General features: G+C 48.0%; 4 protein-coding genes across 6 annotated transcripts; 1 reads left to right on the top strand and 3 right to left on the bottom strand.

The window, feature by feature from the left end:
- Nucleotides 1-1,547: 1,547 nt before the first annotated feature.
- Nucleotides 1,548-15,785, bottom strand: ALG1 (ALG1 chitobiosyldiphosphodolichol beta-mannosyltransferase). Its single transcript, XM_057408044.1, has 13 exons — nucleotides 15,632-15,785; nucleotides 15,443-15,520; nucleotides 15,089-15,192; nucleotides 14,459-14,607; nucleotides 13,626-13,715; nucleotides 9,330-9,440; nucleotides 8,279-8,400; nucleotides 7,179-7,217; nucleotides 6,548-6,607; nucleotides 4,360-4,470; nucleotides 3,305-3,419; nucleotides 1,993-2,068; nucleotides 1,548-1,673 (listed from the first exon to the last, which is right to left on the bottom strand). The coding sequence occupies exons 1-13, from the start codon at nucleotides 15,693-15,695 to the stop codon at nucleotides 1,548-1,550; spliced, it is 1,245 nt and encodes a 414-aa protein (XP_057264027.1). The 5' UTR covers nucleotides 15,696-15,785.
- An 838-nt stretch (nucleotides 15,786-16,623) lies between these two features.
- Nucleotides 16,624-26,398, top strand: NAGPA (N-acetylglucosamine-1-phosphodiester alpha-N-acetylglucosaminidase). Of its 2 annotated transcripts, XM_057407994.1 has the most exons (11): nucleotides 16,624-16,763; nucleotides 17,062-17,547; nucleotides 19,091-19,230; nucleotides 19,430-19,538; nucleotides 19,855-19,983; nucleotides 20,974-21,182; nucleotides 22,268-22,315; nucleotides 22,668-22,796; nucleotides 23,853-23,969; nucleotides 24,147-24,207; nucleotides 25,036-26,398. In XM_057407994.1, exons 1-11 carry the CDS (start codon nucleotides 16,624-16,626, stop codon nucleotides 25,256-25,258), a joined length of 1,791 nt encoding a protein of 596 aa, XP_057263977.1. In that variant the 3' UTR covers nucleotides 25,259-26,398. The 2 variants fall into 2 exon arrangements, with proteins under 2 accessions (XP_057263977.1, XP_057263978.1); XM_057407995.1 differs by lacking the exon at nucleotides 24,147-24,207 and having other exon boundaries at nucleotides 16,681-16,763; nucleotides 25,036-25,223.
- A 3,924-nt stretch (nucleotides 26,399-30,322) lies between these two features.
- On the bottom strand, nucleotides 30,323-70,184 carry SEC14L5 (SEC14 like lipid binding 5). Of its 2 annotated transcripts, XM_057407992.1 has the most exons (17): nucleotides 70,144-70,184; nucleotides 66,627-66,730; nucleotides 64,689-64,764; nucleotides 50,223-50,372; nucleotides 49,988-50,119; nucleotides 45,175-45,303; nucleotides 44,314-44,536; nucleotides 42,231-42,343; nucleotides 37,712-37,901; nucleotides 36,749-36,837; nucleotides 36,160-36,230; nucleotides 35,354-35,525; nucleotides 34,565-34,699; nucleotides 34,036-34,173; nucleotides 33,024-33,269; nucleotides 32,495-32,673; nucleotides 30,323-31,403 (listed from the first exon to the last, which is right to left on the bottom strand). In XM_057407992.1, exons 3-17 carry the CDS (start codon nucleotides 64,749-64,751, stop codon nucleotides 31,298-31,300), a joined length of 2,136 nt encoding a protein of 711 aa, XP_057263975.1. In that variant the 5' UTR covers nucleotides 64,752-64,764; nucleotides 66,627-66,730; nucleotides 70,144-70,184; the 3' UTR covers nucleotides 30,323-31,297. The 2 variants fall into 2 exon arrangements, with proteins under 2 accessions (XP_057263975.1, XP_057263976.1); XM_057407993.1 differs by lacking the exons at nucleotides 49,988-50,119; nucleotides 50,223-50,372.
- LOC130598529 (syntaxin-binding protein 4-like) lies at nucleotides 69,001-120,823 on the bottom strand. Its single transcript, XM_057408042.1, has 25 exons — nucleotides 120,756-120,823; nucleotides 120,337-120,463; nucleotides 111,846-111,945; nucleotides 106,244-106,339; nucleotides 105,362-105,431; nucleotides 104,360-104,434; nucleotides 97,506-97,591; nucleotides 96,752-96,872; nucleotides 93,685-93,826; nucleotides 93,386-93,492; nucleotides 92,526-92,679; nucleotides 90,915-90,987; nucleotides 88,390-88,487; nucleotides 86,154-86,250; nucleotides 84,942-85,069; nucleotides 84,295-84,387; nucleotides 83,669-83,734; nucleotides 83,392-83,580; nucleotides 82,983-83,099; nucleotides 81,747-81,796; nucleotides 80,754-80,884; nucleotides 79,357-79,414; nucleotides 78,434-78,590; nucleotides 70,144-70,521; nucleotides 69,001-69,030 (listed from the first exon to the last, which is right to left on the bottom strand). Exons 1-25 carry the CDS (start codon nucleotides 120,821-120,823, stop codon nucleotides 69,001-69,003), a joined length of 2,811 nt encoding a protein of 936 aa, XP_057264025.1.
- Between the last annotated feature and the right edge of the window lie 1,946 nt (nucleotides 120,824-122,769).

Here is a 122,769-nt window from a genome sequence, read left to right as displayed (position 1 = left end):
CAGGTTTTAGCTAAGTCTTCCCAAGAAGGAAGAACTCACAGGTGCTATTTATGGAGTAAATGTGTATTAGCAGCCCCCACAGGAGCTCCTTTATCTCCCTAACACCAAATTCTTCAAGTTGCTCAATGTTCTGTACAGATTGCTTGCTTGGATTTAAAAAAATGCACTATAGAAAGGTGAAACCTCTCTGAAGCTTTTGACATTACTGTTTAATTAGGGATGTGCTTAATTTATCTCCATGTGCACATTGATGGCTACAGAGGAATGGCCAAACTACTGTAGAGGATTTTGCTTGAAAACCAATAGCTAAAGGCACTACAAGAAACTTTGAGAGGGGCTTTGGACAAGGGCCTGTAGAGACAGGCTAAGGGGGAATGGCTTTAACCTGACAGAGGGGAGATTGAGACAAAATACTGGGAAGAAGCTCTTCCCTGTGAGGGTGCTGAGGCGCTGGCACAGGGTGCCCAGAGAAGCTGTGGCTGCCCCATCCCTCGCAGTGTTCAAGGCCAGGTTGGACAGGGCTTGGAGCAACCTGGTCTAGTGGAAGGTGTCTGTCCTGGGTTCAGCTGTAGCAGTTATTTTTCTCCTTAGTAGCACTCATGAAGCAAAGTACCCTTTTATGTAGTTATATGGACTTTAATAAAATATTTTGGGTTTATTTTGTCCTTTTCTAGTCACCTGTTCAAAAAGGGAAGCTTTTGATTTTCTTTCTCACAGTAAAAGGGCACATTTGCTTCAGTGTACAAGGACAACATTCACTGAAAGGTCTCTTTTCCTCTAAGTGCTCCATAAAGCTGCCACATACCAGTGGCTGTGCTTTCACCTTCTTGTACACACTGTAAAAAAGAAAGCTTTAAAACAAAATGGTTCTGTCTCAATAAATCATACAAGAGAATAGCCAGAGCTTGTCTAGGCAAGATGAGGCAAGACGAGGCAAGAATCCTTAATCATTTTTAGGGTCCCTTCCAACCCAAATGTTCTATGGTTCTGTGACCTTAACTGGCTGGAAAATTTAAATCCCCACTGTAGCCTCAGCCTGAGTAATTCTAATAAAGGGCACTTCCCACCTGGAAGAAAATGTACCCATATCACCTCCTAGAGTGCTTACTGTACAAATGGGTCTATCTGGTAATAGTTCTTTAAGTATCTTCACCAAGTTACCTTTAAGCAGCACAGGTAACAGATTTTGCACACGAGTTCCTAGAGCAACTAAACCTCCTTCCCACTTTCTAAAGATTCATCCCAAGTGATAAGGAAGGGCAGAGCCTTGCAGATGGCAAGGCTCAAGTTCTTCAGCATGGGACTCACGTCTTCCCTCAAGACTTAATGCTGTCAGCACACAGCAAACAACCTCAGCTGCACTGTCAGCATGAGTACTCACACAAGAAGCTCAAATGGTAAAGAGGTGCACGCAAACACTGGTTCCAAGATGAAGCACTTAAAAACTGCAACCACAGCCAATACAAAGTGTTTATTCACTGTTGAGCAAATCCAGGCAGCTGCAGTAGGGTATCAGCTTTTTTGACACCCTCCTCCCCACGCAAAAGTCACCCAAGCAAAGGCAGAACAGTCTGGTCCCAGCTCTCATCCCAGCGTAATTGCCTGCACGCACGGAGGTTTTTCCTGAAGCTGTGGAGTTTGCCTTCCAGGGCAGGGAATTCTAAGAAAAGCATCTGTAAGTTAAATGGAAAACCACATTAAAATACCATCATACCACGTTTTAGGCTCATTCTAGCCTCCCCAACACGAACGCTGAACTACAATGCTGCAGGAAGAAAGCACTCTAATGTCTGGTCCTATAACAGTGACAACATTTAAACCAGCTTCAGATTCATATTTGAATAGAAGTGAAGCCAGTAAGATTCCCCAGGCAAAGCCATATCTTCAGAGAGTGCAAAACACAGAGATAACAACACATACGGACAGGCAGCTCCCATGGTGATGCCTCTGCACTTACAGCTAGTGGGAAAGAAAAACCAGTCTCGCCTTTACCTTTAGTTGTGCTGCAAGTTCATCCGAGTCTCTGAATATCAGACCATTTTCATTGTGTTTCACAAGTTCATGTAAACTGTGTACACAAGCCACAGAAGAAAACGTGAGAAAAAAAGCAGGGAGTGGGACAAACACAACTAAAAGTTGCCCATTGCCACCCAAAACTTCCATCATGCGGGAAGTCTTGATATGAGCTTCACACCTGACCCCATGTGCTGGTCTGCAGCCCCAGAGCGATGTGGAGCTGCTGGAGCGAGTCCAGAGGAGGCCACAGAGATGCTGTGAGGGCTGGAGCAGCTCTGCTCTGGAGCCAGAGGCTGAGAGAGCTGGGCTGGTTCAGCCTGGAGAAGAGAAGTCTCCTTAAGGGGAGACCTTAGAGCAGCTCCAGTGCCTAAAGGGGCTACAAGAAACCTGGAGAGGGGCTTTGGACAAGGGCCTGTAGGGACAGGCCAAGGGGGAATGGCTTTAACCTGACAGAGGGGAGACTGAGATGAGCTCTTAGGCAGAAGTTCTTCCCTGTGAAGGTGCTGAGGCTCTGGCACAGGGTGCCCAGAGAAGCTGTGGCTGCCCCATCCCTGGCAGTGTTCAAGGCCAGGTTGGACAGGGCTTGGAGCAGCCTGGTCTAGTGGAAGGTGTCCCTGCCTGTGGCAGGGGGCTGGAACTGGATGAGCTTTAAGGTCCCTTCCAGCCCAAACCTGTCTATAATTCCTTGAACATGGCATGAAGAAGGCATTTAAATTTAAAGAGTGTTTCTCTCTTCTGTGTCAGGATATTTAAATCTACCATTACAGTACGGAAGTCCTCTCACTCTGTCTTTGGGCCACTTATCTGGACAAACTTTAAAAATTAGGGCAATTATTTACTTTAAGATTAACCCAGCAGGAAAAATCTGTCCACAAGCCAGTTCATGAAATCCTCACAGAGAATTTGTCTTCCTTTATTAAACCTCCTGCTTCCCCAAAGGCCATAAACTGTAAGAGTGACTAGACACACACTCCTTCCTGCACAGAACACAGACATCTGTGCAGAAGGAAGCTTCTTTTTAAAGGAGCTAATGGAAGCAAAGGATTACAGAGTAGCTATTTATTTAAGGCAAATGGTTGCTTTAAATGCTCCCAACTCTGTAGAAACTTGAGTTAATTTTTAAATTTAAAATAAAACAACCTTTACTTGCAATTTATGGACTAAAACATGATTATGGTGTGATACTGTCATGGCATCTGATACATGCAGCAGCTACTGAACTCTTGCTTCATATAAATGCTGCTTTGCATCATCCACTCACAGTGTAGCATCATAAACAAACTCTTACCATTCAAAATGTATTGCACACACAGGTAAACAACAGCCAAACATATCTACCACCTTCATGGGTAAATCCAAACCACTGGATGATTTATGGAGACACACACCCAGGTCTGCTGAGCCTGCAAAGCAAAGAGAAGAGAGGAGAGGCTGAACAGCAACTCTGCCAGTTTACTGCAAACCTTCCTGTTTCTGTGGGTGACGGGAGCTGGACATGAGCTACCTTCAGCACCAGACAGACCGACACCATTTCAAGCATTTGGGAAGGAAAAAAAAGCACAGTGTATTTTGTGACTAACATCAGTCAGGATTTAGAAACACAAGTGCATGTTAGATTTCAGGGAATTTTAACATTTCAGGTATCTTAAATCAGCCTTTCTGCCTCTTTACCTGCCTAGAACCGATACTGTCCCGGAAAACACCACAATCCAGAAGGGATCACTGCATAGCTCGCTAGCGACCTCTTTCAGCTCAAGTGGTTCCAGAAGAGAGGCATTACAGTGTGATTTTATAGACGTTAGTTAAAAAGTACCAAGTAACAGTGTTTTACAGGCACAGAAATTGGCAGGCTCTAACCCTGCAGAATGCAGATCAAGTTGAATATGTATTTTACTACTTTATTAAGCTTACTCACACTTTATGCTAATACAATGAACATGCTGAGCGAATACTATTCCAAACATACGTCAGAATTTTAACTACTTTTGGTTGCCCAGCCAAGTACTTTATGATTTCATGTACTGAAGTGACCCTGAAAGTCAACTGGAACATCCACATCCATGGGCACACTGTATTCCAGCTCAGTTAAAAGAAAGAGTACAAAAAACAGGCTAAAAGAGCAACTTGGGTACTACACCTACGTCTTGGGATAACAGTGAAGAACTCTAGTTAGAGAAATTTAGCTGGCACAAGTCAAACCCACAAATACCCTATCACTAAGCAGCAATTTCATTCACTTACTATATTCTACCAGCTCCTGTGCAAAGTCTCTGACAGCTCTCTGCAAACGTGCTGAGTAGTTTCTCACACATTCTCAAGCCTATTTCATAATCCACTATTTACCAAGCAGAAGAGGGTAATCCTCAGCTTCAAGCCATGGTGTACAGATTTGGATATGTTTGAAGTGCAGCTTGTTTATCAGCCCATTGTAGTAGTCCTTTAACGGTCCTTTACCTGTTTAAAAACAGGAAAAAATATGTCTAATATTTAATAAGATGACTGAAAACACTGTGGAATGTGCATGTGCCTATACAGCTACAAACTCCTGTTATATCAGGTACCCAAAAGGATACTACACACAATCTTCAGAAAGACACATAAAAAACATGTCCCCTTTAAAGCCATATGAACACGGACTTCTCTCTTACTCAGTATTTAGAAGAATCTGCATCAATACAGAATCATCTAGGCTGGAAAACACCTTTAAGATCATGAAGCTCCATTGCTATCCCAGCATTGTCCAGTCCATTAAATGATGGTCCCAAGTGCCACATCCACACATCTTTCAATATCTCCAGGAACAGTGACTCCACCACTGCCCTGGGCAGCCTATTTCAATGCTGGACCACTATTTTAAGGAAGAAATTTTCTCAAATATCCCATCTAAACCTCTCCTGGTGCAGCTCAAGGCTGTTTCCTCTTGTCCCATCACTTGTTACTCGGGAGAAGAGACCGGCCACCTCCTGGCTCCATCCTCCTTTCAGGTAGCTGTAGGGTGTGATAACATCCCGCTGAACCTTCTCTTCTCCAGACTAAACCCCCCCAGTTCCCTCAGCAGTTCCTCATCACACTTGTGCTCCAGACCCTTCACCAGCTCCATTGCCTTTCTCTGGACCCACTCCAGCACCTCGATGTCTCTCTTGTTGCGAGGGGCCCAGAACCAAACACAGGATTTGAGGTGCAGCCTCACCAGTGCTCAGTACAGGGGATTGATCACTGCCCTAGCCCTGCTGCCAGACTGGTGCTGATCCAGGCCAGGATGCTGTTGGCTTTCTCGACTGCCTGGGCACAAGCTGGGTTGTTTTCAGCTGCTGCTGACCAGCATCCCCAAGTCATTTTCTGTGAGCAGCTTTCCAGCCATTCTTCCCCAAGCCTGGAGCATTGCATGGGGTTGTTGTGACCTAAGTGCAGGACCCACACTTGGGCTTGCTGAAGCTCATACAACTGGCCTTATCAGCCCATCAATTTCCTCAGTCTTAACCTGCATTCTGCCTACAGCCATGTGATAACCAAATAACTAATGACAAATCTGATCTGTACAATTGGCCCTTCAAAATCACACTAAGTTTTAGTTTGATCTTAACGAGAAAGTTAATCAAGGAATATTCACTCTGTCTACATAATTCTTTGGCAAAACTTCATTTGATGCTCCTCTTTTCCAGCACTAAATAACTGTTCTGCTTAGCACTCTGTCGTGGTTTAAACCTAGTCAGGCAACTCGTTCACTCACTCCCCCCCTTCTTTTCCTCCCCCTGCTCCCGGAAGGACAGAGAATAGAAAAGAATGCAACTCCAACTCCCATAGGTAGAGATAAGAACAGTTTAGTAAATAAGGTATAACATAAATCACTGCTGCTACCACCAATAATAATAATGATAAAGGAAATAGCAAGGGAAGAGAATACAACACCTCACCACCAGCCGACCGATAACTTGCCCCACCCCACCAGACCAAGCACCAACCAATACCTTCTCCAACCCCGCAGTCCCCCAGCCCTTCCGGGTAACTCCCAGTTACATCCTGGGCATGACGTGCTGTGGTATGGAATACCTCTTTGGTCAGTTTGGGTCAGGTGTCCTGTCTCTGCTTCCTCCCAGCTTCCCCTCCTCCCTGGCAGAGCATGAGGCTCACAAAGTCCTTGGCCAAACCAAAACTTCATTGTTATCAGCTCTGTTCCCAGGCCAAAAGTCAAAACACAGCACTGCACCAGCTACCAAGGAGAAAAATGACTGCTACTCCTGAACCCAGGACACACTCCAAACATCACATCTTATGTTTCTCTTGCAGTAGCATCTCAATGCTGAGTATAAATTTTTTTGAGCGTGGAGTAATGCATAGCTGTACTACAGAGTGAGGCTGAAAGCTTCTCCTCTTTAAAGGTGTGCCATGACTGCATGGCTGTAACAGCCCAACTGTAAATCACTACTCCCTTGTGTCTTCACCATCAACACAAGAGTCAGCACAAAGCAGAAGTGGCAGTGAAGTCTTCTGCATTAGCACTGAAACAACTGTAATGCAAATAAACTATTACCTGTTATCACGCATATTAAAGGTGGAAGCTTGACTCCTTCATTGATGTACTGCTCATAACCTGGAGAAGATAAATAAAAACTGTTTAGAGCTGACAAATATACAGTGGTTTAAAAATGATCACAGGGTATTAACTGTTTAGTTTCCTACTTCAAGTAATTTCTTAATAGCATACACCTAGTAAAACAGGGGCAAACTCAGAAATCTTAAAACATGTTAAATGTTGGTGTTAAAGCTGAAATAAATAATGGTCCATTTCACACGCACTATTCATGAAGCATTTGTTTGACTACACACCACATCAGCTGCTTCAATATATCAAGTTCAAAAGCGCAGCTGCAAAGTCTATGAAGTAAGACAAGGTGCTTTCCTATGAGCAGATGCCTATGGATAGTGTATGTAATAGCTTAGAAAACTGCAGTCCACAAGCCAGCTAGAAATACAATTCTCTGTGACAACTACTCTAACTGAATCCAGACCTTGCACTTCTCTAGTTCAGCTAGAGCTCTTAAACCACCTCTAATTAATCCAACACACCTTTGGATGTACTGTTCTTTAGCAAACCCCTTCCTAACTGTCCAGAGTACAACCATTCCCCTTGGAATAGGCAAGATTAAATCCTTCACACCTACCTTCTAAAGCTTTTAAAAGGACTGAAAAGTCTTCATCCTCTGAAAGAGAAGGCTTTATTAGTGACATTCATATTTCAATCATTTATAATGAATTACTGTCATTAAATAACCACAACTAAAACTTTCCTCACCTTCCCCTACGTGACTGAAGTATGGACTATGCTTCTGTTTAAAATCTGCTGTAACCATTCTCATAAATCTATAACCATATCATGTGCTTATTTGCTCACCTTACTGGCCACACCGCAGACAACTGAGCCCAAATACTATACACCCTCAAAGCTATCAAGTTAAGACTTTCTAGATTCTAAAGGTAGATAACTCATGGTAGAAACTGCCCTGTTAACTCAGATGTACAGACAACCCTGCCCATGGTTACTAGCGATGGATTTGTTTACACACATTATCAGAAATAAAGGATCAAATGTTTTATTTTTTTAATCTAATTTACACCATCATGCAAGAAAATTGAAGTTAAAAGTAGGAAATTTCTTCTAATCATTCCTGAAGCTCAGCCTCTACAATTACAAAACAGCTCTACAAATAATTCATTTTTAGTCACCAAGATAGATAATTTACAACTTGTCTTCAAATTCTTACAGCCAAGAGATGGCTCAGGGCAGACCTCGCAACAATCTTCTAGTACCCAAAAGGGCCAACAAGAAACCTGGAGAGGGACTTTGGACAAGGGCCTGTAGGGACAGGACAAGGGGGAATGGCTTTAACCTGACAGAGGGGAGTCTGAGATGAGCTCTTAGGCAGAAGTTCTTCCCTGTGAGGGTGCTGAGGTGCTGGCACAGGGTGCCCAGAGAAGCTGTGGCTGCCCCATCCCTGGCAGTGTTCAAGGCCAGGCTGGACAAGGCTTGGAGCAACCTGGTCTTGTGGAAGGTGTCCCTGCCCATGGCAGGGGGTTGGAACTGGATGAGCTTTAAGGTCCTTTCCAACCCAAAACATTCTAGGACTCGATGAAAAACACAATTTTGGCACTGGTGACATGTGCCTCTGCAGTGTGTCAAGCGTGAGGAAGTACAAAGAGCCCTTCTTTTCTCTTTTGTTAAATAGTGGCTAAACATTAGAAATAACCCTCTCTGTCTCCACACCTGTCCAACTTGTGCTGCTGATGAGAAGTGCTGGCCGTGTTCTGCTCTTCTTCACGTGTCCACTGCTTCCATCCACTTCTGTAAAGGCTGATTTCTCACCACTCCAACTGACAGACTCTGTACTAAGGAAACAGAATTTTCTGAGGATGGGCTACACAAACAGCCAGCACACACAGAGGCAACACTACCCTGAACTGACCTGCATTTCAAAACACTTTGTCAGATTTGCTGCTCAACTTCGCTAGAAACACAGTCATTACAATACTGAGCTGCAGAGAGAAAGAGACCTGATCATAAGAGAGATCATTTTACTCTTTCCTGTTGCTACCAAGAGCCTCCTGACACTAATGCTATGGGCACAACTCCACCTTCTGACAGTGTTTTCCTCAACAAGTTGAGAAAACAGCCAGCCTCTTTCCAGCTCTGCCTCAAACACAGAGTACAGCATGGAGCCCAAGAGTGCATTTTATTCGATCAAACTCAGAACTCATTTTGTGGCAGTCATTTCCAAAAAGAAACTGCTACATACTAAAGCTTTCACATCTTTTTCAAGCACTAGTTTGGTAAAGTGACTCCCCTTATAAATCTGTTATAGGAGACATTCTACACAGAACCAGAGGAGAATGTTTAATGCTTAGACCAAGATCCTGAACATTCTCTGTGGTCAGTGAAAAGAAGGGATACTACAAATGAAGCCAGCCACTGTCCCCCAGCAAAATGGGAACTAGACAACTGCTAAGTCCACCCTAGAGAGATCCTACTACAGATTGCCTCAGTGCTTCTGCCAACTGCTTCGAAAATCAAACACTTCTGTTATTTCACACGCCAAGCACTGTGTTACCACAGTTCAAGGATTTCACTTACTCTGGCCTTTCCTAAGGACAATGAAGGTAACTTGCACAGAAGCAGCTGTTGGCTAAGGGCACAGAGTCCACTCTGCCTACTGGTGCTCAGTGACTCCTGACCCCATGCAACAGTGTTTCTGGTAACTCAGTGCAATGACTCTGTTATCCCTTTAAGGACTGCAACTGCACACTTGACTTACACATACCGTGGTTTAAAAGGCTCATAGTCTTCAGCTAGTTTCATGTACAAACGATGTTGAAGTTCTAATGGTGTTTCCTTAAAATAAGCAGCTGGCTTGTCATAGAGCGTTACTGCCCTGAGATGGAATAAATTCACAAGTTCAGTAAAGAACACATGTAACAACATATATATGGTGCAGTGACAGCCTACAACAGGGTAACGCAGAAGGTAATTAAGTAAATCAACCAGCAAAATCATTGATTTTTGAGTCTGACAATTTTCTGTATTCCTGAAGTTTGCTGGGATATACCCAGGGGGACATACAATTGTACAAAGGCCCCCTTCTCCTGTGCACATCCAAGGGGTGTAATGCAACTGTAAGAACTGCAGGCATCACAGTCCTGACTTTTCAACTTACTTGGTAACTGATCCTGAGCAACTTGGATCTTAAAGCCTTCTGACTGCAAAACAAAAACTTGTAGGGCAGACTAAGTGTTAAGAAATGCAGTGATGTCTGCTTCATTCCGATTCTAAGGAGCTTGGGAGCAAACATCCACAACCCCCAGCCTGCCACCTTCTCATCAATGCAGTGTTAATTATCATAGAACAGTTAGGGTTGGAAAGGACCTTAAGATCATCAAGTTCCAGCCCCCCTGCCAGGGGCAGGGACACCTTATGCTGAATCATATCACCCAAGGCCTCGTCCAACCTGGTCTTGAACACTGCCAGGGATGGCGCATTCACAACCTCCCTGGGCAACCTATTCCAGTGCCTCACCACAGTAACAGGAAAGAATCTCCTCCTTATATCCAATCTAAACTTCCCCTGTTTAAGTTTTAACCCGTTACCCCTTGTCCTATCATTACAGTCCCTAATGAAGAGTCCCTCCCCAGCATCCCTATAGGCCCCCTTCAGATACTGGAAGGCTGCTATGAGGTCTCCACGCAGCCTTCTCTTCTCCAGGCTGAACAGCCCCAGCTTTCTCAGCCTGTCTTCATACGGGAGGTGCTCCAGTCCCCTGATCACCCTCGTGGCCCTCCTCTGGACTTGTTCCAACAGTTCCATGTCCTTTTTATGTTGAGGATACCAGAACCACACACAATACTTCAGGTGAGGTCTCACGAGAGCAGAGTAGAGGGGCAGGATCACCTCCTTCGACCTGCTGGTCACGCTCCTTTTGATGCAGCCCAGGATACGGTTGGCTTTCTGGGCTGCAAGCGCACACTGAAGCCGGCTCATGTTCATTTTCTCATCAACCAACACCCCCAAGTCCTTCTCCACAGGGCTGCTCTGAATCTCTTCTCTGCCCAACCTGTAGCTGTGCCTGGGATTGCTCCGACCCAGGTGTAGGACCTTGCACTTGGCATGGTTAAACTTCATCAGCCCACCTTGCAAGTGTGTCAAGGTCCCTCTGGATGGCATTCCTTCCCTCCAGCGTATCGAGTGAACCTGTCCTGGGTTCAGCAGTAGCAGTCATGTTTTTCCTTTGTGTTAACTGGTGCAGTGCTGTGTTTTGACTTCTAGTTTGAGAACAGTGTTGGTGAAGCCGATGTTTTCGGTTGTTGCTAAGTGATGTTTACCCTGACCAAGGACTCTGTGAGGCTCATGCTCTGCCAGGGAGGAGGGGAAGCTGTGAGGAAGCAGAGACGGGGCGCCTGACCCGGGCTAGCCGGGGAGGTATTCCATACCACAGCACGTCATGCCCGGGGTGGGGGGTAACTGGGAGTTACCCGGAAGGACAGGGGCTTCCGGGTGGAACTCTCTTTCTTGGCCGGTGGTATCGTATTCTCTTCCCTTGTTATTTTCCCTTATCATTGTTTTAGCTGATAGTAGCGGTGGTGATTTGTTGCTGGACTGTTCTTGTCTCAACCCGTAGGAGTTGCACTCTCTCGATCCTCCTCCCCGTTCCTCTGGGAGTGGGGAAAGGGAGAGCCCCGGTGCAGGGGGGGGGGGGAGACGGACACAGACCTCGATTGTTGTCAGCTCGGCACCACTCACTGGGAGTGAGTGAACAAGTTACCTGACTGGGTTTAAACCACGACAGAACCGCACAGCTTGGAGTCATCGGCAAACTTGTTGAGGGCGCACTCAATCCCACTGTCCATGTCAGCGACAAAGATGTTGAACAAGACCGGTCCCAACACCGATCCCTGAGGGACACCACTCGTTACTGGTCTCCAGCCATTGACCACAACTCTTTGTGTGCAGCCATCCAGCCAGTTCTTTATCCACCGAGTGGTCCACCCATCAAATTGATGTCTCTCCAATTTAGAGACAAGGATGTCGTGTGGGACAGTGTCGAACGCTTTACACAAGTCCAGGGAGATGACATCAACTGCTCTACCCCTGTCCATCAGTTCCGTAGCCCCATCATAGAAGGCCACCAAGTTGGTCAGGCAGGATTTCCCTTCAGTGAAGCCATGCTGGCTGTCACCAAGCACCTTGTTGTTTTTCATGTGCCTAAACATGCCTTCCAGGAGAATCTGCTTGAAGATTTTGCCAGGCACAGAGGTGAGACTGACTGGTCTGTAATTCCCCGGGTCATTCATTTTTCCCTTCTTGAAAATGGGGGTTGTATTTCCCTTTTTCCAGTCATCGGGAACTTCACCTGACTGCCATGATTTCTCAAATATGATGGCCAGCGGCTTCGTAACTTCATTCGCCAGCTCCTTCAGGACCCACGGATGGATCTCATCAGGACCCACGGACTCATACACATTCAGATTTTTAAGATGGTCTCGAACCAGTTCCTCTCCTACAGTGGGCCCAAGGTCTTCATTCTCACAGTCCCTGCATCTGCCTTTCAAGACTTGGGTGGTTTGGTCAGAGCCTTTGCCAGTGAAGACCGAGGCAAAGAAGTCATTCAGAACCTCAGCCTTCTCCAAATCCTGTGTAGCCAGTTCTCCTGAGAGCTTCCTGAGGGGGCCTACATTCTCCCTAGTCTGTTTTTTATTTGCTATGTACCTGTAGAATCCTTTCCTGTTATCCTTAATACCTCTAGCTAAGTTTAATTCTAACTGGGCCTTAGCTTTCCTAACCTGGTCCCTAGCTTCCCGGACAACATCCCTGTACTCTTCCCATGCCACCTGTCCTTGCTTCCACTTATTATAAGCCTCTTTTTTCATTTGAATTTTCCTCAGGAGCTCCTTATCCATCCAAGGAGGTCTCCTGGCCCTCCTGCTGCACTTCCTTCTGGTTGGGATGCAACACTCCTGAGCTTGTAGCAGGTGATCCTTGAATATCAACCAAGAGTCTTGGGCCCCTCTGCCCTCTAGGGCTGTATCCCATGGAACCTTCCAAAGCAGGTTCCTGAAGAGGCCAAAGTCTGCTCTTTTGAAGTCCAGGGCAGTGAGCTTGCTGCACGCTCTTCTCACTGTCCTGAGGATCTCAAATTCAAGCATCTCATGATCGCTGTATCCAAGGCTGCCCTGGAGAGTCACATTTCCAACGAGCCCTTCCCTGTTGGTGAGCATGAGGTCAAGCATGGCACCTCTCCTTGTTGGCTTCTCTATTACTTGCAGAAGAAAGTTGTCTTCTACACAATCGAGGAACCTCCTGGATTGCTTGTGCCGGGCCGTACCATCCTTCCAACAGATGTCAGGCTGGTTGAAGTCACCCATGAGAACAAGGGCCTGCGAGCGTGAGGCTTTTCCTATCTGTCTATGGAGTGCTTCATCCACAGGTTCTCCTTGATCAGGAGGTCTGTAACAGATCCCCACCGTAATGTCTCCCATAGCTATATTCCCTTTAACCCTGACCCACAAACTCTGTTGACTGCTCACCTGTCCCCAGACAGAGTTCCATACTCTCCAGCCTATCCCTAACATAAAGGGCAACTCCCCCTCCCCACCTGCCAGGCCTGTCTTTCCTAAAGAACCTGTAACCTTCCATTCCAACACTCCAGTCATAGGAGCCATCCCACCATGTTTCTGTGATGCCTATTATATCATACCCCCATAGACGTGCACACATCTCTAATTCCTCTTGTTTGTTCCCCATGCTACGGGCATTTGTATAGAGGCATCTGAGCCGAGCTCCAACTGAAGCCGGCTCATTGGCTGGAGCAGCTGGGATAACTCTACAGTGCTCCAAGCATTTATTATAGGTTCAGGCAACTGACTGGGTGGAATTATGAAGAGTAATGAAGATTCTTGAATGCCCCCACTCCACAACCCCATACAAAACTGAGGTGATGTGTTTCAGTGCTGATGCATGAGCTTAGGAAAGTTGCTTTTGTATGATTCCTCTGGATCCAGAATTGTCAGGAATATGTTCTTTCATTTTACTTTGCATACTCATTCGTTAGAGGTGTGTGACTTACTTTATGTTGCAATTCACCCAGAGATCTTCTTTCATTGCATTAGTGACACACAAGTTATAGTCAGACAAACGTCCAAAAAGCTTTTCATACCTGACAGACATGAAATCATAGTTAGAAATATCACAGGCAGGCAACTGTATCAGCCTAACAACTGCCCACCATGGCACATGCTGATGCAAAGCCGAACAGAACCAAAAGAAACCCAACTGCCTCCAGTAACTGCAATTTAATAACCAATTATTGACTGACTCCTTGTACTGAGGCAGGATCAGTTTATGATAAGGGATGCAGCATCATTTTCTTACCCTTTTAAGGCCTAAGAACACCACACTCAAAAGCCTTTAAAGCCTTTACATAAAATCAACTAGATTCAGCAAGAAACAGACATTTAAAGATGAGCTGGACTGTAAAGCAGCATTAGAGAGTAAATAAAAAAAAAAACACAGTACATATAAATAAATTATAATAACAAGATCAAAGTTTGCACATGCACATAAAAGCAACTGCCTACTTCATCAGATCACCTTACTACATGCTTGACAAACGCATTCCATGGAACCTGCTTTCTGAAACAGAGTAGTTTAACACAGCACAATCCAGAAATCCTTCACAAAACCAGGCCTCTGCTAATACATTCACAGACTCGTTTGGACTGAAGGTACCCTAAAACTCATAGGGTGAGGCTTAGGCTTCTGCCTAAAATCTCATCTCAATCTCCCCTCTTGCAGATTAAAGCCATTAGAATATCAACATATTCTCCCAGCTGTTTTTCATCCTTATGAATTCAGCAAGGTATGTAACTTACAAAGACAAGAAGAAATAACTGTACAAACCATTTTGCAATTTGTACCAGCGGGTGATTTCTTCCATGGCTCAGACTCATTACAGTGTATCCATAGTTGTGCCAATCAATGATCAGCTTGCTTCTCCAGAAGAGACATGCTAGCCAGGTCACAGCTATGGCAGGTAAGCCTGGAGGGTTCTGTTTAAGGAATAAATCAAGTCAAAATAGCATAAAAGTGAGGTTCAGTGACAACCACTAAGCAGTTACCTGGAAAATAAAAATGACTGAGGTTACATTGCTTTAAATGATCTTAATGAAAGATTCTGTATTCACCAACTACAGAACTGCCAGTTTCTCCTATATGGACTGGTGGGTACTTTGAATTTTACTGCTGGATCAGGATCAACATTCCCCTCTAATAATTACATATGTATTGCTATTAAGATTTATTCTTTACTACTATCCATGCTAAGGAAGTTTGAAAGATCAACAGCTAACCAAAGAACAAACATGAGATGTTAACAAGAAAATCCACGTTTAGAGCAAAAAATATCACCTGATATAGATTTACACCATTCCTTAGGCCAGCTGTAGCTCTCAAATAAATAGAATGTGTCTGAGACTGCTACAAATACCCTGTAATGTGGCAGTATTTATCAAAATTAGCCCCAAAACATACCTGGAGAAGAATATAGGATGGCTGATCTATCTTCAGCATCGCGTATAGTAACTGCACTGCTTGCACAACGACTTTTACAACATACTGGAAAAGCTTTGGACCAACTGGGAAAGGACAAAAAACCCTGTAAGAATATTAACAGCTCTCCGGGCACGTTGTAACAGAACCAGAAAGGTTTAAATTAACCGTGCTCTATAAAAAAACGCACCAAGAACGTGCAGACCCACACAGGCCGCCGGCAACGAGGCCTAACCCCCACCTTGGTTGTTGGTTTTCCCCCATTAAACCACGTTTCCCCTCCCGAACACCAGCCCCCCTCGTTCGGCCGCAGCGCCGGGGCCGCCCCGCGCTCACCTCGCAGACCGCACAGGTCCGTCACGGGCACCAGCCGTATCCTCCCGCTCCGCAACACGTCTCCGTGCGGCCTGCTCTCTGCCAGATGGGAGAGACCCGTCAGAGGAGTGACCCCCGCTACCGAACTGCCCGTGCCCGGCCGCCGCGGCAGGGTCCCCTCAGGCTCCCTCCCCCGCTCCCCTCACTCACGGAGGTAGCCCAACAGCGCGACGTCACGTCCGTGCCGGGCCAGCGACAACGCGTGGTACTGCATCCGCGGGCTGCGGCCCAGGTCGCCCAGCACCGCCACGCACACCCGCCCCGCGCCGCCCGCCGCTACCTGCCGCCGCCGCCACAGCCAGGCCATCAGTGCCGTCAGTACCGCCGCCACCGCCGCCAGCAACAGCAGCAACATCCCACCACCCGCCGCCATTTTGCTGCGCCAGAGGCAGGAAAGAGGTGGCGGGACGCCCCCTTGCGGCTGTGCGGTATAAGAAGGTGGGGTCAGACTCGTGAGAGAGCAGAGGTAGGAGCCGGGTGATAGAGAATCGTATGGGCTGGTTTGGGGTGGAGCGAACCTTAAAGCCCATCCAGTTCCAAACCCCTGCCACGGGCAGGGACACCTTCCGCCAGACCAGGTTGCTCCAAGCCCCATCCAACCTGGCCTTGAACACTGCCAGGGATGGGGCAGCCACAGCTTCTCTGGGCACCCTGTGCCAGCGCCTCAGCACCCTCACAGGGAAGAACTTCTCACCTCAGTCTCCCCTCTGTCAGGTTAAAGCCATTCCCCCTTGTCCTGTCCCTACAGGCCCTTGTCCAAAGCCCCTCTCCAGGTTTCTTGTAGCCCCTTTAGGCACTGGATCTGCTCTAAGGTCTCCCCTTAAGGAGCCTTCTCTTCTCCAGGCTGAACCAGCCCAGCTCTCTCAGCCTGGCTCCAGAGCAGAGCTGCTCCAGCCCTCACAGCATCTCCATGGCCTCCTCTGGACTCTCTCCAACAGTTCCACGTCCCTCTTGTGCTGTTGCCCCCGAGCTGGATCAGGACTGTAGGGGGGTTCCCACCACAGCGGAGCCCAGGGGCAGGATCCCCCCCCTCCCTCCGTCCTGCGCTCCCCGTGCCGAGCTGCGGCCGCGGCGCTAAGCGGCCCCCGCTAGGGTTGCACCGCCGCCGGCCGGCAGGGGGCGCGCTGCCTGCGCCCTCCAAGATGGCGGCCTCCAGTGCGGTTGGGGACCGCGGATGGCCGCGAAGGCTAGTCTCGGTCTCGGTCTCGGTCTCGATGGGGCGGGCAGTGGCGGCCGCGGCGCTGGCGCTGCTAGGCTGGCTGCAGGCGGTGCGCGGCGCCGGGTGAGTGTCCGCGCGGGTGCCCGGGGCGGTGCCAGCTTTGCAGTCCCGGTGTGAAGGGTCCCTTCCCGCTCTGCTGCTCCTGTCCTGGGGCTCTGGCCCGGCATCGCCGAGCCAGTGCCCTGACGTGGGCTTGGCTGGGGGGTGAGAAGCGGGGCAGGACCCCTTACGCTGGGGTGAATGACAGAGATACCGGCATATCCTGGGGACAAGGGATGGCGGCGAGGCCTTCCCCACCATGCAGGGTCGCGGACACGCTTGGCCGGGGCAGCCTTGGGACAACTAGATCTTCTCCTTGCAGAATTTCCCCGGTGGACCCTGTGCTGCAGCCCTACTTTCCTGCCTCGCACGGCCCCCAGCACAGCCACAGGCACGTCAGAGACTGTCAGCCCCTCAAGTACGGCAACGTAACACACGAAGCTTGGCCCAGCGACAACAGCACGCGTGGCCCGGTGGCCACCACCAGAACGTTTGTGTCTTACATCCCCCCGGAGGGTGAGGACCGTAGGGCGGTCTATGGCCACTTCACTTTTGTGAGGAACCCCCTGAGGACCTTCTCTGTGTTGGAGCCGGGTGGCACAGGCGGCTGCCAGGTGCACCGCAGGGCAACTGTGGAAGAGACCGCAAGGCTTGGGAGGTGTCTGGTGGCCCAGAATGGCGGGTACTTTGACATGGGAACTGGAGAGTGCTTTGGGAACGTTGTGAGTGATGGGAAGCTGGTGAGGAACTCAGGAGGTCTGCAGAACGCCCAGTTTGGTATCCGGAAGGACGGCACCATGGTGTTCGGGTAAGAACCTGAGGTTGTCTATAGAGTGCTGTGTTCTCCCTAAGGACTGGTAGGCATCACTGAGGCAGGCAGCCCTGGCACTGCCCCTTTGGCCTCTCCCAGTTAGAGGAGAAGAATGCTTTCAGTGCTGAAATGAGGGCTGTCCTACCTGTGCCCCATGGAGCTCTCTCTGGCCATTGGCCTTTTTTCCCAGGATGAAGAGAAGCTGGGTCAGGTACTTGGATGATCTCTGTCTGTTTAGGTTCCTGTGTCTCCCCTCCCAACACGCAGCAGAGATCATGGTAAAAGGGGGAGAGGTCTCTCTCCTCCCCACAGAGGAGAGGCAGAATGCAGTACAGAAACCTTGGGATTGTTAGGGACTATGGAGATGTCTCATCCAACACCCTGCTCAGCACAGGCTTAGCTGGAACGGGTTGCTCAGGGTCATGTCCCATCATGTTTTGAACATTTCCAAGGTCAGAGACTCCATAACCTGGCTGGGCAGATGTGTTCCTGTGATTGAGCAACCTTGACAGTAAAAAACTGTCTCACATTAAGCTGGTCACTGTTAAGCAGAAATCCAGACATCTCCTGGATTGCCTGTGCTCTGCTGCGTTGCCCTTTCAGCAGGTGACAGGATGGTTAAAGTCCCCCAGAAGTTCCAGGCCCATGAACATGAGGCTCTTTCCAGTGTTCTGAACAAGGTCTCACCCTCTGTTTCCTGAGCAGGCAGCCTGTGGCAGGCACCCACCGTGCTAGCACCCACACGGCTCTGTCAGAGCTCTGATCTTCACCCACAGCCCTCAGCTCCTGCGTGAGCTTGACAAGCCTTTTGGCAAAGAAATTTTCCCAAATACCAGTTTAAACCTCTCCTGGCACAACTTGAGGCTGTTTCCTCTCATCCTATCACTTGTTACTCAGGAGAAGAGCCCGACCCCCGCACACCTCACTACAACCTCGTTTCAGGTGGTTGTAGAAAGCAAGAAGGTCCCCCCTGAGCCTTCTCTTCTCCAGACTAAACCCCTCAGGTCCCTCAGCTGTTCCTCATCACACTTGTGCTCCAGACCCTTTACCAGCTCTGTTGCCCTTCTCTGGACTCACTCCAGCACCTCAATGTCTCTCTTGCAGTGGGGGGCTCAGAACTGAACACAGGATTTGAGGTGCAGCCTCACCAGTGCCCAGTACAGGGGGATGATCACTGCCCTGGCCCTGCTGCCAGACTGGTGCTGATCCAGGCCTTCTCGACTGCCTGGGCACAAGCTGGGTTGTTTTCAGCTGCTGCTGACCAGCATCCCCAGGTTATTTTCTGTCAAGCGGCTTTCCAGCCACTGTTCCCCAGGCCTAGAACTTTGCATGGGGTTGTTGTGACCTAAGTGCAGGACCTGGAACTGAGCCTTGTTGAGCCTCATACGGTTGGCCTCAGCCTATGGACCCAGCCTGGGCAGATCCCTCTGTAGAGCTTCCTACACTCAAGCAGACCAGCACTTCTATCCAGCTGGGTGCTGTCTGCACACTCACTGAGAGTGCACTCGATCCGTTCCTCATCCTGCTCTCTCTTTCCTAGTTACCTGTCTGAGGAAGATGTCTTGGATCAAGCAAACCCTTTCGTGCAGCTCGTGAGCGGGGTAGTTTGGCTCCTGAGAGGTGGAGAAGTGTACATCAGTCAGAGCCAACTGGCTGAGTGCAGTGACACTCAAACCACAGGTAAATCCTGCAGTGCCTGGCTTCAGCCTGGGCATGGGTTGTGCTTCTCATGAGCTTGGATGATCAAGAGGAACCTCAGCTCTGTTCTCATGTTTCAGTTCAGACAAGCTCCTTGCTGAGAGCTGTTTCACAGCCAAATCTGGCTCAACAGCCAGTTCTGTCACCCAGGTGGTGTGTGAATTACTCCCTCTCCTCACAGGAACCTTTGACAAGTTCATCAATGTGATATCAGCCAGGACTGCAGTTGGACACGACAGTCAGGGGCAGCTGGTTTTGGTTCATGTGGATGGACAGACAGAATCCAGAGGGTAAGGCCAGGGCTGGGGAAGGGTCTTGGGGCAGGTGCAAGATGGGTCTTTATATCCCGTCAGTGGAACATGAGGGATGCTGCAGCTGCCAATGATGTGTTTTAAGGTGGTGACTTGCAGAGCTGAAGTTGAAGGCGCTGCTGTTTGGTGTCTTTCGGGCAGAGACAGAAGAGGCCAGTGCAGCCTCCAGGCAGCAAGTCATCTTAAGTGGGATGAGAGGGAGCTTCCCCCTTCCACTGAGGAGAAGGACCAAGCTCCTTGTAGAGCAGTTTCATTGCAGTCAAACTGAGCAATGAACAAGTGTTTGCTTTTGCAGGGTCAACCTCTGGGAAATGGCTGAATTTCTGAAGCAGCAGGGACTCATCAATGCTATCAACCTGGACGGGGGAGGCTCTGCCACTCTGGTCTTGAACGGGACCCTGGCAAGCTACCCCTCTGAGCACTGGTAGGTGCTTGTGACACAGGAACCCCACAGCTCCTGTCAGGGTGCAGAGCTCGGCCCTTGCCCCTGCTTTGCAGCATTGCACAAGGGACAGGGTTTGAGGGACAGAGACTGTAAAGTCATTTAGTGATCTTTTTTCCACTTAGTCACACAGGATTACAGTTTAGCTGTTTTCAGACATACAGCAAAGCTGCTGCCATGACTGAGTGGTCCAATGTGGGAATCACATAAGGAACAGCTTAGACTGGGAGACTCAGAGCTGCATGTGCAGATCTGTCAATAGCTTATTATTGTGGAAGAGAAACACTGACTTGGAGACCCTGCCCTGCCCCATGTGAGGGAACCTAAAGAATATTTTACTTTTGATTTAGCTTTTTAGTAATTTCTGACTGTAAACACAAAGGAATTTAAAATTTAGTTTGCAGTCTGACAGTTCATAGAATGGAATCATACAGTCCCAGACTGGTTTGAGTTGGAAAGGACCTTAAAGCTCATCCAGTTCCAACCCCCTGCCATGGCAGGGACACCTTCCACTAGACCAGGTTGCTCCAAGCCCCATCCAACCTGGCCTTGAACACTGCCAGGGATGAGGCAGCCACAGCTTCTCTGGGCAACCTGGGCCAGAGCCTCAGCACCCTCACAGGGAAGAGCTTCCTTACACAAGAAAGCCAAAGTGTCATTATAACTGCAATGATATCACCTATAGCAAAGCAGAAAATATTCAAGGAAAGGCCAAAGTTGGGGAAGTTGTGGCTGCTTAAGAGGAGACTTTGCATGTTGCTGTCTGTAATGCTGTATTTGACATGACTTCTATCCCATAGGAGTCAACACTTAGTTAAGACATTGACTCAATCCGTTTTACATTTGTATTTTCCCATTATCAGTGTTTGTCAGCGTGAATTGGGATGAAAATGTGGATTAGATCAGCTGGTTTTGTGCAGGGCTGGGAGCAACACAATGCCTGCATGCCTCAGGGGATTCATCTCTCCCCAGCTCCTTTGACAGCATGTGGCGCTGCCCCCGGAACATCTCGACCATTGTGTGCATCCACGAGCCCAGCTGTGAGCCCACAGACTGCAGTGGCCACGGGACCTGTGTGCAGGGGCAGTGCCGCTGCACTGGGGCCTTCTGGAGAGGTCCAGCCTGTGACATCTTGGACTGTGGTCCTTCCAACTGCAGCCTGCATGGCGTCTGCACCGACTGTGAGTCCCTGTGGTGCTTCTGACACTGAGATAGATGCCAGTGGGTGCCTGTGGGTAGCTCCAGGGGAAGCACAGCCCTGAGGGATATCGCTCAGCTGCCTGTGTGGCACCATAGGCAGCCTCAGCACATCACCATGCACAGCCCTGGCTGCTTCCCACAGCCCTTTCCTGCTCTGATGTGCGGAAATGTTGCTCAAAAGTTCACACACTGTTGTGTGGAAGTGTTGGCAGTGTGGAACTGGCATCAGCCACAGCCATTTCCTTTGCCTCTTTGGAGAGGTGGGGCTGTCGGGCGTAGCCTTTTGGGGGCTGGAGGTGCAGATGTGTGGCCAGCCCATGCGCTGGAAACCAGCTAGTGCTGGGTGCCTTAGCCCTTGTCTGACCTGCTGTGTTTTGAGCTGCTCTGCCATTCCCCGCTAGCATCCCAAGCAGCAGTACAGCCAGTTGGAACATCCTGCCTTTGGAGGCTGTAGGAGGGCTGGGACTCAGCTCTGAAAGCTGGACCTGTAATAGGGTTGAGCTTCAAACTCACTGTCTCTGTTCCCCTTTCTGCCCCCTGGGTTTTGCTCCTGGTTTGTTTGTAAACCTGCTGATGTGGAGGGCAGTGTATTAACACTGAGCTCTGCCCCCTTCTCTCCTTGTTCCTTCTTTAATTGACTCTCCTGCTTCATGATTTTTACAAGTGTGCAGTTGCTACTTTGTCATGAACTTGCTTTGACTCTAGGGACTGCTGTGATGTTCACCCCCAGCTCCTGCTCTTTGTGGCTGTTCAGTCTTGTTCTCCCATTTCTGTGCTGCCTCCCTAGTTCCACACTCAGTGCAGTACTGGGAAGTGACTGAGCAGAGCTCAGTGTTGCTGACCCTAAGTTAGTATCTCAGACCCAAGAGTGGGAGGTTCTGCTGCATTTGGCATCTGCAGTGGGTGCATATTTGAGCTTAATCTGTGAGTTGAGGATTCCTCTTCCCTGGGTTCCCTGGCAGGGAGAGTTAAGAGGGAACCCCAGAAGCAGAGGCTTCTAATTTTGATTTCTTGCTATTTCCAAGCCTTTCTCTGTTATTGCTAATGCCTGTTTGTATTTGCACAGCTGGATGCCTGTGTGATGCTGGCTGGATGGGAAGCAACTGCAGCGAAGGTAACACTGACTTCTACTCCACTGCTTCCTTGGCAGCACGTGTGCACTACTTCCCAAGAGCTGGCTACCTGCAGTGGCAGGCTGGGGGTTCCCCAAGAGGGAGCAGGAAGGGAAAGGCTACGCAGTGTGCTGCTCTTTTTTGGCAGCATGATTTTAACTACAGTCTGAGCATCTGAAAGGTGGCTTGGGGCAAAGCTTTTGGAGCCCTCCTCCTTGTTCAAGGCAGCACAGACTCGGCTTCTGCTCTCTGAGCAGCCGTCAGCTGTGTGTGACTGGTGGTGGGTGTAAGCATGGCTGGGCTTGCTTGGCTTTAAGTGAGGGCCCTGATGACCCCTCTGCTTGTCTCCTGCAGCCTGCGCTCCCGGACTCTATGGGGCTGCTTGTGGCTGGGTATGCCTATGCCAGAACGGTGGCTCATGCAATCCTGTGCATGGAGCCTGTTCCTGCCCAGCTGGCTACCACGGCACCAGCTGCGAGCAAGGTGAGGGCTGGGAGAGGGGTTTGTGTTGCCTTTCAGCCACCTCGTGTAGGCAAAGCAAAGGTGAGCTCTGCCAGGCAGGCTGAGGGCTTCACAGCTGGAGCGTGAGCTGCCAGCTCCCAGGTCTTAGGGGCTTCCCTGTGCTACCCAGGCTGGCTAGAAGGGAAAGGAGGGAGCAGAGAGGGAGGAATTTTCTTCATTGTTAGAGAAGTGTGGATTCCTTCCTCTCTGCCCCAGAGAATAGCACTGTTTCCCCAAAGTTCATGAGGGTAGAACATGGATACTTGGCATCCTTCCCTTGAGGGTGTTGCACTGCTCCCTGCCTGTAGCTGGGCTTCAAGTGACCCCAGTCCATGACTGTGAAATGCTCCAAAGAGCTGTTCTGGCTTATAACCTTCCACCTCCAGCTTTACACCTGTTAGTGCTACCAGAGCTGGTGATGTTCTCCATGGTGTAACCACTCCAGCTTTGCTGCAGTACTCGAGCCCACCATGTATCTGACTGAGCAGCCGGCTCTGGTGACAGCACCACTTCATTACAGTGTGGGTGTAAAGTTCTTGTGTGTGCAGTACTTTTAGTGACACTTTGTTCCCAGCCTCTGAACACTCAGCCAGCCCCATCCCTTTTACCTAAACTCCTCCTGGACACAAACTGCAGCGGCAGTGAACTCAGGGGCTGGCGCAGGTGGAACAGCCATGGCAGCCTGCAGGAAACCTGAGACTCAGCCACAGAGGCCTCCACTTGCTAGTGCACAGGCACAAGCCCTTGATTCCCTGTAGGAACCAGCCACTGATGCCCCTGCTGCGCCTTTTGAGCCATGCAGCAGGGCTGGAGGGCAGATATGGAAAAGGGAAAACCACCTTGTTGTGCTTCTACAAGCCCAGAGGCTGCTGCAGAGGCAGAAGCAACACAAACACCTTGGTGAGATGTGGCCTGAAGCTGAGCAGCGAGCTCGGGGAGGCAGTCGGGGCTATGCTGGGGCAGCTGCAGTGACAGATGGGGGATTGGAGGCAGGTGAAGGTTTGACAATGACCAGCTTCTTTGTACTCAACTCCCCAGAGTGTCCAGTGGGCTGGTATGGGCCAAACTGCCAGGAACGATGTCCCTGTGAGCACTTATGTCCCTGTGACCCGGAGACGGGCAGCTGCAACATCACCTCCAGCGAGTTAAACAAAGGTACATCTGGTCAGGGCTTGTGGCTTTAAAATCAGAAGAGCAGTTAGGTGTCCAGCATTGTGTTTGCCCAGTTATCAGCTCTGTGTAGCTGTCCCCTGACTTAAGCTTGCCTGTTCTTGGCAGAGTTTTACAGCCTCCTCCAACACTGCCTTTCTTCCCTCTGTTCTTTGTTTACAGCTGAACAGTGTTTGGCTTCCCAGAGTAAAGGAAGGAGCAAAGAAAAATTCTCTCTGTCAGAGTAAGTCTGTAATACTCATAGCATACATGTATATGTACACACAGTCCATGCCAGCAGCTGCTCACTGTGAGGTAGAGGTGTCCACACCACCTCCTGGGTGCCAGGGCAGCTCCAAGACCTGCCCCTTCACAGCCCAAACCACCTGTGGTCAGGTTCCACTAGAACTGGGATTCTGTGGTACCCACAGCTCTCCTGATGGGAAAGGGAAGGTGCTAAAGTCTTCATTATCAGCCAGGTGCTGAGCTGAGGCCCCCATCAGTGAGAACTTGTGCCTCCAGTCAGGCAGGAGCTCCCTTTCCCACCACCGCACTGCAACAGAGTCAAGAGCAGGTCCCACACCAGCACGCAGCTCCTGGCGTGAGGCAGCTGTGGCTCTGTAGGCAGAGCTGGGCACTTGCTGACTGAGGGAAAGGTAAACCCAGCCGTGGGGGGAATGGCTTTAACCTGCCAGAGTGGAGACTGAGATGAGCTCTTAGGCAGAAGCTCTTCCCTGTGAGGGTGCTGAGGCGCTGGCACAGGGTGCCCAGAGAAGCTGTGGCTGCCCCATCCCTGGCAGTGTTCAAGGCCAGGTTGGATGGGGCTTGGAGCAACCTGGTCTAGTGGAAGGTGTCCCTGCCCATGGCAGGGGGTTGGGACTGGGTGAGCTTTAAGGTCCCTTCAACCCAAACCAGTCTGGGATTCTACAATTTGCCTGTTAGAGGCCTTCACAGATCATGGTCTCACCTGCCCAAGAGCAGAACCAGAAGCTTGTGTGGAACCATTTGCACACTGGGCTGTGTGAAGGTAGGCCAAGGGGTGTTGCTCACCTGCATTTTTCTTGTCTCACAGGAAAACCTGGATCACCACGACCTCTGTCTTGGCTCTGCTGCTCATGATCAGTGCCATGGGCAATGTTGGCCTTTTCCTCAAGGCCAGGTCAGAGAGGCACCATGAGGGTGGTGACTACCTCTATCAGCCACTGAGGAAGATTAATGGGGAAGCCAGTCCTACCTCCTCCTTGGCTGCCTGGGAGACAGAAGATGCTCAGGACCAGAATCAAGCCCTTCTCTAGAGTCCTGGCCAAGAAGAGGCAAGGGATCTTACCTGCACCTTGTACTGACTCTCAGAGGCTGTTCTGACCTCACGTCTAAAACTCCTGACTAATGCCAGAGCAGCAGCAGATCCCTCAGTCCAAGAAACTCCCTTTGCTGCTGGCCCAGCCCTGTGGAGAACATGGCCAGATTATCAGCCATCCCCTCCTGCTTCAGCCAGGGCCAGCTGGAGTGGTTAGTTGCCATGAGAGGACACAGGGCATGAGCCCTGGGGCCAGTGCCCACACACAGAGGTGGGTAAGGGAACTCCACAGCTACAGAAGGAAAGGGGCTGGTTCCCCTCCCTTCTTGAGGTAAACAGGTGAGGAATGTGAGCCATGGGCACCTCAGATAGGTCCCTTTCCACTAGAGCAGCAGGAAGTGCTTTTAGGGTGCAAGATAAATTGCCTTTTGTATAAAGCTAGGCTTAAGGAAGCTGGCCTAAGGATGGTGCAGTCTGTAGATGTCTGCTCTTCCCTGCTAAGCTCTGACTTTATCAGAACACTGATGCATCTGATGGAGGCTGTTAGAGCAGCTCATGATAAACCAGCATTCTCCAGTCTCCTCCTGGCTCCATGGGAGCCTCTGAGGCCAGCACAGCATGGTGGCTGCTGGCAGCATGTTCTTAACCTGGCCTGGGCTGACCACAGGGCTGGGATGTTGTTTTACCTAATCCTTCCTCCTAGGAGTAGTACAGGAGGTATGTGATGAGCAGCAGCCTGGCACAGGCAATGGCCCTTGCTCACTGCTGCTGGAACTGCCTTTCCCTCAGCAGAAGGACAAGCCCACGGCCAACAAGTGCTTCAGGCCCCCAGAGCCTGAGCAGCTCGGCTGGAATCAGGTATTTTACTGGAATACATCCTTGCACAACCCATTTAGGCTTTGAATTTGCTTCCATGTGAATGACAACCAGCCCAGATGTGCACCTCTGGTGCTGCAAGGGGGTTAGAGCCCATCTGAGCCTGATACTAACATTTTTATGCAGCTTTTCATCTCTTCAGAAAAAGGCTATGTAATTCTTCTGCCACTGTTGGCATCAAATCAACCTGTAAATGGAAGATTCTATTTTTCTATTACTTACAGAGGCAATTTGAACCCTGAATAAAGTCTATTAACAGTAACTGCCTGGAGCTCAGGTTCTTACTATTCAGCTGCAGGAGGACACAATCTTTCCAAGGTCATTGGGGTTGGCCACTCAAACGCCCTGGGGCCTTTTTTACTTTAACTGACAGCTACAGTGCAGGATGAGGGCTTGGATCGCGCTGTGATGTGGAAAACAGACAAAAAAATGCTACTTGTACAGGAATAAATTCAAGCACAGTTGAGTTAAAAAGCAGAAATGGCTGAACCCAGCCTTACCCCAGGGCTGGAGGGAAGGAGCAGCACTCAGAGTTTCCCACAGCTTGAACAGTTGCATCAAACACTTCACCATGTGCTTTAGAGAGGTTTTTTATTTCCAACATACAGGAATGCTCAGATCCTCCCCAAGCCTCCAGACACTGTAACCACGTTCATGTGCTGGCCAGGATCACAGTACAAAGCTTCCTGCGTGGTGCTGGTGGGCTCTTAAAAAGCACTTGGAGGGTTTTAGCTGAGAAAAATCAGGATTGCAATAGATAAGACAGCTGCAAGGAGAGAAAGTGATGCTAAAATAATTAATACCCAGCTTCTAAGTGTAATTTATAGCTTGGAGTGGATGTTGATGTCAGTAAAAGCCAGTGCACATGATTCCAGTTTCCCCTTCCAAGAGGGAAATAATTAGGTATAAGAATCATCACAAACAGGTTGCAAGTAATCATCAGTTTTAGTTCTTGAGACCAAACTCCTTGAGTTGAGCAGGCTTACCCACCTGGGCTCACCACTTCCCACCAGGAAGCCCAAGCTGCAGTTAAGTGTTACAGATTTAAGATGACACGATGATGGCCTTTTCAAAATCTTTTAATTAAATTAGGATCATAAATTCTTAGTACAAGTTGCTTTCCTCTTACTGAAAGGGAAGCGATACACCTAAATCCACCCAGCCCTCAAGAGTGATGGGAACAAGGTTGTGCCTGTGTCTGCAGCTGATGCCTCTGCAGATCTGCAGCAGCCACAGTCACACAGGCTTTCCTCCCCTTGGGACAGGCAGGATCACTCTTGCCCCACCCAGCAAGTGCAACAGACCCCGAAACCGACTGGAGGTGCCCTCAGTGCCTGTCACTTCTGTCTACAGCAGTTTGAAAAGCCCTTTTCAAACATAAAAGGAAGGAAATGTTCAGCCACAAGGATTCACCAGGTGGCCACAGAGATGCTGCGAGGGCTGGAGCAGCTTTGGAGTCAGGCTGAGAGAGCTGGGCTTATTCAGCCTGGAGAAGAGAAGGCTCCTTAAGGGGAGACCTTAGAGCAGCTCCAGTGCCTAAAGGGGCTCCAAGAAACCTGGAGAGGGGCTTTGGACAAGGGGGAATGGCTTTAACCTGACAGAGGGGAGACTGAGATGAGCTCTTAGGCAGAAGTTCTTCCCTGTGAGGGTGCTGAGGAGCTGGCACAGGGTGCCCAGAGAAGCTGTGGCTGCCCCATCCCTGGCAGTGTTCAAGGCCAGGTTGGATGGGGCTTGGAGCAACCTGGTCTAGTGAAAGGTGTCCCTGTCCGTGGCAGGGGCTTGGAATTGGATGAGCTTTAAGGTCCCTTCAACCCAAACCAGTATGGGATTCTATAAGAAGCCAGTACTGCAGTCCAGCCTCATGGCCCTCTCCAGTACCTGCCCTCTGGTGCCACACTCTGTGTCTGCCTTTCCTTGTTCTGTTGGAACGGAATCCAGCAAATGCCAGGATGTGGAAAAGCTGTAGGAATTGCCAATAATAAAGGTTTCACCCATGGCCCTACTTAACCTTAACTGATGCACAACACTGTGCCTACAGCCCCACATCATTGCATATGAACCATGGCAACAGCTCTTCGAGGTAGATGTTGTGTTTTGCATATGGAATACTGGAAAGAGGGGAAAGCTCCTCAGTAAGCTGGAGCTCCATTTCGTTACCTGAACACAGCCTGAGCTCACTGACCTCACCAAGGAGCTGCTGCTGGGACACTGAACTTGTCCCCATCTCAACTAACAAAAGATTGCTGTGAAGGAAAGAGCCTGGTTTATTTTCTGATGTCATTTTTTTGGCAGGGTTGGGAGGGAATGTGATATGAAAGAATTTTGCTTCTCTTGTATGTGCCGATGGGCAAAGTCACATTTAAAAAGCAGAGCACTGCCACAACATCCAGGCTGGTGCCAGCCTTCTCCTGTTACCATTCAGGAAGAAAGCAATCTCTACTGGATTACTGAAAGTGGTAGCCAAGTACACTGGTAGCCAGTTTTGCTTAAAATTGACAAAGAAGCCACCACAAGCTGCCTCCTAAACAGACATGAGCTGGAATCTCTTGGACTGAAGGGTGATACTGCTGAGGAACAGGGACAAAAAGGAGGCTGTGATTTCTCTGGAGGCAGGAGGAGGGAGTACTCCCTGCAACCAACTGGCTCTTCTGGCTCCTTCAGAGCCCTGGCCTCACTCCAGGTGCCCCACTGACAGGAGTTAAATACCTAACCCAGCTACTGGTGGGAGAACAGCACAGGCCATGTTTGAGAGTAGAATAATAATCCAGTGCAATGGAAAAGATTCTTAACCAGAGCAAGCCAAGGGAAACTGGAATGTCACCATCATGGGACATGACACAAGAAGCTGAAATCCTCCATCAGCATAGGGAGGGCGAGGCTGGGTTTGCTCCTGGTGCTTTGGGAGTCCATTTGAAACTTTCTAGCATCAGAATTAGTTACAGGTAAAGGATCTGACATGAGGGATACATAGATGCGCTTTTAGTTCCAGTACTCGATTTTCCAGAGCAAATGTAGTGCTCTTGCCCCTGTCAGACTCCAATGATGCTGTAATGCCAGAGCTAGAAGTTTCATTCACCTGGGAGAAACAATGAAGTCCATGGGAATACCTGGAGAACTCTGAAAGCAGAATTTCCCCATGGCCTGCATTAGTTACCTGTTCCACTCTTACAGTGTGAGATGCAAGGTGGGAGAGCAATTGCCTTGCCTCCAACCCTGAAAACACCCAAACAGCTCATATGAACACAGTGAGTTGTCTCCCATTGTTTCAGATATTTGGGTTCCTTTCTTCTCCTGCAACGCCTGGTACTTCCAAAGCAGTCATTAAAAAAGGATTAGCAGGAATGTGTCTGTTGTTCTTGGCCACACAGATTCCACCAGCCTTAAAAGCTTGGTGAGAGGGAAAGCAGCACCAAGTCTTTGCTGAGGAAGATGCCATGGGTGATGCATGGACAGCTGTGCCCGAGAAGGAATTGCACTTCAACCACCAGCCGTGCTCCCAGTTTGTGCTGCTCCCCAGCTGGGGACTGGAAGCTTCTTCAGGTTAGGCCACATGTGACACGAGCTGCTTGGTTGGGGTAGCTCCAGCCCCTGCAGGATCCAACAGTTCCTGATCCTTCTGCAGGCAGTGGATCTGTCAGAGGTAACCTCCATGGCGGGGATGAGGTCTTCACACAGCACAGCTGGATTCAAAAGCAAACATCTGTCCACATCACAAGTTCTGCCAGCTGCAGACACTGCCCAAGGGCAATGGAGCATGTGACACCTATTCCCATTTTGATGACACCTAGACAAGAACACAACTTCCCTACCCAACCTGATAACTGGATTACTGGTGCCTTTGTTGCACATCTGTTCTCTGGAATAATCAGTGGAGATAAGGGACAAAGGTGGTATTTTTGGTGTGTCAAAAATGCACAATCTTCTTCCAGCTCCTAAGTCCATCCTCACTTCTCAATACTAAGAAACATCCCTCCAGAGTCCCCAGGCCTTGGTGTGTAACCCCCCCCCCCCCCCCCCCCCCCTTGCAGAAGACAGCAACACACAGCCCTTACCCAAGTGCTGGGTATGATACAGCCCTTAACAGAGAGCATCCAGCGATCCCAAAGAGTAGAATCTCAGTAGAAAGACTTCTTGGGATTGAAGACAATCAGTTATGCCTTTCTACAACAAAGTTCTTCCCATTAAAAAAGGTGACTGGATTTAATAAATAGTCATTTCTGAAGTTACAAATAAGTTAAAAATTAACTTAGATAAGCTATTATTTGAATAAATACCTTTCAGTAAGAGCTTAAATACATACATGCCTTTTCTTAAAGTTTTCTCTTCAAGTTAACTTGTGTTTTAATAAAGCAAGGTCTATAATACTGCCATAAAATTCTGTGCCTTCAGGAAATAAAATATTGCTTTTCTTAGCCCTTGATAATGATTCACCTCCCATCCACTTTGATGAGATAGGTTGGATCTACTCATTATTGCTTATAAACCTGAGGAAAGAGGAACAGTAGTCCTTCAGAAAGATGCTGCTTGCTGGAGTCAGATTGCCTTCTCAAAACCCATTATGACTTGTGTCTCAGTGGGTTAAAAAAAATCCAGCCTATTTCCTAGTAGCATCCTGTCAAATCAGAAGAGGTTTTAGGTTTGACCCTGGAACTGATTTTTGAAGAATCCTCTCTGTATAAAGGAATTTCCAGTTTAAGTCCTTGCACTTGAAGTGCCCATTTCACACTCTGATGTGTAACTGCCACCCTGGGCACCCAGGAAACTAGATTTGTTTTGCTACATGAATAGTCCTACAGAGCAAACAGATAAGGCAACATCAGTCTCCTCTACATAGGAAAAGGACTGACTGGAAAGAGCCCTTTCAAAGTGGAATAACACAGATTCATGCAAACTGACATTCATCCAAAACCCATTTGTGAAAAAGACTACTGAGAAGTAGACATCTGATATAAAGATTTCTAAGTCTGCCATATGAATAATGTTCGATGCTCACAGCAGCTCCCAGAAGCCTCTCTGTGTCCAAATGGCTGCTCCCTGTGGTCAGGCAAACAACTGCCTCCATGCTCAGCCGCTGGAGGCTCTTTGGTTTGGTGCACAGAGCAGCTCTAGGGGGCCAGGAGGCCCTGGGTGACTCTTCCTTACTGCTGCAGCCTCAGCCCTGCTATCTAGAAAGATGGGAGCTGCTCTGGGACTGGCTGGACAACGTGGTGGCTCCACTCAGCTGGGAAAAACCACTGTTACAAGATTCCAGACTCGACATGGATCCCCTGGGATGGAACAATACAGATTTGTTAGTAAGGCAGCTATTAATGAAGAACTCTACACATCTGACAGATCAACTTGCACTCTGTAACACGCAAAAGTATTTTACATTTTGTCCCATTGTTTTCAACTAAGAATCTCCATGTCATAACGACAAATTAATTTGCCAGAGACATCCATTTTCCATGTTACACATACTACACCTCATCTCTGGCAATTATTCTGGGAGCAGGATGCAGCTGGAGCTGCTGTGGAGCTGCATTCACTGCCCCTGCACAGAAAGGAATGCTCAGGAGCACTCCAAATGCTCAGTGATGCAGCTGTCACTGCTAACCAAGGAACTCCAGCCTGCTAAACATGACTCAACTTCAGCATGTCCAGCCATGGGCTTCAGCTCTTTCTGGCCAAGCAGACAGGGCTCACTGTAGCTGTGACTGCCTACTCTTCCCATCATACTTTATGCAGGTCAAGTGACAAGTAACAGGTTTGAATGACTGGAGTAAGGAGTTTGCTGCTGCTGCTCCAACTACACAGGATCTAGCCAGGTCACATTCTCAAGACCACCACCTGCAAATCTGTTCTACTTCCTCCATCTCCTAGCAAAAGGCCAAGTACTTAACAAAGAATTTAAGTTACTGGGTGACTGGAGAAGTACTTTTAGCATTAGAAGAAGCCAGGCAAATCCTGCCTGTGTTGTTGCATTCACCTATTCACCACTGAGCTTTCTCAAGTGCCAAATGAACTATGTGTGAAATAATCCAGCTGGTATTTGATAAGTTACCCCAAAAGTAACTCTTCATAATTGTCCTAAGATAAAGACTCCTCAGTCTAAACTCTCCCCCCTTCTTCAGGTAGCTGTCAGCAAGAACTGAAGCACAGATTCTACTGCAAACATACAGCCAAGAGGTCTCTTATTACCTACAGCACTAAAGGAGATTCTTTGTGCAAAATGCCATTAAGTTTGTTCCCATCTAACTTATCATCAGTGAAACCTATGATCTCCACAGGGCGTGTATATCAATGTTTAACTCACACTCAGTTCTCTGGCTTCTCTATTGCACGTCACACAGTAGGACCCCCCGAGTACATCTCCTACCTGAAGTCCTTGGATGCAAGCACCTCGTAGTAGTATATAAGCTTGCACTTGTGACTGGAAACTTGCAGAGAGGCAAGAACATCATCCACCCGAGGGAGGGTGGTGGCAGCACAGGGGGGAGGGCCATGCATCTTCCACTGGAGAATATAAAAGCCAGGCCAGCGAGTGACATGAGATCCCTGGGAGAGAAAAAGTGCCATCAAGTGACTATCATGTGCCTTAAGAAATGGCTGAATTTAGCAAAATCAAAAGCAACTAGTGGAGCTGCCTACTTTGGGGAGCACACATCATGGCACACCTCTAAGGCTAGTGACAAAAGGTTATTTTCAATTAGTTTATCCAGGATTATGGAGTCTCTTTTCAATTGCTCACTCTAAATTAGAACTGCAATAGCAGCCACTTTCACAGGGAATACAGGGAACAATGACCACAACTGTTTCTAAGCACGACATGATTTGCCTTGCCATCAATTCCTTCCCCTTGCCACCATGGCACCTTAGATCCATGCCAGGACACAAAGACATCTGACCTGGATGCTTTCTCCTTCCCGGCAAACCAGTGGAGATTCCATATGGCTGTAATCCACCCCAAGGACCCACGTCTTGTCAATCAGCTGCATATTGTCCCCAGCAGCAGAGGTACTTGGTAACGTGGCTTCTTTGTGACTTGTTTCAGGAGCTCGTTTGGAGTGGAAGAGGCTGAACACCACATCTCCCTTCAGGATGTCAAAATCCCATGTGATGACAGATTCCCCTTCCAGAATCTCCACAACTATCTAAGAAGGGAACAAAACAAGCCCATTGTAGAAAGTCAGATTCTAAGGGGACAGCCACTCTGCAAAGATGTTTTTCTCCACCATCCTTCAGTTATGCCATTGGTCTGGATTCCTAAGGAGGATACAAACCCATTCCCATCACCAGACTTCTGCCACAGTACATCTACTCAGGTGTTTTCACCCCATCCCTCCTCTGTATCAAAGTTTCTTGTAAATAATTTACTAGCTCTGGAAAACCTCAGCAGAACTGCAGCAAAGCATTCCAGATAGCAAAGAGCACTCCAAAAGGCACTGCTGCTTTTTAAGGAATCAAGCAGGCCAAGTCAGTTACTCACTATCAGTGAAGCTGGTGGACTGCTTTGACACTCAAGTGCTGCTCTTTCGGACATTGTTTTCTCATGATGCCCATCAGGACATTCCCAGTACTTACCTTCTTAAATCACCACTACTGCTGTCCCAGCTACACCACTGGGAATAGAAGCTGTACTATCAAGAAGGCAAACTGAGTGAGCTTTATTTCCCCAGAGGAGGAGGAGGAGACTGTATCCTACAGAAGATGAAGCCACAGTAGAAGTAAAAGACACTGTTCCTCAAATTGCTGTTCTTCACTTCCACACTCCTGGCTGTTAGCTGGCATTAGCCTTTCCAGGAAAGGCATACTGCTGAACCATCTTTGGGAGCACTTAATTGCTCTAGTCGGCCTTTAACAGAAGCAGCAAGCCTGCAACATATTCCCCCCGCAGCCTTGTGAAGTTCTGGTTTGTACCTCATGTGGAGCTCCTTTGAGGACGCTTGCAGAGTGATAGATAGTTTCTGTCCATAACCGGATGTGATCCGAGTTCTCTGACTCATCTTCTGTTTGATAAAGTGACTTGGGAACAAGGCCACCTTCTGGGACAGTACACTGGAAAAGTCAGACAAATATGAGGGTTTAAACTAATCTAATGGCAAAGTATCAAGTCATCTGTACCACAAACCCTCACTGCCTGTCAGACAGAGGCTGACACCATCAACTGGTATAAGATTCCACAGTGAAACTAATTACATGAACTGTAATAGTTTATCTAAGCTCCATGTAGACCTAACCTCAAATCCCCTTTCTCCAAGGCAACATCACCACTTCAGGGTGAAGTCTGTGCACAAGTTAACTTCACTGTGCTCAGAGCAGAAGTACCCCCACCACAACAGAGGTTTAGCTGTCTTTCAGAAAGAAGTGGAAGAAGGCCAGGGCATTAAGGAGGAGGGAATGGAGGATGCTTGCAGGTTCCACCTGCACAATAGGAAGGAAAACTCACCATACAGTCTCCTCCCAGGAAGTCTGGGATCACATCTTTGTCCACATAATCGACCAGCCCTCCTGGACCCTGATAGTTATTCCCACTATAAATGAGGAACTTCTGTCTTGTGTTCTCATTGATAAAGGGACTAACCTGAAATAGAAAGTGGATAGAAGACATGTCACTGAGTGAAGTTAGAGACAATGTTTATACCATCTTACATGGATGCTTCAGGCTCTAGACTGGAAGGCCTCTGCAGCAGGAATACAGACCAGCAGACCAATTGCCCAGAGAAAGGGTAACAAATGGCAAGGGTACAGTATCATCTCACAACGGGTTTTACCTCACATAAAATAAGCTTGCAGTCACCACATCACATCTAAACCTCACAAGAAATTTAACCACCATGTTTTCACATTGCCAGAACAGCCATCAGGCACCAGGCAGAACCACATTTTTTCTTACTCTTCAATGTCCTCCAGCATGAGATTAAAAACAAACCCCATTTGTCTTCTCCCATCAGTATAAAACCTCACCAACTTTGGGTTACCGTGGGCATGCATGAAGAGTTGAAGTTTATCTCTGACATCCTGTCCTGCCCTGGTGGACAACAGCCACTGCAACCAAATGAGCTACAGGCATGTTATGGCTTGCTCTGTAGTGATGCTGTGGCCTCTTCAGGAGTTAAGCCACAAGTTCCTTGGAAGCTTTTCCTTCCCTAACCTTTCAAACAAGCAGAACTCACACTGACTGGATGATTTAGCTATTTGTACATGCACAAGATTCTGCAGTCCAGATTTCACCCACCAAAGTCCAGAGCACAGGAAAAACCCTGGGTGCTCGCACTATCAACAGTCTCCCCAGAGTCTCAGGGTAGTTGTCCTCCACAACCTCAATTATCCGAAGCAGGGCCTTAACTCCAGGCCGCCAGAGATGCCGCATATTCAATCCTTCCAAGTCCACCAGACATGTCCAGGATCTAAAAGAACACATGGAAAGAGACCTGTCAGAACTTCACTGCACAGTGGCTACTCAGCTGATGAGCCACAGACTATTTCAGGAACACTGCAGCCTGTACAGGATCTAGCGAATCCACCAAGGGAGAGCAGCATTGCAATGAAAAGCAGATCTCCACTCACAGGCAGAGACAGCCTGAATCTGGCTGAGCTTTCAGGTAAAACAGACACCCAAGCCCAAAGGCAAGAACATATGGTGTCAGTGTGGAAGAGGATGAAGGCATCCAGGCCTATTCCTAAAAATAATTCAAAAAGTATATTTTAAATGAAGCTGGAAACTGGCAGTTTCCTGTATAAAAAAGAATTTGAAGGGTCTGGACTAAAATCACCAATATTAGATTAAATTAATCTGAAATGGGACATAAAAAGACATAAGGAAGGATCCATACTTACTTTCATATGAAGATGTAGAATTTATCAGCATTTAAGTCCACTATATACAGCACCCAAAGCCCAGGAACAGCCCAGAACATGGACCCACTGCCATCTATCTGCAGCTTAATCCTAGGACATCATCTAAAACCTTCACACAGAAAGGTTTTTCTCAACATGTCAGTTCAAACTCTGTAAGGATACAAGAAAATTAACTGTACTAACGTGATGGGGCGGCCAAAGATGTTGGTGTTTTCCTCACACCTCTTTTGTCCTTCCTCATTAATTGACAGAACCTGAAATGAAAGCCAGTACAGAGTGGGGTTAGCCTCAGTATGAGAAACCAGGACAGGCAGCAGATCTTATTTCAAAAACCAGAACCTAGAAGCACACCACCTTGAGAACTTGCAGTGTACAAAACAGAATGAAAGTTTACATTAAAAAAGGCTTCTGTACTGAAAAGTTGAGCTGATCATACAAGGTACAGATACTGAAAATCTAAGATGAAGTAGAACAATCTCAAGTTCAAATGTTACAGCTGAGCTACATGAGAGGGCCATGGAAAGCTTACGGTGAACTGCAGGTTATTGGAAAGCCTCTTTCTGGCCAATCTGTACCATTACAAAAGCTTCACTTCTGTCTCTGCAGGAAAACGGAGCAGCTGTGCCATGTCACGTCACTAAGCCAACCTTGAGTTGCCAGCCACACAACACAGGAACAGTGTCAGGCAGGTAGATTGCTGCCGCTCCATAACATTCTAAACACCCCAAGGGAGATGGGAGTACTTTGGGTGAGAAAGGAAAATACAACTCACATGTCGCAACAATGATTCCTCTCCCAAAGCTTTCACCAAACCTTTTGTGTCCATCTGGCCAAGACGAAGGATGTAGAGTGGTCGTCCATCTTAACAAAACAAAAAAAAACAAAAAAACCCCCAACAAAATAACCAAAGAAGAGGATTAGAGAGGGCCACATGAAATCATGGAATGGTTTGCGCTGGAAGGGACCTTAAAGCTCACCCAGTTCCACCCCCCTGCTGTGGGAAGGGACACCTTCCACTAGAGCAGGCTGCTCCAAGCCCCATCCAACCTGGCCTTGAACACTGCCAGGGATGGGGCAGCCACAGCTTCTCTGGGCACCCTGTGCCAGTGCCTCAGCACCCTCGCAGGGAAGAACTTCCTCCTTATACCTAACCTGAACATCCCTGTTTCAGTTTAAACCCCTTGTCCTATTGCTACAATCCCCGATTAAGAGTCCCTCTCCAGCATTCCTATAGGCCCCCTTCAGATACTGGAAGGCTGCTTTGAGGTCTCCACGCAGCCTTCTCTTCTCCAGGCTGAACAGCCCCAACTTTCTCAGGCTATCTTCATACGGGAGGTGCTCCAGTCCCCTGATCATCCTTGTGACCTCCTCTGGACTTGGTTCAACAGCTCCGTGCCCTTCTTATGTTGAAGACACAAGAACTGCACACAGTGCTGCAAGTAGGGCCTCACAAGAGCAGAGTAGAGGGGCAAGATAACCTCCATTGACCTGCTGGTCACACTCTTTCTGATATATGAAATATTTTAAAAGGATAAAAATCACATCCAAAGGCAGCCTTATCAAATTGATGCTGCTTTGGACTCACTCTAGTCTGCCTCATCTGTGTAGAGAAAATAAAGTTACATCAAAACAAAGTGGCTATTTACATGTGAGTGGCTTTGTTAGTGTTTAAATTGCCGATACTCACAAGGTCCTATAATCAACCCATGCTCTAACACAAGGGGCAGCTTCTCACCTTTGTCTTGGTAATGCCACCCTCCAGTGTAGTATTCATCTAGGAGGGCTGGAGGCCTCCAGGACTGGAGGATGTAATCCACCTGGTACTGCTTGCGCCAAGACAGCGACTGGCAGAGCATTTCTCGAGCCTTGTCGATGTTGAAGTCCCGTGCCCGCAGGAACCGAAGGATATGTTCATCTTTAGGGATCTGAGAGAAGAGAAAGTCTAAGATCAAGACTGCTACATTACCTGTACCACTATTCCGTAAAGCCCACAGAGAAGCATGTACCATTTTTTAGCCTCTTAAAATGAAGATAAATAAACTTACATGCCTTCTGCCTCCCTCCTCACCTAATCCAGCTGAATGCAGCAGATGGTGCTAGGAGCACAAAGAAGGGACTGATTCACAGCCTGTGAGAGAAGCCTTTCACTGGTCCCAAAGCCCCAGCAAACTGAGCTTGCTGAAGTTTCCCTCAGGTAGCTATCCCAAAAGGACAAACAAAATACTGTATGAAAGCAAGAGCTGCAAGCTGACTGCCCATAGGGGAAAATCAAAGGATGGAAAGCATCCATAGGTAACTTGTTACCTGAGCTTAAGCACTGTTTGGAGGGAGATCATGACACCATAGTCTTTGAGTGATTACCCCCTACACCAATTCCAGCTCTCATGCAGATCTCCCTTCTGCTTTGCTGCTGACAATCCCTCCTTGGTGTTGTCTCAACAGGAAAGCATTAGAGTTCTTCCACAAGCTTCCCTGCCCCATCACATCATGCTAACTCCTGCCAAAACATACATATTGACCAGAACTACAAGAAGTAGTTATTGTAGTCTGGTCAAATCTCTATCACTCATCCCAACACCTTCTATCAGTAATCCTAGCAGCACAAAAGCTTTCCCAAATCAGGTCTGTAGAATGGTTTATTCCAACCTTCTTCTCAATCTCACATGTTCCCTCTTAGCTGAAAATAAAAATCAAAGATTTGCATACTAAGCATCAGGAGCTAACCATATACCTGACAGATTCCACAGCAGGGCCGAATTTGTCTAAAAGCCTGTCAAGCTGCAAACCCAGATGGATTCTAGCTGCATATACTGCTCTGCTTTTTTCTCCTCACCCCAACTCCCTCAGAAGTGTTTGGCCTCATCTGCTACATCAAGCTTCCATTAAAAATTCAAGTTCTGGCAAGCAGGGATAGCCTCCTCTGGAGTGTCTGCACTGACTGAGCATGACCTAAGCAATCTGAGCCCTGCTGTAGGACAAATAAAAGCTCATGTTTGGGAGTCAAAGCTCTTTTGTTTGTTCATTGACATGCTCACAACTATAGAAAGCAGGGGAGAAAGCAGAGCCATCACCTGTGTCAGGCTGGGAGCAACCCCAGTATCACCACCTGGTATGAAACTGCAAGAGATATTAGGAATTGATTCCACCTAAAGAAAGGGGTAGGGTTCAGGCAGCCTAAAGCAAAGCCTAGAAGCACGTGAAGAGATAGGACATTAACAATGCTCAGCATACTCTAATGCTGCAAACACTGCATTTATCTCTCATGGAAAGAAGAGGGCAGCCATCCCAAATAAGATCCCTAAGGTATTTGTAAGAACACCACCAAACTTTTCTGCAGCAGAGCAAGGGTAAAAGCAGCAGAACTCTCATCAGCTGATTTATGTTTCTGCTGCTCAGAGGAAGCTGTTACTCCCCAGACAACAGACAAACCCCACAAACATCTACAACAGACCCTAGATCTCCTGTAAGGCCCAGGAGATGGAATGGCTCTTAGGTTTTTGTATGTTTCAAGCCTATATAGCCCATAGCCTCAGATAAGAGGCAAATTTAACACTTTTGTTTAGACCAAAGGCAGGGACCTCCTGGGACTTACTCCATAGTGTAGTCTCTTATCTTTATTCAAACAAAGCAGTAACTCCCATATGAGGTTTTAATCTCAGCCTCCTTTTCTCTTTACCAGTGAAACTACATGTACTCCTTTGCATAGTGCAAAGACGTTGATTAATAGCTGTAAGTATCTGCAATTTTAACACCATTCGATGATTGTTTCTTCAGCTACTCAGATTTTTAAAGCAATGATAAATCTGGTCCTAAAGGATATCTTCTTTGGAGGGAACAGGGACTGGATACTGAAATAGGATAAAGAGAAAAAAAAAAAAAGAATAAAAAGGAACATCGCCACCTTCTCTATGAGGGTGCTGAGGCACTGGCACAGGGTGCCCAGAGAAGCTGTGTGTGCCCCATCCCTGGCAGTGTTCAAGGCCAGGTTGGATGACGCTTGGAGCAACCTGGTCTAGTGGAAGGTCTCCCTGCCCATGGGAGGGGGTTGGAACTGGATGAGCTTTAAGGTCCCTTCCAACCCAAACCAGTCTGGGATTCTATGATTTTCCAAGAAACAGAAGATCTACAAATATTTTTTGATAGAGGAATAAGGACAGCGTTGCTTCAAATTAAGAGAGCAGATTCTCACAGCAAGGTAACAGCCTCTCCAGAGAAAACTCAGCTCATGTAGGGCAAGTTCCCAATTCTCTATTACACTGACAAGCAATCAAAATCTAACTCCTTACCCCTACATGCAAAAACACACCCAACCATTTAAATTGTGTTTCTTCCACCTGAAAGCAGGATCCTTGGAGATCCCATACATGGATAAAGTCTCACTGTCTTACTCTCATCTAGGGCTCATTTTTAGCTGGTTAGCCAATAGTTGAGACATCTCCTACCACATAGAAATCCACTGGACAGGTTACTATCAACTTGAAAAGCCTTGTACCCCGTATTTCATAACATAATAATGCCTGGGCATTTATCCTTACCCTTTGCTTTATGTCTGCTTGTTGTCAAACCCCTTTTATTTGACAGGAGGTTGATCATGGGAGACAGATCACAACCAATACTTAGTAGAGCTCATTTCGTCAGTGAAGCTGTTATTAGCAGTGCACACACAGTTACCTGGTTAGTTGGGAGGCCAGCCCTAGATGTTTACTCAGAGGCAGAGAATCATATTGACATGATAGGAGCTTGCAGGTAGACGTTCAGACAGCCCTTCAGTCCTTTTTTCTGTTGAGGGTGTATATATTCCTGTAGGCTCTACCTGCATCTAGCAGCCAGCATAATTTTGGACACGGTCTCAGTTATATAACCTGTTGTTGATGCTACTCTAGACCAGTGGCCTTGGACAGATTTGGCAGATGCTTGGTGTTCTCAATTTATCAGCTCACAGATTCAACAGTGTTGGTATTCTCTGGAGCCTGTCAGCTGCTGGGAGACTTTCACACATTACCTCAACCTCTGCTGTTACCGTTACCTCCGCTGTTCTCTTCAGCCTGTGGTTTTCTGGTAACTGTTTCTCCATCCACATTCACAGGTACCAACACCCCCCCCCCCCCCACAGAAGGGGACTTCAAGTTCAGTAACAAAACTATAGCACTAAATCTGTTACACTTTATTTCTACATAGACAATTAGTTTTCCCAAGAAGAAACAAGGGGTTTAGAAATCATGTTTAAGCTCTTACACCTCCCCTTATACTCAGATGAGACATGCCCTCTTCTCAGCTCTCAAAGGCACAGCAAGGCACATAGAAAGCACAGTAGCCTCTTTTGAAAAGGCCAATTCAAAGAAAAAGACAAATCCAAAGCCTGTGACTGCAGAATACTTCCTAACTCATTCTGTATGGCTGACAGAACAGTTACCTTCTAAGGCAGGAAGCTATTACTATTGAAACCTTATCTAGCTGTACTCTGTTTTCAAGGAGAGTCACTTGCTCCAACAATATTTCTCCTGGTTTCCTCTCTTTGTAAGCAACATTCCACTATTTATCTATTCAGCTCACCCACTTACTGTCTTTTGGTATCCTTGGTCTTTCCATCCCACTCAATCTCTCTCCATTAGGAAACCTCAAGTTAGATCACCTTTGAGGCATTCAAACTGCTCTAGATTTTTTCTTTTCTCAACCACATACCAGTTACCTCTTGGTCTGATCTAGACACTCCAACCAGGAGGAGCCCAAGCAGCTGCTGAAGCAGAGCTGTATTTCAGCAGAGTAGGGATACATCTAGCGCACAGTACCTCTGCTGCTTTTTAGGGAAATGTGTTTCTACGTCTACTAGCTGGCCAACTCCAGCTGCACTTGCCCACATCTAGTGTCCTCAGCTCCTCTGTTTTAGAGGCTTTACACAACATACAAGGTGAGACCGTCTACTTCCCACACACTCAAACAGTCCTGGGCAAACAGTCTGGGCAGTCAAGCCCCAGCCAATGCCTACTCTAAACCCACAGCAAAACCTCTGGGCTTGGGGACCTTCCCACACAGAGCACTGAACCAAGAAAACACAGGTCTGATACCACCAGATCCCACCGCAAGGTCACACAGGCTTTTTGCTACTGGCCTTTCACCCAACCTTGCCAACACAGGCAAGTCTCAGCACACAAATTGTCCATGGACCTGAGTTTTATTGGAGGGTTGAAGGCACATGAGGTACAAGAACCTTGTGTTGAGGCTTGCACAGCGTGCTCCCGGCCTCATCTACCCACCTTGCCTTTGTGCGTCTCTTGCAGCCACTGGCGCAGGCGGATCAAGCAGCTCTCCTGCATTGGGGTCAGCTGGCCCAGATAGCGCTCGATGTAATCAGCATCCAGCTTGTCACCTGGAGGGAGTAAAAGAGAACAGTTCAGAGGAGACCTGGCATAGCCAGAAAGGAGATTTCTACACAGCAGGTTACTTAGGATTTACACTGGAAGAGCTCAGAAGCCCTCATTTTTGATGCCTAAGGAAGTGAGGGATATTCTCACGGCGATTAAGGCATGACAACACAGGCAACATTTAAGAATCACTCCTCCTGTCTTCTGGAATGCTAATATTTCATTCAACCCTGGAATGCTTCAGCAGGAACTTCAGAAATATGAGCTCTAGCACCCATCTCCAACACCTGGACATTTAAATCCCCCAGTTCCCTACAGATCCCATGCAAAATTCCCATGACAAGAAGCTAAAAACCAGCTGGCTGAAAATTGGCACCAGAAAGGGAGAACAACACTACCATAACAGTACCATTTCTGACAGCAAGGGAGACTTTAAGGCATGAAGAGAAGCCCTGTGCAGACCAGCAGTTCAAGTTCCCTCTAGATCAGAGACAAAGGACAAGGGGTGCGAGACTGCCAGCATTCAGAGACAGAAGTAGATGTGTCATCCGAAGCTTGGATGTGCAGATGCCAGCAAGGAGAAAGTGGTACCCAAAGGGAAGCAAAGCACAGGCCAATAGCTGTGCTGGAGGTACAAAGGCACATGAGAAGGAGGGCTGGGAGATCCACCTCTGAGCTAGCTCTTCATCAAGCACGAAATACTTTCAGCAAGTACCCTTAATGACAGAATAAGGCCTGGACACCCACAGGATGGGCTGGTACTGACTGATAATACGGAAATTATAGCATAGAAGCGCTATGCCCCCACTGAATCCACCGAGCCAGAAAACAGGACAGCAGTCCCAGGGAAGCTGATCACTTCCTAAACATGAATATAAGCAAATAAGTAAGAGCTACTCTCCTTTTCTGCTAGATGGGATCTGCCACTCTTAGTCACAGAATGGTTTGGGTTGGAAAGGACCTTAAGATCATCCAGTTCAAACCCCCTGCCATGGGAAGGGACACATCATGCCAGATCATGTCACCCGAAGGCTCTGTCCTACCTGGCCATGAACACTGACAGGGATGGAGCATTTACAACTTCTCTGGGCAGTCTGTTCCAGCACATCACCACAGGGAAGAACTCCTTCCTTGTATCTAACCTGAACTTTCCCTGTTTAAGTTTGAACCCAATATCCCTTATCGCATTGCTACAGTCCCTGATGAAGAGTCCCTCTCTCAGATTAACTTGAACCCCAAAACACATGAATATTTCGCAGTCAACTCCTTTGAGGTTTTTTTATTCTTTTTCCAGATGGATTCCAATTCTCCTACCAGAGAAGGTCTGGTGACACCAGAACCATTGACAGTTCCAAATTCCAAGCCTTTCCCCTAGTTACACTCAGCAAAACAAGTGCTGTCTTTCCTTCCGAGGAATGACAACTCCTTTATCTAATACCACAGCTCTCAATTAAAAAGTCCCTCCTATTTCTTTTTGCAGAAAAGAATTTTATTTAGTCTAGAAGATACCATCAGATTAACACACAAAGATCTAGAAAGATAAAATCCAATTCAAGCATCTTGTGTGAGTAAGGCATTAGGCAACATTGTCTTGGCCTGATAGAGGGGCAAAAACCATCCAAATAAATCCTCAAGAATATGAATTTTAAAATAGCTAAAACGTTTCATTATAATTTAGGTATAGCATACTCAAGACACCTTTAAGTTTCTCAAATTTAAGGTATAAAGTACCTTAAAGCTAGATGAAAACCAAGTTTTCTTCCTATGCTCAAACTAAACCTATTGCAGGCAGAGTTTTTCTTGGCTTTTCAGTTTTTTGGGGGGAGAAAAATTCCATTGTTTGTGTTTTTCTTGAAGAAAATAACTTTCCTTCCTCCCCACCCACAATCCAGAAGAAAATCCTTATGCCAAAAGTAGTAAACCTAAACTTATTAGTCAGTGCTGTTCAAGGCACTTAGATCTGGACATCACATACCATCAGAGCTGAGAGCCTCTGCTGGAAGGCAGGAGCTGCCAGTTTGCTCTTTGGTAGTTCCAAGAGCTCCAGAGTCAAGGGCCACAGCAGCATCAGCAGCATCTCCAGCAGCTGGGGTTTGCTCATCCTTCTGCTCACACACACAGGGAGGTGTCCAGCGGGGGATGAACGTGATCCCTTGGGAGATCAGCTCCTTCAGATAGTGTTCAATCACCTCCTTGCCCTGAAGGGGATGACTCTCATTAGGAAAAAGCCACCCCATCTCCCCAGAACCAGCAAGGTGCAGGAAAACTTTCCTCAGGACAGATGACTAATGCTGTTAAACAGAAGAAAATAGTTGTCTCTTTCCATCTGCACAGCCCTGCTGGAAAACTTTGGAAGCACCATACAAATGGTGAATTACAACACTGGCCAAGCAAATGCCAATGCCAATGCAACACTTGTATCCCCTCTCCTGCTCCCAAGCCATCAATTAGCTGCCCTGTTCCTATGCAGCCCAAGGGGAAAAAAAAAAAAAGGCCACCAAAAGGAAACCGCTCTTCCCAAGCTGAGAGACAGGGTGCTAATTTTTACCCAGAACTTTCTCTTCCTGCAGAAGAACATTGTCCTCAGTGTGCGAGAAGCCTGGCACCCACCACATCCACTGCCATCCTCCTCTGGCACAGCCTGCTCCCTCCTCTGCACAGACAAATTCCAGCAAGCACACTGTTTTTCTGCTCAGTGTACGCTGGCTTTTTCTTACTGAGAGATTTCAGAGACATGAGCAAAAGTATAAAACTAGACTGGCTCTATCTCACAGAGGCACACTGAGAGCAGGTGTTTGAGAGCGGGGTTTCTGGCACAAAGGACAGCCCATCTTACCCGCTTGATGTTTGAGGTATACTGCTTCATGGCAATCTTTTCCACTGTGCTTTCAAAACCGAAAAATGACTTGATGTCGAGAGATGCAGATTGTTCAAAGCAAGTCCACTCTTCATTCTCAGGGTGAACCTAAGCCCAAAGACAGACACAGGGTTGGATGGTAGCAGACTTCTCACAACATATCAGTGCCCTTGCCCCTGGTACAACTGGCTATTTAATCTCCAGAGCTAGAGACTGAGGGCACAGAAGAGGCTTCCTATGAGGCACCAACAGACCCATATTTAAGTCAGGTTAATTCTCCCAGAGCAATGGAATGCATCATGAACTGGACATATTAATGTTTGTGGTTGTCCTGGGTTCAGCAGTAGCAGTCATTTTTCTCCTTCTTGGTAGCTGGTGCAGTGCTGTGTTTTGACTTTCGGCCTGGGAACAGAGCTGATAACAATGGTGTTTTAGTCTGACCAAGGACTTTGTGAGCCTCATGCTCTGCCAGGGAGGAGGGGAAGCTGGGAGGAAGCAGAGACAGGACACTTGACCCAAACTGACCAAAGAGGTATTCCATACCACAGCACGTCATGCCCAGGATGTAACGGAGAGTTACCCGGAAGGGCTGGGAGTCTGCAGGGTTGGAGGAGGTATCGGTCGGTGCTTGGTCGGGCTGGGGGGGGGGGGGGGGGCAAGTTATCGGTCAGCTGGTGGTGAGGTGTTGTATTCTCTTCTCTTGTTATTACCTTTATCATTGTTATTATTGGTAGTAGCAGCAGTGATTTGTGTTCTACCTTAGTTACTAAACTGTTCTTATCTCAACCCGTGGGAGTTGCATTCTTTTCGGTTCTCTTCTCCGTCCCTTTGGGAGTAGGGGGAGGGCAAGAAGAGGGGGGGACAGTGAGTGAAGGAGCTCTGCCTGGTTTAAACCACGACAGTTCTTTTTTGGCGCCCAACGTGGGGCATGAGGGGTTGAGATAACAACAGATCTGACCGGATTAATAGTCACTCGTTGCAATGCTGATTTATTGGCTCTCAGAGTTGTTCTTGTTGATCTCACAGTTTCAGAATGTAGTACCTTACTTAGAGCCCCTATTTGCTGTGTTAGTGTTTATCAAGTGTGGGGCTTGGGCTAAGGTTCTTGTCTCACTGTGCTTTATGGCAATGACTTGTAATACGGGCGGGCTCCAGCAGGAGGGCGGGACGGACGTGGCCGTGGACTTGTACCTGGCCGTCCGGCTGCTCTTCACCGGCCTGGCCTTCGCCCTCGCCTCCGTGAGGCTGCGGGGAGCCGAGGGGGAGCGGCCTCGGGAGCCGGCGGCTGCTGAAGCGGCCCGGGAAGCAACCGGCGGCGGGAGCGGGGCCGGGAAGCCGCGAGGGGACGGCTGCCGGTGGAGGAGGTCGGGGCGGTCGAGGAGCGGAAGGAGGCGGCTGCCGAGCAAAGGGAGAAGGCGGCGGAGGAGCCGAGCCCAGCCCCGCGACGGCCGAGAGCATTCCCCGGAAGCCGCCCGCCGAGCCCCAGGAGGACGCAGGAGACCACGCAGCATTTCCCAGCAAGGCAGAGGAGGAAGAGCTGGACTCAGGAAAAGAGAAGCTGGCGGTGGGAGAGCCGGCAAGCACAGCAGCTACACCAGCCCCAGTGACGAGTACAGCAGCATCAACTGAGAGTTCTGGAGGTTTTGAATGGCCTTTGGGTACCCTTGGGACCTGCCTGCTGATTGTGATGGGGATCAGCATGTTGGCACACACACAGAGTGTGTGCAACCCACCACCATTTTGTCTGATCTCAAAAGTTAAGCAGACTCAGGTTTGGGTCTTGTCTTTGGTTAGACGAGCATATAGGAGGACCAGGAGATTTTCCCCAAGGCTGGACAGTCATGAGTGGCAGGGCATGTGGGACAGCATGGGCAAGTATCTAGTCCACTGGGCCCCTCCAGTGCTTTGGAAGCGTCGGAGATGGAAGGCAGCTGTATGGAGTCCCCAGCAACAAGCTGCAGAAACTGCTGAAGGGGACAGTGAATTATTTTAAGCCAGGTGGGCCCATGGCACTTCAGGCCATCAGAGCAGATATGCAACATAGAGATGGACTCATGGTCGAGGGGTGGATTTAGCAATGGACACTATTGCCCAGATTATTCACGAGTGTGAACACTGCACACAGTCTCTCCTGCTCTGGAAGACTGTTACAAGAGATGGAGCCTGACATCATGGACCAGATGGACTCAGCAGTGCATGGACCAGTCCCTATAAAACTAACATAAGAGTGATGGCATATTGAAAATGTGGGATCTGAGCATGACGTGAATGGTATGGAATAAGGGGTGGGTAATGTCCTGGGCTCAGGAGTAGCAGTCATTTTTCTCCTTCTTGGTAGCTGGTGCAGTGCTGTGTTTTGACTTTCAGCCTGGGAACAGAGCTGATAACAATGATGTTTTTGTTTGGCCAAGGACTTTGTGAGCCTCATGCTCTGCCAGGGAGGAGGGGAAGCTGGGAGGAAGCAGAGACAGGACACTTGACCCAAACTGACCAAAGAGGTATTCCATACCACAGCACATCATGCCCAGGATGTAACTGGGAGTTACCCGGAAGGGCTGGGGGACTGCAGGGTTGGAGGAGGTATCGGTCGGTGCTTGGTCGGGCTGGGGGGGGGGGGGGGGGCAGTTATTTGTCGGCTGGTGGTGAGGTGTTTTATTCACATCCCTTGTTATTTCCTTTATCATTGTTATTATTGGTGGTAGCAGTAGTGATTTGTGTTATACCTTAGTTACTAAACTGTTCTTATCTCAACCTGTGGGAGTTGCATTCTTTTCAATTCTCTGTCCCTTCAGGGGTAGGGGGAGGGCAAGAAGACGAGGGGGGACAGTGAGTGAAGGAGCTCTGCCTGGTTTAAACCACGACAGTGGTTAACCCCAGCATTCTTTACATGCACAAGATTAAAAACTCCCTGCTCCAGCTGACCTGAACAGTAATATTTATAGCAAAAGTTGCACTAAAATAGTGACTGCTCTCAAAGTTTCTTTACAGAAAGGCAGGGATTGCACATACAATTGAAAACCCCTACATCTGCAAGAGAAGAAACACAAAACTTTTTTTCTAGTTTTGCATAGGCAACTCAACCACTTATGTTGGTCTTCCCCTCAGAACACAAGACATGGCAGAACAGAGGGATTTCCCACTGTCAGTTCAATATAGAATCCCAGACTGGTTTGCGTTGGAAGGGACCTTGAAGCTCATCAAGTTCCAACCCCCTGCCATGGGCAGGGACACCTTCCACTAGACCAGGTTGCTCCAAGCCCCGTCCAACCTGGCCTTGAACACTGCCAGGGATGGGGCAGCCACAGTTTCTCTGGGCACCCTGTGCCAGCTCCTCAGCACCCTCACAGGGAAGAACTTCTGCCTTACGTCTAACCTGAACTTTCCCTGGTTTAGTTTGAACCCATTGCCCCTTGGCCTATCATTACAGTCCCTGATAAAGAGTCCCTCTTCAGTACCCATATACGCCTTTCCTTTCTAGCCAGTTCCTCTCAGTTACTCTACATAAAACCTATGTACTTTTTTCCTTTTTCAAATTTAACCTTTTTCTGAGAGGGCTCAGCCTCTTCTCTGTAGGTGCTGCTGTTCACAAACTGACACGACAGAAAGAAATTCCAGCCCACACACAAAGACAGGAGCTCTATAAAGGACACAAATTCCCCCAGGGGAACATATTAAGTAACTGCAAGAGCAGGATCCTATTTCTCCAAGTTGCTTCAGAGAGCACTGCAGAAAAGGAAAGATGAGAATAAACCTGTTTCCGGTGCACTCTGGCAGGGAAAAAGGAACTGGTAAAAATAGAGCCGGGAAGCGCCGTGAGGATGCAGCCCACAAGCTCCCGCCCTGGAGTGGGAAGAGTGCTTCCCTCCGAGCCCTGCTGTTGACTTTCCTTCCAAAGGATATGAGCAGGAGGCAACACAGCCGAAATCAGCAAGTGCAACAACATCTGAGCAATTCTCCAGAGCTGACCTGGGAGCTGTCAGCATCTCTCACGATGAGGGAAGCCTGACCTACTGCAGTTTTTCCGGAAGCCCTTTAGCCAGCAAGTGATCTCTGCCTCAGGAAACCCCCTCAGCATCAAATACATTAACAGCTTTTCAACCTTTGTCTTGCCTGAAACAGCAGCTACTTACAGTTTGCTTACTTCCAAGAAGCTGAGCTGTTGTCCAGTTGCCAATGAGGCAGGTAAGTAACTGGATCTAGACTTTTGTTTAGAGAACAAAGAGCAGTATCTGATTGCTTCCAGAAACAGATGAAGCTATTTAATGGTGACTGAGCCCTAACAGCATAGTTACAATGAAAAAGCATACTACTGCTGAAGATACAGCCACAAAGTGAGACACCCCAGGCCACAAACAGAGCTCTGGACCTTCCTCCAAATGTTTCAAGCGTGAAGATCATAACAAGTGCAAGTTTTACCACCTTATATGTGGGCAAAATTAATTGCCAGGGTTCTCTCTGGCCCTCATCATAATAAATATTGAGGATTTCCTTCTAAATATCTAGATCTAAATACACACTCAAGCTCCAAATGCTTCTACTAACTTGAATTTCAACCACTACTCTCACTGTAGGGCCTAGCACTCCATCAGAGAAGCACAATCAACCTAAGAAAGTTTCTCAAGGTCTACAAAAGCATTGGAAAACCCTAAGATCCAGCAGCCTTCCCAGTCCAAGAGTGTCTATCCACAGTACGCTACAGTCCAGTGCTCAAATTCAGTCAAGCAACTTTACTCTGCATACGAGTACAGGATTTTGTTTATTTGTCTGTGAAGGAAGGGTTGGAAGCACTTACTGAGTAGCTACATGTCTCAAGAACGACAACACGGTTGGCAAAAGTCTCGTTGTGGGCTTCAATGCGGAGAGTTCGCTCTTTCCAGTTGACTGTGTTTTTCTGGATGAAAAACACATATTCTACCCCTGCAATCTGAGAAGGATGAAGAACCAAGAGGAGGAGGAAAAACAGAGAGAGTAATTTTAGGAGCCTTTATCTATCTGACCCAGTCAACAAACCCCAGGGTTCCACTTGCCTTCTTCAGCAGCCTAGGAGCATCCACATTCAGTTTGCAGCTCCGTTCAATGACATGTATAGCTCCATCATCACTCCTGGATTCATGAAGGATTTCACTCCCCAGGAAGACTGGGATCTCTGGACATGTAGGAAAGCGTTTCTCATATGCCTGGGAGTGAAAACAAAGCAAGTTTCAGATTCTGGATAGATCAACTTTAACTCTTCCCAAATTAATTAATTCCCTTACAGTAAAAGCCACACAGAACAGAGGCCCTTTACCTCTGAGGAAAAGGGAACCAACACAGAGGTTGAAGTTAAAGCCAAATAGTTATGAACAGAGCCAGGATCTGCTCATTTCAGTCATCAAGCCAAGCATGTCTTAACATAACTTATCCTTCACACAAGAAATAGAAGCAAAATAACTCAAACATCAGGAACCTAATCTTTGGCTAGCAAAAGCAAGCACAGCTTTTCTGATTTCTGCTAGCTAAAGGCTCAACCCAGAGACAGTAACATTCAAGTCAGACATTGCCTGTATGAAGAAGGCTATTGAAAAATATTTAGTACTCCTGTGCCTTAAAATGTGATGTGTGAAACAGTTCCAGCTGCCCTGGACTATCAAGGGTAAGGCCTCCAATTACTGGCTACTCACTTAATCCATTTCTAAAATAATTCTGTCCTGGTTCTGAAGTCTTCCTTGTTTTAATTAACCAAACCCTCTGAAAAGCCTTTTACCCAAAGCTTCATCACCAGCTGTAGCAAAAATCCAGCTTTTCATGGCCCTTGCGTAAACGGTACCTACTGTGACTCCTCTCTAACCTCTCATTACGTTGCAGGATCTTTGCAGGATGGAATGTTTTCCTTGCATTTCTGAAAAACATCTTGCATTTTGTGATGCTGTTGTAGATATGGAATTGAAGCAACTAAAGTACAAGCAGTCCAGGGTTCAGGTACAGCAGGAGGAGAACCTGTGCTCTCTTTCCATTGCACTCTAAGAGTTACACTGGTCTGGTCGTAAGATGTTTTTGCTATCAGTCCAGAGCTGAGCCCAACCTCTACAAACAGCTGCTAGCTTCCTGTCTTCTGTAAGAGACAACTGTTTTATACAGCACATAGTGCTCTCATGAGTCTTTATATCTTTATCTACCACAAAAGAAAACATTAATGTGATAATGATAAAGACCAGCTCAATTGCCAGCACATGCACAGCGCTGTGGGCATGCTCAGGGTGGCTGCAGTCTCCATTACTACAGCAGTTTGAAGGCTAGTTGCCCCATTCCTGTACCCTGGAATAATACCTGCTCTTAAAATAGCTCAGGCTATTAAAGACACATTCCCTATCTCCTGCTACTAGACTTCTGGATGGAATAGAAGTTATTTCAGATTATCATGGTGCTCTAGTATCAGGAGGAAAGAGCAAACAGACAACCAGCATTGAGTTAGCCAGAAACAAAGTGCAGAGGTCTTGAAGTCATCCTCTCCAAGTCACTGAAGTAGTGTTCTGCTTGTTTTGCCACATTTCTTTGAGAACTTCCCCCATATCCGAGAGACCACTGCACGTGCCTTCACCCCTGGTTACAAGAACAACAAAACCTGGTTTGATAAATACAGAACTTCCCACAGCAAGTGAGTTTCCAACAGCAATCCACCTGGCTCCATGCAACCAAAAGCACACACATTTCTTTAAGCAGCTTAATTTGTTATGATGGGACATCATGGATTCCAGCTACCCACTCCTAGTTACACTGCACTTCCCTCAAGGGTCACAGAGCAGAGGGGCTGCATCCCTCACTACCTGCTCTCAGGTATCCGCAGTTGCCAGCAGATTAATCCTCTCAGGCAAAGTTAATACTCCCTACTTGTGCCTCTACCTATCCTCCCCCAATCCTCCAGACTCATACAAGCAAGAGTCTCTCCAGGCCACCATTCCTTGTTACTGGAGCCTCAGTGGACAGTGAAAGCTGTGAACACCTTTGTAGGCCACTGGAATACCAGAATATTTAGCTACTGTTTTTCAACTGTTTGTCCCATGCCACTTCTTACACATGCCCTTAACATACTTGCGACAAGTATAACTGAAATTCCTACCCTAAAAGAAAGCTGCCCCATATAACCCCATGGCTTTGGAAAACAATAGTTAGCATAGAGATTAGACACCACCTCTAGAGCCAGAAGGTCACCTTGAGAATGGTACTAGATTATCCATACTTTTGACAGCAGATCATAAATTCACCCAAATACTAATAAAATCCCACAGCTCTGTTCCTGCAAGGAGCACCAGGCCCTCCTCATCCTCAGCTCACAGCACCATGCCCCATGCTGCCTGAACACAAGCACAGTCTCCTCCACCTCAGCTCACAGTGCCAGGAAGCAGGTAACGTGGCATGTGCCAGGGCTCCACCTTCACCAAGCAGGAACAAGGCTGAGCCAACACCATCTATTTCTCTTGGATCAGGGCTGGCCAAGGATTTCTTGCCTCAAGTACTCATATTTCCCACAAATTTAAGAGTTACAAAGCAGTTGGAGCAGAAGGAACTGCCAAATAGGGTGATCTCAGCTTCTCACCCTCTGCTCTTTCAGGGGTACAGCTGTGCCAGGAACATTTGAGGGAGTCTGCAGAGAAACAAGAGCTGTTCTACTAATGATCAAAGTACAGATACCATTCCAAGGCCTCACTTCAACTGCTTCACTGGGGTACTGAGCTGCAAGAACCTCCTCACCACAGAAAGGACACATTGGCCAATCTGAAGCCACACACACCACTGAATCCAGGTATCTCTGGCTTGCACTTGAAGATAAAGCCACCGGATCTCATCACACAACTGTTTCTTTCTCCACTAAGTATGCACTTGACCTAGAGACCAGCTTCCTAATGTCCTGGTCTTGGTTTTACTGACAGTTCAACTAACAGAGTGCAGTCACTATTTCAGACACGTCTATGCACAATCCTAGTGATATAACGAAGGTCAGTCTGAACCCATCACCTAAATAGGTGGAACATTTCCATATTTGAGAAAATACCAATGTGTGAAAGGGATTCCAAGTCCTTTGCTAATCTTTGCACAACTACTCAAAAAATACAGCAGCTGAAGATGCCTGAGATCATATGAAGGACAGCTGAAGCACCACACTGCTGTCGCAGTAAAGTTGTGCTAATAACATGCCTGAGCTTCTACCCCTGAAGGGACTGACCTGTGAGAACAGCCCATCCTTTGCACCCAGCATCCTCCGCAAAAACACTAGATTTCTGTTCCAACAGAGAAATTGAAGGAAGTCATAAAGACAGATAAATGTTTCAAGGTGTTTTTTCCAAACCATTGACAGAACTAGAACTAGAGAAGGCTCTGAGGAGACCATACAGCAGCCTTCTAATGTCTAAAGGGGGCCTACAAAACATCTGGAGAGGGGCTTTGGACAAGGGCCTATAGAGACAGGCTTTAACCTGACAGAGGGGAGATTGAGATGAGCTCTTAGGCAGAAGTTCCTCCCTGTGAGGGTGCTGAGGCGCTGGCACAGGGTGCCCAGAGAAGCTGTGGCTGCCCCATCCCTGGCAGTGTTCAAGGCCAGGTTGGACGGGGCTTGGAGCAACCTGGTCTAGTGGAAGGTGTCCCTGCCTGTGGCAGGGGGTTGGAAGTGGATGAGCTTTAAGGTCCCATCTCAGCCAAAGCTGACAAACAATTAGTCACATGACAATTAGCAATGATTAATCAACAGTGATATGGCTGAAGATTAAATCAGTAAAGAGTGCTTTGACCAAGGTGTCTCTGCAATCTCCTAGGAGATGCCTCTGCATGGCTTCTCCTCTGCTGGCCAAACAGATGTATCAACACTGAAATAGAAGAAAATCAATTTGTGAGAGGAGTCTTTGAAAACAGAAGGAAGCCACACTTAAGTGTTCTTAACACTTGGCAGGGGGGGAGGTGAAATACACCATAATCAGTACAAAAAAAGTAAAAAAAAAAAAGCATCCGTGAGATTGCCCTGAAGGTCAGGCAGATGCCAAACTTTACCAACTTCTACAAGTGAACAAATCAAGTAACATTCTAAAGTCTCACAACCACAGAGAAAAGGAGAAATTACCCTCCTCTAGAATCCCCCTACTTCACCTGCCTAACTCCTCCTTCTCCAAGGCAGAGTCCTTTGCCTTAGCAGAACTGAGGTGTTACATATTGACAATGTAAGTGTTTTCCTGCTCCCCTTCCAGTTTAGTCTCCTGCAAACTGACAATAGCTGTACCCACTGCTGTTCCCTGTATAAGCCAGAGAACACAGCCAGAGGGCAGGATCTTTTCTAACAGCTACTCCTGTTTCTCCTCTGCAGGTTTCAACATCCCTTCCTAGCAAGTGACCGTGTGTAATCAACTACACAGAGGCCTCAGGAATTCAAAACAACAGGACTTCCAAGCACTGAATTACTGCATGAAACAAAACACCTCAAAACCCAAACCCTCCTGCACACCTTGAGGCTTCTGTCAGCTTCCACCAGCCCACTGTCTGCTGGGTCCTGGGGAGTTCTGATGTGCTCCAAGAGAGGCAGCTTCTGGTAGATGATCTAGTTTCATACATTAGTATACCAGAGGAAACATTATCCTCTCAGTCTTGCGGCTGCATACCAACTCCCAGAGCAGCAGATCTGGCTCTCCATGCACCAGTCACCCAAGACAAGCTTCTCACCAATACATACCAAATAGGCAAACTGGTTTGGGCTCTCCCTGTCAGTATGCAGATCCTTTAGCAAAGTAAAGCTTGTGTGCTGAATGCTGCTGTGCATGAAGTCATGCAGAAACGCATCAAGCTATTTTAGAATGGCAGTTGGCAGGAAAACATTCATGTTCTACTTGACAAGTGATGCTCTGAAGTGGCTGCATGGCCATCGTGTCCTCAGGGCTTTTTCATAGTTGAAGCGATTTCTTAGTGACAGCATCATGGAGATCTGCTATTTCAGATTCGAGTGAGAGCACAAAAAAGGGAAAAAGTATGTACTGACTCCTATATGGTGCCAAGATGAACTTAAGAAGGATTTTCCAGAGTGTAAAAGCTCAGCTATGGGGAAAAGTTACATTGAGTAGAAAACATAAAGGAACCAAACTGTTATGCACCTGATGTAAACAGAAACTATTACAGTCAATATTGTATGAATGTATTACAAGGATAAAACTTCATCCTTGTGCTAAAAGCTAAAACACTTCAAGCTCTCACCATCAAACACTGTTTTAAGCCATGTTAACAAGATTCTTCAAGGTCATGTTACAGTCACATACAGTTTGCCAGGATAAAGGAAGAAAGTATACACCTATGTTCAGATGAACAGGAAATGAGGGGGATATATAACAGGCTTTGAGCTAAAGATGTCCAGATCTCCAACCCTTTGAGAAGGGAAGATTAGAAGCAACAAAGATCCCTCATCACTTTTAAGTGGGAAACAGATGCATTTGGACTATCTTTTGAGCAGTCTGATGATACATAAATGCTCCTCTCCAGATTCAGGTGTTTTCAGATTATGACCTTCTAGGAAGGTTAGTCATCATTTCATCTTGCAGTCCCTCCTGTTAAGAACAAGACTATATGTTTTCACCATACACAGTAACCCCTTGGCTTTGTAACCACTACAACAGATGCCAGCTACTTGCTAACCACAGTAATGTAAAATAAAAAAGCACATGGAACAACAGGGAGAGGGGAGGGTCCAAATGAATAGTTGGGGTACAGAAGTGTACTGAAGTTAGGGAAAAGGGAACTTAATTTTAAGGAGGTGCAGAGCATCTGCAGAGTAGCAGAAAAAGTCTCTGGGTCCCAAGTGGAAAAAAAAAAAAACAAACAAAAACTGTCCTGGGTTCAGCAGGACACAAAGAACAAAACACAAACACAAACCACTTGCTGGAAAGAGGAAGATTTGCCAGTGAAGTCCACTGGACCACAGTACCCAGGCTACAAACATTGTCCCAGTGTTCTCTCTCCCTGGACTCCAGCCAATAATTTGCCTCATTGCTTCAGATTTTGGTGAAAGAAACAATTCAGGGAGCAGCAGCTGCCTATTACAATAGAGGCACATCTGAGTGACACAGCGAAACCAGGACATGCACTGCAGCTGCACAAAACTAGCTCAGGAAACTACTAACATGCCTGACCTCCTGCCTCGGAAGGACCAATATCCCACTGCAGCTATTCTACTATAGCATTCTCCTCTGCTTCCTAGAGAAGACACTTAGTGCTGGAGCAGGTCAAGTCAAATAGTACAACACACCAGCCTTTACAAAGAACTGCAGAAGTAATGCCTTACTCAGGAACCCAGAGAAGCTGTGGCTGCCCCATCCCTGGCAGTGTTCAAGGCCAGGTTGGACAGGGCTTGGAGCAACCTGGTCTAGTGGAAAGTGTCCCTGCCCATGGTAGGGGGTTGGAACTGGATGAACTTTGAGGTCCCTTCCAACACAAATCAATCTGGGATTCTATGACACATCTGCCATCGCCTGTGGTGGAGAGCACGAGATACACAGAAATAGAAAAGCAAGGGAGCAGACATCTCAGGTGACTAACACCTTAAAGAGCAAAACATAGCAATCAAGAGTCACATCACACACACACAGTGAGTCACCCCAAAGGCAAAAAAGCCAGCTTACGAAGTAATGCCTAGCTGGAAGGACAGTCTGTCATTGCCAGAAGCTGCTGTGAAAATGTAAGTTAGCCATAACATGGGGTCAAACCTGGACAGGTCACTGCTCAGCAGCTTAAAAATCCATGCTACATGAGATGCAGCAATTCGTGATGATTCTGGATTTTCTCACTTCTTTCAATCCCTTCTCAAGAGCTTATTATGTGTCTTCTGCACCTACACATTCAATAGAAGGGAGAAGGGTCTTTTGGTCACTACAGGAATACAAGCTAACAATGATACCTCTGGCTCTGTTGTCTCCTTGTGTTATGCATCAGTGCCATTGAACTGTAGCTTACTTTAGAGCAAATCCATTCCTGCACTAGACTGTACTGATCAGGTTAAACTTGAGGCACAGAAATAAGCCTCCACGTTACAACTGGAGAAGGCGATTAAACAGGGACTATCCTGTACAGACTCTTCTCTCCAATCCACACATGGTACCAGCACCATCAACTCCTAAACCATCCATGCCCAGCAGTCTTACCAGTGGAAATGTAAAGCTGAAGAGAGTTGGATGATCCCCACAAGACACACTAAGCAGGCCAGATGTGCAAGGTTGAAAGCAGTTCTCCAGGACTTGGAACAAATCAGCAGCTCTTCCATCCATTTCCAGCAGCTGTGGTAAACCAGCACTCAAACATTTTCCACTCATTTGAGGGGAAATGTCCTGCACCATAATCTCAAGGGAAACATCAGCTCTTTTCTCAGCCTATTACTCACTCTTAGCCTGCTTAATACCAGGAGGAGGTGGTGGCAGGGCACAGGGCCTCAACACACAAGTACAGCTGTGAAGAATCATTCCAGCTGACAGAGATCATTACTTTTAGACTTCTGTTGCCAAATGCTTCTCAGCATTAAGATGATGGGATATTTATAGTGTATCTTGACAACACAGTTTCAAACCATCAAGTCACACTGAACCATCATGTCTTGAGTCAACACTAGATCCTCTATAAGTGCATAGAATGTTAACCCAATAGCTTCTGACAATCACAACAAACTTACCTTCAAAATATGGCAAAAAGAGGCACAAGGGAAGCTGCCTTCTATGAGATACCTGGCACAAACCATGCCTGCAGACAGACCATCCACATTTGGAGATGATTTGTCTGCAGTCAAGAGGCAAGTGCTATAGACTTAACAATCCTGACAGACACAGCAGATTCTGTTTTGTAAGGGAGTATCCATTTCCTAACTACTGCTCAGATTACACATGTGATATGGATCGAACACCAAAGAACAACTATTTTAAAACATTTCCCCCCTTGCACATTCCTTCTCAATCTCCAGGGTACTGCCCACCAGAAATACTATTTCAGACAGTATCTGAAAACTGTGCATTATTATCTACATCCCAGCAGCTCCAATGGAGCTTTGGAGCTCTAGGCATACAGGCTACACACTGCAAAGCTCTACCCTGTGCTATCTGCAGCTATCCAAGGACACAGTGGGTAGCAGGCCACTTCTTTGGCACTCCTGCAAATGCTGCATTTAGAGCTCCACTCCAATTTCTTTGGCTCCTCTGCAGAGCCCTCTGATCAGCTGCACCATCACGACTGTTTCAGAGAGATTCCAGCTGCCAGAGACCACTCTGCTCTCCCTGCAGCACATGCTCCTCTGCTTTCAGTGTTCACACTTGAAAGTAGAGGCTATGAACAAACATCAAGTAGTTTAGTTAAGATTCTACTTTATTTAAAACTAGCCTGGGATGATACTAGACTAATGACAACTTGGAGTTCCAGATAGGTATATTCTATCTAATTATAATATAGAGGAATTCCCAGAACTGTATTCTGTGGTGCATCTGTGCTGTAGGCACTGTAAGATACTAGACTGTAGTTGATCTAGACAGCAAATCTGCATACCTTATGTAGCAAGACAGCAGCAGCCTGAGACCTGGATGAGTTGTGAACACACACATTGAACTTGTCACTCTAAACAAACCCACAGAACTAATGGAATCCTTGCTAGACATCAGTCTGCTTTTATGTTGCACTGCTTTCACACACCATTTTCTCTCTTATCACATACCCCTCTCCCATTTTATCTGTCACCAACTTGTACTGCAAGCTGTTTGGGCCACACTGTGGTGCTTACCCAGCAAAAGAGGGCTCAGAGGTTCTGCAGCAAGCAAAAGCATTACCACATCAGTCAGTGAAAACACTGAACCCTTTAAGACACCACAGTATTAGAGAACATGCACAATACAGCAGGATTTAAGCAGTCTATATACTCGATGTGCTAAACGCAACAGGAGGAAGTCATTAACTGAAGCTACTCAAAGATCTGACATCTTTAACACAATGCATGTGGATGTTGAAATGGCATAAATAATTTTGAAAAGATGTATGGAAAGCAATTGTAGCGGTCAGGACTTGAACTTCAGAGTTTCTTCTGCAGCTAAACCTGACAGCAAAAATAGCACAGAGCGGCTTTCAATCAGAGTGCATATACAAGCCTCCAACACTACTGGCACAAAAGAACGTTGGGATGATTGTGCAAGAAGTGATGCACTTTGATTTTAGTTGTACAGGATGTTTGATTTTGCATGTAACTGTGAGCCAGAACCTCAACTGCTGGAAAGGAGCAAAGCTTCAGTGGCTGCAAAGCAGTTTTGCCAGTGTGCAAATAGTCAGTGCAGCCGAGGCTGATCTGCTGGGGGATTATTTAGGGGCAAGAGCAAGGACCCCTGCCAAATCCAGCTACTGTCATCCAGACTGCTTCAGCGGAGTCAGGCATGAGAAAGGCATCTCTCACAGGGACCACAGATATTTGCTCTCGATGGGCTACAACCCTGTGTTACAAGATCAGAGAGCAAATACGATGGAGGAATATTTTCTGCTGCTTGCCTCCATTTCTGACTGTAAATAAACCTGCAACATTTGGAGACTGAACTAAGTTTGCCACCCAGCTTATTAGTGCCCTGTCTACTCAAACCATACTGAGAAGAAACAGATGTACACACAATGTCCTGCTTTATCTTACCTGAAAAACAGAGCACTTCATATCAACTACATGCAAAGAATTGCCACTGAAACTAGAAGAGAATCACAGAGCTGTTTGCAAGGACCTTAGATGGCCAAGCTTTCACTTGCAGACATAGGCAAGAATCACAATCTGCCACCCAACAGATCTGTTAGAGACTGAGCAGTGCTCAAGAAATGCTCATGTACCACACATTCAACCACTGAACAACCACCCCCCTTCTCAAAAGGATGTTGCACACAGTAGAAACACCCTAGACTGAAGTGTACCACTCAACTGGTGCAGTGAGAAGCACACACCACTGCTGTCCATGTGTGTGTTTTCAAGAGACAGGGCTCTGAACTGCTCATATATGTGTCAACACATGCCATGGGCAGCACCAAGAAATGAGGTCAAGCAGAAAGCAGCACTGACTTGCATTGTGCACGCGCAGGGCTCAAGAGCAGCTTGGTCTGAAGCATGGTGTACAACCGGTACATGCAGTGAGAGCTGATACTGCTGCTGCAAACTACCAGATGCCAGAGCTTTGGTCTGTCTTTTCAAAGCCATGACATATTTTTAGGTAACAGCAGTAAATCTCTCACAGGCTGCAAACATAAAGCCAATATCCTGTATGCAGTAAGCTTAAATGTCAAGTTACATATATAAATATATTCACATATACATATAGCTTTTTAGCTTTGAACTAAACCCAGCCTTTAACCTACTAGTATTGTGTTTTGCAGAGCTTTCATTTCACAGAAAATATATATCTCAGATAGTAAAGTCATAAAGGTTTGATTTGGTTCAAGGTGCAAAACCTGCAATCAGATCATTCCGCTTTTCAGGCTCTGCATCCTTTACCATTCCCTCAGCATCAGGCTGTGCAGGAAGACCCTTGGCTTGCAGTGGAAACTATCAATCACTATTAGCAGTGATAAGAGCTGAATGTGAAGCCCATTGCCAATGTGGCAAGAGGACCAAATAACTGACACAAGTGCTGTCATGAAGCTTCTCATTTACACCACAATTGCAGCAACTCAGACTATACATCAAGTATGGAAGAGTCCTTGGGGGGTGTTATTTTAGATCTGTAGCTTTAGGAACCATCCAAAGAACACTCAAAGTATGTGAAAATGGCAGGTGTCATTTGCAAGTGCAAAGGGTTGAACACACTACTAAAATTAATGGGAACAAAACTCCCTATGCTTTCAAAGCTAAAACTAATAAATTCACTAATAGACCTAGTAATTCACTGGCAAACAATGATGGTAAATACATGGTCTCAGCTTTGTTTCCTGTACAGCTATGCATTTTGGACTTGCTCGCCCAAATCAAATTCTCATCTCCACACAGAGAAGGCTCACAATAAGTTACAGAGTAAGCCACCATTCATGAGCTACTGCAGAATTACCTTCTGGATTTTTCCCTCATTATAACATTTTAGTAAAAAAACAAACAAACAAACAACCCCCTCAAAAAAAACCAAAGAAACCTAAAACAAACAAAAAAACAGCAAACAAAAACACCTTTCAGCTTTAAAAGTAAAACTATTACACAAAGAAACCAAAGAGTATGTTTATACTTAGGGATTTTCTTGTGTGTAAAATAAAATCAGGAGACATCTGCAATTTCAAACTCACTGATCTAATTGAAGACAAGATCAGGCCCAAAGAAGCATGGACAGGCCGTTTAAAAGGGCAGCCCCATTTAAAAAGAGATGCAAAATAGAAGAGATAAAATTGAAAGGAGAAACATGACGAGATAACAAAACACCAAGGTTCTTTTTAAGGGATGAAGCTGTCAGGCACTGGTTATAATTTGAAGAGCATGACATTTTTGATTCTTTAAAGTGAGTGCAGGTTAGGAACAAAGCAGGTGAATATGAGTACTGTGAATTAGAATAGGTGTGGAAAGATCATCCTTTGTTTAAGCCTTTTTAGAAGGGAGGGTTCTTCTAACAAGAAAAAATTCAGAGCTCCTGAATGACCACAAGAGGCTTGGCAAGCAGATTCCTTTTTAGTTCCTCAGATGTACAGGACTGGCAAAGAGAGCAAGAAGGGGGAACATGATCCTCCTTCCAAGGACTTGGAAGATATGTCAGACCTACTGCCTGTGAATGCCAGAACCCAAGCTGCACAAGCATTAGTTAGTGTAAACCCATAAACAATAACCCATAGATATGCAATAACAAAGGTATTAACTGTAAGAGCACCAGCTCATCTGTCAAGCACAGCCCTGTGCTGTCTAGAGGAGGAGCAGCACACACATACACCCTGTACAAGCCCAAGGAAGATAAATTGAAACTGAAGGCAAGGCTCAACAAAAGACGTGTTTTTATGTGCGTCTGAACAAGGAAGCAATGAAGCCATTGCCTCATTTGGTTATGACGACCCTATTTCTCAGGCCTCCTATCTCAACGAAGTACACACAGTTTTCTGTAGTGGGGTCCAAATATCCAAGGTTCTGGGAGAAAAAATATTTCCCCTAACAAACACCACTTCCCTCATGACAGGGCCTGAACAGATCACAGCAAGCATGACCCTTCCTGATATACAGATGATATACAAGCCCAAGTGTATCAGGCTGCAGGGTGCACAAGGACACATAAAATAAGGTGTCTTGAGTCCACCCATATGACCTCCTGCTTTCCTACCATTAACCACAGTATAAGCCCTCAGCACTCCAAAAGGTTCACACCAAGCATTTGAGGGGAAAAAGATGAAAGCAGCTGAACAGCAGATTGCCAGTGCAGAGGAAGCTGCTGTCAGATTTATGTCGAAGCAGATTAACAGCAATGCCACGTGCTGAAGAGCAAAACACCTTCACTGCACACCCACTCTCCCTGCAGAACTTCCAGCAGCTGACAGCAAGCACCTGACAGCTCTGTGATGCCTGCAATGCCTCCACAGCATGGAAGAGCCATCTGAACACAAACACAATAACAAAGCTGCATCCAACCCAGCCTGCATGCCCTGCCACTAGATTTGAAATCTACTTTGTAATGCCAGTCTTGGTAAGAAAGCAAATCCTGCTGCAAACACATGATTTCACAGGACATTAGAGTGGGACTAAAGGGGTCTATATTCAGCTCCCTACTCCACCACAGCCCTTTGGATGACCCTGGACAAGTAACTTGATCTTCATATAAAAGAGGACTAATATCTTTGCTAAGGTAATGGGAATTTGAGTTTGCTGAAGAACAAGAGGATGACATTTACAATCCTCATCCTGAAAACCCAGGGAATTTAAGTCCTGTTATGTTGAAAAACTGAAAGCAAATAAAACTAAACCACTTGAAAACAAAACCCATCAACTGCTGCCTTTAGGCTTTCTGCTAACAAGCTTACAGAAGATTTGTCTAGAGACAGCCTTCCTATATTAGCAGCCAGTCTATTGACAGGCATCTGGTGTTAGGCTTATCCTGCTAATATAGACAACAAGAATGTGGAAAGGTATGCACAGAGCAAAGACTACACCAGGGCTTGTTATGAAGACATTGCTCTAAATCTAATTCAGGATGCACTGAGAGCAGAAAGCACATGGCCAGGAAAGTTTCACTATCACAAACATCAGCCCCAGACTCGCTGGAGTGCTTTTACAGCATGTTACTGGCTCAGCTGTTAACAGACATGGCAAATCTGGGTAAGACTGGAAAAAATAAGCAGAGGGGGATTAGGGAGGGAGTCCAACTGTCAAAAAAAAAGTGTTTATTTGGATGATCAGAGAGCATCATATGAATGGCAACCACTCTGAGCTGAGGAACCTTTGGGGTCCATTAGTCACATTTAAGACCAATAGAATCTCTCCCTGAGTTTTAACTATTGAAATAGAAGGAGGCCACTTGGGATAAAACACATCTTTTGGCACTTGAATCTAGAAGAGGCAAGACTGTCAAGAGGAATGCAGTGTATTAAGTCAGGCTCTCCCTTTTATGTAAATGTCATCTACCTCAAATGGCTATAAGCTTTCCACCTTCACTCTTGATCCCTAATAAACTAAAAAAAACTGGTGTCCTTGTTCAGCAGGGTAGAAGATGGAGAAAGCAGCAAAGTGGCACATACTAAGTTTGCCTCCAGCAGACTGAAATGCCCAACAGATTACAAAACAAAGCTTTGCAAGAGTCTGCAAGCAGATAAATATTTAGATAAATTCCCAAATGCTAGTGCTGCCCTTGAAATGCAAGCAGCAAGCCCTTCAGAATGATATTTGACTCACACCTTGAGGAGCAGCAGCAAAGTCCAGAATATCAGAAATGTCTTTAAACTCTAAGGACACTGCCATGGTCACATTAGCTTTCTGCATCATCAGCAGAACTTCAAGTACAGCCTCTTGTAGGAATCACAATTTTAAGAGATCTCTCCCAACATTCCAATCACAGAGTGAACAGAAAATGATTTTTCTAAAGATTTCTAGCTTTCAGCCAGAAAGCTCAGTATGATTTAGAATCAAATTCTAGATACACACATTCTACAATATTGATTTGATCTAGAGACATTCTAAGCTGAATGGCATCTGGTGATCAGGCAAAGACTGTCTGGACACAAACTGACTCTGCCTACTTGAATGTCAATTTTTTCCTTCCTTGTGAAAGGGTAATTACAGCAGGCTTAGATTTGTTGTTTTGGGAGGGCTTCTTCCCCCCCTTCCCCTGTAATGTCTCTCTTACAGTTCTAAGATGTTGATTCTTATTTTTCATGGAAAACAGAAGAAAGGACAAAAAGATAATGAGAGCTGAATCTCTGTTCCTGCAGCGTACTCATAAGGTTGCCACAAAGACATGTTGGCCAAAGCTGCAGTCACCCCCCCCACTGGCCTGAGGTCACAGCCCTTAGCAGCTGGAGAAGTAAAAGTGCTGAGTGTTACTCACTGCCATGACGAGCTCAAAAGGATACTTGTAGACCCGAACTGGGGACTGGTATTTCTGCACCATTTTTACTACACACCTGTAATAAAAAGAAGTTGGAAAATTTCAGAACCCTTACACCAACCACTACAATACATCCCAACAATTCTCTCACAACTTGCTAGAAGCCTTAACTCTTTCTCACAGATAGAGAGGAGTAGGCATGTTAGGTACAGTATCTTGCTTAACAAGTCAGTGGCAGAGACAGAACGAAAGGTAAGTCTCTGCAGTCCCAATCCAGCATGTGGTAGCATCCTTTGCTGCTTTCCAACACTACTGCAGTAACTTCAACCTGGAGCTCCAACAAAACTCATAATAATTAAAGCACAAAACAGATGTAAAGCCAGAATCAATTGTACTCTGGAGAAGGAGCCTGTTTTAGGAGCCCTGCAAGGCTGAAATGGCAGTGCTTCTCCCTACTTCACTTTTCTGCATTAAATTCATAATCGCTATGCAAAATGCCCCTTGTTGAAAGCTTCCACAGCTTCCTATATCTTGGTGGTTTAAATGCTGTGGTGCACAAAGTAGCATTCAGTTGTTTTAACCCACTAAAAGAAAAGGAAGCAGCATGCCTAAAGAACATGCCTGATGCTAAGCTAGCAATCACATCCCACTGACTGGATGCCTACTGCTTCCAGCTGAACTGAGGCAATAACTGCATGCAATGGAAACAATTCCGTTCTCAGCATTTCATTTCTCCAAGCCTCCTCTCACTGTGCTCATCAGGATTCCTCCCTCAGACTCTCTTGCTGGAGCTTTAACCCTCAAATATGCATCAATAACCAGCATCTCAAGGAAGTACAGAGACCATTTAAAGGCAGTTATTAGGCTGCTTTCTGTGATTCCTTTAGATTCCATTATATTGTTTCTATTAATATGATCTATGAACATCAGAAACACAAAAGACTGGACAGCTTGTTTGAGACATGATGCTGATTCCACCCCACTCAAATTCTACTGCTAAGCAGATACAGCCCTTGGCAACATGACGCAGTGAACTCAACAGTCAGAGCATTAAGTCAACTTATCCCTGGTATTTTAAGCCCAAAAATGGAGGAGAAACATGAATTAAAAGGCAAACAGCAATAGACTATCCCTCAGAAAGACTGCTGCAAAATGCCATTACACAGTAAAATCTAAGCCAGGGAAAGGGGAAAGAGACTTCAAAAAGTAGGAGTACCTGTGAACAGGGAGTGTTTGCAGAAGGGACTTGCGATCAGACAGTTACTCTGCAGAGGATCACATTACCCAAGCAGCAATGTTCAGGACTTGCTGGATCTCCAGCAGTTTTACTGGTGCTAAAACCCAGTCCACACAGAAATGCATGCAGAATGCATCAGCAGAGCATCCAACTCCCACTGAAGTGAGCAGACAGGGGCGAGCAAACACCCAGGAAGCCCAGGCTGCTATCATTTATCAGATACCCAAGCCAAGAGGCACAGGGCACCTTGTAATGCAATGCTGTAATATGATGATGCAAGAACCATGCCTTGGCTGTGCAGGAACCTTCTGAGGAAGTGCAAATATAGCAAGAAAAGCCTCAAACATTTTTAGCTGTAACTTGCTCCCTGTTCTGACCTCACCTGCTAAACCAGGAACTCCTGCACCTCTGTAGGAGGAGGTCTCAGGACAGACCAGTCTAGAAATCACCTACAGCCCACAAACAAAGCCACCACCAACAGAACTGGATGGCACAAGCTATACTTCAACAGCTTTATCCATACCGCTTGAATACCTCCGTTGGTCCCCAGCAACTGCAAAACTGATTGTCACAGGTTTATTGCCCTGTACTCCTCTAGCTGAGGGAAGCTTGAGAAAAAGCATCAGTGATTATTATATCCATGGGAAGCTGTGGAAGACAGACAGCTGATAACTCACTCCTGCCCTAGAAACCTTGCATACCTTAGGCAAAGAGCAGTGACAGACTTTCTATGCCCTTTCCTCAGAACAGTGCCATGAGACAGTCATTCTGCTTCTCAAAGCAAGGGGCACTCCAGCTAGAATTCCTGGGGAAAAAAAGAAAAATTGAATCAGAAAAGCAGTGAAAGCTGTTCACAGATACAGATGGTGATTAGCATTGATAGAACCAGATGCCCCATCCCTGGCAGTGTTCAAGGCCAGGCTGGATGAGGCTTGGAGCAACCTGGTCTAGTGGAAGGTGTCCCTGCCCAGGGCAGGAGGTTGGAACTGGATGAGCTTTAAGGTCCCTTCCAACCCAAATCTGTCTGAGATTCTGTGATAATGACAAGATTTTCAGCTGTTACCACCAGGCAGCTGTGCCGTATTAGCTGAAGACACATATCCTCATAGAGCTTTAGCACCAAAAAGACAGACATGTTTTTAAAGTTCTCATGTATTCCACTCAAGTTATAAACAGATAATTTTGACCACCTTCTAAGGAAAACCAGAAAGAAACTACACAACTACAGAATAAGCCTGCTCCTATCAACACCCATCATACAACTCCAGCCTCCAGTGGCCCAGGCTACCTGCTTACTTTGCATTTGCACTGGGCTAAAAGCACATATTAAGAGCCACAGCTCTGCTGAAGAGCAGCAACTCACTAAACTACAGCCTGATCACTTGGAAACCCCAACCCACAGCCAGAGGCAGACCTGTAGCCACACACAGGGCAGCACCAGGGAAGGGCATCATTTCAGCAAGCCAAGCCCAAGTTGGCAACAATTCAGAAACTGAAGCTGCCAATACACTGAATCAAAACATCTCACAATAACTTTAACAATCCCAATTAGATATTAAGTGTCTCACCTATTGCACACCTGAACACAGAGGTGAGCAGCAGCAGCTGCCACATTGAACAAAGCATCCTATGACATGCTGACAGCAGTGCCAGCAGCACGGAGACCCAACAGGCTGCAACTCCCTGCAAAGCCTGTGTGTACCCCTCACCACATCCCATACAGTAACTCACACATGAGCTAAAGAACCAAACCCTAAAAGGCAGAGAGTCAATTATAAGCTTGAGCTACACCAGCTGGCACTGTACCAGGGGAGGAGAGCAGGGAAGGGGGCATGACATGGAAGGATAAAAAGCCCTGATGGCACAGGCATTTCTCTGCAGTAACTTGGGGAGCATTTCAGAAAAAAGACAAATTCTTAACCAGAAGCGGCAAACACACAGCACTCAAAGCTACCACTACAGATCAGCTGAGCTTGGAGACTGCACATGCTCCCAAAAGGAACACATATCACTACACACACAGCAAAGGGAAGAGGCAGGGATATCAACCGTGTTTCCATTTTACTTAGAATCATCAACTGTGTACCTAAGTGGTTTTCCATATGATTAACTTTTATTCTATTTGTAGGAGAGGTTTATTTGATGGAATATAGAACATGCAGATGGCTGGAGATCAGAAATTGAGTTTATATATCAAATATATATAAAGCCCCAAGCCTCTACTTCTCATCTGGGCTAATACAAACTCACTCAGCTCTTTCCACATTAGAGCTGCCTGTTGAAGGGTGAAACTGGGCAGCAAGTGACTTTATTAACTTCTCCCACCTGTGGTGGCTTCCTTTCAGCTGAAAGAGAACTGAGCAGTTTTCTTGAGTTGCTGTTGACAAAGAACTGCTGAAAATAGCAGAATTCCAGACTTCCTCAACTACTATTGCAGCATGTGAAAGGCAGCTGCAGCAGTCAGCTAAGTTGGTATTGCCAATTAGAAAAAGGGGGACTCTGCAGGACTTTTAGAGTAAGATGGAGAGAAAGGTGTCTAATACTTCCTCTGCCGAGATGCCTTTCACTCCATAGATGTTGACACAATAGCTGATGCTTTACACATGTAACAACAACATCTTCCCATCCCTGGCAGTGTTCAGGGCCAGGCTGGACAGGGTTTGGAGTAACCTGGTCTAGCGGAAGGTGTCGCTGTCCATGGCAAGGGGTTGGAACTGGGTGAGCTTTAAGGTCCTTTCCAACCCAAACCATGCCATGATTAGAAGGTACCAAGCTGTAGAATATTCATTAGAACTGTTTCACACAAGAACTTGAGACCAAGTCTTTCACAGCTTGACATAAGGAAGCCTCAAAACAGAATGGTGCCAGCATAAGTCTTTACTATCTTTTAGAAGCAGACATTTTTCTCAAGCAGAACTTCATCTTACCCCTGAGAAACTTCTGTGGTCCCAGGGTGAAGCAGCACAGAGCCTGGCCACCACTCTGTGCACCTTGCAGAGATACCTGGGGTTCTTCTGTAGACTATAATTCAAGGCCAAGAGCACAAACATTCAAACAACAGCATTTACACATTCTTCACAGCACCATGAGGAACATTCTCTTTGGCTGAGAGGGGAAGAAGAAAAAGGAACAGCATACAGCATTCTGCTCTCTAAGCCTTGTATATATCAAGCTAAGCTTCATGACTAATGCACCCACACCTCCATAAGTCAATTTTCTCACCAAAGAACCACCAACTGACCTATTATGCACAGCCACAAACAAAATTACTGATATTTGCCAACCTGCAGCAGTACGCAAGCATTCCTGAAGGAAAGCCCCTTGTTCTGCACCCTCTACTCCATCAGAACTCCTACTATGTATGCCACTTTGTCCATCAGTGCTATTGTCAACTGCTCAATACTCACGTTCAATTTAGGAACAGAGCCGCACTTCAGCTTAACCCGTAAACCAAGAGCAGCTCCAGTGGGCAGATCACTTAATGCAGCAAAGCCCTAGCACAAAACATCTCGGCTCCTCCTCAGTGAAGTTTCTTTACGCACATGAAACCCCTCAGCCCAGTGGTGTCACCACCACGATCCCATCCTGCCACCCGCAAGCCAAATCCACTACTTGGGAGAATTAAACCAAGTGACCCAGGTACAGCACATGGCTTAAGCCTGCCCTCCATCCCCCGGGGTTTTATAGAGTTGACCCAAATCCACCAGTACCTTTGGCAGCACTTCACCAGAGCCAGCCTTTGAGCACACAAACACCCCAGGGCCGGTTTTGGGGGGCTTTTTGGACTTGCAGGGGCACGGAGGGTGGGCTGGGGCCGGAGGCGCCGCTCCCGAGCCCGACACAGCCGAAGGGAGGGTCCCGCTCGCTGCTCCCTCCCCACGCCAACACGAACCAGCGAACTCGAAACCCGCTTCTGGTGTTCAAGCCGGAGCGAGCCTCAGTCAGCCGCGGGACGCCGCGGGGAGCGGCTCACCCGCTCCCTCCCTAATCCCCACAGCATTAGGGCTAGAATGTCCCGCTCAGCTACCCACAGCCGCACGGACACGGCTCCCGGCACCTTAACACCGGCACCGCCCCGCGTCCCCCGGCTCCGCCACACTGTGCACGCCGTGAGGTACAGCGGCCGCCCTCCCTCACAGAGCCGCCCCGAGAGACCCCCGCAGAGGAAGAGTCCCGTCCCGTCCCGTCCCGTCCCGCCGCCGCCCCCCCCCCCCTCACCGCGGGCACGACGGGACCCAACCGGGCCCATCCCGAGCGCGTAGGTCCCCGTCCCGATCGCAGTCCCCGCCCGGACAGCGCCGCTCCCGCCCGCTCCAAGCGCCGCTTCAACCGCCGCGCGAGCCAGCCCCGCCCCGCCGCCGGCCCCTCCCCGCGCGGCGCCGCAGAGCGCTGTCCATTGTGCTGCGGGCCGTGAGGGGAGAGGGGCTGGCCCGGCCCCCGCCACGTGCGCGCCCGCCGCCATGTCGCGGAGCGGGGTTCCCGCGTCTGCCGGCCTCGCCGCGTGGGGCTGGTCTGGGTCCGGGGCTGGCGGGGATTGTACCTCAGGAGCTTGCCAGCATGGCACCGGCCCTTGAGGAGCAGGAACCCACCTGCGGGCTGGGGTAGAGGGGGCAGAGCTGCAGCTCCCAAACTGGGCCCAGACCAGAGATCACAGTGGGCTCAGGACTTCATGAGCTGAGGTGTCAGCTCACCCTGTCCTTAAACAGTCGCTGCATTGCACCGAGGTTTGATTTGTTACACAGCTGCAAACTTGCACTTTCTGCTGGGCTGGTTCAGCCTGGAGAAGAGAAGGCTCCTTAAGGGGAGACCTTAGAGCAGCTCCCAGTGCCTAAAGGGGCTACAAGAAACCTGGAGAGGGGCTTTGGACAAGCGCCTGTAGGGACAGGACAAGGGGGAATGGCTTTAACCTGACAGAGGGGAGACTGAGATGAGCTCTTAGGCAGAAGCTCTTCCCTGTGAGGGTGCTGAGGCACTGGCACAGGGTGCCCAGAGAAGCTGTGGCTGCCCCATCCCTGGCAGTGTTCAAGGCCAGGTTGGACGGGGCTTGGAGAAACCTGGTCTAGTGGAAGGTGTCCCTGCCCGTGGCAGGGGGGTGGAACTGGATGAGGTTTTAACGTCCTTTCAACCCAAACCAGTCTGGGATTCTATTAAATGTTCCCATAACTGGATTCTCCTTGCAAGGTAAAAGGCAACCATCCAGCTCGGTGGCATTGAGGTGCATTCTCACCTCTCCGCCTTTTTTTCTCCTACTGTATGTTTGAAAAATCTGAATGTTGTTTCATGAATCTTGAGGGGATTGTGCTTGCCCTGTGCTTCAGAGTGCGTGCTGTGAGTGGACCCTGTTTGTCAAACCACGAGTCTGTATGATATAGTTGTCGCCATCTGGTGAGGGTCTCTGAGGACATGGCTCTGCTGGTGGTAGAGATGCTCAACCTGCGGCCCCTTTGGGGTGGAAGATACAGCTGCTGAGTAGGTGCCTAGTCCTGGAGCAAGAGGAACATGTGGCTGCAAGAAATGGTGGAGGATTTGGAAGCCCAGCCTGAGAAAGTTTTGCACCTTCAAAGCCTCCTTTCAAGATCTTCCTAGGGACCAGCTGCTGCTTTGTGTGATGTTACTGAAAAACATCACACTCCCATTCACCACAACTTTTTCTTTTCCTGCCTCCTTATCACTTCCAGCTGTAGAGCATCCCCTTATCTGGGCAGACATTTCAGGAAGGTGCGGTCCTGTTTCTGATCAGCATGTTTCCCGAAGTGTTCTGCTGTGCTCTCTCAGACCAAGGAGCCCAGCCTGACACTGCTCGGTGAACAACAGAGTTATCAAGGCCTGCAGCATCTGCGTTCTTTATAAATAAATGCTGCCTTTTCGCATTCAGAATGCAACGAGGGTTGGGATATTTTTTTTTTTCAGAGAAATGGTATTTGTCTCCTGTTCTTCCATCACTGTGAAGTTTCCTCAGAGGAAACAGAAGAAAAAAGTAAAAAGCTATTTCCATTCTCTTGCTACAAAACTTACACTAGCCCACTACTACTTTATGGCCTAATTGCAGTAGTTTTCCGTTTGTTCTAGTTGTAAAAGCTAGTTGGGTGAGTAACATCCCATCCTTTTCTCTGCTGGGCAGCCCTGACTAGAATTCACATTTTCTGCTTAGAGCAGCATTGAGTACCTAAAAGGGCTACAAGAAACCTGGAGAGGGGCTTTGGACAAGGGCCTGTAGGGACAGGACAAGGGGGAATGGCTTTAACCTGACAGAGGGGAGACTGAGATGAGCTCTTAGGCAGAAGTTCTTCCCTGTGAGGGTGCTGAGGCTCTGGCACAGGGTGCCCAGAGAAGCTGTGGCTGCCCCATCCCTGGCAGTGTTCAAGGCCAGGTTGGATGGGGCTTGGAGCAACTTGGTCTGGTGGAAGGTGTCCCTGCCTGTGGCAGGGGGTTGCGACTGGAGGAGCTTTAAGGTCCAAACTGTTCTATGATTCTATGATTCCTGCCACTAAAAGGTCACCTTGGTGTTTTCCAGTGTCTTAGGCTGCCTTTTGTCCTGACACAGAGCCAGCACTCCCTGGCATTCCCAAGGCCGTGAAGCGTCTTGCTATTCTTCCACCACCTAGGAGTGGGGCTTGCTTCAAGGGCTGGCGTTCAACCCTCAGTATTTCTCACTGGAGCTGCTCAGAAAGAAGTTCTCACCCCCTAGCAGGTCATCCCAGGAACTCCTGCCAGTCTCTGTAGTTACAGAGGAGAACATCTGCCAGAAGGACACCTGGTCTGGAGATAGATACCATTCATCCTCCACTTCTCCCATTACGAAGGGCTTTTCACTGCAGACTATCTCTTCCTCTCAACTTTTATTCCTCAACTGTGGGCATAAGTTCGAAAAACACAATAGAATTTCAAGTGAGCTGGTGCAGAAAAAAAAACTTGTTTGGATTGTTCCAGGTATTGTTATTCCTATTTACCTTACTACAAAAGCAGCTGACCTCTGAAGAAGCTGCATGGGAGGTTTGTGTCAATTGTGTAGTCAGTGAGGCCAGAAGATTCTGTGGCCTGCCTTAGAGGTGCTGGGATAGACTCATCCCCATGCAGGAAGAAGATCATGGTGCAGCAGAAACCAGCATCATGGAGCCAGCCCATCCCTTTCTGCATTGTCTCACTAAGATTCTTTCCAGCCCTCTTACACATGTGTTCAACAATCATTAGAAAACCAGCATTGTTTAAACATTAAAGAGACTCTTCTAAAAATTCATCAGCAAAGTTCACCTACTTTCTAGAGCTGTATCTAAAGCCTTGTGGAAGTGTATTTCCACTTTCTAGAACTGGGCTTCGGTCAAGCCCATGTCACTGAGTGGAGCTGAGAGAAAGAGGAGGATCTGCAGCCATCAGTGCTGGGAACAGACATGCTGATCTGCTCCAGAGCAGTGCTCAGGGCTAGCTTTCACCTCTGTCACTGCGTAGAATCATAGAATTTATAGAATCATAGGATCAGCCAGGTTGGAAAAGACCTTTAAGAACATCAAGTCCAACCATTCCCCAGCACTGCCAAGGCTGCCACTAAACCATGTCACTGAGGGCCTCATCTACATGGTTTGTGAACTCTTCCAGAGACGGTGTCTCCACCATTGTGCTGGGCAGCCTGTTCCAATGCCTGAGCACCCTCTGGGGAAGGAATTGTTCCTAATATCCAGTCTAAATCTTCCCTGGCAGCTTGAGGCCGTTACCTCTTGTTCTGTCATTTGTTATGTGGGAGAAGACAGCAACCCCACCTCACTTCATCCTCGTTTCAGGTAGCTGTAGAGAGTGATAAGGTTCCCCCTGAGCCTTCTCTTCTCCAAACTAAACCCCCCAGTTCCCTCAGCCATTCCTCATCACACTTGTGTTCCAGACCCTTCACCAGCTCCATTGCCCTTCTCTGGAGCCGCTCCAGCACCTCAATGTCTCTCTTGTAGTGAGGGCCCCAGAACTGAACACAGAAAATCCTTTTGCACTTAGCCTAGCTCTGTTTCACAAAAGCTACGCAAAAGTTGGATCTGTTGTTTCAAGAGCCAGCAGAAGTTAAAATACCAAGGCTTTCTTCACTGAACATGCAGATCAGCAGTACCTCAGACCACAGCATCTGCCAGATGCTTTTGAGCTGGAACACTGTGCTCTGTATCCCCTCGAGCTTTCCCTTCCCAGTGCCACTCAGAGAAACTGACACTCCAGTTCCATTTTTTTCTGATTCAAACGAGATGAAACATGCTGCCCAAGGTCACACAGTGAGATGGCAGAGATCACGGGTGGAGGTGAAACTGGAGAGCTAATGAGCTCTAGTCCGGCACATTTACAGCAGATTCAGTTACTTTACCCACCAGACTGCAGATAAACACTGTGCTAATGGCTCGCTGCTACATTCACCTTTTAAGATAATGCCAAGGTGGCTACCTGCCCGACTTTCCCTTCTCTGCAGCTGTTTAAGTACTTAGATTGTCCGTATCTTGGTTTGGTTTATTCTGTGAGAGAAAGAGGTCTCCCAGCTTCTGACCCACCAACTGTTAAGAACTGAAGTTCTGCTTTGAATAAGAAAAATACAAAATGAACCCATCATGTCAGTTATATTTAACCCCCAAAGCTTCTAGGTCAACACCTGACCACACTTTCAATAGATCTTTATGAGTTTATACACATGGAATGTGTTGAACATGGTCTGTTATGTCCATTTAAGGGGACTGTTTGCATATTCTCTGGTGGCTTATAAAATACTTGCAATTTTCCATTTTATTCACTCAGGAAGGTCTGATACCATGCAGGACTCATTTTTAGCAGAAATACTCCTCCTAGAATCATAGAATGGTTGGGTTGGAAGGGACATTAAATCTCATCCAATTCCACCCCCCTGCCATGGGCAGGGACACCTTCCACCAGACCAGGTTGCTCCAAGCCCCATCCAACCTGGCCTTGAACACTGCCAGGGATGGGGCAGCCACAGCTTCTCTGGGCACCCTGTGCCAGTGCCTCAGCACCCTCAACAGGGAAGAGCTTAGTATCATAGAATCATAGAATAGTTAGGGTTGGAAAGGCCCTTAAGATCATCTAGTTCCAACCCCCCTGCCAGGGGCAGGGACACCTCACACTAAACCATGTCACCCAAGGATCTGTCCAACCTGGCCTTAAACACTACCAGGGATGGAGCATTCACAACTTCCCTGGGCAACCCATTCCAGTGGCTCACCATAATTCTGCCTAAGAAGAAAACAAGCTCTAAAAGGCTGCCAGTGAAATCAAGGTCCTTGTAGCCTCTTGAGAGTATTTTTTCTATAAAGCTGCAAAACCATGAGCAAATAGCCTTATATGATAACTCGGAGGCAGACGCACAGGGGAGGTTGCTGAAAAAAGATTCTGCCTAAGAGCTCATCTCAGTCTCCCCTCTGTCAGGTTAAAGCCATTCCACCTTGTCCTGTCCCTACAGGCCCTTGTCCAAAGCCCCTCTCCAGATGTTTTGTAGGTCCCCTTTAGGCATTAGAAGGCTGCTCTAAGGTCTCATCAGAGCCTTCTCCTCATTTCTGTTCGGTCATACTGGGACCCTCTTAGATACAGCACATTGTAACAGCAGCACCTTTCCACAATCTTAGAAGCAGGCTGTCATATTGCAGATGCAGACAGAATCCAACTCTCTGCAAGAGTGCTGGGCAGACCCTGTCTACATAAAATGAATGCTGTCTGAATGACAGACTCTGACTTCTCTTTCTGTGTTGTTTGTTCCTTTATGCATTTCCCTTTTTGCCTCTCAGTAGTTCTGTGAGGAGTCATTGCTCCATGACTTGCTGAGCTCTGCCTACTTGCACTTGCCTGGGAATAAATCATGACACAGGTTTATTATTCTGGGTCACTGAAATAAACATCACCTCCAGGAGCACATCTCCTGTCATATCTTAGCTTTCAACGTTGCTCTGAATGTAGCAGTTAGTAACAATGCTATTAATAGAGAACAGAAAGTTTTCTGTGCTTCAAGCAAAGGCAAAAGGAACGTAATAAATGCAAAGAAAATAATGAAAACCAGCTAAGGAATATAACTGCTTTGAAAAGCACACAATGCTTGATCCTTACTTGATGCAAGGATCTCCAGTGGCTGACAGAAACCTGCAGATTTCTTTTCCAAAGAGGTTGGAGTAAGCTGAGAGCACAGAACTGTCTGGGTGTTTTCAAAAGTTAATGCCTTCACAGCTCTTTTACTAGCAGGCAACTCAGGATGCACAAAGTACAGCAGCCCTGCGTCAGCATCTCACTGGTTCCGTCCTCTGCCTTGCCTTAGCATCACAAAACATCACAATGTTTGAACTTTGTCAGGCTTGGCTCATGGACTCACCCACTGTGATACTTTTATACAAAATCTTCTTTCTTAGGACATTAAAATACAAATCACTTGTCTGTGGAAGCATCATCAAGCATTTTCTTCACACCATGTAACTGATCCCTGATGGGACAGGCCTGGGCTCTGCCCTTCCAGCGTGCAGGGACATGGAATTCAATACATGTGTTCTCAGAAAATTCCATGATTCTCAGAGTTGGTAGCAAAGCTCCTGTCGACATAAAGGGTGGCTAAAAAGAAGACAGACTCCCTTTTTACAAGGAGTCATGTGAAGATAAGGGGTGGTGGTCACAAGGTACTCCTGGGGAGATTCCGGTTGGACACGGGGAAAATTTTCACAGTGAGAGCAACCAGCCACTGCAATAATCTCTCCAGTGCTGGACACTGTTAAGATTGGGCTGGACAGGCTGCTGGAACATCTAGTCTATGTCATGCATTGCCTAGAAACGTTGGGCCAGATGAACCTCAAGGTGCCTTCCAGCCTGGGATTCTATGACTCTATGACTTCCACAAGGTGAAAGTTTGGCCTAAACAATTCTGTTTGTCCCTTTTCTCCTAGGTTTCTCAAGTGCCCTTGGGTATATGTAATGACACAGTGCAGGTGAAGACCTGCTGCTTCCCAATATCTTGTTTGCACAGTTCTCTGGCAAACGTGGCGAGCAGTGGCTGGAGACATCTCCCTAGGATGCAACCTCCAGCCAAATGCTTTTGAAGACACCCTGCTAGGAGCAGATTGGGATCTGCCATCTAACCCCAGGGGAACTGAAGGTATTTTTCCCGAGACAGGTAAACCAAACTGGTGAAACTGGATTTTGCTCTGTGCATCTCTTACCTGTCTTCCTGTAGCTCTGCCCTGTCTATGTAACACATGAGATGAGAGTAAAGCCATAGGGCTAAACCCAAAACTAACACCAGTATTTGCTATCATTCCATCAAAACAGAAGCACCTGGGAACAAGCTATTAGCCATAGGGTATCCCAAGATTAATATTTGTTGCAAACATCTTCCTGGGAGTATTCCTTGTGAGTGGTCAAAAAAAATATGTTTCATTTTAAAAGAAGTCCTTTCATTTATATTCTGAGGCATGCATTCAAAAAAATTCATCTACCCTGTGCTGTGAAATTGAGTTTAACCAATATTTCAGACTGGTTATTTATGTTTCTGTGAAGTTCCACCACACAGTTACGGTTTTAGCAGTGCAGTGATACCTTTGAGTACAGTAAATACTGGTGAGGGTCATGATTTTTCTCAAGCCTTTATTTTAGGCTATAAAGGATCCACATGCTTTGAACCCCTACAAAGGAGCTTTGAAGTATCGTAACAATCCTGTGTAGAACCCAGAATGCACCACATTTTCCTGCAGCTTCTCAATACATCTTGATAAGAGCTGCCAAAATAAGAGGGAGGAAAAAATGGACTTGGGCAAAGTCTTTGTTGCAGAGACACTGAACTAGCAACTGCAATCACAACCCAGAAAGCAGCTGCCTTATGGGTAGAGTTTCCATTTTATTTTCCAGAGCTTCTGTTCATCTCAGAGCTCTACCCCATTCACTGCTATCTTGCAATACAATCTTGCATCATGTTTATCTAATTTCCAAGTGACGCTGTGGGGCCTTTACTGAGCTATGTTCACTATGTGCTCTGCGTTCCGGGGAGTGCTTGGTGTTCAACAAGATGTCCTCACTGGTAGCAAACAGCTGGTTATCTCTGCACTCTTTGCCCACCAACTAGCTGAGGTGGTGCTTTGCATTTCAAGCATTGCGGCTGGGATAAGCTATACAAATAGAATAAAATGAGAAGTACCTATCCCAAGACAGCTAGGAAGCCACAGATGAAGCTGCTTTGATTACAGTTGCTAAACATGCTTTGGTTTTTCTTATGAAATACCAAAAGGTATCTGCTGGAGACCCCTGAGTCTCTTGAGTATGTTCATGCTTCTTTTACTGCCCAGAATACAAGCTCTAAAAGGCTGCCAGTGAAATTCAGGCCCTTGTAGCCTCTTGAGAGTATTTTTCCTATAAAGCTGCAAAACCATGATCAAATAGCCTTGTATGATAACTCAGAGGTAGAAGTGCAGGGGAGGTTGCTGAAAAAGGCTTGGGTAGTTAGGAAGAGTTAGTCTTGTGTTTGAAAGCTCATTTCTCAGTCTGGTTTGCCTGGAAGCTGAAGCACCTGTGATATGTCCTTCCCATCTCCCAGCACAGCAGCAGTTGTGCTATAGACAGTGGTGGGCTTCTCAGGCAGTTCGCTGATTGGACTTGGTGGCTGTGGTTGGTCACTCTTGGGCTGGCTTGCAGGAGGGGGCCACGTGGTCTTCTGATGAAGGGGGCTGTAAATGAGGAGTGAAATGTTTTACGTAGTTTGGGGAGAAGGACACAGAAGATAACATGAAGACAACACTGGTCATTTAGGAAAGAGGAGGAGTCCATGGATCTTGCATGGCTAAGTGGATTGTGCTGGACATCTCTTTGTCTGAAGATGCTTTTCATAACCATGGTTTGCAAATGTCTACCGTGTGCCTAACTAAAAGCTGTGCTGGCAGATGTTCAGGTTGAGTTAAGGTGATCAGCTAAGACAGTGGATGTAGACATTTAGGTCTCAAAATGCCTTTTCAACAGATATCTTTAGGACATGGCTTTGTTAACATAAGCCATTTAAGAGGTTTTAGGGAAATTCTTAAGACACTGAAGGTGCAAACAAAGCCATGTTGCCCTGCTCTCCTTGGCTGGGTCTTCTGTTGATACCCCAAAGATTAACACATTGAGTGATGCTTTTTCCCTTACTCAGGACACACAGTGGTCTATAAAAATGCCACCAGACAAGCCATAGACCTGTAAATTCCAGTCTGGCGTGAAGGAAAAATAACAGTTTAGAAAGCAAAAGAGATCCAGGAATTCACACTGTACTTTACTGTGGAGGGCAGGAAGTCTCTTGCTGTCTAGGAAGGGATGTATTTCTGTGACACAGCTATCTGGAGGCCTCTACCTGATTATCTGCTTAAAAGTTGTCAAGCAAAAAAGTTGATTAAAATACCCCAACCAAACAAACAGGCATTTTTAGTATGTGTATTACAGACCAGCAGTTTTGACACCTACTCCTGGTAATTTGGGATTCCTTCAGCAGGCAGGCACTGGTCCCTGTCACATGGCGAAGCTGCAGATGGAAGCACACAGCCAAGTATAAGTGTAGGGTTAGAAAACATGCCCAATTTAAGTAGGACTGCTGCATGATGATAATGCACATTTAAATGATGCAGGAACTCAGAAAATGCTGACACACTCATATATCAGAGGTGCTCCTTAAAGCCTACAATTATTTTCCTTCTGTTTGTGCTTTGAAACAAAGACAACGCTGGCCCATGGCCATGTTCAGTTGGTGAATAGCATCAAAGAGTAAAGACTGCGCACCTATTTGGGGCTGCACACTCACCTGGTCATGACATGGAGGAGAACAGAAACTCTTGTTTTGCATGGAAGGAGGCAAGTGGGGTCAAATAACTGCTGCCAATAAATTTTTATAGCTCATGGACTGAGCTCAGAGACCCAGACTGGGAAAGTTAATTCTGGCTCCCTTGGAGCTAGATGCCTTTTCTCTGATTTTTTCTCATCCACAGACATATAAAAGGAAGGGAGTCAAGGCTGACTGTACGCCAGGGAAGCAGGGAGATTACTGTTCTCATCTGCTCAGCATTGCTGTAGTCATACCTGGATGGTGTAACAAAGGTTTGGATCCCTGGTACAAAGCTCTTGAGAAACTGGACGTGGTCCAGCAAAGGGAGCCCCAGGGCTCATAACCTGAAAGGAGAGGCTGGCGGGAGCTGAGAGCTGGGCTTGTTTAGCCTGGCAGAGAGGAGGCTGAGAGATAATCTCACACCTACCCAAGGGCAGTTAGAAGGATGTTGGAGCCAAGCTCTCCTTGGCAGTGGGAGACAATATAACTGGGGAAGTGGCTACTTACTGCACCTGGGGGGTTTCAGACCAGATGCTGGGAAAATCTTCACAAGAACATAACGCAGCATGGGGAATGCATTATCCAGAAAGGCTGTGGATCTCCAGCACTAGAGCTGAAAGCACAGCTTTCACACCTGCCACAGACCTGATCTAGTGTGATGGTCCTACCTAGAGCAGAAGATTTGACTCATGATCTCCAGCAGTTCCTTTCAAACAGCGTTTCTATGGTTCGGTGAAACCATCCTCCTGCCTGTTCAGTTTTTCCCCTGGATAAATGCCTTTCCTCTGGCCCTGGGCACAGATCACACCCTTTGCCTCCTTAGGTTGCGAGTCTGCATTTGGATTCAAGGATGAGTCACATGGATACAGGGAGGGCAATTACATCTCAGTTAGGAGGAGAGCATCAGGTACATGTATAGGAGGCTTAACTGGTATGGCAAAAAAAATATGGATATAGAAAGTGGTGGAAACTGTAAATAACCCAAAGAGATATCCTGGATATTTGTTTGGATTCAGGTTTTTCCAGTTAATTCAGTGCTTACCATCCTTGCTGGAGAGGATTGGCGCTAGCAGTTCTTTAGCTTCTGATAGCAAAAGGTCAACAAGATCTGAAGATGGAAGAGATGTATCTGAAACTGCGTCTGTTTTATCCTCTTCTGTTTCACTGTTGATTCTTATAAATATGGAAAGTGCCATCAATACATCTATCATAAATTGGTCATTGAACATCCTGACCAGCCTCCCATGAAGGATATTCTATGTAAACTCTGTGTATTCAGGGGAGATGATTGCACCTCGATCACTCAATAGCACAAGAGACTCTCTTTTATACATACTTACACCTAAACATCATTGTGTTACAGCCAGGTATCAAAGTTTTTTTAGCGTGTCTCAAAACCATTTTTCCTTCACTGTATTAGAAGTAACCATCTTGGAAATGTAAAAATGGTTTCCCATCATTCTTGAAACTGACTTTTTTTTTCAAAGGCTCAGGTCATTATCAATGGGCAGTGACCTTCCAATGGTTTATCCAGATACCCACACACCCAAGAGTTGTAATACATTTTGTTCCAAGTGATAGGTTTGGGTTGTACCTATCTGAACTTCTTTCCTGCAACCATGCCTGCAGTTGAGAATCACGCTAGCCATTTGTCTACATTCTGTCAGGTACTGTAACTGTTAATAAAAATTAACATGGTCCTGAAGCCAAAACCTGGCTTATATTAGGAAAAGCAGATGGGTTAAAATTCAGCTTCTTTAAGGCAATCTGCTTAAGGCCTCTGCTAACAAGGGCAACTTAACCAGAGGAGTGTTTCATCTATTCACTTCCCAAAAATGCCTGAGCAGAGGCCAGCCCCCACCAAGTGCCAATCCAGCAGCAGCCTTCAGATCATCTTTCTGCCAGGGTTTCACTTCCAAAGTGACAGTATGTTTAGAAACTCTGGGTAGGTTACATGTGAATCACCTTCCCCTGAGAAAGGTCATAAAAGGATATTTCACATTGCTGTTCATGATTCCCAGAGGCCATCTCTTACCTTTTCTCATCTGGTAAATGACGGGCTGCGCTCAGGACCTTGTGAACGTTCTGCCATGCAACAAAAAAAAAAAAAAAAAAGAGAAAAAAAGGTTTCAAACTTGTAGGAATGAATAATTCTTGAGAACAAACCCCATGGGCTTTTCCTGGTGATCAGATTGAATATGAAAGTAATCAGCTTCTGCTTATTCATTGCCCTTGGAGCAAACACCTCAAGGCCTTTTGCAACTCAGGCAACATTCACAGCCTATGCAAATATACAGACACATCTGAATTATGTATTTTAATACCAACACTGACATATATTAAATGCAATATAGAAATACTCTTCCAAAGAACAATTTTGTGGGCTGTGTTTCAGCGAGCCTTCAGCATCATTACCAGCAATCCCTGGGTTCTGCACTGTACCTGCATGTGTGAGCTCTCATTACCATGCATAGTTGGTGAGCTTTAAAACACTGCTGAGGGATGTATAGGAAAGGAAGACATCTTGTTTCAGTGGTTGCTGCTTGACCCTGGGGCCAAGTCAAGTCCATTTCCAAAGTCAAGCCCCAAACCGCATGGGCACCAGCACATAGTGCTGCAGTCTAGAGGCATCTTAATTCTTCCTTATCTGAAGCATAGGACACAGCATCTACACTTCCTTTTGCTCCACTGTTTCCTATTGATTTCAAAAGCTCTTGGGACAGCCGACTAGTAGATGTAGCAAATATACTGAATACTAGTGCTTCCCATGCTGGCCAGCTTACTAATTTTACAAGCTTGTATTCCCAATACAGGTAGTGAAGTGGAAGAAGAGTCAATTAAAAGACTAAAGCAATTACGTGTGAGATTTTGCAGGAAATCTGGAGGGAAAAAAACACTGGAAGAACAAACCCACTTTGCAAGTTCACATTTGTTGTGTAGAGAAGCAACCATCAGTTACACAAAGGGAAGGTTAAAGGACATGATTTTGACAGCCTCAGGTGGAGCGTCGTGGTGGGATGGGGTTAGCTGGGGATAGCAGAGCCACTAGGCAAAACCTGCACCACGGCATGTACACAGATCTTGGATATATGAAGATATACGAGTTCATTTCCTAAATTCTCCTAACCAACAGACAGTGCCTTTTTAGGATGGGATAGACAAAATAAATAACTATCTCTTGCTTATGGAGCAGGAAGCTATTTGGACTTGCAAAGTCACCCCTAAGGTAAGAGGCCACAGTGATGCCACCAGCACTGGTTCAGCACTTCACCTGCACAAACAGGAGCAGTTTCCTATTGCAGATCTCCAGGCGCTTCCGTGAGACTTCTGATTTTCGTAACTGGCCGTCAGCCAGGGACAACTGTCTTTTCAGCTCCAGGATGTCCTCCTGTGACCAGGAGGGAGAAGAGAAAGGTGGTGATGACACTTCAGCCTTGGCTTTTGGAAACACCCATGTATGTCATTTGCTACAGACAAGAAAAGCGCTATTCTTTTGGAACGGACAGTGGAAATGATACAGATTGTAACACAGAGCTAGAGACCATGTTGGCCTTGTGGTCATACACAGCAAATGATGTGTGTGAAATGTTCCTTTTCTCCTTTATAAATAGGAGGAGAACGTATGCAGGAAGGATCCAGGAGGGTTGTGGGGCTTTTCCCAGGTTGAAGGGTTGCATTACCTCTATTTCAGAGATGTGTTTCGCTTTCTTCCCTGCCAACTGCATCTTCAGTTCTGCAATTTCAGCTTCCAGCAAGTGGATCACTTCCTCATAGTCCTGCTCTGCACTCTGAGCCTGTCTCTGCACGACCTCTGCCATCTGCAGCTTGCTGTGCAGCGTCCGGTTCTCAGAGAGGAACCCCAGTGCTTTCTGGAAGCAGTGAGAAGTCGTCATGAATGCACCACGTGCTGCCAACCACCAAAACCACCCTAAGGCCCCCATCAACCTCTTCACTAACCTGGTTCAGTCTCTGAAGCTCATCTTCCATCAACTTCTTGCTGTTCTCCATCTCTTTCAGGAGAGACTACAGAAAATATTTTCACTGCATTAGAAACAACAAGCAATAGGACTTTCCCAAATGATGCCCTGGCCTTGTAGCCCCTATACTAATATTGACAGCAGCAGTCATGTGCACTCTCCTCAGCACAATGCCTTATGGGCTGCGACATCCCTGCAGAGATCCACCTGGACACAGCCATGGTGCTTAACATCCATGCCAGCAACCTGCAGCTGGGTCAGGATTAGGGGATGTGCTTCTGTTATTCAAGGACTTGAGCTATTTGTGAGATGTTTGTGTAGTTTTAAACACATTTACTCAATGCTAAAAAAAGTGACAGCATACTTTCAGTGCAGATCAGTTTTGTTCCAAGTGATAGGAACAAATCAGTTTTCGTTTGAGGTTAAGAGCAAGAAAGAGGCAGTTAAGGAGAGCTGAGAGTGACTCTCCTTTGTAATGAGGAATGCACAAAATGCAACCTGGCGACTTCTTAAGAGGGTCGAGCTACACCATTACCCTCACATAAACTACAGTGAGCTACAGCAGAAGGCACCAGCCAAGAAATCTGCTCAGAGGAGAGGCTCCACCTTTAGCCTTCGGACTTCTTGCCGCAGATCCATCATTTCCAGCTGCAGCTGCTCCAGCTCCTCATTGCCATTACAGCTGAGAGAGTCAAAGGTCTACAAGGCAGAGGGACAGACATTACATGCTGCTTATGCTTTACCAAAGGCATGGGGCTTTATGGCAGGCATATTCCTTTCCTTACCCGGAATAAGGATGAATCAGAATCACTTTGAAAAGGAGTCAGCAGTTTTATGCAACAGATCAAAAGGCACATTAAAGAATTCAACTGTGTGGGATTTTTTTGCACCCCACGGGATTTCACTCTCTGATCCCTGACACAGCCAGAATAGCTGTGCTACAGTGAGCTTTTGTTTTGTGAACCAGGTGAAATTAGCTGGAATTGATTGAGTATAGCTAATTTTCCTTCTGCATCCCTGCCAGGCTGCTTCCTTCATATCATCCCATAGATACCATCATTTCCTTATAAAAATGAAAAGTTTGAGGTCTTTTATAGCATTTCTTATACTCAAAAGGATTAATGCATACTTCTGCTTTCTCTTTATAGCTCTAGAACTATGGGAAAATCGTAATTTAGCTTTTCCCATCTCAGATTTTCATGACTTTCACAGGAGAGAGTCACAGATTCAGTGTAGAAGAGTGCTGGACTGACCGGAGAGTGAAAAGCTGATGTATCCAGCAAACTGGCCACTTCGTGCTGCGTGAAGAGCATGGAGTTGGAATCCAGACCAGACACACCCAGCTCCTCCTGCATCAGATCCCTGAGTGCTTGGAGAAGATCTGTGAGAAAGAACTAGTTTTTACCAGGCTGAAAGAGAAAAGTGCTAGAAGTGTGGTAGGAGAAAATGCCACCGATTGTGGGGATATCCACTGACTGCCAAAGTCTTCTCTAACACTCGTGGGTTCTTGGCCCATCCCATCGAACTTAAGTTGTTGACGTTCTTTACCAGACTCTTGTTTCTTACCCAATTGAAAAAGACTTCATCTTTTGAAGCCCCCAAACTCCAGATATTTTCAAAGCAGAGTTTTTAGGCTGTGGCCCTCAGAGTTCTAATATTTTAAGCCAAAACCACAATTGTCTGACAGAAGGCACCCTCCTTCCTGCTGGCATTTCTCATGCTGCTTATTTAAACAACATAAAAAGCCCCATCTCAATGTCTTCAGCACTTAGAAAACGTGTCACATTGTCAAGTCTGAAAATCCAGGTTCATTTTTCTTCCTGACAGGGAGGGAACTACAGCATGAGGAGCTGCATGGTGGACTGGGTCCCAGCCCCTCCAGTCCTCACCCCTTGGACTGCACCAGGGGCTGTAGCCTTTCCACATGAGCCGCGTCTTTACTGCCAGCACATTTCCCAAACACCCCTAATTGTCCTTATTTTGATCGTCACCAACTACAGAGCCCTTAGCTCTTGAGAGAGGTGCGTGATTCCAGGTGCCGTGGCTCACTCAGCACAACAACATCCAGCCAAGATGCTCTGCCTGGTGGGGACAATGCTGATGGCTTTGAACTTCTGGGGAAAAAATTCCAGGGAGAAGACCCTGTGGGCCAGATCAGCTCCAGCAGGTCACAGAAACCAGAGCAGGCTTCTATCTTCTGCATGTCTTCTGGCCAGCTCTCACCAGGAAAGCTGGGGTTGAAGGGAAGGTGAGCTCTCACCCCAGCTTTCTTTTATTCTGATTTTACATATGCTTCTGCCAAATGCCTTCTTTTGTATTAGTGACTTTTCTTAGCTGTTTTGAGGCTACAGCAATATGTAGGCAGGGCTCTTACCTGCCACCCTTCAGCGGATACTTCTGTCCTTTCCTAGCAGCCAGAAAAGCTATGCAGAAATGAAAAGCCCATCACAGAGCTGTTTGCTCACCTCCATAGGCCACTGTCCCCTGCGAGTCTGTGGTCAAGCTTTGACGTAACTGCCTCTTCTTCTCCTCAGTTACATGCAGACCAAGGTACTGCAGAACCTTGAGCAGAAACAAGGAGCCTTTAAAAAGAAAAATATTGGAAAAGCAACTCTTTGAAGGAAGTGCTGGGAAGACACTTGGTGCTGGGTTTCTGCTGGAAGTGGCTCTCAGGCAGCATCTCCCAAAGAGCAGGCTTGGGCTAGATTTCCAGCCTCTCTCTTCCTACACGTGTACAGAAATGTCTGTTCCTGAAAGACAGGGATACATTCACATCCCTCCAAGAGCATTTTATACAGACTGTAATCAAATTTGCAGCTATAACAGACTGTCAGGAGCTTTATCAAAAGCTGGTAGAGCTGTAACAAGGCTCAGCTGCCAAGAGCTCAGCCTCTGCTCTTACTTCCCAGGAATTGTGTTTGGGACAGAGAAGATAAAAGCTATTCATGGAGTATTTCCCCTGGCAACAGGAGACATTCAAACATTTTGCTTCTCCACTGCATCCTTTGCTCTCTCATTATGCCTGATGCTCTGTCTTTTACTGATATTATCTGTTCAACCCCAGGGCACCACACAGAAGCAGATAAACCTGCGCAAACCCCACTTTGCTGGCAGCAGCAAGCAAAAGCTTTAAAAAGACAAAGTCAAGCTCAGCAGACTCTGGGAAAGAGCCAGAGTTAAACACTTGCCTGTCCCAGGCTGCACACACAGTTCCTGCACACATATGGCCTAGCACGGTCCCGTTCGGAAGGGGCTGGAGGTGAATCCTTGTGCATATTCCTATCACCAGCAAGCCCATGGGACCTGTCCCTGTTCATGGATGGCCCCCTGCCCACCACCCCTGTGCGAGGTGGTGCTGCAGGCTGGTGGGACTTGGGCTGCTGATGTTGGCACCTGGCCAACCATCTCGGGTTGTGCCGGTGCATCACTGTGCATCTCTTGACCCTGCCATCACTGCCCACTCGTAACACTGGCTTTTAAAAGGGGAAGCCGAGAGTGCCCACTCCTCCCACCAGAGAGGAGCTGCCTTTATATCCGTGACGAGCAGAGGTCGCTGCGAAAACACAGTCCTAAATCCTGCTTTGGGAGAATTATGCGGGCTTAGAAGAGAAGCTCCTGGTTGTGAGCTGCCCTCCCGAGAGCAGCGGAAGGGCGAGCGCTCCGGCTGCCGTCGGGTGGCAGCAGATGCTCGTGGCATCGGGTCCCCCTCGCAGTCCCCGGGCCCTGCACAAGGGCCCTTCAAATTCCAGCAGTGCCTGGAGGGGCAAAAATGCACCCCCAAACCAGAGCGGGCGAATGGATCCCCCCCCCAGGGACACTCTGCCCTTCACTGGGGTCTCGGTGAGCAATGGCCAGCTCCACTCCCTGCCTTCTGATGGTGCCCATGGGATGGATTTTCTATACTATGATAAAAGGAGCAGCAGCTCTGGTTGGATCCTCAGTGAGATGTTCCGTATTTCAGCCTTCCCTTGCCCACACTGGACTGCCCGAGGTCACCCCAGTAGCGACAGCAGCAAGCTTGAAGGGCAGCTGCCTACACCTACAGCCCTGAGTCAAATGCATTACGTCTAAGGGAGGTGCAACTGCCAGGAGGAGACTTCTGGAGCTCCCTGGAGCATTGGGAAATCACCAAGAGAAAACAAAGTGTGCTTAAATTCCCCTTCAGACACAGCTGGGATGCTTTTATACACCCTCTTCTCCCTTTTTACCCTCAGAGGCTGGACACTGGCTCTGCGCCCCACATTACTATTGCTGTTCCCAGCACAGCCTGGTTGGTGTCCCAGAGAGGTGAATGGGAATTAGGCTGGAGCAGGCAGTTTGGTGGAGGATGATGTGTGTGTAGGTGAGAGGACTGATCAAGTGCTATAGCTTTACTCGGTGCAAACAGATGGGCTGGAGCTCTACAACTATATCTATTCAGGTTTGCATTTTTTGGTCTCTCCAAAAAATAAGCAACATAGTGACCCCCTGGCCTGGTCGTCACATGCCTGAGTGTGACATTGGTCCAAGAATCAAAGCTGAAAGGTCTCGATCAGTTCTTTCACGCAATATCTATACAAAGAGGCCATTCACCTTCAGCTTGTTGTGTTGGCAGCTGGAAGCAAGGAGTTATCACGCCAGTGGATTATCTTCTGCATAACATACCTTGGGAGAGGGTTGAGAGGAGATCTCACTTTGGGGAGAGAGGCCCATTCCACTTACCAGCTCCAGTTTCCCATCCTTGAGACGGATATGAGGATCCAGTGCTACTTTTGGTTTGGTGGCTGAACCTGCTTTGTGATTAGATGCTGAAGCAGGTGCTGAAAAAGCAAATATAAAGTTCATGAAGGAGTGGTTGGGTAGAGGAAAGAGGTATCTGCAAAGCACAGCTGAGAACTCTTGCCGCATGAAATATAAAGTGTGTGCAGAAAGCCAAAAATCAAAGATCAGGATTTACTAAATCCAGTCCTGGAAGGCTGAGCTAGGGCACTGTTGAAAAGATTGGATACTGGGGCAAACCCTTGCTGAAACTGGGCTTCTGCGGGGTTTGAAATGGGACATTCCATCCACGGACCTAGGAGTGCAAAAATAGCACTTTGGAAATGTCCAATCACAAATTTTTGTGGAATCTGGAGTTTTAGTGATCTGTGAAAAGAAAAAAAAACAACAACCAACAACCTGCCTGGTTTTGCCTTCTTTGATTGATTAAACAGAACTGAAACGGAACATTGTATAAAATTACAGAATCATAGAACGGTTTGGGTTGGAAGGGACCTTAAAGCTCATCCAGTTCCAACCCCCTGCCACAGGCAAGGACACCTTCCACCAGCCAGGTTGCTCCAAGCCCCGTCCAACCTGGCCTTGAACACTGCCAGGGATGGGGCAGCCACAGCTTCTCTGGGCACCCTGTGCTAGCGCCGCAGCACCCTCACAGGGAAGAGCTTCTGCCTAAGAGCTCGTCTCAGTCTCCCCTCTGTCAGGTTAAAGCCATTCCCCCTCGTCCTGTCCCTACAGGCCCTTGCCCAAAGTCCCTCTCCAGGTTTCTTGTAGCCCCTTTAGGTATTGGATGATAAAAGATTGGAAAATGCAGCCTTGGCTTTCACAACATCCATGGAATAGGGAGTCAATGGATTTAAATCAAGGCAGACTTTTGCAAGGGTGCAAGACTTTTTCTTCCTCAAGACTGCAGAAAGCCTTGCACCCTCAGTTGGGCAGGAAAGTGGTTTTGGGTAGAAGGAACCACATGCTTTATGGGGCAGACACAGAGGGAGAAAGAGGCAGAAACAGCACCTGCTTTGCTGGTGAAAAGCTGCCCTGAGATCATTACCAGCACTGCCTTCACAGCTGGAATGGTCCAGAGCGCAAGCCCTGCTGCCATGGCCTGCCACTTGTGCTCCTTCCTCTCTGAAGAGAGCCCCACCTTTCCCATTATGATTAACTGTTGTCTATAAGGAACTGCGACATTCCCTGGGAAAAGGTCTGCAGAAGGCGTTACCTGCTCCAGAGCTCCCAGACTCCAGAAAGGTGCAGCCCTACTCACACCCTAGCTGTCAGCCCTGCTTGGTGACAAAATTGTTTCTCGTGCCAGTGGCACGGGATGTGCTGAGGGAGCAATTTCTTTCCCCTGCCTGGGATTTGGTTAACATCACAGGAAGCCCTGGATTGCCAATGAACACTGCTTCCCCTGAAGCCTCCTGCCCATTAGGGCAGGGACCAGGCATAAGCAGAAGGCAGCAAGAGGCAGGGGAGGTGCTGCACAAGTGTAATCCTTCTAATCCAGGTATTCATCTGCCCTGCTAACGCCAGCAGCTGGGAAGCAGCAAGAGGTAATAAATGGGCTTGCTAGAGCGGCCACCAATACTTTAGTCTCCAGGTTCAAGGGCAGAGCTGTTACCCTTCGATGCATGAGTAATCAGGATTAGCTCCACGTGGCTTTCCTGCCAGCTCTGAGTATGGAGATATCCAGGGCAGCCATCAGGCACAGAGAGAGTGGCAGTTACTGGCCCAAGCTTCAGGCCTGGCTGCTGCTCTTTCAAAGCCAGTTGTCTGGTTTCATGAATGACGACACTGACACAAAGCCTCCTCGGCATCTCACATGAAAAATCTGTGTGTAATAAAATCCCCTGGCTAAGTCAGGAAGCGATTAGGTCACTGCTATTTTCTGGATTCTCTACATGACCCAGGGTTTACTCCCCATCACTGGGACCTCTGGCTGTCAGTGGTGGCCGCCTAAGAGCCTACTTGAAATCAAGGCTGCAGGGTGCTCGGGGCAGGGAGGACAGAGCAAGGGGAGTCCCAGGGTCTTTGCAGTGAGCAGCATGGAAGCATGAAGCCTGCTGAGCTTGCCCAAGTTGAGACAGGCATCCCTGGGAGCAGAGCACTGATGTACACCCAAGCCAGCACTGTCTGCTCCCTGTCTCTCCTGCTAATCTCATGTACAGACACTACTGCAACTGAACCACAGGCTAGGAATGGGAGAAGTTGTTTCCTACGAATACCTGAGACCTCTTAGGCCTTAGTAAAGAATTTTGCTACTATGGACAAACATTAACATAATTACTACCTGTTAAGAAAGCCAAGCTGCTGTCTTTCCTCTCTCCCAGGAGGCTGAGGGTCATTATCACCCCTTTAGATTCCACTACAGCAGAATAAACACTGATCAGAGTTAATTCCATCCTCCTCAACGCTGAGGAGCCAAGGCTGTGCTTGTCACCTACACAAAGGAAGCAGTTTAGCAGGGCTCTTACCTGACACAGTAAGCTCTGGTGGGCAAATGTCCGGTGACAAAGAAGGCACAGGAAAATGATTTTCATGTCTGTTCTAGAAAAACAAGAGAAAACAGCACAAACAGTTGCTAAGCAGAATCTGCTGGGATAAATAAAAAGCAGAAGATAGACGTGTTCGAGAGAGAGTAACCCATCTGTCCTATAAAGAGCAAAGGCTGAACATATACATCTCTTGTTTAGATGGGCCAAACTGGAACTGTGACTGACAGCTGAGGGTGCATTTAACCTTGTGTAGTTTTTCCATAGAGGTTCTCCCTAAAGCTCTGCATCCAGCCTACCAGTGAGGTCCCGAGTCTGACCGCAGCCAGTTTATCATTCACCCCAAAACACAGAGTTATCACAGTGAGCATGGCAGGAAGCCAAGCCCAGTGCAGAGCCTTTCTTAAGTGCCAGGTCATGGCTGGAAAAATAGTCAGAGGGTAGGATACACTGAGCACCACTGAGACAGAGCTTCCACAGCTGGGATCTTAGATGCTGAGAGGAGCACAGGATGAGTGCTGAGGACATACAGGCAGATAGCACGGGTGCTGGAGCACACTTTCCCTAGTGTGGAAGCCCAGACCTCATTAAAAGTTCCATCTTTCAGCAGCAAAAGGAGGAGAGGAGCAATTGAATTCCAGCTGGCAGTGTAATTTCATACAGGTGCAGAACTTTACACAAGCGCAGCCTTCTGCCAGTGAAGGATCTAACTGCATCACCCAGCTACACATATGGGGGCTAAAGCTGACTTTCATGAGCATGTCTCCAGCCTGTTCCGCCCAAAGGCAGTATGTGTATGACATTCCTGCCAGTCTGTGCCTCCATGGGGTCTGGAAAGAAAGATGGTTTATGAATGATGCTTGTATAGAGGGAATACCCTGATGGCTTTTGCTAACGGAAGCTTATGTGAAAGAGGGCAGAAGAGACACCTGGAATAGCACCTGTCCAGGAGAAGGGTGACAAATGCGTAGAATCCAGCCACAGACCTGAATTATCATGAGGGTTGTGTAGTTAAACTGTCTCACCATGCACAGCTTGAGTACTTGGCTCTGCAAACACAAATACAGAGCAAGGCTTCATGGGAAGAATTAGCCTAGTTTATCATTAGACTAGTGAAGAACAGAACTGGGCTGCTTATGATGAATGCTGCGGATTCATCCTCATCAGAGGAGAATAAAGAGTGTTTCCTGCCTTTGGGTAGGAAGTTGTTCCTGCCTTTGCGTAGGAGACTAGATCAAACCGACTCTGGAGATCCCTTCCAGCTCTATGACTGGTGTTCAATGAGATGCAGGTTCCTATCCACAGAAGGGGTTTGTGTTTTTAAAACCTGAGACTTCTGAAGCAGGTCTGAATGCAGGCTCTGGAGATGAAACTCCTTTCATTACCTCACAGATGTCTCAAATCCAAGACAGAAGAAACAATATTTCAGATTTAAAATACCTGGCTGTAAACCAGGGCTACATACATCAGCATTACAGACTTCCCACCATCCAGAAGGACTGCCATGGAGTCCCTAAAGAAGAGTTTTCTGATCAAAGAAAGATCACAGACTGATGTCTGTAAGATAAGTCTTAAAGATGAACATCAACCTACCTCTGGGGACCTCACATGGACCTTCAGCCTGGAGGAACTCAGACCATTTCCCACAGCCTTTGGAGGTGGCAATGGGATGTTGTTATGAACTGACAGTCCAGGATGTAACCGTCCCCTTCCAGGAATAAAGGCCACTTCTGTGCTTCCTTCATGTCTTAAACAAACAAGTACAGAACATTTTAACAACAGGAAAATACAAAGCACAAGTCTGTAGAACTTCCATGCCTGTAGTTCTTTCTCCAAGATAATCTCATTTAAGCCTGTGTAGCCTGCACCAGTGTAGCTGGATCTTCACTCACCTTGTTGCTTATTTGAACTTCAGTTCCGTTGCAGAACTCTGCTGGGCAGTGATAGGGGATATTCATGAGGATGAGAACATTGGGAAGGTCTGGATTACACTTCAGGATGATCCATGCACTCAAGATTTCCTCATATGACCACCTATCAGGACCACGGAATCCCAGACAGGTTTGGGTTGAAGAGGACCTTAAAGCTCATCCAGTTCCAAACCCCTGCCACAGGCAGGGACACCTTCCACCAGACCAGGTTGCTCCAAGCCCCATCCAACCTGGCCTTGAGCACTGCCAGGGATGGGGCAGCCACAGCTTCTCTGGGCACCCTGTGCCAGCGCCTCAGCACCCTCACAGGGAAGAACTTCTGCCTAAGAGCTCATCTCAGTCTCCTCTCTGGCAGGTTAAAGCCATTCCCCCTTGTCCTGTTCCTACAGGCCCTTGTGAAAGGTTGAAGCATCAATTAAGGCTAACAAGCCTCATGCTTCTTAAAGCCAAACACTGGTATAAAGTGAAGAGTTTCTGCCCAAGACTCAACAGCAACATGATGATGACAGGAAATATGCTCACCTTAATTTGGCTTTTGCAATTGTTTTTCTGGCCTCTTCATATGTGCTGCCCACCAAAGAATCTTTATTGATAGCTATCAGTTGGTCACCAGGTCGGAGACGACCATCCTAAACAAAGAGAAAGTCACAGCATTGGGAAGGAATGTCTCTCTGCCCAAAGCCTTCTCCTGCAACACAAATCATCATTAGTCCATGCAACACGTTATTAGTCTATTCTTAGAAAAGCTGCTTCAGAACAGCTACAGCCTCTAGGAGAGGCCCCTGTTTGCAAAGTCACCGAGGGTCTCCACGCTGCCTTACCTTGTAACAGTCACCATCTGGCAGAAGCTCTTGAACATAAACCATGGGGCCATCAGGCCTGTTGGATCCACCACTGATTGTCAGCCCTAAGCCCGAGGAGTTTGCTATAGAAATGCTCTGGATTCCTGATTCAGTGGAGTAGCTGCAAGGGAAAGACGTTAGCAGGTGATTCCAGGTGATCTGGTTTATTTCCCCATGTCACTGAGCAAACTGCCTGCGATTCTTTCCATGCATGAGCCTTCTAACTTCTCCCAACTTTTCCTACCTCTGCATCATTTCTTCCAACCAACCATGGAAAGAGGAGGTGAGGACTCCCATTTCTCAGCAGACATTATGCATCTTTATGAAGATGACTGGTTCACATAATCCCAAATGCTGGGAAATACTTGTTTGCATTTAGCAAATAAAGAGAGAAGAAACTAAAGTTTTAACAGGAATATATTTGGCAGCCTGAGTTTATATAGGCAAAGGGACACAAAGGATAAATGTGGCTATTGTCTGAATCCAGCTAAATCACCAGATGCCGATTTGCAGATGGGCCAGCTATTAACCAGCCCTTAGCAAAGGTTAAATTGAAGCTCAGGATACAAAGCTATGGCTTACCTGAGGTTTGGACTCAAAATCTCACAAGATGCTTTAAGAAATGAGCCCTTAAGCATCTTTATAGCAAATACCCACCTCCTGTGATTGACTTTGTTGGCAGTGGTAGAGATTACTTGCCCCGTCAAAGATGTGCTGCAGATGGAGCACCAATGTTGAATCCTACCCTCCAAGAGCTGCCTGCTAGACAGGACCCAACCAGCCACCAAGAGCAGGCTACAGCAGGCAGCTCCGTGCCAGGAGGGAGGTTTAGGGATTGCAGTGAGTGTTTGTGGGAGCAGAGATTTCACAGACCAGACATGCACTGATGGACAGCATTGCAACAGAGAGGTTTTGGGGAAGGATTTGGTGGGATCAGCAAGCCTTTTCCTCCTCATGGGCTGGGGGCAGCTGGCTTTTCTCTCTCTCAGTTTATTTCCATAGCAGGCACTCACCAAACAGGCTGCAGTCTCTGCTCCTCCCTGTGTTGTCTGATAACCTGGGACACAACGATAGCTACTGATGTGCATCCCATGCCTCCCAGTGCATCACTGCCCCGTGCTCGCATCAATGCCATCCCCAGTAGTCAGACACCCTAGTGACAGAGCACCCCCAGACTGGCAGTGGGCCCCTGGCAAAGGCTTTGTTGGGGAAAGAGAATGTATTCATGCAGCATGCAGCTTAATCTGATGAAAAAACATTGCTCTAAGAAATATTTTAGGAGAACAATACCACAAATTTTAGCTGTAAACCCTTCTTTAAAATCAAAATATCAGACACTATCTTGGGCAGGACTGAATCATATCTGAGTCCCATTGCTCCATGGAGTGATGGAACTTCAGATGACACCACGATGGGAGGCCACAGACTGGGAACAACCTGTGGTGAGTAGAAGGGGTGGCAGCCACATGCATGAAAAGACCCATGGCCAAAATGACATCTCTGTGGCTGACCTTGCTCCGTGGGAATCAGTGGTCTGGGATTTCAAACAGCTCTTGCTGCTCCCCGGAGAATACCATGGGGTACTGGCAGTGCCATGGAGACAAGCAGTACAGCAGCTGAGTGAGGAGGCCACCAAACCAGGTCCCCTCCAGCCTATATCACAGCCTGGAGTGGGTTAACAGCAGAGCAAGGATGTCTCATTTGTCCAAACCAGCTGCCAAGTAGATGAGCTCGTCTCTCTTGTGTAAGGGTCTCCCACTTCACGCAAGCAGCTTAAACCTCTGGTGCCAAATACTTGTCCTCTGCAAATCCCTAATATGCTGGTATTTAGCAAGAGGGCCGATTCTCTTTACCAGTAACTTGGCTTGTTTATGCTGGCAAAAGAAGGGAAGCTGCAAATGCTGGGGACAACAGGGTCCCAATTCCACAACTGTTAACAACCTTCAAGCTGTCCCTCTTGAAGAGGGCAATCCCGAGCACCCAGAGGTGAGACTCACAGACAAACAAGCTCTGCCTGTCCCAGCCTCTGATCCTGCGAAATATGAAAGGGACAGATGACCACATGAAAACACATGCTCCAGGAGATGCTCTGCAGACAAAAGGATGCAGTGTCTGTAGGCAGCCGCTGTTGACACCAAAACAAAGGGTGTCAGAGCATTTGCATCAAGAGGGCAGTGCTTGTGCTTTTGTTGCACGAAGTCAACATGCTGGAAGCAGGGCAATAGAAAATGAGCTCCTGAAACACCTTCTAAAAGCACCACTGGCCTCACAGAAACACTCAAACACAGGAAACTGAGCTGAGAAATACTCTGCTCATGACATGGTCGATAAAGGTGCTGTGCAGGGTCTCTTCTGTGGGCTGTAAGCTACAGCTTCCCCCTGAGTGTCAGAGGAGAGGAAGGGGAGCAGTTGCATGGCTAACCATATTGCAGGCATATTGACTGCCTCAACAGGGAAGCTTTCAGCTCTTGGGCCCAGGCTTCCCAGGAGCAGTCAGGATGCCACCGCAACAAGGACTTCTAGAAGATGCTGTAGTCTCCTTGCCATCGTGGTGATATGGCCATATAGAGGGCATAAGGATGGACAAAGCAGTTCTTCAAGCACTGGAATTATTTACTGGAGCTACCTCTAAGAGGGTGTCAGCTCTGGGGAGACCTTAGAGCAGCTTCCAGTGCCTAAAGGGGCTACAGGAAACCTGGAAAGGGGCTTTGGACAAGGGCCTATAGGGACAGGACAAGGGGGAATGGCTTTAACCTGACAGAGGGGAGACTGAGATGAGCTCTTAGGCAGAAGCTCTTCCCTGTGAGGGGGCTGAGGCGCTGGCACAGGGTGCCCAGAGAAGCTGTGGCTGCCCCATCCCTGGCAGTGTTCAAGGCCAGGTTGGATGGGGCTTGGAGCAACCTGGTCTAGTGAAAGGTGTCCCTGCCCATGGCAGGGGTTGGAACTGCATGAGCTTTAAGGTCCCTTCCACTCTTATGATTCTATGATCTTCACGACTGACCAAGGGACAGGTTTGCAGGGCCGGCCCTGTGTAACCCATACATACTGTGCGTTCAGGGGATGCGCCGGATTCCCGATGAAGGGGCCATGGGAATTGGCAGGGCTCAACAGCAGCGGGCTCTGGGAGCGCGAGGAGGAGCCCGAGGATGTGCTTTCCAGGTACCGACCTGAACAGCAAAGTCAGAGTCAGTGCAGGGAACACAAATACTCCAGGATCACCCTCCTTCCATACTCTAACACTGAGAGCTAACACCATTTTCCCAGCCTTTTGGGATAAATCACATGATATTTGAAGACCTCAGTTATTGCTCATGGAGAAGAAACTTGGAGCTGCCTCAGCACAACTCCAGTTGGGGCTGTCACCCCTCTGCCAGCCCTACATACCTCTGCACAGGGGAAGGATGCTAAGCCAAAGGGATGGCTTCTTTCCCTATGCACATATGATTTGGTGCCCTGGCATCTTGCTTGGGTTGACCTCGTTTATGTCATTGAAAGTTTCCCTTTTGCAAATGAAAGCATAATAATCATTGAATGAACGATTGCTGAGATGCTTTGAAATCCATAGCAGAAAGCTGCACCTGCAGAGGCAGGGGCTGATGGGCTAACCTGCCCAGCACACCAATTAAGCAGAGTGTGGGGATGTGACAAGCAGTTGCAGGACTTCTCTTCCTCAAACCTCCAGCCAAACACCTACACAAAACCAATCACCACTCATGCAATATAACACTGGGCAAAGGAAAACTGTCTCAGCAGCAAGAGGGGCTTTTGATTTCCCCCCAAAGGCGTCCTGAGCTACTCACTGCCACCATGCAGGACCGGTGAGCTCCGTGCTGAGCCCGTGTTGCTCTGAGAGCCAAACTTCTCCAGCAGCTCAGAGAACTCTCTCCTGCAAACAAGACCAAGGCATAGTCAGTGGCTGCTCAAAACTGTTCCCCACCTGATTATATCACAACGGTGCGTCTGATGGCAGCAGCTCTTACTACCAAGTCTGTAGGTCTAGTGCCTGCCAACAGTGGGGAGCAGAGAGAGCTTCCTCATGTGTAAGGGTAACCTCCCTGGTTTCAGGAGGTTGTGCAAGGCTTGAGGCCAATAATCAATCCCATGGCAGTGCATGTTCCCATAATGGGCTGGAGCTTTGGGGTGCTCCTTCCCTGCTCTGGGAAGTGTTCAGGGCAAACTTGGGCAAGAGGAGCTGGGAAGGGACATATGGACAAGTACCGGTGCTGGGGACTGTTCTTCCTGAGGGAGTCCTGATGAACACAGGAACCCTGCCTTGCACCCCAGCCCTGCACCTCACCACATGGAGCCTCCCGGGAATCAGCTGGAATAATTTCACCCCCATGTGTGAGGCTCCAAAGTTTTGTTAACAAAGCATACAAATCACACAGACTGCCAGAAGGAGCCGTAACTATGCAAACATAAACCTAAAATGCTTGGCCTGTTGCTGACTCCTTCTAGAATAGTTAAGTGTAGATTATTCTGGTTTTAATTCTCCTTTCCTAGACAGAAATCAGATCCTTCTTAGCTCTTGCTATGGTAAAGGTGGAAGATGGCTTCTGGAACACATGCAAAAGAAGCATCCCACTACTCTGAATCCATCCATGGCGATGTCCTTCGTGAGCTTCTTAGGCTAACCTCTTGGAGTGTAATTCCTTAACAAAGACCTGCATGCATAAAGTGTGCAGTAAATGTACAGGTATCAAGATCAGAAGGGCTTGTCAGGGAATTCAAGAACAGGGAAGAATGGCAGCCTACAGTTAGCATGATCCATTTGTCTTGAGGAAAGCCACCCCTGCTTCCCAAATTAAGTCCCTGCAATGTAAGCTCATCCACACCATCCCTGGAAAGATGGCTCAGTGCCCAAGTACCTTAATTAATGCTTTGCTTCCAGGTTGAGTTTGACTACCATATAACTGCTCAAGCATGCTGAGCCCCTGATGAGCTGCAACTACCTGTGCACAACAATGAACTGCTTCTTGACCTTCCTTTTGTCAAATGTAACATGCTGAGTTTTTAAAGCCCATTAAGAACCCCCAGAACTCATGTTTACCACCTCCTGCTTCATTTCTGTAACCTGTGAGCCTCTCACATCCTTTGGGATGAGGAGGCATGGAAAGGGGGTGCCATGCTCAAGCATCAGCCTGCTGTGCCCATCTCTGCCATGGTGGCGTTTCACTGCAAGGAGCATGCTGCCCCTCTGCGACTGTGTGGTCCTCTCCCTTCATAACCCAGCACTACCTGACTGATCCAACCTTTTGGCAGAGAGAAGAGCCTCAAGGATGACTCATTTCTTACATGTGTCATTACACAAGCAGCCAAGCAATGGGGAGGGACCCTGAAAGTGCTTCTGTAGCCACATTAGATGTCCGCTTTGAAGGCATGAGGGAATCCCCATGGGAAGGTGCCTTCTTGATGCTATAAGCCACAGGAAAAACCTGGTTATGAGTGAATAGCTCTCAGACTTGACAGTCAGACAAGCTCAAGACATAAATCTGTAGTAAGCCAGCCACAGCAAAGTTTCCTCAGTGAGGAGACTGCTCTTACACACAACCAGACGTTGTGTCATCTGCGTACTTTACCGGGAGAGAAGTTATATATTATTGGCTAGATTAGAGTCAACAATATTAAATGATGAATGAATCACCAGCTCCTTAGGTTCCTACTGGAAGTGCTCTCAGTAATTTCCATCTTCCCATTAACAACCAGCTCATTAAACAAACTTCAAAGACCAGTGCCTGCCTTATCTAATATTGCCATCAAATCTATGCCTTATTTATTCCATTTAATGCTAATTTCAAATCCAAGTGTCACACAATACTTGGTGGGATGCCTTGGTGAATCCCAGTACTTTGCATTAGCACAGTTGTATTTGTCAACTAAACCCATGGACTTAAAGACAGATAACTGCATTGTTCAGAACCCCCACCTTCCACAAACCTGATTTAACAGGGAGTTTTATGGCATCAGACCCTGAAATATGTGTAAAAGCACTGAGAAAGTGGACAGGCTACTTAGATCCTATAGCAGCAGGACACTGGGTTGCTGATCTGTGATTCCCCGGATTAAGCCTTGGATAGGTCTTACCTCAGCAGAGTTTTTCCAACTTTCCAGTAAAGCCTTTGTATTCCTATGGGTAATTAACACTCCCATTTCACTGGTAACACATACAGGGATGGCCTTTTCCCTCCCTGACCTATTGCAATGGCAGGTCTAACATGCTGGAAAGTAACGTATTATTTCCAGCAGTTACCAAGCCACAAGCAGCCAGGTTTTTGTTCTGGGCTGGATGTTTCTGTGGTCATCTATTGTTACGTTTTCCTCAGATAATAATTCACCAGAGCACAGAACAGGTTATGAACTTAAAACAATGACTGAAAAACTCTTAGTCAATGTAAATGCAACTAGTCAGGCAGCTCTTTAAATCTTACTAAACAATGCAGCCCCAATCACAGATCCAGGCTGTCAACCTCTGTTATAAGCAAGGGCAGGTATGACCTGACACTCTTTGTTGTTGCTTATTTCATGTAGTTAAGTCTATCCACAAAAGACTATTTATCATTATTTGCTCAGAGCCTGAACTACTTGCTCCCAGACCAGGGTTGCTGTCAAGCCCAGGTCCAGCTCAGCCATTTGCTGTAGGGACTGAGTGACTAAATGCTGCATCATGTAGCTCTGTCCCAGCTCCTGCTTTGTTGGTCAATACTGGCAGCCCCAGTTCCAGCAAGGACATAAACACATGACTATCCTGAAGTACACGCTTCTCCCAGCAGCAAGCAGCACATTTTCTGGTGTCAATCTCCCAAGAATTAATTTTGTGCTGTATTTGAAGGAATTCGTGAGCGGGCAGATGATGCCCATATGCTGCTGCTGAATGAAGTACACTGAAGGAATGCCTTGCTTTGTATTTCTAAACACCAGAAGATGTCTTTAATATTTAAAATCTGACCTTTAATACAACATTCTAAATTGTCAGATGCCTGCAGGGCTAAAATGCCCAGCTTTATTTAAGAAAAAATCAAACCATGAGGTAGCATTAGGTGGAAAGCTCATTTTAACAATTGCTTCTCCAGCTCTTTTTCATTTGAGGTCTGGAGGATCCCTGTAACAGAGCTTGTACTCTGTGGCATGGAGTGGGATAATGGGGTTTGCCAGCAGCAACCAGCTGTAGGCCGACTTTGCTACAGATTAAGCTATGGGGGATCATTCTTCCTACAGAACATTGTTGGTTTATCTCATAATACCTTTTTGTCCTGCCCTTTTGTTCTTGGGGGAGCAAAGGGTGAATCCTGTATCAAAGGCTGTGTGAGAGCAGAGCATCTGGAAACCTCAGCTCTGCACCACAGCTGGGGGAGAAAGAGGAGACTGTGACACCAGATAAATTAATAGCTTGTCTCAAAAAAAAAACAAAGCCTGCAGGGCAGTGGGAGCCGTGAACCCGAAGCACCACAAAAGAAAGTTTTCCCGCACAGCAGCTGCAGCATTTCACTGTTGTCCAGTTGGGATGATGCTCTGGAGCAGCAGCTCTGGCACAGAGCCCAAGTCCTGGCTGCACAGAGCAGCACATCACACTGCTGCTGGGCTTTACTTTTCCATTTACGCTGTGGAAGCAGCGACACGCACCGGTGCATACCAGCTTCTGGGTAGAAAGATACATGGCTTTCCCCAAAGAGCAGCTGATGACCCTGGGACACCCCAGGCTTGCTGGAGCTGGCCCAGCTCCTATCCAGTTTAGCACCAGCTGAATAGCCCATGGGCTGAGCTGCCACTCTCACATGCAGAGCTCACAGGAAAAATGGGATAACTTGGCAATCGCACTAAGTTGGATGAGGCTTGGAGCAACCTGGTCTAGTGGAAGGTGTCCATGTCTGTGGCAGGGGGTTGAAACTGGATGAGCTTTAAGGTCCCTTCCAACCCAAACCATTCTATGATTCTATGATCCCCAGCAACAGCCTCTCTGCTGATTCCTGGATATTGGAGAAAAGCAGACTGCTTTCCTTTTCCTTCCTGCTTGTTGAGCAAGCCCTGTTAATGCAGCAACCCGTTTCCCTTGAGATGACAGTGCATGTCATGTGGAGATGCAATGTATTTAGCATTTTATCGTGCAAGTACTATGAGGTGCATTGCAAACTGGCTTTCTCACAGTGATAAACCTGAAAGACCAGGATGATATTTGTGCAATGCACTGGAACAAGGAACTATTGCAACTTTCAGCCTGAGAATGAATAAACAATAATTATATGTATGCAATAGAATTATCCTCATTAGCTAAAGATGAGCACAGACAAAAATCATATCCAGCCACTCTCCAAACGCATGTCCAGCTCGAAATCTGAATTTTCTGCTGTAAGCCCTAGCATTACGGGTGCTCTCTGCAGCACGGCTGATGCGACAGGCAGAAAACATGCATCTTATACATGCCAGGACTGAGTTCCATTAAAAGCACAGGTAATTTGGGCCTATAATTAACTCCAGGGACAAATAATAGTGTTTCTGAGTCAAATTCACCCAAGGGCAACCACAACAAAATGCTGCTCAGCTGAGTCACTAAGAAAACTGGCAGGTGGGTTGGACTGTCTTCCAAACCCAGAGCTATTGTGTTTCCTCCTCCAGCGTGTCTTGTGTGCTCAGAGTTTATGAAGACAATCTGCATGCCTGTATCTGTAGATACACTGAGTTACACTCCTCCCTGCATCTTCCTTCAGCTTTCATGCCTCATGAGCCACACTGCTGGGCAGTGGGAAGGTGCAAGGCTGCCCTCCGCTCGGGGGAGTTCATGGTGCAGCATCTCCATGGGCATCACCTCCAGAGATGACAATCCCTGGGAAGTCAGTCCCAACCCAAAGAGCTGTCTCCTCTCAAGGACAGACTTAAAAGTTAGTAGGGCATCAATAAAGACAAAACTAAGGGGGAAAGAAAGTAGAAAGCAGAAAAATCCTTTCCCCATTTCCACAGCCCTTAATCCTGGAACTATGTGTATTAAACAGTTTGCAAGATGATTACGTAAGTGAAATCTCTGCAAATCTTTAAACAAAATAAATAACTAACTAAAGTGATTATTCCCCACTCTCCCACTGGCTAACCTTTTGAAGATTTAACAGATAACCAACAGCAAATGGAGGCCAAATAAACTGTTTTGTTGCCCTTTGAGTGTCCCTCAGTGAGTTTTGGAGCTGCTTCTTTACCAGGAGAAGCAGCGAGGAGCTAGAGCTGCTGACAAAGACAAGGGCTTTAAGAAATATCTGCTGTAATTTAAGATATAGGAGGCACATTGAGATACCTGAAAGCTTGGGTGAAGACAGAAAACCTGCTCTGGGGGCTCTGGCTGAGAAATGAAGTTTCCCTAAGCAAGTCCTGCTGTTGATGAGTGCAGGGAGGTGCTCACCTGCAGCAACCCATCCCTCCTGCTGGGGACCAGCCCTGGAAACAGACATGCAGAGGTGACAGTGTGTTATGCCCACTGCTGCTTCCCCACAAAGGCAAGTGCAGGGACTGCAGGGGTGCAGCAGTGCATCCTGTGAATCCTTCCTCCAAAGAAGTCTGACTGTGTGACCTGCTCACTTCACCCAGTGCTTCCTCAACAGCTGCTGAACCACTTGCCCTTAATATAACCATCTGAGCTGCTATTTTCTCTGGAAGAGCATAGGTAATAGTGTCATTAATAGCAAATAATTCTTCCACCAGTGTATTGCTGTGTCAAAATGAGTGTCATCACTGTCATTACAGAGCTCTCACTGCCCTGCCAAGGCAGTAACGCTCCACAGCTGCTGATGGATAAGGAATGAAACTATCACCTCCGATGCTAACGGGATGTGGGAACGTTGAGCAAACTCCTCTGTAATCTCCAGCCACCCACATGCAGTGGAAAGCCTCAGTGCCACCAGCCCATGACCGCTCTGCCCAGACCCACTCTCATTTTGGTGGTTCCTGGTGCACCTCAAGTGTGCAGACATGTGCTTCTATGCAAGGGAGAGGATGCCGCAGCACATCATGCCAGATCTCCCAGGGGATGCAGGCAAAGACCCCACTAATCCCATACTTTGGTTTCCACAACCCTACCCTCTGTCATTGTTCCACACAGTTTAAATCCAGCCGAGACAAAACTGAACTATTTCCTTCCCCTTTCGAATCCTTCAAGCCTCTCTAGAGAAAGCAAGATTTTCCAGGGAGCAGCAGGGGGAGAGTTTTAAGAGAGAAACTGCTTGTCCTCCCTGAGAAGGAGGAATCCTCTGAGGAGGGAAAACCTTAACTCAATGTATCTAACTCAGACGGAAAGGGAAGATCCTGCTGCTCCTGTACATACTCATCCAAAGGTCTGTGCAGGATGTGGTAAGCCACAGGGAGCTGAAGGAGCCCATATGCCCCTTCATTCAAGGCTGGAGCTGCCCTGGTCCTCCTGCAGAAACCTGCTGGCTGCCGGGATGCCCAACAGACCTGTCACAGTCAGAGCGGGAGCCAAGTCTGCAGCTGGGAGCCACCAGCTTTGCTTCCTCCCCATTACAGCTCCAGTGCATTCCCACCGGTGTACAGTTATCAAAGACCCTTGGCCACCTCTGTCTTCACCATGGGCTGTCAGCCTGGTTAGCTCAAAGGCAGCCCAGCTCCGGTGTCCACAAGTGCCGTGATCCCCAGTCCCAGCGCAGGTAACACCTCTTACCTGGCATCGTCGTCACGGGCTATAAGAAGGCGCATGTGGCTGGTGGCTGATGCTGTCCTCAGGATGTCCACAGCCCTGCAAGACAAGGATGACCCCATGTCAGTGCCAGCTTGCAGCAGTGCTCCACCACTCACCCAGCCACCTACCAAAACTCACGACAAACTGGGCAGAGACCCGTGGCCTGGGCACCAAACCATCACCAAACAAGTGACCTTTTTTGTCTGGATGCTTGTGGAACACCCCCATTCCCTGCCCTGTACAGGGCAGCCAAGTCGCAGCCTGAGTTTTCCACTTCTGCAATAAATGAGAAGTCCCCAGTAACAAAGGAGACCCAGAAGATGCACCCAGAAGGTGGGCAAATACCTCCTAGGACGTCTCCTTCCTCAGGAAGTTTCCATGTCAGGGATGGCTGCTTTCTGGTTCAAAATACATGTGTCCCCATGGGAGTCAGGGCAGTGTGCTAGGACACACACTGCAGAGATGTCTTCAGTGACCTCCTTCACCAAACCCAGCTGCTCTGGGGGTTTGGAAGCTTCCCAAGCATCCATCAAGCAGGAATGGAAGGCAGCCAGCAGGCTAACGCCATGATTAATGAAAAGAGGTGCCCCAAAAGTGGAGTACTCCTCTGGATCAGGGAGCTGAGGGGCTGAATTGCAGCTCCGGAGGGAATCCCTGCACAAAGCAGTGCTCTTGCTTAGGCACTGGCTAATCTCCTGTGCTGGGAGCTGTGGGACTTGCTGGGAAGCTGCAGCAGATGGAGTGGGGGTGCCAGAAGCTGTATTTTGGGGAATGCCAGAATATCTCACAAGCACAGTTTGAGTTCATTCATCTCTTTTTATAGATGTGTGTCTGATAATTCCCAAGTTGACCCTTAGGAACAGCGCAGGCTGCGTCGGAGTGCAGACAAAACAATCTCCTTGTGTCCTCAACCTGCAGACTGAGCCGCTTCCCAGAATTACACAAAAGCAACAGGAATGCAGAATTTCCATCCAGATATGGTACCTCTCACTTGTAACCCCAATTAGGGACTCTCCATTGACCTCCAGGATCTGGTCTCCTGGCTGCAGGCGCCCTAGAAAAGAAAACTAATGGGTAGAAACTGCAGAAAATACAGCTTGAAGGGACTGGGAGAGGCTGGGCAGTTCCTCCCTTTGCCCAGAGACAGGATGAAATATGCATAGGTTGTGCCTGAGATGCTCATCCAACCTGTTTTTCAAGATGTCCAGAGATGAGGTTTCTGCAGCCTCCCTGACCAGCTCATGCCAGTGCTGCAGCACTTCCTCAACTGGGGGAAGTTACGAAAGTCAGTGCCCAAAAAAACGCAATAAAGCTTTTACTTTGTGCAGCTTGAGGTCAGGTAGAAAACCACGAGTGGCTTTTCCACCTGTTCTCCATTTAATTTTCTTTATTAGGTGGAAAAATGATGTTGTAACATTTGGGGGAAAAAAAAAAACAAACCAAAGCATCTTTTTGGCTTAAGTTACAAAAGGTGAACTCTGCAGAGCCCTGCCTAATACCTGCTCATCTGAAGCTACTCAGAATGGAATCAGCACCCCAGAGCAGAGCTGAATTTGCAGAAGGATCTCGGGTCATTTTGGAGCTACAAGCAGTGATTGTCATGTGGGAAGGGACAGGCAGAAAAGCGAAGTTCTGTATGTAGCAGAGGTGGATCTTAATTTAAAGACATGAAGCAATCATGCATATGCTGAGAAGCCAACAAGGCTGCTGGTGGATGTTACAGACTGCCACACTAAACAAATGCCTCCACTGCTAGAAAATCTGGAGGAAGCACCTGAGATGTTTAATAAGACAATGTATAAAATAAATACACTGAAGTTGGGCTTTTCTCAGACTTTGCAGGACTCAGCACCAGATTTAACTCACCGTCCGCATAAGCAACACCCCCTGGAAGGATCCTCTTGACATAAACTCCATATTCGTCTCCAGTGAGTTCCTTGATGCCACCAATCACTTTAATACCTGGAGGAAAAGAAGTGATGACACAGAGGCAGAAGAACTGCCATTTCCATGGGACCATCTCACATGCTGTCCCAGCTCCCAGGCACCCCAGCACTGCCTGACACCCCTTTAAAAACCACTTGTGAAAAGCTCCCTGTATCCCCTGCTCTACGCAAGCAGCAGCAGCAGCAGCAGAAGCAAGAGGATGCAGCTGCTGACACAACACAGAGGGTAAAGGCATCTGATAGCACCTGCTTGGAGCAACAGCTACGGAGACAAAGCTTCTGAAAAAGGTGGAGGTAAGGAGCGACCAGCTTCCCTCACACAAAACCCATAGAGTCATAGTTTGGGTTGGAAGGGACCCTAAGGCTGCTCCAGTTCCAACCCCCTGCCACGGGCAGGGACACCTTCCGCCAGACCAGGTTGCTCCAAGCCCCATCCAACCTGGCCTTGAACACTGCCAGGGATGGGGCAGCCACAGCTTCTCTGGGCACCCTGTGCCAGTGCCTCAACACCCTCACAGGGAAGAGCTTCTGCCTAAGAGCTCATCTCAGTCTCCCCTCTGTCAGGTTAAAGCCATTCCCCCTTGTCCTGTCCCTACAAGCCCTTGTCCAAAGCCCCTCTCCAGGTTTCTTGTAGCCCCTTTAGGCACTGGAGCTGCTCTAAGGTCTCCCCTTAAGGAGTCTTCTCTTCTCCAGGCTGAACCAGCCCAGCTCTCTCAGCCTGGCTCCAGAGCAGAGCTGCTCCAGCCTTCACAGCATTTCCATGGCCTCCTGTGTACTCACTACAAGTTCATCCCTGATGGGAAGGGATCCTATTCTGCTCTGAGTGTCTCAGCCTGTGCGCAGGAAGAAACGTTACTGGAGTGTTCTCTCTGGGAGATCCCCTTTGAGGTGCAATGGCTGGACAAGCCCCAGCTCCAGTACAGCTGTCAGAACATCCCCACTGCAAGTTCACCCTCCTGACAGGGTCCAGCAGCATCTCCACCACAGCTTTGGAAGCTGCCATCAATGGCAGAGCTGGACATCAGGAGCAGCCACCTCTTATCAGGAGCAACCCAGTGGCAGGAGCCAGGGTGCAAGATGCACCTTTATCATGGCTCTGAAACCCAAGGGTGGTTCAGGTGCCCCACAGCACCTTGGCAAAGGGTTCATGCTCCACACAGCCACCTCTCCAGCCATGCGACCTGTCTCTGCTGGCATGCGTAAGCTGGCTGGCATGAAAAGGCCCAAGAGACTTGTTTGTCCAGGGCTCATTAAGTCCTGCTTCGAAGATCCAGGCCATGGACAGAAGGATTAAAAAGCCTGGCTTTAATTAACAAATCTCTCCTGTGAGCTGCTGGTCAGGCATTTGGCTGCTCTGGGCAGGAGGGCATGCTGAGGACAGGCAGCACTGCAGAGATGGGCACTGCCAGCACCAAGCAGCTTCATCCTCTGCTGCTGCCTGGGGTGATGAGCTGCTCCAAGCCTTGGTGAGGTCCTGAGATGCACAAAGTGACCCTATGCAAGAAACACAATCCTCCAGGGGAGCAGAGCACAGCTTCTTCCCTAGAACACGAGACCCCTTTCCAAAACAAGCAGGAAGGAAGCAGAGTGGATCAGGATTACTCGGAACTATGGTGCTATTTCCATCCCTAACTCTCCTCTCTGAGAGGCTCTGAGGACCCATGAAGTTTACAGCTACGTCTAGGGAAATACCCTGTCTTTCAAGTCACCTTTACATTAAAACTGTGATTAAAAACAGATCATTACAATCGTTCATTTCATTCCTGTATGCACCAATCACTGCTTCTCCCAAAACCAAAACCCCAGCCCTTCTGAGTGCTGGAGTTTGTTCCCTGGTCTTCATGTATTAACTTCATGTATTAACACCCAAGTCCCTGTGAGGAGACGTTTTACTGACAGCACTGAGAACACACAGGAGAATACCTCAGGAACAGGCATCAATGTTGTTCTCCATTGCAGTTTGGCCAGAGAAGCTGTGGCTGCCCCATCCCTGGCAGTGTTCAAGGGCAGGTTGGATGGGGCTTGGAGCAACCTGGTCTAGTGGAAGGTGTCCCTGCCAGTGGCAGGGTGTTGGAACTGGGTGAGTTTTAAAGGTTCCTCCAACCCAAACCAATCTATGATTCTATGATTTTAAAAGAAATTCATCAAAATTGGAAATACTGCCCAAAAGAGGTATCTCCAAGTGGTCCGAGCCTCACCAAGGAATGGGACCAATGCAGATGGTAAAGAAAGTAAAACCTTCTCATCACTGAAGATGATCAGCTGGAAATCTCAGCTTCCAACCAGGCTGTGGTGGCTGCTAGTGGGCTTTGCTGGGAGAGAGACCCTGGGGAGCAGTCTCACACTTGGGATGGTTTTGGGAACCCCTGGCATGGGGGGTTCCTGCAGAAGCAAAGCCTTGTCAGTTCTCCTGGACAGGGAGGACACTGGAAGTCCAGCTTAAGCCAAGGCCAGGAAGTTGTCCTACATCTTTCATCACACAGGAACATGAATTAATTAGGAATGGTAAAACACATTAGACAAATGATGTGAAAATCTGCATCTCAGAAGAGGTGCAGCTGCAGCATGACTTGGCAGCGCAACAGGACCTGCTTATGACAGACTCCTCTGCTGAGGTATCAACTCAATAACTACTCATTTCCCTTTTGTGTCCACAAATCAATTGTAATAATGCCTTAATATAGCTGCAGTATCTACAAATCCTCCTTTATCCCCAACGATGTCAGGAGAAAATCTGATCTTGTTATTAAAAACGGTGATTACTCACAGTATTGCTCCCAGACACACTCCAACTTCGACGGGGGGGAGGAAAAACACCCTGACTCTTAACCCAAACCAAAACCATCCGGGTGCTGCCAGGCCGTGCCCACACCATCCTCCCGGCCATGGAGGCACTGTGGATGGCAGCTCTACCCCAAAGGAATGCACTAGGAAGTCCTTACCATGGCAGAAAGGACGAAGAGGAGGAAAAGAAGGAGAAAGAAGGGCTTACCCCCCTGCCTAGGCACAGATCAAGACACGGGACAGCCCTGGACTGTTTGCAGCCAACCAGAACTGTCCAAGATTGGGGTGGCAGAATCCCTGGGAGTCTTTGCATTTTATAAACTTTATAAAAAGTATTTGATTGAAGTATTTTATACTTTAATTAAATTTCTGTTTGGGACCCAGTTTAGGTAAATAACGGCTCTTTAATTATCACAGTATAATGCTTATTAAGTCATACTTAGGGCCAGATAATCTAGCCTATTTTGGATCTCTCTATTTAATCTTTCCTTTCTGGCAAAGGTCCTGGTGCTGATGCCCACATCCCTAGTATTTTCTGTTTTGCAGAACAAATGCTTAGGGGGAAAATCCAGGTGGGAATACAGGCTAGACTGCCTCAGATGGCATTTTCTTTAGGTTCTTAGTGATCTGATAAACTCCTTCAAGACCCTTGAGCTTCTCTGGTGCATCTAATCCCACTCCTACTAATGCCACTGTCGCAGTTCTCAACTTCTCAGGCTGTAATCTCACCTGCTCCTGGCTCCCTGTACCACAGGTCAAGGGGTGTCCTGGCTAAGCCAGTTGTTTGGCCCAACTGTAATCATCTCTGGAGCATGCCGATCCCACCGGCTGCTGTGCCGTGTTCCCGGCTGCCGGCACAGACCTAAGCCAGCAATGTTCAATTACATTTCCTTTAATCCCCCTGTTGATCTTGCAGCCCCAGCCAGCTTTTTCTGTCTGGAGGAAGGGACAGATTGGAGGTAAATCACTCGCTGTCCTGTCCTAAGAAGATGAAGGTCAAGATAATGGGATCTCAGTGTTTCTGAGAAAGGCTTCTTAATCAGCACTTCCCTTTGATGGCTATTCTTTAATTCAAACTTCAGGTTTTAGGAGCTGCCCAGGTAACCCCTTTGAACTTCTGCTGAGGTTCACATGTGGGTTGCCACCCAAAGCCACAGAGCAACAGACCCGGGGCCAAACGCTGACCTGCCAAGCTGGCACTGAGTGGGCTGATGCTGCTCTGAAGAGACTCTGCTGGAATAACACCCACATCTGAACATAAGAAACTCATGGAGGTACTTTTTTCCCCCAGAGAAGCCATTTTCTGAGCAGCTACACCTATGGCAGACATGGGGCTCCTGCAAGCACCACTTGGTGCTTAGCAGAGAGGAGTGATTTCTGGAGGACAATCATTTATCTTGGGTGTTTCAAGAGGATGGAGAAAGCTGATGGTGGCATTAGAACACTACACGATACCTTCCTGCAGCACATCACAAGACCCTGTAGGGGTCTGCAAGACCCTGCAAAGACCCTCACACACAGACTGGGGGAAAGGAAGAGTATTTGGACCCAGCAAAGTGGCTCACAGTGGGCTGAAACATCTGTGTGCTTCTTCCAGAGGTCAATGCCAGCCCAGTCACCCCAAAAAGGTCTTCTCCTTTAACAAGCTAATCTAACCCAAAAGCTAAAATCCCATCAACTCGACCAAATCAACCTCTGGAGACTAAAATATATTTCACTGAGCTCCCATGAACCTTATAAACAGAAGGCAGGGGGAAGACTCAGCAAATCTGCTCTGTGCAGAAAGCCCTGTTACCCAAGAGCTGGAAACAGCCAGTAACGAGTTTAGAATTAATTGCAGGTCTCAGGAAACCTGAACTTGTTTCTTTGGTGAGTTTGACCTCCCAGGAAGGGTCCTCAATTTTCACCCAGGGACCTCACCAAGAGCTTCACAAGTGCTTTCTGGGGTGACAGGCTGCGCTCACGATTAAAACTGATGGAAGAAGCCGTGAGGTGGACCCCCAGAAATCCTAATGCAGGATCACAGGATTTTATCAAGTCCATCGAAGAGCAGCAGCATTTATGCTGCTGGATACACAGAGGTCAGATGAGAGGTTATACTGGATCCTTTTGGGCTGAGTTTCATGAACCTGTGACTCTTTCTCATATTCTTACAGATATTACCTTCCCTTTTCCTTTCTCCCCCATGCTTTGATGTTCAGAGCTCCATGAAAGGACATCTGACTCGTTCAGTGCTCATACTCTTACCCGTGGGCCAAGCTTTCTCAAACCAGCTCACGCAGCCCTGTGCCCAAGGAGAGCTGCAACACTCTGCGTCACCCATCATAGTGGCTTCCCAGCAGGGCCTGCAGCAGGGCAGGGTCAGGCAGCTGGGAAGGGCTTGGCTTTGTATTTACCTTTTATTAGTAGCTTAATTGTAAATTTTAATGTAATAAATTCAGAACATTCTGACAAGCCTCCCCCCATCCTGCTCAGGGGAGGGCATCTGGCCCTGGGCTCCTGCACAGCTCTCAGCACTGCAGCTGCTCACCATCCACAGGGAATTAGTCAGGATTTTGACCTTATTTTAACCTCCCAGCTGCAAAAGGTGCCAGCAGATGCTTGACAGAGGCAGGCACAGGGACCAGTATTCCTGTTGGAGATCAGACTTCACACAGGGAGGCACATCATGACAGAGGTGCTGGGGATGGAGGGATGCTCGAGGTGCCCAGCCCACCCTGGTGCCCCTCAGAACTCACCCAGCCCATTTGCACAGTCGTAGAAATCAAAGCAGTGCACAATTCGATCCATCCCGTATGGTCCCATGAGTGTCCTGGGAGAGAGAAGAGAAGCATCTTTCTTTCACGGGCCAAAACAAACAGACGCCTGGGTGACCAACCAACACCCACACAAGCACATCCTTCCCACCACCCCAGACGTTGCCTACGGAACGATGTTGACGCACAGGTTCAGGGACACAGTGCCGCATATGAAGCCCACACTGGCAAAAATCAATCCCTTCCACCCCACCCCCCCCCCCCCCAAGTTTCTACAGATAAATGAGAGAATATGTGTAGGGCTGGACATCATCTTCCCCACCCAGCAAATCTGATGGACCTGTGATTCATTACCCCAGATTAACGGGGCTGGACAGCTGTCCAGCTCCCAGGAAATGAGATCAGAGCTCAGACCAATGTTCCAGGAATAAACCAGTTTCACAGATACAGAGAGCCTGTAATGAAGACGGCAAGGCATGATCTGTGGGCAGTCTCCGTCCGTCTGGCATGGGGGCTGGAAAAGGGGGCTGCCAGATCTGTTGAGCTGCTTCAGGTCCCTGCCGTGCCAGGTTGAGGTGGGAGCTTCTCCTTGTGCACCAAAGTGGGTGGAAGAGTATCATAACACCTGAGCCTCCCCCTAAACATCCTCTGGCAAGGTGACACCAGACTCCAAACCCGGACCACAGGCACTTCTCCTCCTTGGGTGGCCCATGGTGGGCACCCCGTGAGGATAGGTGGACCTTGATGTGAAAAACCCAGAGCCAGGCAGGAAACGAGGGATGAGTAGCTCCAAAAACCACTCCACTTCCCAGGATCTAATTTGCAAGGGAAAAAGAGTTTCTGAATCAATATCAGATCCCAAACCTGGACACAGCTAAGGAGGGACAATGCTGTGGGGCACAAACAGGCTCCTCTAAGTCTGGCAGATGCAGGAGAGAAATAAACTCAGAAATTCTCTTTCCAAAACACCTCTCAAAATATCTAGCTGTTCTGCAAAGCCAGTAACACCCCCCCTAAGATCTGGACTGGAAGCTTTTTCACCTCATTAAAAATATCCCCCCTTGATATTCTTGCAATGCTTCACATATTCAAGAGACTGGGCAAACAACTGTCCGCATCTGGTGCCTTGGAACTAGAAGGTGTCCCAGGAAGCCAGAGCAGCCCTGAGCCCAGACTGCTTCAATTTACCAGGATTTTCAGAGTATTTTGAGTAAATCAGCGAAGAAACTCCACCACAAATGAACAGAAATAGCTCGGACGGGGCTGAAACGCAACATAAGGACAGAGGGTTTGGTAAAGCAGATGCCTACTTGATATGATCGACTTTTATCCCTGTGCAACGCCTGAACAGTGGAGAAGAAGTGAGCTTTGCTAACCTAGAGGAGCAAGAAACCCAACAACAGGCGCTAGTGATGGCATCCTTGTCTCTTTCTGCTGCTCACAAGACTCCTCTGCCACTGCAGCCTGGTCCTGGAGAAGCCACAGCAGACGACCCTTGGCTAGAGGTGGCCACCACAACCCCAGCACTGCCCCATGCCCCCTCTCCAGTCCTTGCCCCAGCTGCAGGGGGATTACCTGCTGATGATGATGACTCCCTTGTAAAGGACAGAGACTGCAGGCATCTTGCTGGCAGCGGCAGCCCCGCTCTGCCCAGCGCCAGCCACTCCAATTTGGCAGGAATCCGTTCAAGCGATGACAAAAAAAAACCAAAACCAACAACAAAAAAACAGGAAGGGGGGGAAGGCCGGAGGGGGTCACATGCTCTCCCCGTATGCATGTTAATTCCACCCAACATTAACACAGATCAGCTAAAAACATCTCCAACTTTAGATTAAAGCTTACGCAAGCCAAAGCCAACACGGCCCATCGCAAGCGCCTTCCCAAAGCAGCGAGGTGGGAGCTCTGCCAGCCCCCAGCAGCACTGTCATGCTCATCATTAAGACAACAGGATAATTATTCGGATGAATCCTATTGTGTATCTTTGGGAACAGCCCCTCCAGGGATGAAGGGCAGTGTTCAGTGCGGGTCATGTGTGCTCACCATCCCTAAAGGCTTAAAATCTGTCACAAAGCTTTGGAAGTAATAACAGACTGTAGCATTTATGGGTTTAGGGTGGTTTTGTTGTTTTTTTCTTTTCTTTTAGCATCTTTTCCAGCCCACAGAATTTCCTTCTTAATACAAAGCAAGTTCAGCTGTTCCACTGCCTGTTGGGAGGTTAGAAATATAATTTACATTAAAACAGCCTCTCCCACCCTGTCTTGATGCATGTCACCCAGCAGGAGAAGCAGCATGAGCCCATGAGACCTGTTTTGTGGGACATGAGGACAGAGGGATGAAACCAGATTATCCAAGGCTGGCCAGTGAGCAGGCACACATCTAGAATAAGCTCCCTCAGGGTTTGGCAGCAGCAGGGCTATGGTCTTGGTGGGCATGGTGTGAAATGGAAAGAAATTCCCAGGAGCTGCAGGGAGGACACAGGTCCAGCATCCCTACAAGCTCTGTGGGACAGCCAAGGTCACAGTAAGCTCTTGGCCTCAACTCCATCATATCATACAGAATCATAGAATAGTTTGTATTGGAAGTGACCTTAAAGCTCACTCAGTTCCAACCCCCTCCCACAGGCAGGGACACCTTCCACTAGACCAGGTTGCTCCAAGCCCCATCCAACCTGGCCTTGAACACTGCCAGGGATGGGGCAGCCACAGCTTCTCTGGGCACCCTGTGTCAGCGCCTCAGCACCCTCACAGGGAAGAACTTCTGCCTAAGAGCTCATCTCAATCTCCCCTCTATCAGGTTAAAGGCATTCCCCTTTGTCGTTTGATGATCAGTTCATAAGATTGTGATAGTCCTATCCTGTGAAGCAAATGAAAGTTGAATGAAAGAGGCCATCGGTGCAGAGCAGCAGAACTCAGCTTCCAGGCTGATCTCCAGACTCTCAGATCCATCACTCGAAAGCACAGATTCACCCTAGCAAAAGCATCAGATGTTGATGTTGCTCCTGCTGATCCACATCTATCTGACTTGTTAAAAGGAAGCTTCAGCAAAATAGTTTAAGTTTTCAATGTTTTAAACTGAGAACATCCACATTCAGGAAGGATTTACAGGCCACATAGAACCTGCCCAAGGGTTCCAGTCCTGCTCTGTAAAACCCGTGTTGAAGGCAAACCTTCAGCATGGCAAAGGGGGTACACCATATGGTCAGGCTCTTTCCTGAGCTGCGACCTAGCTGAGCAACTTCGAGTAAATCCTGCTGGAAAACCCAGGCTTTTCTTACCAGAGGACACCACTGACAGGACTTTGCATTTTGAAACAAATGAGTGAATGGAAGGAGCATGAGAAATACAGACTAACACCATGGGGCTTGACAGCACACAAACATGCGCTCAGCTTGGATGCTCACTTTTTAGACATCTGCTAGAAAATGAGTTTGAAAACTCATTAACCTCATTGAAAAAAGAAAACAACATTCTATGTACAAAGTTTTTTCTTTCCTTGAAAAAGAGTTTTTAATCTAAACAGTTGAGTGAAATTCTATCAGTCAGCTTTATTTTATACTAGCATGTATAAGCAAGGGTGGGCGAAGTTATTAGGGGAATCAAAATAAGTTTCAGAGCAGGACCATAAGGTAAAAATATGCCACCAGCAAAATAAAACCTGTATTTTCCTAAGAGATGATGAAGGGCAAGTGGGGGGAGAGAGAAACTGGGAGCACTGGGGAGAGGCAGAGAAAGGAAGTGGATTACAGAGTGTGCCCGTGCCCTACATACCACCCCACTACATCCTCCAAGGCATCGTGCCATCTCCAACACCATCAAACTGACCACTGCCAAGAGCAAGCAGGTGGAGAAGATGGTGGCAACACTGACTCATAGAATCAGCTAGGCTGGAAGTTCTACATTTGGGGTTCAGAAAGAAAAGAGGGGAAGAGAATGCCTGAAAGAAGCATATGAACAAGTACAGTTATTTTTATTCCTCATTCAAGTCTCCCTCTGCCCTTCCTATAGAGACTACAACCAAAGAGCTCTGGGAACAGCTGGCCCACAAGTTGTAGACCTCATGGGTTTAATGGATACTCATTTGGAGTATCAATGGTCAACATGGGGGCAGAGAGATGTTCAGCAGAAAATGCAAAACTGCATGGGAAGGCATTGCTCAAGGCTTGTCTCTTGTGACAAGCACTGTCAGTTAAAACCGGGGGTTCTTGCAGCCTGTCTGCTCAGGCAGAGTCTTCTCCAGGTCACATTAAGGCCACACAAGCAAAGACATAGAGCCGCCGATCCCCTCAATTATTCCAGCCCCAACATTGAGGCTGAAACCCAGGAACTAATATTTCCATGCATCTTAACCTTCAGCACTGACTGACGACAGAGATCTGGAAGGCATGTGCAGCCCCAGCCCCAGCCCATGGAGAAGCCACCTTGTCTGAAAATAGAACGAGAGAAATGTCTCCAGCATATCAAAGGAGATGCAGCTTTCCTGGTGGGACAGCCAAGAAGACAGCTCCACCACTTCCCCAGCTGGAGAGGCCCCACATACAGTGCTGTGACAGAGCAGGGCTGCTTGCCCAGGGACACACAGCATCTCTGGTTTCCAGGCTTGAAGTGACCAGCTCCTGCGCTTCCATGATGCTAGTTTCCAGGCTCTTTGTGAAGGTCTGCAGACTCCATGGAAAGTATGTGCTCTTTTGCTTCTCTGGCAGCACATTCTAATTTTGGATTTTCTTCTAAATACAATGACAAATCTTCCTCTACCTCCAGCTGAGGGACAGCTGCCTTGAGGCTCCCTCCCCTTCAGCACCCAGGGCAGGAGATTCCCACCTTTGTGCTTTAGAAAGCACCATTAGGATCAGAAATATAAAGTAAGTTCAGAATTGATTAGATTTTCATTTCTATCCAACAGGAAATCACAACCAGATGCAATTCTCTGCTATGTTATTGTCATAGAATCATGAATTGTAGAATGGTTTGTGTTGGAAGGGACCTTAAAGCTCATCCAGTTCCAACCCCCTGCCACGGCAGGGACACCTTTCACCAGACCAGGTTGCTCCAAGCCCCATCCAACCTGGCCTTGAGCACTGCCAGGGATGGGGCAGCCACAGCTTCTCTGGGCACCCTGTGCCAGCGCCTCAGCACCCTCACAGGGAAGAGCTTCTGCCTAAGATCTAACCTGTTATATCAACCTCTCCTCTACATGTTGGTCAAAGGATATTCTGGAAAAGCAGCCTTTAGCCTGTTTGTGGATAAAAGCCTCTTCTACATTTCTCCCTTGATCTGTCTTGTTTACTTCCTTCTTGGGAAAGTCCAGCGTGAGCACCGAAGCTGGTGAACAGTGGCCACTGAATCACACTCGCAGATGGAGGAACCACAAGTGGTTGTCCCCACAAATCAGGGCTGGTTCCTCACATGCAGGCACTCACTGCAGTGGTAGTGGCTGCGGGATGGGGAATTGTGAGGTTTATAGTGAAAAGTAGCTACAAAAAGAGAGAAAACCCAATCGCAAGGGTTTCAGCTGGTGGAGAAGCACATTGGTGAGCATGAGGAGAGAAGCAGAGACTGGGTATGGCTGGTCCCCATGTGGATGCCCAGCCTGGCCAGGTCCCACCAGCATCCCTTGACTGAATCAGGTGGTTTATAGAATCATAGATCACCCCAGATTGCTGGTGGCTCCAGGCAGGACCATGAGCTCAGCAAAGCAGCAGCACAAGTATGCCAGAGCCGAGGATGAGGATGTTGTGCTGACAGCAGCATCCCAGAGCCCTCAGGAAGCCTCTGCTCATGGCTTAGCAGAGGAATAGGGGCTGAGCAGGTCTGTGTGGGTGGGAATTAGAGGTGGGAAGACATCCTGCACTGCAGAGAGATCCATCTGAGTGTGTCAGCTCCGGGAAGCAGCAGTAAGTTGTGAGGCAGGAGGGTGCAGCCCTCAGTGGGACAATGCACTGTGGTCTCTGCCTGCATCCCACCACCAGGAGCTGCAGTGGGAGGAAAGTACTGCCCAGGCAGCACCATGCACTTGCTCAAGAATGATCCAACGTTTGTTTCATGACAAACCTAAATCAGCGTAGTCTGAAGAGGCATTTACATCTGATTAGAAAACAGAAAAAGCAACAGTGCTGCTTACAGGACCAGCTGCAAAGCATTGGTAATAATTCAAACTAAATCAAGCAGCTGCTGTGGAGCTGGGAATGAGCTGCCTGCTGTCCACAGCCATGGTGCAGTCCACATCAGCTTCATTAGTGTTACCCATGGAGTTGCTTCAGATGAGTTCATATGATCAGGAACGGTCACAGACAAGTCTGAACAGAAGGGGGAAAAACAACCAAAGCATCATAGCACATGAGGTTGGAAGGGACCCCAAGGATCAACTGGCCCAACCTTCCTAGGCAAAGCATGACCCTGTCCAGACAAACCTTACTAATTCTGGGGAGACCACCACTCCCCTCAGGCTGGGGTCCTACCTCTTCCCAGTGGCATCGCTCATGGTGAATCCTCATTCCCATGAGCAGAGCTGCTGGGCTGGCAGCAGTCACACATTGATGTCCCCACGCCCTACAGGCATCTCCTTCGTCCCCATGGACATGCAGACCTTGGTGCTCCTTCATACCCTTCCTCTGAAGGGATCCCAGGGGACCAAGTCATGGTAGCATCTCACACATGGCAAAGCCATTCTCCCTCCTCCTCACCCTCTATTGAGGTAGGTGATCTGCTGCTCTGCTTGGGGCTCATGCTGTGGCCCTGGTTTGGGTGTGAACTCCTGTGAAGGGTTAAGGGGATTATAAACCGCCCTGCCTGTCTAAATCCCCTGGGCTGTGGGATTGGACTGGTCATAAACATATTAACGGGACAGTCACTGGTGGGGGCTGCGGACCTGGCTTTGCTGCTCTGGTCACCAGATTAACCAGGGAAAACAAGAACAATGGCAGGAAACTCACCCAGGGGAATCCACAAGAAAGAGGATGGAAAGAAGAAGGGAGGGAAAGAGCTGGGTACAGAAAGACAGGAAAACAGTGTGTTTTGAGGAAAGATTCCAGAATGCGCCACTGAGTCAGGAGCGCAGCAAAGGCTTGGGAAGAGCTTTGCCCTGTCCTTGAGCTGGAACATCCCCGTGCTCAGACCCAGACCCTGCAGAAGGCATTAACACAGCAGCAATAGCAATGCAGAGTCCTGCCCTCTGGCCATGCCCAGTGCTGCCCCGCTGCCAGCTTCTGACCCGCCTGGGGCAATGCACAGTGCAGTCCAGCCGCAGGACCTACCCGGCATCGACGGGCACCTCTGGGGCTGGTTTATTTCCCGCTGGGTCTGGTAAAGCTCTTGCACAAAAGCCACCTTTGCAAAACCTACAAACAGCCTCCAGCAGCCGCGCCCAGAGGAGGAAAGCCCCGTTGGGTCACACCAGCATCACCACGGAGAGAAACCAGCACCACGGGATGGACGAGCTGCTGGTCCAGACACAGCAACCCCACCCCAAGCCCCTATTTCAAACTCCAAAATTAATTTTTTACTCAGCGGCAGAGCGGGGTCATGCTGATGGGAGTGCCAGGAGGTGTTATCTCCCCCCCACCTGCTCACCACTCTCCACCCCGTCCCAGGGGAGCCTCCAGACAGATGGACACCGGCAGCACATCTGGCACCCGTCAGACGCAGGGACAGTCCCTGGGCACAAAGCCAGCCACCCCTTGGCCAGGACTCTTCATCCACACAAAGCACAACCCAGAGGACAAAGCTGGGGCAGGTTTTGACTCCAAACCCTGGCACATGAGCAGGCTGCCACGGAAAGAAAAGGAGTTGGAGAATTTTTGCCTTGCAGGGAAGAGGGGCTCAGCAGCCCCGTGGAGCCAGGGATGTGGGCAGGATCCTGCTGATGCTGCCGGACAGATGTGTAGCTCTGTCTGCCCCATACACACACCACAGCCCCACAACATCAGCATCCATCAGTGGCACCAGCCTGACAGTGCTCCCCAAAACTCACCCCACAAGGTCTCGCCTGCCCTGCACTACCTCCTTCTGACCGGCAAGATTCTGCCCTTTCTGCATCCAAAAGCAGCAGTGAAGCATGGGCACAGCACCCCAAACCAAGCTCTGGGGTGAAGATAGCTATCACCCCGGGGCACTGCCCTCACCAGCCCACCTGCACTCCCACGGGGTGCTGCCACCCCACAGCCCCACAGCCCCCACTCCAATGACCTACTTCAGCAGGAGGCAGATTGTGCCTCAGCAGCGTCCATGGTCTGCGGTGGCTGCAGGGCTCCGTCTCGATCCTCACTGGGGACGCCCAGGCTCAGCCAGCCTAAGAAAGCCTCTGCCAAACCGCAGGATGGCCCTGAGAGCCCGCCAGGCCCCCGCCAGCTCTGAATCCGGCCCACTGACCCCCAGTTAATCGGCTAAAGCCGCACGCTCTGAACCCTGTCCCCAGTGCAGCTGCACTCCCGCTGGCTCTCTCTGCCCTACATAGACAGCTGCAGCTGCCCAGCACCCACCTTCACCTCCCGTCCCCTCTGCCTTTCCTGCGCCCACATGGGGGTCCCCATTCCACACACACCCGCCCCCAGGCACTGGGTGGACATGGTGCCTTTGGAGAGGCTGGTGCTGTCAGATGGGAAAGTCCTGCAACAGGAGCAAGAGCACCCCGGACTGGGTGCTTCCCCAGCTGCTGCCTGCAAAATGAACCCTCTTCCCCACCCCTGGTTGAAACCAGTCTCACCTGTGCACTGCCCTCCCAGGGGAGCTTGGATATGGGTGCTCCAGGACCCCCACAAGACCCTCTCAAAATGAATTAACCCCCACAAAAAGCCACAGGGTCACAAAACGCATCTTTCCTAATGCTGCTCCCTAAGCTGGTGTCCAAGACACTGAGTGATGCCCCATTCCCGACACAGCCGCATCCTGCCCTGCTTACCAGTAGATGAGGGAAAGCCCATCAAAGTGCTCCAGGTCGTGGCCAGGAGGCTGGAGGTAGGACATCATCTGGGGCCACTGTCCTCACTGAACCTTTAGGGCTGCTGTGGCTGGGTCCTGCTGCCCAGGGCCATGGGCTCAGGGTGCCAGTGGCTGGCACAGCTCCGTGCAAGGCTCCCGGCACCTCTCCCGGCACAGCTCCCTGCTGCAGCCGACTACATCTAATCCCAGGCGGGCGAGCATGTGATCGCCCCTCTCCCGGCTCCCCCCAGCTAAACGCCGCCAAAGTCTCCAGTTGTGAGGCACCAGCCAGGCTTGGGGCAGCTGTGCTGGTGCCTGGGAATGCTGTGGTGCAGATCACCCCAGCCCAGGGGTCCAACAGCCTGGGACATGGCACAGCAAGTGCCTGGGCTGAGGGACCCCCGTGACACCCATCACCAGGGTGCAGCCACCTGGTTCAATAAAGCAAGTGTTGATTTTAGCAGGGTGACCCCTTTACCCTCCTGCCAGCGAGGTCCCCCCTCGCCCTGCACTGTCAGTGGTGGCTAATGGTGGGTACAGCCATTCAGGGTGGTTATAATCAATGGTTAACCTGCCTCCATAAAGTAAACCAAATTGCAGGTGTTGCTGACCTGCACTAAGCCCGGGCTGCAGCACTGCGCTCCTCCTGGGCACTACCAGCAGGCTTCAGCATTTCCAGCTACTGATATCATTTGGGGCACAATTCTCACACGGGTTTTCCCCACTCCCTGTTTGTGGTTGTCCAGCCGTACCCCAGCATCTGAATGATCCTTTAGACTGTTCAGAAAGCCCTGGGAGTGAGCTCTGCTGAGTGGATGGAAACTATTTGAAGGTGGGGGCTCATCTGTGTACATTATCCTGGAGCAGGGAGGTGACGTCCTGCTTTCCTGTTTCCAGCTGTGGTGGAGATGGACAGACAGCAGCATGGGCAGGCAGGTCCCCAGTTCAGAGTGATGGAAAGGACACAAGCATCAACTTGCTGCACAATCTGTGTTTTATGTCTCCCTCTCCCCATCAGGCACCATCCTGCAGCCGGAGCCTGGAAGTCTGTGAATCCCAGGGATCTGTGTGTCTCAGGAAAGCCACCAGACCCACCAGGGCCAAGGTACTGTGCTCAGTGCTCCCCCCAGCTCCAGGTAACCTGGGACTAACAGGGGAAAACACCAAAGGGTAAAGGTGGCGGCAGTCTGTCTGTCTGGTCGCTGCTGCCCATCTGAGCTGAGCTGTCCAGAAAGCAGTGAGCACGGTGGGTCTCTGACGACTCAGTGGTGGCGGGTGGCATCTCCAGCCAGGGCACCCATGGGAGACAAGTCAGGGAACCTCGGTCCTTGGGGCCAGTGCAGCTGCCCCAGCCCATGATGTGATGAAGAGGAGGGAGGAGGCCAGGACAAACCCAGGACAGGGGTGTGGGGAGGATGCGCCCGCGCCCTGGGTGACAGCCCACAGGCACCACTCACCAGTGAAGGGGGTGAATTAAGGCTGATCCCGCTCTGCATCCTTTCGAAGTGACTGTGTCACCTCGCAGCCCGGTGACAGGTCCCCTGAGGAGGCACAGCCCCTCCCTCCGCCCGGCACAGCCACCACCAGCGGGGCTTCATCCCTGCACACCTTTAGGGGAGCACCTCTGCTTTGTACCCTGCCCCGTGCCTCTGACATGCATCCCTGGCCGGGAACCCGTCCATGGGGCACCCTTTGGGGCTCACGCTGGTGCGGGGACAGCCACCCGCTTCCAAGCGATGTCGCAACCCCGTGTGGGCGGTGCCGGGTGGGAGCCCCAGGGCTGCCTGTGCCGGCGGGAGAGGACGGGCAGCAGCGGGCTTGCCGAAACCGCTGGGAGCGGGCGCAGGGCGCTGGGCGCTGGCCCAGCCACTCCCGGTCTCACTGGTCAGGATTGTCAAAGGTGGTGTCAGAGCCTTTGGGCACTGGGTGCTGGGAGGTGACAGCGCCCAATGGCCCTGGGGACACTGAGGCCACCCTGATCCTGCCCTGGTGCC

The sequence above is a fragment of the Pezoporus wallicus genome, unplaced genomic scaffold, assembly GCF_028554395.1.
Source record: "Pezoporus wallicus isolate ANWC-B61680 ecotype Strahan unplaced genomic scaffold, APGP_CSIRO_Pwel_v1 contig_4012, whole genome shotgun sequence".
Lineage (NCBI taxonomy): Eukaryota > Metazoa > Chordata > Aves > Psittaciformes > Psittacidae > Pezoporus > Pezoporus wallicus.
Note: the sequence above shows the minus strand (reverse complement) of the source record. Positions and strands in the feature narration are given on the sequence as shown.

What these genes read in the sequence shown, in the direction of transcription:
- SEC14L5 (XM_057407992.1), bottom strand. Translation starts at nt 64,751, where the DNA reads ATGGTGCAGAAATACCAGTCCCCAGTTCGGGTCTACAAGTATCCTTTT. An exon ending in GTGGCATTACCAAGACAAAG is followed by an intron (nt 36,838 to 37,711) that starts GTGAGAAGCTGC and finishes TGTTTTGTTAAG; the next exon opens with ATGGACGACCACTCTACATC. An exon ending in TCAAAGGAGCTCCACATGAG is followed by an intron (nt 33,270 to 34,035) that starts GTACAAACCAGA and finishes TTCCCTTCTTAG; the next exon opens with ATAGTTGTGGAGATTCTGGA.
- ALG1 (XM_057408044.1), bottom strand. Translation starts at nt 15,695, where the DNA reads ATGCAGTACCACGCGTTGTCGCTGGCCCGGCACGGACGTGACGTCGCG. An exon ending in TGGGTGAATTGCAACATAAA is followed by an intron (nt 9,441 to 13,625) that starts GTAAGTCACACA and finishes ATTCCATCTCAG; the next exon opens with GGCAGTAACGCTCTATGACA. An exon ending in CCTTTTAAAAGCTTTAGAAG is followed by an intron (nt 6,608 to 7,178) that starts GTAGGTGTGAAG and finishes TATCTTCTCCAG; the next exon opens with GTTATGAGCAGTACATCAAT.
- LOC130598529 (XM_057408042.1), bottom strand. Translation starts at nt 120,823, where the DNA reads ATGATGTCCTACCTCCAGCCTCCTGGCCACGACCTGGAGCACTTTGAT. An exon ending in TCCATGTGAGGTCCCCAGAG is followed by an intron (nt 90,988 to 92,525) that starts GTAGGTTGATGT and finishes TTGTTTTTCTAG; the next exon opens with AACAGACATGAAAATCATTT. An exon ending in AGCTTCAGAGACTGAACCAG is followed by an intron (nt 83,581 to 83,668) that starts GTTAGTGAAGAG and finishes CACTGCTTCCAG; the next exon opens with AAAGCACTGGGGTTCCTCTC.
- NAGPA (XM_057407994.1), top strand. Translation starts at nt 16,624, where the DNA reads ATGGCGGCCTCCAGTGCGGTTGGGGACCGCGGATGGCCGCGAAGGCTA. An exon ending in GACGGCACCATGGTGTTCGG is followed by an intron (nt 17,548 to 19,090) that starts GTAAGAACCTGA and finishes TCTCTTTCCTAG; the next exon opens with TTACCTGTCTGAGGAAGATG. An exon ending in CGGCACCAGCTGCGAGCAAG is followed by an intron (nt 22,797 to 23,852) that starts GTGAGGGCTGGG and finishes TCAACTCCCCAG; the next exon opens with AGTGTCCAGTGGGCTGGTAT.